Source organism: Columba livia, chromosome 3 (genome assembly GCF_036013475.1).
Source record: "Columba livia isolate bColLiv1 breed racing homer chromosome 3, bColLiv1.pat.W.v2, whole genome shotgun sequence".
NCBI lineage: Eukaryota > Metazoa > Chordata > Aves > Columbiformes > Columbidae > Columba > Columba livia.
In genome coordinates, this window is record NC_088604.1 from 40,182,768 (window position 1) to 40,324,469 (window position 141,702).

At 35.8% G+C, this 141,702-nt stretch overlaps 1 long non-coding RNA gene across 2 annotated transcripts; it reads left to right on the forward strand.

Annotated features, from left to right (window-relative positions):
* The first annotated feature begins 3,172 nt into the window (after window positions 1-3,172).
* Window positions 3,173-112,470, forward strand: LOC110362626 (uncharacterized). Of its 2 annotated transcripts, XR_010471243.1 has the most exons (5): window positions 3,173-3,809; window positions 73,602-73,694; window positions 108,098-108,221; window positions 108,307-108,426; window positions 110,067-112,470. It is a non-coding gene; the product is annotated as an uncharacterized LOC110362626 (long non-coding RNA). The 2 variants fall into 2 exon arrangements; XR_010471244.1 differs by lacking the exon at window positions 73,602-73,694.
* The last annotated feature ends 29,232 nt before the right edge of the window (window positions 112,471-141,702 follow it).

Below are 141,702 nucleotides of genomic sequence, written 5' to 3' on the forward strand. Positions count from 1 at the left end.
GTTGTACAAGCAGAAAGTAGCGGAGAAATATTTTCAGCTTCATTAAAACCTATTGGAAAAATGACTTTTCCCAAAATAATGATAATTTGTTTTAAAGAATCAACATAATCTCACCAAATTCCTTTCTTTGGGGAACACTAAATGCCAATAGTTGAACTCTTAATATTTATATATCCACTAAGATAGCCCACACGGTTCCTAATGCTTTTCTCCATAGTGCCTTGATGATAGTTGCAAGTTTTGGCAGCCTTAATGCATTTTATTTGTAGGCGTTACTAACTAATTAGTATGTAGTCAGAGCAATATGCTGTTTCACAAAATAATAACTTTTCAGATGCAGGTATTCTGTGACAAGAGGAGGAAGACAAGGAGGAGTAAATGAGCGTAGTTTTGCATTGATTTTGTTTTATGTTTTTCATTTTTTAAAAAGAGTTGAAAATGGAAGTAACTGTTGAGAAATGGGCACAGTAGAATGGGACAAGGAGCAGAGCTGCAGAAAAAATAGATTGAATACCTAAGGCATATAAATTTAAAAAAATAACAACAATATTATAAAAGGGGCATGATAATGCACTGAACAATAAGAAGAGAGCACTTCATTTCAAGGATACCCTTTCAAATTTTATCTAGGTCAGCGTGCACCAGGGACCAAGCAGGAACTCCAGCACAATGCCAGGAAAGACAAGAAAGTCAGCCCACAGACAATTTTTTTTCTAACTGTTGCTAACAACTGCTGACCATCTGACAACTCTGTGCAGACTGAATTAGATATTTAAAACTCCCAAAGTGTATGCATACATCCACAGTATAATGCTGTGTCTAACACTAAATTGCATCCTTGTGAGAAGATAGCCAAGAATGGAATATTTGTTATTGTTATCAATAATAGTAATTGTTTCCAGTACAGTTTGTGGTCTGTGGTTCCTCTTAATACTAATATTGAGACTGCTTATTTGCGCACTTCTGCTTTTCTGCAATTCTGTCTGCAGCTTGCTTTTGGCTCAGTTCAGAATAAGTCTGTTTGCACTTCTGATCCTTCCTTTATCTCCCTCTCTCCTCTGCTGACCCTCAACCTTGCTTTACCTGCTCTTTCTCCTTTCCTCTACCATCCTTCCCATTGGCCCCTTGCTTTCCTCTTATGTTTTCTTCTTCAAAACACACTTATGCTTTAAGCCTCTACCTTCTTAAGGCCAAAAAAATCCCGCCAGACAACCAGAGATGTGACTTGGTTTTGTTCTGTACTCTGATTGTTACCCTCTTCAAAACTCTTGCATACTTTTTTACCACTACAACATGTTCAAAGAGTGTGTTTTGTTTTGTTTTTTTTATTTTTTGAGATAACTTTAGGGCACTATGAGAAATTCATTAAACATTTGAATACTGCTCAATTCACAGTTTTCCCTGGGCGGGGTGGGGGGGGGAACAAAAACAAGCAAACAAACAAACAAAAAAAACACTCAAAAACCAAAGCCAAAAAACAGTGTTAAAAATGTTCTTATATTTAGATAAAATAATATTTAAACATATTGAGCTTAAAAGACCTCATTTATTTATCTGCAAAATCTTGTATCAATAGTAAAAGGGTAAATTAGAGGGACACTTATGCTTTAAAGATCATTATAAAAGTTTCATAATTATGTTTTGGAATCATGCTAAGTGACAATGAGCTACAAACTGACTTAAATGAACAAAGAAAACCATACATCAGGCAGCTGGTGTCTAAGAAAAATGAAACTAAACCCAAAGGCCATTTCAGTAGAAACTTCTGTACAACATAAGGATATTCAGGACTTTCCTTTTAATTTAATTAACTTCAGCAACAATTACATTTTTCATGGCAAATGTTCTTCTCTTTGGTTACTTCAGTATTTTGTCAGCTATTCATTCGATTGTAATCACCACCAGAAAGTGTACTTGGGAGTGGCAGTGGCCTCATTTTAGAGAAATATGAAACAGGTTGGAAAAACATTAATAAAACTTGGGAGGAAAATTGTCTATGATGTCAACACAATCCATGGACTGTATTTATTAAAAAAATAAATATACACTTATGTCACATTCTTGTCATTAACATTTAACGTGCAAAGAGTGGGTGCACATTCTATATTTAATTAAAACACAGAATTATGGCTTCCATCTGCACATGCAGACCTGAGAAGGGGCTTAAGGTGCACAAAAAATTTACATCTGGTATTCAAATATTGGTGGGGGGGATATTTTGACCGTATCAGGTATCACATCATTCCTCTGGTGTAAAATGAATATGATACTTCATTTATTAATGTTTGAAGACATTTTCAATATTTGAAGTTTCTCAGGTACATGTACTGAGTTTAAATTACATAGCAGAGCATAGCTTCCCAGGGTTAGGAGTTCTCTTTGGTTATTTACTTTTCTTATTTTTATATTATTTTTTGGTTCCTTTGCAAACACACATTTTTTGTTGTTGTTGCTTTGTTTGTTTTTTTAAAGTATCTATTTCTTGTGTTCTAAATTTGATGCCAAGGAGCACAGACCATGTTCAATCCATACCAGCAGTCTGCAAGCTCCTTAGCCGTATGCTATTTTCATGGCAGGTCACCTGTGGAAATGCTTTTTGTCAACCAAATCCTCCTCCTCTTGGCTTGTCACTCTGCTTGTTCACACTGAGGCTAATCCTGGTGCTGTCACACTAGCCACTGAAGAGACCATCTGCTCTTTGCCCTACTCCGGCCTTTGATCGAACAGTGAGCAAATCCTTCAGGATAGGAGGTGACTTCCTGGGTACCAGCCATACGGCAATGTATTTGGTCATTGCATGGAGCCCTACACAGCACTACTATTGCTGGAAAGTAATGTGCCTTCTCAACACCTTCACTTGGAGCTAAGGAGATTTCTCAAAGCAAAAATCAATCATTCTCACCCACCTCGGAAGTGACAAAGGCACTTGCACATGGTTTTGGAATAAGGTTAACAGGTGAACACCATGTACCTCAGAGTGACAAAGACTAACTGCGTGCAGGAAAAGGGAAGGGACAAGTTTATACCATGCTGACTTTCTTGCAGTCCCAGCTGGGATATATTTATTTACAAGGAGTTCAGATGGCCCAGAAAGACTTTGATTCCAAATTGTTTTCTTGACTATGTGTGAACAGACCTCAAACTCAAACGATAAGGCTGGGTGGCAACAAGAGGAAATGCAAAATGCCAAAGGTGATCCTGATTTTGCAACTCAGGAAGGAAACCGGAGCCATTACAGTAACAAGCCAGTAGACCTTAGCACAGCTTGCCTTTGCTGGGCAAGGAACTGCTGAGTAGAGGTGGGATCCAAAATACCAGTGAGCTTTCTTATGGGCGTGGGGTGGGGCACTTAATGTTTCAGTTCTTGCTAAACCCTGCAAAACTGCATCTGACATTGCTTGGGGTAGGACAGAGGCTAACACAGCTGCTGAGTAAGCATCACTGCTAGGCTTTAAAATATCTGTAGACTATGACAGAATTGCTGAAGTAACAAGCTGCTGAGCTAGCATAATAAATAGAATGTAGCAAAAATAATGCAATAACATCGTGGTTAAGACAGCTGTAAATGAAAGAAAAGGGAAGGGCTGTCTCTCAGCCAGTTTCAAAGGGCTGGCTCCCCAGTCCCTTGTATTTGGACTGGAATGAATTCAGCAAAATAGCAGAAAGACAGTCTGGACAGCTGCGAACACAAGTGGTAGCTGGTCACAGTGTTGTGAGATAAAAGACAACTCAGAAATTCATCAAGGTCGGGTCAGCAGAAGAGGATCAGCATTGCAGGTGCCAGGGGCTGAGAACTGCCTCTTGTAAAGGTGAGCATTTTCTCCAAATCACCTTGACATAATGGGCAGGATGTGCCTGAATCCCCCATGCTGTGAGTGAGACCTCTAAGTGCCAATGGGGAGATCTTGCAGGACACTGCATGCTGGGAGAACTAAGGGATATGGGCAGAAGAGCATCTCATAACCAGAATGCCATGCTGCTAATGATTGTGTCCTGCAGAGTTCATCATAAATTCCCACTGACTTTTATACAATTTCATTAGCTATCTTATAGAATTGCGACGAAGATAGATAGATAAAGGATAGATAGATTCATACCTACCTACCTACCTATATATATAGATTTGCTGCCATATTTAGCTTATCATTGTCTCATTGTTCAGTTGCTATAGTTGCCTGTAGTCATTAGTTGATTTTAGTTATTCTACAGTTATATATTGCTGAATTTTAGTTGTATTTGTGATTGCTGTGCTTGCGTTTGAACAGTGCAATTTCTGTCAGTCAATATAAGGTACCAAAATCATCAAATATACTTTTTCAACAGTTAGTTTTCTTTGTCACTGGAAAATATGATTTCATATCCTTGTGACTGTGCTCCTACCCACTAACCATAGATCATTTGTATTAGCTAAATTTTTACACTTACATCTTCAGCAAATTAGAAGAGACTAGAGTACTGATTTGTAATCACTCAGGTTGCTAAACTGTTAATCTGGTTTCTGATGTATTTGTTCCAGGAGAACTAGCAAAATTTCTAAATTGCCATGCCAATTACTAAAAATGCCTGTGTATATTTTGGAGGATGGCACGTGTTGGAAAATGTTCCCAATAGGCAGTCTGGATGTTGTCACCATGTTTTGGAAGAAGGGAGATTAATTGTACACAAACCTCACTGTGTTTGTTGGTTTCAGGAACAAACTACAAAAAGTATCTCATCTTGTATAACACACACAGCCTTATGTATCTTTCCTACTCATGTCCATTCAACTTTTGAGCAGAGTTTTACAGTTTCTAGTAGAACTTCTCTTCTGTTAGAACAGCTGCTGTTTTGAAAAATTGAACTTTTGGAAAAGTTCCATTGAACAAAGCAGGACCAATATAAATTGAATTTTGTATAAATATGTGTTAAGATCCTACAGAACTTGAGAGAGAATGATAATTTCTCATAAGGCTATGGATTGTCTTATAGAATAAGCTGATCCTGTATGGCATTCAGTGTATCTCAAGCACTGTAAACAGAATATTTTGTATTTTTACTTTCTTATTAAATTATGTTATGTTTTAATCTATGAGTTTTAATATTGTTCTTTACAGAGAACATATACTTAATTTTTCACACCCTTTTTCTTTAGGAGATTTTTTCCTTTCTTTCTTATTCTGCTTTTAGTAGAAAGCAGAAAAAATTATGCAAAATATAACATATTGAGCTCTCCTTTCAAGCACAAGCAGAATGTTTACTCTTCAATTAAAGAGAAAATCTTATATGTCAGCATATTTAATTTTGAGTTTATACGAATTTGAGTCATTAAGCTTAAGTCTAGACTCAAAATGACTTTTTTTTTCCGCTGTCATCTGTTTTAAATTGGATCATAATTTCATGTCTTCACAGAATCACTCTCATATGTTACTATGTTTTTAACAAAAAAAATTATATGTACATGTATATAATACATGATTTTCCCCCATCTCTTTTGATTTCCTTTTCTCAAAGACTTAACAAATCATTTAGCACTTTAAGGATTATTCCTTGCCTCTTCTGTTTCTCAGATAAATTTCCAAAAAGAGGGGAAGAAGTTCCCCTATTTCTTTCACAAAGCTAATTGTTCCCTTGTGGGATAAGTCACTGAAATGGGAAACATGAAAAGTCTGCAAGGTGAAGCTCCCAGGGCCCCCATGGATGCTCACCTCAATCAGCAAAAGTTTGGAAATGTGTTGGGGATCAGATACGATAATTGTGGAAAATTTGTGCCTAAATCCAAATATACCAGAGTGAAAATACAGAAAGCTGCTGCATTTCCCCCTTCCCAAGAAGCAGCGTTTCAGTCAGCAGCCATGTTGACAACAGCTGTTCCTGCTGTGTCTGAGTCCTCCTTGCTTCCCTTAAGGAGTTCAATATTAATGTCTGTGCTTAGTCTGTGCTCAGATATCTGTATTCACACAAGCAGCTATTCCTCGTTTCTTCATTTCCATCACAACAACATGCGACACATAACCAAGGCACTATGATTTTACAGTGCCTGTTGTAATGGAATATGCTAAACAGGGAAAAGTGCAGTGCTGCAACTGAAAGCATTAATAATTCCTGGCAGATAAATAGGCATACATCATGATATATCTAAATAGCAGTAAAAATGTTATAGTTCTAAGTAAATTATAAATAAAAATAATAATGAATAAAAAAAATATATTTATTTTGCTTTGCCTTTTTTGTCTAAAATTAAGAGCTAAAGTCAGGCTACATTTTCAACATGAAATCTGCAAGTATGAGTGCTTGGTAGTTTATTGTTATTTATTGAAAACTAAAATTCCAAGTAATAAAAACAACAAAAACAACTAAGGTTTCAAGAAAACAATTAGGTGATTCAGGACAAAATTATTAAACTAGATATCATGGAAAATTTACTGGCAAGATGCTTTTCCGTGTTCAACCAAAATTAGGGTGGACTTTTCACTGTACTCTCACAGAAATGAAAATAAGTCTGTGCTCTATGACAGTAAATTTTGTAATTCTTAATTTTCCCCCAAAAGTGAGTTGCCTAAATAAGCAGGAAAATGAATGCTATTAAATGTGACTTCCAGATCAGGATTTACTCTTTATTTCTTCTTTCCTCCTTTTCCATTTATTTAATAATTTCTTCTGAAACCTCTGTTTTCCATCTTCTTTCTAAAGGCTCAGTAAAAACCCATGTCACTGCCAACTGCTGCTGCACTTGATGTTTTATTTCCTCTGCTCCCTCCAAACTTGTGCATGGACCTTAAGACCTGAGCTTGTTCATGAAGCAAGCCTTTGCTTCCAACCTTATGCAAAATAGCCAGTGGTGTCATTCGTTCAGCATAAGATTTATTATTTAACCACTGCACATTGTTAAATTTACATTGATGTTAACTGAGGTTCAATGTGCGTATTAACAGGAGGCTGGAGGCCTAATTGAATTCCTTTCTGGTACATTCAAAGTCACCATAAGTGTTATTTATGCCACTTCTGTTCTTAGTGTCTTTGCCAAAAAATAAAAGTCAGTCCAACACAGTTGTCATCTAAAAATAAACACCAATGAGGTCTTCTTCCTGTGGGCTGTAAGGTCATTCTGTAACTCGGCATGGTTCATTGATCTCTTCTACCCCCTGTGCCTTTCCAGATTTGTTGGAAATCTGTTCAAATAATATATCTTACCACACACTACTCCAGGAACTGCTGCTAAATGCTGAGTAAAAACTCTCTTCTACTCTTTATTCCTTGTCCTTAGAGACAGAAGCAAGGAAAATCTTACTGCCTCTTAGTCATCAGCTGAAAACAGATGACCTGGGAACGCAGGTTGCATACCTTCTGCTGCTCTTCCTTTGGACAAGTTCACTAGTTCAGGAAACACCTTGGGACCAATTCAAGTCAGTGTGTCTCTGTATCGCCTCTTTCATTAGCGTTAAGGACCTCAAAGTAATTTAAGTCAATGATCTGATTGTTAATAAAGAACAGCACCAGACACAGGTCAGATGTGCCTGCTTTGTATTTATCTTTCTTTTAAAATATTACAGTATTAAACAGGACTGTGAAGAAAGAAATCACATTGCAACTAGCAAGAGAGATATCTACCTATTTACTCCATATCAACCTAATCATATCATGGTACAGAGTAGATCAAACACTCATGTAAACATATGTATCTTATCAGAAAAAAAAAAGGAGTTTCACCCACATTCATTCAGGTTATGTCCCCTCTTCACTGTAAATTCTGATATAAATGGAAAAACACAAACACATGTGCTGGGAGTTTTACTGGAAGCTCAGCAGCTGGAATCTAATCACTGAAGTTTGAATCATTTTTTTGTTCTTTTCCTTTTTTCTTTCTTCAAAATAAAGGTTTTTAACAAGACTTATGTATATGCACTCAAGCCAGCAGTATGTGTTGTATTAGTACAGCAGCTCACAAGCAGTAGGATCCTGGGGACTGTGGAGCTCCATCAAAACAAAGGGTTCACCTTTAGGCTGCCTCTGTAAAGCAACGTGCTAAAAGGGAGAGAAGGTCAGTACTTTGAGAAAAAGTAGGATAAAGCTCTTAAGTTCCTTTGATTCCTACTACAGAAGCACCTCTGACACAACAAAATTGTGCCAGGATTTTTGTAGTGTGTTATCTTTTGCTTTCCTCTACTGCTGGGCCAGGCAGCAGCACACCTCTTGCACATCTGGACCTTGTTCCTCGCTTCCCTCTCTTCTCTATTGCTCTTGAATGTGAACATTCACTTGCTTTTGACCTCATGTTTTTGCTTCCAAACATAAAATGGTGAGCTAGGAAGGCTGTGCTCTCAAGTCCTAATGATGGAAAGCTCTTCTTCACCCAGTTAATTTGATAGGACATTCTCTTTAAACTGTTATCTGATGAATAGTGTATAATATTGAGTCTTTTTTTTCTCTGCCTCCTTCCTCCTTCATCCCAAAGAAGTAGTGGTGCTGAAAAGTCAACAGAATTTGGAAATGGAATATTTATCATTGAGTAGACATACAAACACCTCTATCTGTATCACTCCCACTCGTATACTCTAAGGGCATTCCTGCCTTTATGATCTCTCTGCCTTCCACCCAATAGATTCCTTTGCTCTCTGCCCACAAAAAAAAAAAACAAACCAAACCAAACCAAAAAACATGCAGTGCATATTGCGAACCTCACCTAAATAAATGCATTGGTATTTGAAAAGAGTATTTAAGTCCATGGGTAAAAGATGCTATTTCAGCCCAGCTGAATATAATTCAAGAAACTCCACTGTCATATTAGTACACTGCAACTAGGCAGAAGCTCTCTGTGAACTTATCTTTAAAAATGTTAAGGTCTTCTGCCTGCTATCACTATATTGCAGTTTTTAGTCAGGATGCAACTTATTTAGCAATAATTAGTGAATTAGGTGGGTATGTAATGAGCTACTTTAGTACTAACTTTCTTCCACTCTATGCAAGCTGAATGCAAGACTATTTTCAATGAGGCATGATCAAAAATTCAGTAAACACAGCTGGTTGTCCTATTTCTGCATATATGTTACAAGCAGAGTGGCAGACGTGCTTGCCTGATGTGTTAACCCTGCATGAAAAGCACATGAAAAATGTTTTGTAAAATTTATTTTCTTATTCAAGCTTGGTAAACTTCATTGTAAACCCAGCCCAAAATATTTTCAGTTCCTACATGCAGCCAGGCTAGCTTCTCAACATACAGTAGTTCCAGCTCAAGTTTGTAGCCCAGTCCAACAACTAAATACAGCTATGCCCTTGAAATTAAATTTGACCAACTATCCCGAATTCTTGAGATTTACACAATTTTAGTGAGCATCTGTGTTTTCTGTCATCGTAGTTTCTGCTTTGTAATGCTGGCCAGAAGGTATCCATTTGTTTTGCTAAACAGGTGATCTTTTTTGGTTTACTAGCTTTCTTAGGAATCTAAGATATCTCCATGTATTTTGAAGATAAATATGTAACAATACCTGTAAGGGTATAAAATCTGTATGCTTTCTGGCACTGTTCCTTGGTAAATATGATGAGACTGATTCCTTATGACTACACGTAGTGAAGCCAGGCTAGGAAAACAAAAAAAGCAGACAAACAAAAACATTAAGAAAGCATCAGGATACCACAACAATGAATACTTCAACATTTAGACACCTCTGCAGCCAGCAACTGGAGATAGGTAAGAATCTTCCAAGATGATCCTAATAAACAGCATGCTGAGCTGACAGCTATACTGTTAAAACACTGAAAAATAAACTAGTCTAAAGCAGAAGAGCAAAGAAATGCCCCTGAAGTTGTGTTTAAATCTCACAGATAAATTAAACGATTCTTCATTTATTTTTTCCAAGGTCTGTCGAGGTTTAGGGCCTTAGAGCAAGAGAGGGAGCCCAGAACTTCCCACCACCACCTATGAAGTGAGCACTATAACTGTGGGGCTGGTGAGCCTTCTCTCTCTCACTCACTCTTGCATTTTTCTTCTTCTTCTTGTAGTCCAATGTCTATTTCAGTAGCTTTTTTTTTTTTTTTCCAAAGTGAAATTCCTCTAAAATGAATTCAAATAGTAGTTAAAATATCAATTAAAGTGTAATTTAATGTAGACTTTGACTGTCCCAGGCTGCACGTACCCAATTGCTTCCAAGTATAGGGCAAATCATATGAAAAGTGACTTTGAGTTATTTCAGGCTGAGATGGTGACTGAAACGCAGGTCCTCTGGATCTGAAAATAATAGTCTAACCACCGACATAATGTATAAAAGGAGATCATTGAAACATACCATGTCTTAAAAAAATGACATGTGTGACTGAGTTTTGTGTAAGTGTGCCCACAGATCTTTCCTGGTAATGTTGCACGTGATGTATAGATCCAAGCCAGCCCAAAGCAGGACAAAGTTGTCTAGCCTTGTTAAAGCTGTACCACTTTTTGACAAACATAGAGCAAGATTTAAAGTATTTGAGGAACTCTTCTGCTGAAAACTGAGTCACTTTCAGAGTTCAAGTATTTCCAGAATAAGAATTCATCTGTGTTGGGTTTTTAGGGATGGCAAAGTTGACTTACAGTGCACAAAGTTCACATGACTTTCACTTGAGGAACTACAGCCCTTGTGGAGTTATACATCAATTCACAACTATTGGAAAGAAAAAAAATTGGTTTTCCCACAGGTGCATTATTTTAACTCCCCTTACTCATGTAAATAAAGTTTAGACTCAGATTTCTCAGGATTATATCCTGAGATATCCTTTAATTTCAAAATCAAATGTAAAAGAAAAATGCCACCTAAAAAACACTCTGAGGGTCTGTAACAATTTTGCAGTTAATGCTTTTATCTAGACATGATTGAACTTCCTGCCCTCCCCAAGCTCTTCCCATCTGTTCAGCAAAACACAGGGTAAGAAAACATGTCACTGCTGTAAATTGATCTTGAACTTTTCTGTCTCACATTCAGGCCTTCCAAAAATGTGTAACACTCTAACTAGAGCTGTAATATACTTAGGTAAGGAAGAACATTGAGTTGGGCAGTTAAAATCTGGTTGCCTTCTTTCTAGTGTGAATCTGGAGTTACTTCACTGAAATTAAAGGTGTACATCCTGATTTATATTAGTGGAGATGAAAGCAAAATTTGGCTGGGAGCATTTCTAAATTTATGGCCTTTGTAGACTGACTCAGGGTCTCTTTGGGTAAAGTAAAAAATAACATATAATATCCTTCAAAGTAATGCAACTGGGGCAGCTTCAAGCACTACACTTCTCTTCCGAGTAGAGAAAATACAAGTTCATTGCACATGGAGGATCTTTTATTTTATCAAGATTCCTGAAAATATAAAAGCAACTAAATATACCCACACTAAAATTATCTCTAGAAGCACATCTGAACAAGACTTGCAAAACATAGTTAGAGGGGAAGAGCAAGTACAGAAAGTGTCTCCTCTGATTTACTGTAAACCTTTCCCTGAGTGATTTTGATGACTCAAGACCTGAGAAGCTTAGAAAAATATATATGACAGTCAGCTGCTGTTAACTCTATGAATACAAAAAGAAAATTTTGTATCTCCCACCACAAAATAAAATTATAGTGCCCTGAGCACTGAAAGAGTAACACCACCAGCAAAAAAATATTATATGTCATAAGCACTTATAATTAATAAGCAAAAAGAGACAAAAAATACCCTAAGTCCTGTTTTTAATAAGCTTCATCTTCATGAACAACAAAATTAGCAGGCATGTCTCAGTTCAAATACCGTTGTAAATATAACCTGGCAAATGACTGAAACATTTTAACATAACAAAAATTTCAGCAGTGAAACTTATTACTCTAAAAAAGGCAGTAAGTCTTCAGCTGATGTAATCAACTCAGTGTAGTTGAAGAGCTCTATACATATTTGAAAAACAAACAAACAAACAAACAAACAAACAAAAAAGGAAACAGTACTACTTTTGCATTCTGTCCACACTTCATATTTAAGTCAGTCCAGCTCCAGACCCAAATCTAGATCTTAGAGTCCATTTATGTGATAAACATAAACAGTGGACAAAACAACTCTGTCAAAGCTTAACAGTGACTGAACCTGCCTGATCCAGACCCGTTCAATAAAGTTTTTCAGCATATCATTCTAACAAATATTTGCTTTCTTTTTAAGTTATTTAGTATCTTTGTTATTTTTCTTTTAGGCTTTGTTACTTATTCTGTGTAAGTTGAAGTTTTCAGTAGTATCAAACAGTACTGTTCCATGAACAAAATGGATATTGGTTTTAATATCATAAACACAACATTCCTTTAGATAGATAAAAATATACTTTAAAATATGTTGCAGTGTTCTTCAGCTAATATCTCAGAGTAAATACTTAGAGCTTGTAAGAAAAAGTTAGTATTGTTCACACACAGAGTGCACTACGCTGAGATTCAGACCTTTGCTTTGCTGCCTTTCCTTGCCTTAGTACTGGTTGTCTGGTAATGATGTTGGGAACATCACTTGTGCTGTAAGCTCAGTAGGAAATTATATCTGCCCAGGATCATTTTCTGCCAAGGAAGCCAACTAGAATAGCCCATATATTTACTATTTGACTCTTTTAACTGTCAAAACATGCAAGATCTCTCAAGTAATGGTCCAAAGCCTGTGCTGACTCCTGAACTGTGACGGAGATAGGTTTGGAATCTCCATAGATGATTGAGTTTTAGTATCTGGTTGGGGCCCTATTTAGTTTATCTGCCTAGATGTAGATTTTATTTCTCTCTTCAACAGTTTCCCAGTCTGGAAGGAGGGAAACATGATACTGCTTCCCCTACGTCATGCTTTGTAATCTATAAAGGAAAGCATTAGTTATTTTCCTTAATAAGGAGAATCAAAATGAACAGTTACAGGATACAAGACATTCTTCCTCCCTTATAAGCCCTGTAACTCTTCCAACCTGACATCCACAGTGACCCCTTTATGTCATTTCTTACTCTGTGACGAAAATCCACTGTTGGAACAGTAGCGTTGACTTTCTATAATGTCTACTAAATGCATAGTAGAGATTTTATCCTGAGAAATATAAAGTCAGAGTGCTGTAGGTTTTCTCAAAGTTTTAATTATTATTTTTATAGTTAAAATTAGAATGACTACATATTTAATGTTATCTAATATACCAATTATAAAAAATGCAAATCTGCAATGTGTTTTGCCACTTGCTTGTATGGTGTTCTGTTCAAATTAAGGACGCTTAACTGGGGTTGTAGAAGGCAGCTTTTTTGTATTCAAAGTTGTGGCGATGCAGGACTGTGTATTACTTTTAAAGCTTCAATAGTCAATCTCTGTTATCTATTAAAAACAGCTACTAGTATTATTTCTTGTTATTGTTACTGGGTTTGTTTTGTTTTATAATGAGTGGAAATTCAGCACGTTTGTGCTCCAGCAAATTGGAAAACTGATTTTTCATAAGGAAGTGGAAAATGTCTCTATGCAAAATAATGTCTAATGAGGTATTTCTGGCAAAGTTTAGGAGTCAAAGTTGAGAGCTAATGAGTGCTTGAATCAAGTAAATAATAAAAATATTATGTGTCTGTTGAGAACTGCCTTGATTCTCTATTTGTTGATTTCCTGATGTTAAAATAATTTCAGTTGATAAAGAAAGTATAAGTTTATTTTGTATGCCTAGCATTCCTTTCCATCCAGAACCTTATGTTTGCATTTAAAAAACAAAAAAAAACAACAAAAGCAAACAAAAACAAAACAAAAAAAACCACAGTCTGTTTATTTTCTGTGAATGTTTATAGTGCAAGGCCCTGATCCTACATGTTCTTCTGTGTGAGATTAATTTTAAGTGGATGAGCAGAATTAAAATATTTGCAAAAGTATTAACAGGGATAAGGCCAAAATCCAGTTAGTAGTCACTAATTGTGGAAAAAGAGCTTTCTTCTGACAGAGTGTCCTAGTTTTGCTTTGTTGTTCCACCTTTTTGAGCTGACGCTTGAGAAACCCTTCTCAAGTCTGTGCATGCCTGCAGTATTGGTAGTTAGAAAGGGAAATTTTAGATCCTTAGAAAAAAAGAGAGACAAGACATGCCATCAAGAGCATTTGCTTCCTTTATTAGTAGAAAATGCAGGTAAAAGTATGAGGTAAAACAGCTTTTCTTTCTGCAACTACACAGACACAATGAAGAATAGAAGTTAGTAGATTCTAAGGAACAAAACTCCATGGCCACAATGGGAAGAATCCTCTTAAGGTAAACATTTAAGATAAAGGTTTTGGTCTCCTAATGTTCTGGAAATACCCTGAAAATAGACATCTTACAGGGATACTTGACCCTGAGATGTGTATGGTGCAAGAAGACAGGCATTATCAACCACAGTGGATTTTCTTTTAAGCCAAAAGCTCCCTGCTCTTTCCCTTTCCTGGCAGACCAGTCTGCAGAAGACAGGGAAGAGTGATAGCCTGGAGACAGGGCAGACTAGGGCTGAAGTCTCTGACAGTGGTTCTGAGAGATGCCTTGTCTACTTCTTTAAGAAGGTCAGAAGAGCAGAGGAAGAGGATGGAGAATAGTGTGAGAATAGGGAGAAAGCAATAACAAATTGGCTGCCCGCCAAGCTGATAGATGCCCATGGGACCTTTTGTTTGTCTTATAATTCCCCAGGTATTGGATGCATGTGGTGATGTGCTAATCTGGAGCATTTCTGGGCCTTTCTTACCATGCAAGCAGCTGGGAGGCAGACATCTGCACTATGAATTTACTGTGTGAGATGATTCTCTCACCTCCCTTCCCCCCCTTTCCTGATTAGCGCTCTCTCTGATGAAGCCATGTGTGTGTATATTCAAGGGATGCCTGCAGAGTTTCCCTATCCCTGGTGAAGCCAGGGCTAATCCAATGGGTCTGGATCACAGGCAGTTTTGCAGATATTCCCACAGAACGAACACATGACTAATAATGAATGACCTGGCTAATAATGTTGTTTTGGCAAGGTTGCCTGTGAGAAAATTGGTACCAAGAGTTAACTTACCCTCACCTGTGCCAGAAAACAATTCAGGGTGAAACAGGACATGTTTTCCATTTAAGGCACTGCTAGGTTATTTCCCACAGCACTATCTTCAGTCAGTCTTCTTCAAAGACACGCGGAGGCCACATGGCTCCCAAAGAACCTGCCCAAAAATAGAAGACTAACAATCTCACTTTTCTTTCCTGGAACTTGAATTTCCATCTTGCTTGAACATCTGAACAGCAGGTCAATTGTGGGCAGGGCTAACTAGAGTGTAAGAAGCATCATCAACATCCCAGGACGAACATCAGGTCTGGCTGGGATGAAGTTAACTTTCTTCATAGCAGCCTGTATGTTGCTGTGTTTTGGCTGCTGCTGAATAGTATTTGCATAGTATCAAATATTTCTCTTTTTCTCATTCTGCCCCACAGTGTGTAGGCTGGGGCTGGACAAGGAGTTGGGAGGAAACATAACTGACCTGAATTGGCCAAGGTGATATTTTGTACCACATAGTGCCATACTCAGCAATAAAAGATTTTATCTTCTCAGGTGGCTGCTGCTTGTAGACTAGCTGGATGTTGGTCTGCTTCTAAGGTGTGGTGAAAGATCGCATCTCTTGTGGTGTTTTGTTTTCACCTCTTTCCTTAATTTATTAAACTGTCTTTCTGGCAAGCCACAACCTTTCTGTCTGATGCTCTTATTTTTCTCTCTCCGGCTTTCTGGGGGATGGAAGGGGGAACTGAGCAACTGGCTGTGTCGGTGTTTAGCTACTGGCCAGGATCAACCCACCACAGGTCCTGTGAGATTTGTTCACAATCATGGTGTTTCTGGCCTGGAGCAACATATATTTGTTTTGCTTGTACTGTTCTATACCTCCAACCTTGTATGGCATGCCAAAGCTTTGACTCAGAGATGGAAAAAAGAGAAAGAAAATGATTCTTCAAGGATCACTGGGAGAATGTGGCTAGGCACAGTTTCAAGAATGTTTTGTTAGTTCTTGCAGATAAATGTCTATTTGGCTTTTCTCCATCTGGGTGCTTACATACCCACACTGACTGTGAGTACCATTCCTGGCTTCTATAGGTCAGTGAGGGATCTGTAGTCTTACATGATACTTGCTCTTAGGGCAAAGGAGGACTGCTTTGTACTACTGCTGCATTTAACTTCCATTTCACTGGAATAATTTGGATCAGTGGCCTTTCTAAGACCCCAGTCTACATGCAATTTTTACTCTCTGGTTATTTTCACTTGTCTGTACTCTTCCACAGTCACTGTGTGCTGCTCAGCATAGCACCTGCTAGGCTACTAAAAGCCTGGAGTGCACAGCCATCAGTTTACACTGTGAAGTTTTCCTTTTATTCTTTTTGACTGGTGCTGTGGAAGTAAATCCTGTAGCTTCCCTCCCTTTGCTTGCCAGGCAGCTGTAACTCTTCTTAGATTTCAGAAGATGGATGCATTAGTAATTTTTATCAGTTCTCAGCTCTTTAATCATCCTGTTGCACGTACTAGTAGAATATGGCTCAGAGGCGGTAGTCCCACAGCACTTTCACACTATTGGGCTAGTGTTAAGGCAGCATGATTGTGCATCACACTAACACAGGTGAACACTGCTTAAGCCCTGCAGCACTCACTTGAAAGAGTAGGGTTGAGCTCTTCTGGTTTTGTTTGTTTGTTGTTGTTGTTGTTGTTTTTTAAATGTGTTAACCTGCAATGAACTGTTTCACTGTTTCCAGAGAAATTTTTTTCTACTATCTGGGAAAGAATTTAATCTTACGTATACAGACACACACACACACACAAAGAGATTATTTCACATAACTAACACAACATTTTATAAGCTGCATTTTACTGTAGATCACTGGAGGAGCTGACTGGCAGCATTCTAACTACACAGAACAGAAAACAGCTTAGAATGCAGCTTTGCAACTTGCTATGAGCTACAGCACTGCCAATGGATGGAAAGGCTGGGTCCAAGGAAGTGAAAGTAATTACACACAACTTATTTCCAGTCCAGGCCAGCAGATTTCTGTGGCATATGCAGCTACACTTCTGAGCTGAAGTCAGAAACAATTTTGATTCAGAGGATGAGAACATAGTTAAATGTACAATGAAATGCAGTAAAGCACCATTATTTAAAATATACTAATTATTGTTTTAAATGGAAAAGCAGGCAAAGTAATTTTTTTTCTTAATCTCTTTTTTAATCCTTAAAAATTTTCTCTTTCTTTTCAAGGAAATTCTTTGTCACTCCAAATGTTAAATCAATGTCACAGGTGCACGGTTCTTAGTTTTCCCTGTAAGAGTGAATATTTCTTTACAAGCCGATGCTATATATTTTAATAAAAGGCATTTTGCACGGAATTTCAATATAATAGAAATGGACATTCTGTAGCACGCTTTCAACTGTAATAAAATAGATTCATTATAGTACAAGAAGGATTGTGAGTTTGAAAATATGTTTTCTTCAGAATATTTAATAGAAAATATCATCCCTGTACATTAATTGCTAGAAACAGGATGCAATCACAGTGAGAATGTGCAGCCATTAATAAGACCAGAAAAGGAAGGATTGTGATGAATCTGTTTGCGATTTTCACATCTCATAGATAAATTCTATCAGCCAGAAATGAAAGCCATCTTTCCCCTTAAAAAAAAAAGAAAAAAAGATACAGGTTTATGTGAACTGTATGCAGTAGGTCCTTGCATTCAAGGTTTTCTCTGCCTAGTAATACCTAATAAAGTAATTTGAATAATAAATACTCTGCTTGTTTACAATCAAATCGGATACAAAAGAAAACTAGACAGTAAGAACTGCGGTAGACACTGAATAAAGGGAGTGGCTTTTTATCACAAAAACGTAAATGGGACTTAGGCAGGCTGAGTTCTGTTCCTGGTTTGTCTGTAGTTGGTCTGTGCAGTTTTAGTCAAATCCTATAGAGTCTTTTCTAAGCAAAATGTATGTACTTGTTTAACTGTCTCTGTGATTCTGATCTAAAAGGTGATGTGGGATTGCATAATTCAAGGCAGTCAAACTCAGACAACCACATGTTTTCAAGGGCAGCCTTCAGTGTGGTTACAGAGAGAAGGTCCGAATCCCATGCTTAGTAGTTCATTTGTAAATCACTTTATTGAAATCTAACAATTAGTTTTTGAGTTACTTTTTTTTTGCACAATCTTACATTCTCCAAAGTAAAGTTTATTAAAGATATTACGTCCTGTCCAATCGTGATACAACATTGAAAGTGTGGAAGTCATTGACAACAGCTTTTGTGGATGCCAAATATCTGGATGGATTCAGACAGCAACTAAATGCATTCATAGAAGAAAAATCCATCAGGAGCTATTGAGAAGAAAGATTATATTCTCAGCTTAGAATTCCCTGCACACTGCTAAAACCTGGGCTTGCATTAAAAAGAATTATTACAGGCATCTATCCTTCCTCTGCTAGGCATTGTTAGGAGAAAGGTAGATTGACTGTGGATTCAGCATAATATGCCCATTTTGATGATTTTAAGTACTGAATGACTAATTTGTGGATTCACAGCCTTCCTATCATGCCAAAATAATGAACTACATGCATTGTTTGAGTAGGGTTGAGAAAGGAATCAGATTAAGAATACAGTAACTAAGTAAGTGAAGTTCTCAGACTTGTTTCTGTTTTCACTCAAAACATGTTAAAAGTAAGGACTATGAGTTGTTACTTCAAATAGGTATATCTTTCAAATAAATTGTGATAGGTTAATGGTCATGTCAGTCTTGTCACATAGCATACAAGGCAAGAAAAGAACAAAATCTCCCACAAAAAATACAGCTATTGTAGATTACTTATTCCTGTATTATTCTGAAAGAAGATATGAAAATGATTGTTCTGATTGCTTACTCTTTTTTACAAGTAACTGTAGCAGCCAAATTCAGCAGCATGTTGTACCAAATCCTAATTATTGTGGTTGTGGTATAAAACCTAAGATGTATAGACAGAGAAGTAGACTTCTCATTTTACAAAGGCCTCGGAATATATCTTGCTGGAATTTCAAATGGCAAATAGATGGGAATTTTAATTTCATACTAAAAATACACTATCTGCACAATTTTTCATTTCCACAAGGTACTTTCCCCTCTTTGATTTCAACCCCCAAACTTCTATGACTCACTTATTGTTTACACAAATATTCCACACTTATGACTAGTATAGCAAAGACTGAAGAATCACAGAATCACACAGAATCACAGAATGTTAAAGATTGGAAGGGACCTCAAAAGATCATCTAGTCTAATTCCCCTGCCAGAGCAGGAACACTTAGATGAGGCTACACAGGAATGTGTCCAGGCAGGTTTTGAATGTCTCCAGAGTAGGAGACTCCACAACCTCCTTGGGCAGCCTGTTCCAGTGTTCTGCTACCCTTACTGAGAAGAAGTTTCTTCTCAAATTTAAGTGGAACCTCTTGTTTTCCAGTTTGGACCCATTATCCATTGTCCTACCACTGGTTGTCACCGAGAAGAGTCTAGCTCCATCCTCATGACACTCACCCTTTATATATTTGTAAACATTAATAAAGTCACCCGTCAGTCTCCGCCAAACTAAAGAGACCCGCCTTTCCTCATAAAGGAGATGTTCCACTCCCTTAATCATCTTTGTTGCTCTGCGCTGGACTCTCTCCATCAGTGGCTGTCCACAGCTTTATCCAATACCAAAAGTTATTTCAATGAAAATAGAGTATAAAATAAATTTGCACACTTCACAACCAGTTCTTTATGGAGATTGCAGCTTTTGAACAAAAATATTTTAAAACACAGAAAGAATCCCTTGAGTTTTGATATTTAGGGGAATTATCTCCTGTATAAGAGGAATTCTCATCTGAACCAAATAAATTAAATTGCCCCTAACATTATTCTGTAAGTTCATAACTGTTCCTAAAATTCAGTTTAATAATACGTAAAAACAAAATACATAGAAAATACACTGCCAGTTGTTGAATCCAGTAGTCTGACAGAGGTGAGACTGCCACAGCATCATGTTCCTAGGTCCAGCCAGCAGCTAGACCGAGCTGAGCATGTGTCCTTGATAGGCACATACACACACACACACATACGTACACTTCCACAATACACATATACATACACACATAGCTGAACACAAAAAGTAACACAGACAAAAACACTCACACAACTACAGGAAGCACAGATGGATTAGTTCTGTTTCCATCTCTGGCAGCTCAGGATGAATATCTGTTAGCGGACAATTTATACATACAGTACAGATCCCTCCAGTAGTTGGCTTTAAATATTTTGTCTACCTAGTAGCTGGGCACTAGATCTGGTTTCCCAGTTGCCTCATGTAAAAAGATACACATGTGCAAATGAGTTTGACCCCCCCAAACTTCACAGTCTCCCCAGTTGCTAGCTTGGATCCCCTGGGTCCTCCAGTAGCCAACTCTCAGACCATCCTGGTCTCTACAGCTGCTCCAGTACTTGGCTCCCAAGCCTCTGTCGTACCCATCAGTTAGTCCAGCTGGATGTTAGCTAGGGATCACATGCCAACATGCACTACTCCAGTCTCTCAAGTTGCTAGCACATGAGATACATGGTCCCTACAATCTGTAGTCCCCAATTCTGGCTGCTGGCACTCAGGCCTCCATGTACACACACACATGCTGAAAATAAAGACCCTTAGTAAGAAAAATAGTAAAAAATGGAGTTTAATGAGAGTACAGGACAGACTGAGGTGCTCAAGCATTGTGCATGGCTAGACAAGTGTATTGACCAGCAGCCTGATAAGAGACATCTGGCCTCTTTTATTTCTTTATCTCTCTATTTTCTCATTCCTGCTCCTTCACAAGCCACCCAGATTTTTCCCTTTCCCTGCCTTTGGTTTCTCCTCTCATTATTTGATAATAGTCTTGTACAATGGCAAAATGCTTCCCTCTGTATCCCACATTGAGTCTCCTTCCTCTATAGGCAGTTTCTGCACTCAGCCTTTAAGGTTGCCTGGAGACCCTCTACATTAACTGGTGATGATGGGTGTCACTCACAGCCTACGGGGCTGACACCCTCCTGGGATGCCCTGAGAGGGGGCAAGTTGAGAGACTCATTCTTCTGCCTGAGTTATCTGGTCTCCCCTGTCTGCTGTTGTGCCTCTGAGCTTCTTCAAATGTGTGGAGATGAGCCTTTCTTTAATCACAAAACCTAACACAACAAAAATCCATCTGAAGTTGTTAGTCACATTTGTGAGTCATGTGGGCTTATGTTTGAGTTAGCTGTTGCTTTTGAGTAACTTCTATTCAGATAGGCACCAGAAGTAAAATTTTTGAGTGTACTTACCCAAGACATGTCCCTTGCACCTAAACACTGTAAATCTTGTTCCAAAATTAAATGGGGACCTTTGCTATGTTGAAGTCAGACCCTTGAAGAAGCTCAAGAGAGAGATCACCTTCGGCCAGTTAAGTTGCTCCATCTCCCCTCTGCAAGCCTATCTTTTAGGTGAAAGTGAGGGAAGGATGTACGATACAGTCACCTAGGGCACTTCACCACAGGCACTCTGCTTCTTCTCACATAAAAGTAGTTGTAGAGAAATGGAAACAATTTGTAACATCTTAAGGCAGAGATCTAAACCAGGCCAGACTAATTACAGACTGAAATGGCCAATAACTTTCCACTGGCCAGGGTAATAAACACAGATGTAAACAGTATAGGTATCAACATTTAATCTGATGAATCTTACCTTACCTCATTAGTTAGATATCTAATATAACAGATCTGGATGCTGCCATAAAAACATTTGAAGTCATCTTTAAAGTCATATACATATATATATATATATATATGTATATATATATATATAAAACTTAACGTGAGAGTTGATGAACTAAAAACTTTAAGTAATGGTAAAGTGACTAAGTATGGTAAAGTATCCTCTTTCAGTGTTTTCTGTATGAAATTCAAGGTCAAGTGTTTAACTCAAATACATTTGCATTAGTCTTAGAACAGCATGAGCTTAGGCCAGAAAACTCCAATTCAGAATTTTCAAGTTCAAGATTTTTGAAATAGGGTTTATTAATTAGAATCTATTACGACAAGATCAGGACAAGACAAAAAAACAATGGTCAAGTTACAGGGTGTGGCATTTGCACATCCCCCTGAGATCTGGAGCCTTCAATGGGGCAGCTGATGGCTCTTTTAGCACCTTTTGTGCCCTACTATGCCTATCCCCACATACACACCTAGGGTGTTACTAAGGTGTTGAATGCCTCCCTTACCCCGAGGCAGGATGACTTCACCTCCACCAGCTGGTGGGGCAGGAGGGGTGGGACCCTCGGTCGATTGACTGGGTCCTTAATGGGAACCTGAGTCAACTGACAGGGTCATTAACAGAGAAGGTGCCTAGAGTAGCTGCAAAGCTTTTGGACCATGTTGTAATGCCCACAGCCAGATCTGACCAGACTATAAAACAGGGTTCCCGCTGAAGGCCCCCTTTGGCGTTGGCTTCTCAGAGCAGCAGGTCTGTGAACTAGAGCCCTCACCTTAGACTGGCATGCCATCTAAGGAGACTTCTCAGAATGGAGAATGTCTCATCTCCTCGTTTGGGTGAGTGGTAGTTTACTGGATATATCCTTGAATGAGTCCTCACCTAACCAGGCAAGTGTGAGTCCTTGTCTAACCCAGGAGAGTGATTATTTCTTGTGGGTATTCTGGAGTCAGATGGTTCTGGTTTTGTTTCTTGTGAGTACGTACATGTATGCCATGGATCCTTGTTATTCTAATTTTGCTGTACCCCAATATTCTTCTCAACCGATATCTGAACCTATATTTTATGTTGTCAGAGTACTAACTAATTGTATAAACCCTGTTTCTAGTTGGTTTATTGCCTGCACTTTTCTGGCCAGAATAAAGTCTGTTTTGGAACTTGTTGTCCACCTAAAACTGACTTTGGGGTGCCTCCGTGACACAGTGACACAAACCAGAAACCAGAATTTATTTTCCCAGGAATGATATTCTGAACCACTAGGCTACTAGTTCATGTCCTGTTTCTTTCACGTGACAAGCTAGGCCTGACCAGACGAAGGCAAAGCTTAGAGAATCTAGCCTGAAAGGACTGCATGATTTAAACAAGGGTAGAAATTTGGATTTGTGCTCATAAATTCCTGTTCAGTATTGCTTCAGGAGCCTCCTTTATTTTATATGATCATTTAGCTAAAGCTTACTCAAAGACAATATTTTTGGTGTTAGGTTAGCAGTGGGTCTCATACATATCTTGCTTCCCCCCCACCCCCCCAAAAAAAAAAAGGAAGCAAACAACTATTTTTATTGTTTTTTTCCCCCTTTTTCTGTCCTTGGTATGCCTTACAAATTTTGTTCAATATTAGAGTTCTTGTCATGGTTCCTGTAGGACAAATTTGGCAGCTGCCAAAATGCAGTCAGAGGTGAGTGCCATGATAGGGAAGTACTTAAGCACAGGTGACAGGCTGTGTGGCAGCACCAGCATGGCATTTTATCTGGAGATACAGACAATGTGGGCAGTAGCACATTGCATTTGATACACACAGGGGACAGCTGTGGTAAGTGCTGCAGTACACAAGTAAGTGCTTTGAAAGAATATGACAGGAAAAATATGACTTATATTAAGAAATGGGGGAAAAAAATGAATGTAATGGAAACAAAAAATAGATTCTATATGTTGAGGTTAATTTCATCCTACATTAAATAAGCTGTATGTATACTGTACACACAACATTAAAACATACTTAAAATATAGATTACACCTGTTAGCTGGAAGATTTAATTCCACACAGTCCCAGCCTTTGAATAGGCTTGAGTGTCCCTGCCCAAGATGCGTTAAATAGAACCGTGTTCTAAGAGCAGTTCCAACTGTTCCACTGACATGAGTAAAAGCGGCAGTGGTAAGCTCCTGTTTGACAAAAGCAAAACCAGGTATCAATCATTCATTTTGGTTTTGGTTTCCCTTAACACTTATTTAGTTTCTGTGTTGCTCATAATTCTCAGGAGAAAAAAAATATGGAATATCAAGCTGCTCCAAGACACTTTTGGAAAGTTAGAAGTCACGTATTCAAGACCAAGTACTAATGTCTCTCATTCATATGGTACCTTGAATTTTGTTCTAAAAAGCCTTGGAAGGAAAAGAATGACGGGTACTATGTTTCACTGAGACCCACCATTGGCTGTCTTTTTACTTTTGTTGATCCTTTTACAGATCAACCCTGATGTTGTCATTAAGTTGTTAAAAAACACAGAAGAGCAGCATTGTAGGTATTATATGTTGGCTTTCTGCAGCACCATTATCCCCTACAGCTGGCAGGATTTTGGACAAAAACATTTCTGCCATTCTGGCATGCACATGGAGAGGGAGCAAAGAGATATATATGCTAATAGGCTTTTATTTTTCTTCACAGTAACCTGGATTTGTGACATATATTCAAAGTACAGCTGTTAAACCCTTTCAGCTATGGAGGGGGAAAAAAAAAAAACACAATACACAGAGAAAAAAATTTCCTTTAGGCATATTTTCCTCTGTGTCTGTGCTCTATAAGTTTTTCAACTTAGTTATATGCTGGACTAGATCTTTAATAAACATAAATCAATACAAGATAAATTTAATTAAGTAGAAATATGCTGTTTAAATCTTTTACATATTTTAATATTTTGACCTTGTGATATAGCCAGAAACACTTATTTTATTACCAAGAAGTAAAGAGAAATACAACTGCAAGATAAGGATATGACATCTACATTACTATCTTTTACTCTATGTTCCTTGTTTAGATCTTGCATAGATTTTGTTGTTTTCAGCCTTGGAATTAGTAAGCAGTAAGTTCTGATGTTCCATTTTCCTGCCCTGTCACATGTCCCTTCAGGAGAAGGAGATATTCAGAGCCCTCCTGCCCTACTGTGGAGCATGACACCTCCTCCGGGCTGTGTTTTACAGCTACGGAGCAGTGATGTACAGCATAGCCCAGCATGTTAAAAATAAAATAAATATAATAATAATAATAATAATAATAATACAGAGAACTCACTGAAGGGAAGAGCTGCATACCACACCAGCAAAAGATGAATAGCAATTTTGTGGGTTCCCAGGAAACTACAGCCTGTAAACTCTCACCACCATGAATGATACATACATCTTCTGGTCTGAAGTAAAGAAAAAGATAATGAGACAACAGCTTTCTGTAGGGCACAGGTTTAGATAATGATTTTTGCCTATCTTCTCTGACTCTCAAAAGATGTTCCATTATAGTAAAATTTACTAGCAACTTTTATTTAACTGTCCTGGCAGAGGGAGTTAATTGTAGCAAATATGCTTAAGGCACAGGATGTTAAAGAGGCTGAAGTTTCTTTAACTGCTCCAGATGTCTAATAATCTTCCTTTTCTCAGGAATTTTGCACTATTAGTAACACCAAATTACTCTACAGCAAGGAAAAGGTGCTTGTTTTTCATTGCCTCAAGGTTGCATTTTTCTTGCAATTTACTGGCAGTGCAATTTGGGAAGAGAAAAAAATGTTTGCTTGCAGAATCAATGGAAAAAGGAGAGTACAAGTAAAAATAGAAAGTAAGACAGTGAGAAATACGAAGTTTAAAACTACAGCAGGAAAAAAGCAACAACATAACAAAACCCAAAACAACAACCAAATAAACAAAAAACCACAAATGCCACAAAAAAAAAAAAAAAAAAAAAAAAGAAAAAGTAGTAAAATAATAAGTAATGTAATACCTAAAACTTGTAGAAGACTGAGAGACATCAAAGAAAAAAAGATAAAACCTGGGATGCTTTCAATTAGAGGAAATTTAAGAGAAAATATACCAGGAAAAAGATGGATCCTATAATGTTTCTGCTGAAGTGGAGATGTCAGGCAAATGAACAATTTAATAATTTTTATCAATCTTTTCTGAGATATTTTATTATAATAACAACTTATAAAGATAGGTATTTCAAAGATGCAGGATTAATAACTTGAATCTAAGACAATTAGAATAGCTGAGCAAGGGCTTTTATGGGCCTATGATGTTGACTTTCAACAAGTCTTGGACATGAGAGTAGTTACAGGACATTGAAAGAAAGCTTTTTATCAATATTTTAAAATCTGTAAACAGAATGATAACATGTCGTAGGCTTGAAATATAAATACTACACAAAAAAATATAAAAGTGATAACGTAGGACTTGACTGATTTTGTTAGCCATCTTGAATTCTTGTTTAATGTCAATCAGCATAGGGTTATAGAAAACATGATATAAACTAGGTTTTTGTTTTGTTTTGTTTCTTTTTTTACTTTCAGATGTGTCTGTTAATAACAATTTTCTAGTATAGTTTGAACTCAGAAGGTTTCTGGTTATTTTTAGGAAAAGAGAATAAAACACAAAACAACAAGCAAAAGTAAAACATACCATGACACATTACTTTGATTAGACACTGTCTAACTCAATGTTTAAGTGGATATTTTTCTAATGGTGTCCTAAAGTCAATCGGTTCCTAGCCTACATGCATTTGAATATTTTTATTAATGATTAGCACTAAATAGAACTTTGGAGAATAAAAATTAAAAAAAGAAAAAAAAAAAAAAAGAAAAATAATTGAGACCTCAAAACCAATCAGAAGTAATCAAGCTGTCTTTATTTCTGATAAAAAATTATCATCAGATTATATATATGGTATTCATATTTCTTTGTTTTGACTTCAATTTCTTGAAAATGAAACAAATCAGTACTTTTGATCTCAGTGGTATGATGTATCCTAAAATCTCACACAAATTATTTTAAGAATAAAAATTAATTCCAATCTTTAGAAGCTTCCAAGCCAGGCTTAAGCCAATATATAACTCTGTTGAAACAAATCCAGCCTGGTTAAGTCTTCCTTTATAAAGAGAGGAATTAATTTACATTCAAATAATAGGCTTAAATTTTATTCCAGTCATACCATTTAGCAAAAAGCACACACTGAAATAAGAATGATCTAAAGCAATATTCTTAGTAGTGAAATAATTTCATAGCTAAATTGAATGAAGTTGAAGGGATCATCACTCCCATCTCTTAGCAAAAAAAAAAAAAAAAAAAAATCAGAGTGAACACCCTATTACTGAAATATTGGAGTACAAAGAAAACACAAGGCTCTGCATCTTTATTTTGGAGAAGCTGCCTTTTGGCCCCTACCATTATTTGATTTACTGCTTGGATGACCTAGCTATATCTAAAGGAATATTAAATGCTAGAAGTCCATGTTTGGAGAAGACAAGTGCTTATGACTAGTATCTAAGTTAAGAGAGATAAAGAGAAATACCACTTGTTTGAGAGAGCACTCGTTCAGAGAGGTGTATATAATACAGCTCAAGCTCACAGTACAGCTGGGGCCTTTATGGCAAAAAATGTGTTTCTACCACCTAGTAGATGAAAACATCCAATACTGAATAGGCATTGTGAATACCAAGATCATCTGGTAATTAGAAAAATAGCTTTTTCATATTTATAGTTGAGTCTGGCAAAATAAGGAGGGACATGTATAACTTATGACATAAAAAGTTGCAGCCTTGACTAATATTTTATGATTTTCTGTTTATGATGAAAGATAGAAATTGCAATGAATACTAGTGTAATAATCTGGGAGAAAACCAAGTGAAGGATTAAGTTCTTCATGACTATTTATTATTTTACAGCATTTCTTTCCTACTGTTATTATTTATGTTTCAGGAGTACTTGCAAATCATATCTAGGAACATTACTACATTACTTCAGGAAGTTCAAAAATAATGAGGACACTAAAAAAAAAGAAAAAAAATATTACCTCATTTTAATGGCTTAAAAAATTACATGGCTAGTCTAAGCTATTTCACCAAGGGTCCTTCCTTAATGAAGTCAGGCTCTGTCAGGTGGCTAAGCATCTAGTCCTGAGATAGCTGAGGTGGTTTGTCAGTTGTAGAGACAGATTGTCTAATCTACCAGTATGTGTTAAAGGTGTGGGTGGGTGGGGAGAGAGCACAATAAGAAAACCAGGTGGCCTGGCACATGGTAAAAATATATTACTGACTGAGAAGCATCTTATTTTTCTATATGCTCTAGAGAAGATGATAGCTTGACCTCATCAGTAGGATGCAGATCACAGCTTCATCACTGTTGTGCTGTGCACTGCATGTCACCCTCAATATTTCAGTAATTGTTCAATTTCCAAACCATTACTGACACTAAGCAGAAGGTAGATCTTATACTGGATACCACGAACACCATGGTCAATATCTCAGTTTATAAACAAAAATGCAGTGATTCCTAAGACACTAGTGTATAATCTAATTTTTTTTATTGAATTCAGGATCACAAGAAAGATGACACTGCTGATAGATATATATTTATTTCTTATCATTTGTCAGATAGCATCCTATGACAACAACCCCATGGTGATAAGGACAATACAATATAAATACAAAATATAAACTGCCATTCCTCAGTTCTGTAGCTGTTTAGAGTCCACATATTTAGAGAAATGTATTGACTTCCAAAGCTAGTCCTTCCCAAATAACAAAATACTCTGCAACCACATTCCTTTGTATTCCTGTTGAAAGTGCTTGGTCTAACCTGTCAAATGAATTTTAAATACTATTTTAAAGACTGAAACTTTGACAGCTCTGGTCTAAAATTTTGACTCTTTGAAAATAACCCTTTTTTTGTGGACACAGACAGTTCCAACCTACAAAAAGGTCTCCTAGCTAGATTTTTTAGTTTGAACAAAGTACAGCAAGCTGGACAGGCTCCAGAAGTTATCACCTGAAATATGAGACAACTTAGATTACTATACAAATACTGATCTTGAATTTAAGCTTTAGGCTTGCTAGCAGATTGCTTGACAATTAATATAATGCTGTTGTGGGGTTTTGTTTGTTTGTTTCCTCACAGATTCTTAGACAATGAGCTCCACATTGTTTAAATAGTTGCATTCATAGTAGTTGAATGCAAGAGAACTGTATTCTGTATTTCAATGGTCAGGGTACTCAGATGGGCAGTAGAAAATGATACAATAAGGATTTATGAACACAGCAATAAAATAAAATTTGAAATAATCAGACAAATATTCTTCATATATTATTGTTTTCCCATTTATTTTCCTGCCAACATCATCTAATGGCTAAAACATAATTTTGTCTTTGTTTATGTCACACATGTTCTTTTAAAAAGCTTATTTGCACCTTCTCTTAGCCTTTCATTTTTTGGCTAAGCACTGTATGTATTTTTCACATGAAGTCTCACAATGCTTTATATAATGACATTAATGTTTCTCTTTCTCTATTGAATATCTCTTACAGTCATTATAGCCATATTGCTTTGAGCTTATAGACATTTCTTGACAGAAGAGTGCATATAGGCTTTCTAAATTCCTGTCTTATTGCAGTAATTTATATTAGTCATTTAATCCTATTTCTGAATGTCTGTCATGATATCCTGATTTTCCCGAACAAATATCCCAGCTGTGTATCACTAGCTTTTATCACTATCTTATTTTCTGTAGCAGATCTGGTAGAAGTTTAAGACCAATATACATGACGGTCTAAGAAGAGATTCCTTTCAGCCTCAGAGTTTGATTTGCAGAAAAACCTCTTTTTTTTTCTTTAGTAGTTCCTACTCCTTAGAATTCTGGAGATAATGTCCGTTTTCTTCAGGTACACTAAAAGTTTCCAAGTGTAACAACTTTTTTCAGACTTGCTTTTTCCTCAAGTTGGCTACAATTTACCCTTGATAGTATCATGTGAATTTACATCACATTTTCCATTGAAAATCACAGAATCCTGGAATCATCTAGGTTGGAAAATATGTTTAAGATCATTAAATGCAACCATAAACCATGTCTCTAAGTGCCAATTCTACAACCCAAATTGTCTCAGATGCTCCTCTTACAAGGAGTTCTCCAGATCCTTCACCAGCTTTGTTGCCCTCCTCTGAACTCCAGCATCTCAGTGTCCTTCTTGTAGCAGAGGAGCCCAAAACTGAACACAGTATTTGAGCTGCAGCCTTACCAGTGCAGGGGGGACAATCACATTTCTAGTCCTGCTGGCCACACTCTTTCTGACACAATCCAGGATGCTGTTGGCTTTCTTGACCACCTGGGCACACTGTTGGCTCATGTTCAGCCAGCTGTCGATCAAGACCCCCCCAGGTCGCTTTTGCCCAGGCAACTTTCCAGCCACTCTTCCCTCAGCCTGTAGTGTTGCATGGGGTTGTTGTGATCCAAGTGCAGGACCCAGCACTTGGCATTGTTGAACTATTGGCCTTGGCTCATCAATCCAGCCTGTCCAAATCCTTTTGTAGAGCTTGGTGTTGTCTGCAAACTTAATGAGGGCATACTTAATTCCCTTGTCCGGATCACTGATAGAGATATTAAACAAAATGAGCCCCAATAGTACACCCCGAGGAGCAGCACTTGTGATTGGCCTTCAGCTGGATTTGACTGTTTACCACAACTCCTTGGGTCCTGACAGTGTTTTATCCAGCAAAATACGCACCTCTCCCAGCCATGAGCTGCCAGTTTCTCCAGAATAATGTTGGAGAAAACCGTGTCAAAGGCTTTACTAAAGTCTAGGTAGACAATTTCCACAGCTTTTCCCTCATCTGAGAAATGGGTCTCCTTGTCATAGGAGATCAGGTTGGTTAAGCAGGACCTGCCTTTCATAAACCTGTGCTGACTGGGCCTGGTTCCTTGGTTGTGTGAACCACTTTCACCAGCTCCCTCAGTATCCTTCTATCTGACTTCATAGATTTAAAGTACTTCGGCCTTTTATACCATCCTTTGCCACTACACTCTCCCCGCATCCAATAGAAATTGGGAATTCTTCTTATCCCTCCTTCTCTTGCCATGTATTTATAGAAACATTTTCTATTGTCTTGTACAACAGTAGCCAGATTAAGTTCTAGTTGGGCTTCAGCCCTTCTAATTTTCTCCCTGCATAACTTCACAACATCCTTGTAGTCCTCCTGAGTTGCCTGCCCCTTCTTCCAAAGATCACAAACTTTTTTTTTTATTTTCAGCCAAAGCTCTCTCCATATTTCTTCTTTTGTGTTTCAAATTGTATTCAGTCTTGCATGCTATTAAAAGCCTGGCCTCAACATGCAAGTTTCATTATGTTACTCTTAAAACATACTGATTCAAAACTCTAGAAGACTTGTACTAGATTTGCAAATTTTGTAATAGATATATATTTTGGATATATAGAGAAATTTTGGGGTGTGTGGGCTAGTTCTTTTTTTTTTTAATTTTCCCATTGTGATGTTTTTTTCTTTATACCTTTTTCCTTGCTATTTTTATTCAATATAATGTGTGAAATTCTTATTGAAAAAGTATGCAGTTACATATAGACCTTTTTTCCTTTTTTTTTTTTAATTTCACTGTCTCATCATTGCAGAGTAGCCTTATTTCATCTTTCCCCATCCACCAGGTTCCTCATTCCCATTCAAGTACTCTGCCAATCAAATTATTCTTTTATTTTCATTCTATGAGAATTGAAAGTCTATGTTTCAATTTGACAGGGAGTAGAAACATTTTTAAGTCTGTCAGAATAGACTAAGTTGCTTAGAAACTCAATGCTTTGAGTTTCCTTCCATATAAGATGCCTGTTCTTGTTTCTCTTTCACTACAATTTCTGTAAAGTGTTTATCTTTAGACTGTCTGTTGCAGAGAACATGGTTTCTACATGTTTATAAGGGGTCTTGATAACTGTAGTTTCTGTCATAAATTAATATAAATAATCATGATTTTATGATGAAAAATTTGCATGTGGAAGGGTGGGGATAGAATGAGTTCTCTATATTAAATATAAAACATAAAAATAAAGAATGTGAAACAATTTACTGTATTTTTTTTTAATTAGGAAGTCACTCCTATGGAATTTGTGTGCCAAGAAGAGTTTCACTATCACTCTGTCAGTACATAAGACATTAGTTCACTTAATCACAGGAGGAAATGACATAAGGAATTAGACAATATTAACATTAAAACCCTATCAGAAGACAGGTACTAACAAAGATATATTTTATGACTCCTTAGCAGACTGGATGGTCCATGCTAAATATTAGAAATCTACTTTCATTGTGGCAGGGCATTTGATCATTCAGAAGTGACACAGGGAAAATTACGAAGAGGTAATTGCTCACCATTTTAAAATTTTACATATTGGAGTAATTTTATTATTTGTTTTATAAAATTAAGCATTTTTTTAAGTTCTAAGATCTCTTCAGTCCTCACTCTCTGCTTTCTAGATGATTTTTTTTGGCATCTAAAGTGTCCCCTATCTTCATTAACCTCCTGTTCCTATTGATTTTCTCATATTTCAGCTTTTTTATGTATTGTAACTCATGTTTCCATGCCTGAATTTTTCTTCCATGCATTTCACTGCACAGCGTTATTGGTCTATTAAAAATTAGCAATAGAACACAGACACAAATCATTATCTTCACTCAGCTAGCTGTGCATAGGCAAAGGAAATGATGAATGCTAGAGGAAGTAGTCTTTAGGTACAGATATGGAATATTTGGAAAATATTTGTTATATAAAAGCCATGCTTTAGGAACATCCACAGAGGACAGTGTTTTATAATCATGTCTTATATATGTAAGAGGCATAACTGGTGCCTAAGAAAAATTGTGGCCTACTTGCACTTCAGTAAGCACTGATGTTTTCCATCTCTATTTTTTATGTTGTAACTCGTTCATATGAAAAGTGGTTATATATGAAAATGCCTTGAAATGAAAACTGTAGCTCATAAGTAGTTTGAATCAATGAAACTATGTAAGAAGGAAGCAATGCAGATTAAAGGTCCATGTGTTAAGGTATCTTCAGGTTTTTCTCTGATAGTATAGAAAACCATGTTCAATTTTCATTACGTTTTGTTTTCTTTTGTGTTCACTTGAAAATGCACTTTATATTCTGTTTCCTTTGTACAAAATGTTTGTTTAATCTTCTCATAGTTCTCTGTATGTTTCTGTTTCATTGATGGAACTCCCTTCTTTCGTTCACTTGTCATCAATAGGTTCTCCTGGATATTAATCAAATGCTATATATACTAGTGGGGAAAGCTTCCTGCCAATGCACCTTCAAAACAACAGTAGAATAAAATCCTGTATCCGTTAATTTGTTATACCTACCATGATTAGCATGTAACTATATTTTATCAGTAATTGAAAGTAATAAGGCAAATATAAAAATGCACGTCTTCAGCCCTTGTAATACAGATTTCTCTTGACATGACTAATCTAGTTGACAGTATCTAACTGGTTATGTGAGAATTGTAATGGTACATTCCTACCTACTTGCTAGAAATACTTTATATACATATATTGACATACAGAGAGATTGAAAAACAAGCAAGCAAACAAAAAAACCAAACCAACCCAACCAACCAAACAAACAAGAAAAAGAACCACACAACTAACCAACTAAGAAGCCCATAAATTATGAATCGAAGTATTTGATTTGGAACTCCTCCTGTTTGTCAGCTGTTTTACATAATACACATTCTTTTCCAGGATACATATTTACTCACTCATCAGTGAGACTGTAAACAATGCACTATGTGTTTTGAAACTAAGCTATTTATAACAGTGGAATAATTTTCCAAGGCCTTGTAGCTCTGGCATAAGGCATGTTCATTATCAGATCTGACAGAGAATTTACAAGAAAATATGTAACATCTATATGTATATGCATACATATGTAAAACACTTTGAATGAAGGGTTAAAAATCAGAAAATATCTCTTCACTTGTAATTAAAGTTTGGGAAAGCACTAGGAAAATTAAAGTAGATTCTAACACAAAATAGAAGCAGTCTGGGAAAATAAAAGTTAAGACTTTCTGGTCTTGATACTATGTCATTTTTTGGCCAAACATTAACCCACTGAATCAGTATGGAGTAACTCCTCGTTAACACTGAAGTCAATAAAATTACTCTCCAGCCCTTTGTCTTTAACTTCTGACAGTGTTCCCTTCTGAAACAGTGCTGGAACTGACTGACAACCTCAGAGCCAGCTTTGAGTAGGCACATTTGTCTTTGCATATAAAATTCTCACTCATGTTAAGATTTCCGTATTCTGAAAGAAATTAAATATATATGTATTTACACATCTTTAATAGATTTAGGTTAGATTAACATAAACTAGTTTGTTTTTTAATAATTTAAAAATAGCAATGGCATTGCTCTATCCCAAAACCCATAAGGAAGTCAATGCAAATCTTGATTGTCTATGCAAACACTAATCTCACTAATTCTGTTTTCTCATTTGAATTGAGGAGTGGAGATTTGCTTTTGAATTGAAATGCTATTGATATCGGTGTGCGCTTATCAGCTTAGGATAGAGAAGCTGTCTCTGCTCCCATGCTCTCACATTTTGCAAAGAGGTTGTTGTTTCAAATGTTGTTTGTGGTTTTTTGTTTGTTTTTGTTTTTTTTTTTTTTTTTTTAGTAAAGAGACAGCTCATTAGATCTCATTACTATTCAACAGCTGTCACAGAGCATGGATTTCAAACTTATGACAAGACATCTCTTTACAAAAGCTTTCTCCAAAAATGGGGAAACAATTTCTTTTGTCATTAACCTCAAATGACATTATACATGTCTGCATTTACACCTCTTGCTCTGCTGATGAGCATTTCAAAATTCAGTAGTTTAAACTTCTTTTATGGTATTTGTTCTCTTTAAAATGCTGATTTCTGCTATTGGAAAATTGTAAACCAATACATGAAATGAAAATCAAGACATTTCATCACCGTATTTGGTCACAAAAATATGATGAGAATACTTTTATTCTCCTCACAATCTGTTTGCAAGGAAAGAGGGAATTCATTGCTTCAATGAGACCAAGAAGTGAACTTGAGTTAGAGTAGGTTGACGAGGCAACTCCCATCTGTATCATCAGAAACTGCAAGGTTAGTGTGTTATACTGAGGAAAAAAAAAGTGTCCAGGGAATATTGGTAATGTAACTTCAGAGTTATTAATGTTAATTTAACATTTCTGAACATGTGTATTCCAAAGGTCTTACTTCTGTCAAGGATTTTACATCCCTTACATTAAAATAAGAAAAAAAAAAAGATTGTTATTGGCAGAGCTAGAAACAATATACAATGGTCTTATTATCTGAAGATTTCTTTAACCTTTTAGAATATCTAAAATGGGGAATTGTACACAGTGTTTCAGGTTCATGTGTTACAAAACCACAGAAACCGCCCATGAAGTTCTGTCATATCAAGCATTTTTCATCCTTAAGCAGAAACATGAGAGACCAGTAACAAAAATTTGCAAATTGATGATGTCCTTACTAAAATCTGGAGGCAAAAGGCTACTTACAACAGATAGTAGCTTCAATTAAAAAAATACTGCTTCTGATGCAGTTTAAATTAGACATTTTCTGAAAAAATGGTTTAGAAAAGGTCTGATTTATAGCATAGCTTATGGCTCTGATGACACTTTTCTACATTTCTATTTGATCTTGAACATCAGTCTCTCTTGTCTTTGTTTTTTGCAAAGTATTTTAGTGTTGTTTTCCTTGTTGTTTCCATTTGATATAAAGCATATATGTGTGTAAAATTAGTGTCTTCCACAGGAGAAAGGTGATCTGTTTTTTTTTTTTTGTTGACTATTTTGACTTTTAAACAAATGTTTCCTTGTTTTACCATCTGCTACTCGCAGAATATTTATGGTTTGTAACTAAGGAATTCTATTAAATGTTCCTGTGTTTCACCACCCTCAGCAAAAAATTTCTTCCTCATATCTAGTCTGAATCTCCTCTCTTATTTTAAAACCATTACCCTTTATCCTATTGCAACAGGCCTTACTAAAAAGTTTGTCCATGAAATGCTGACATGTTGCTCAGGGAGCCATCAGAGTGGAATTCTTCATGCTTAGCTTTATGTAGCTCAAAATGGTTTTGTAAATTAGTCACTGTAGGCTCTGTAGTCAGAGGAATGAGCTAGACATCTCTAAAAGGTGATTCATCTCCCTTGCTGGTGACTCCCAACACATAAATAAAGCTAAATGAGAAGACTCCACATCTGTATACCAGTATGCTAACAGTGAGGAGAAGAATAAATCATAACTGTCTTATTTTCTGTATTTTTAAAGAAGCTAATGACTACGTTAGTTTATACGAGGATACTAGTCCTGTGGTAGGTGTTAGGAATGCTCTGACTGCTTTGGCCACACAGAGGATTTAGTGAGAGGGACATCTAGTTTCCAAATCCTTGCCAAGCTAAATAGGACAACTTGTAACCACGTATATAGCAAGTCTAAGCAATAAGCTGAGCTATGCAGAATGTATTGACCTCTGCCAATAAGCAGTTATGGTACTTTTAGGGACTCTCAAGGTAAAAATAATGACATTTGCAGAGTACAAGTGCTTCCATGATGAAGTGGCCTTGAGATCACAACTCAGAACCTAGACATGTAAGTCCTTTTCCGATACCTAGATTTATGTGATATGCCAAAGAACACAACAGCAATCCACGGCAGAGAAAGGATTTAACCCAAGGCTTCAACTCCTGAGATAATATTTGAAATACTCCACAAATCAGTCACTCTTTTTGACAGTTCACTATGTGAGAACGTAACTTGCTTCTAAGCAAAACATATTCCAGATGGTTTTCATCTGTAACTATACCAGAGAAAGAATTCTGAATGTACATGTTTGGCTTCCATGTTAGAGTTACATGATGAAATACTTGCCATTTATGAGTGTCTGGACCTAATATTTACATACAGTTATCACTTTCTAGAGTCAGATTCATACCTATTTTTATTTTGGCTGTTCTTGATAGAAATTCAGTTGCATAGGCATGGATACAAACTTTTTGCTTGTAATGAGTTATCTGAAACTGAATTTCTAGAAATTTGAGAGAACACATGTTTTCTAATTTGTGGGAATAAGCTCAAAACATTGAACTGAAAATACGGGGGGACAGTAATGAAGGGGAAAACAGATTTTTTTAAACATTTTCTGCAAAATATATGATATTTCCATAACTAAAACAGTTCAACTAGCTTCAGCAGACCATACTTTCTTTACTTAAATCCCCCAAGAACATCCCATGATTTTTCAGATCATGTTCATGAATCATGTAGCTAGGTTAGAACTCAGATAGGAACTAGCCTGCAGCATGTTGGAATGATAAACATTTCCCTTTGAAATTCAAGCCAAAGCTCAATTCTAACAAAATATCAGTCACTGAATGTTCAAAACACATGAAACTTTGTCAGCAAAATACACAGTATTGTCTCAAGAAAAAAATCTGACCAATGAACATAAAATGAAACTTCAATTTTTTTTCTTAAAAAATAAGTCTTTCATAAGTTATTTGTGTAGTTAAAACTTAAAAGAGCTAATAAAATTTATTGTTTCATCTAGTGCAACTTTCTCTAAAAGTCATTTGTGCTCTTCTGTTCATACAGTGGTCAAATTGCTTCACAAAATAAATTTTAAAAGTCCTTCATATTAATTTATTTCTTTAATTAGACATGAAAAGTATGAAAAGTTGTTCCTTATTAAAGTGTTTGCACAGTCCTGATTGTGATTGAAATCTCTGACTGCTATGGCGTGCAGCAGTAGTAACATCTGCCTTATCACTGATGATTGAAACTGTTAAAGAAGAACTTACACATCAAAGATCTTCCATTGCCTGTCTGAGAAGTAAATTTTACTCTTTATGGAACAGTTGAAAGCTATATAAACAGATGCCTGTGTGCAGCAGTTGATACAGTGAATTAGTAGATCCTGATAATTGCTCAGGCTTTGGTGAAGTACTTGGCTATGTTATTGAACTTATTTGACTACAGAAATTACAACATGTTTGCAATTTTCACACTGCTGTTCATGCCTTATTATATACAGCTCCAACTTTTTCAATGGGCAAGTAAGTACTATAGTTTATTATAAGGGAAAAAAGCACCAGACACTGTTCTAGTTCACAGTATCACAGTATGTTTGGGATTGGAAGGGACCTCAAAAGATCATCTAGTCCAATCCCCCTGCTGGAGCGGGAACACCTAGATGAGGTCGCACAGGAACATGTCCAGGTGGGTTTTGAATGTCTTCAGAGAAGGAGACTCCACAACCTCCCTGGGCAGCCTGTTCCAGTGCTCTGTCACCCTTACTGAGAGGTTTTTTCTCAAATTTAAGTGGAACCTCTCGTGTTCCAGCTTGATCCCATTACTCCTTGTCCTATCATTGTTTGACACCAAGAAGAGTCTGGCTCCATCCTCGTGGCACTCACCCTTCATATATTTATAAACTTAAATGAGGTCACCCCTCAGTCTCCTCTTCTCCAAACTAAAGAGACCCAGCTCCCTCAGCCTTTCTTGATAAGGGAGGTGCTCCACTCCCTTAATCATCTTTGTTGCCCTAGTTGTTGATGTGTGTGCTTTGTAACATGGGGGTCTTCAGCTACGTCTTGTTCTCTTGCTTTCTCTAACCAGAAATCTTACACAAAGTGTTTATGAGAATGACTTATTTTTCTCCAAAAAGCCCAGAATCCATTTCAGTCTTGGAGTTATCTATGGCGCATGCTTCAAGTAGTAAGTTGACATTTTTATTTGCTGTCTGGCTTGTCTTTTTTACTCTTAAACAAATCAGAGTAAAATTTTGATAATTTCTTTGTTTCTTTTGGGTAAGTCTTTTCATATAACAGGCCCAGAAGCTGACACTGGAAAAAAAAAAAAAAAAGGAAAAAAAAGTCGCAGTAAAAGTAATCATATGGCATCAGCTTAAAGATAGACATCATGACTTTTTAAAGCAAAGGACCAAAGAAATACCTGCCATTGTACCCTTTTCCCCCTCCAAAAACCCACAAAAATCCCAAAGAAAAACCAGAGTGGCTTAGGTTAGATTTTTTTTGAAAAATACTCTTTTGGGGGAGAAGCTATATTTTCTGTAACATTGCTTATCAGTAGATCTCAACCTTTTTTGGAAATATTTATTTTACGAAAAAAGAAACTAAGGCACAACAACGTGATATTATTGTCAAAGGTCAAAAGTGCTGCTGAGCAGCAAACTGCAGCTTAAGTCCTTCTCTAAGTGTGCTCATTGACTAAAACTTGCAGAATCCAGAATTAACCTGTGTGGTTTATTTGTAGGTGTAACAAGGGTTTAGGAGCTACAGCCAAGTATCAGTTTCAGCTTCCCTGACATTCATTAAAGAAAGAGAAGATTTCTTAATGTGTTTTTAAGACTTCATCTGGTTAACTGCACTCTGTACTGCAAATTAATTCCTTCTGACAACTTGGATTGTCCATTGCAAAATACCCATTCTGAAGGTAAACTGTAGATATGTTTGTACCCTAATAATATGTGACATTCAGGTCCCAAGTCTTTACTTAGTCTTAGATTTATGTCTCCAGTCTTCTAAAGACCATTTCAGATTAAATATAATCTGTAGTATGTTCTATTTATTACCTCTTGCTGAAGATAAGCCTCTGTATGAGCAAGAAGACAGTGAGGCTGTTTTCAAACTCCAACTTGAAATTAAGTAGGCAGCAATACAAATGTGTGTTTTCCACTTCCTAAACAAGTCTTCTAAGTAATTTGTGTGGTCAGATGGGGCTTCTTCCTGGACTTTGAAAGTGTAAGGCCCAATGGTAAGACACAGGTAGATATCAGAAGAAAAGTAGGCACCTACTAGACCTACTAATGGAAACTTAAGATCTCTGATTTTAAACACAATGCTAGGTTACACGTTAGTCATGACTTTGTGCTAGTGATGGTATTTGATAGTTCAAGATAAGGGCTTAAAGAGTCAGGTGTGTGGTGTTCAAAACTACTTTGTGAAACTTCTCACAAGATGCTTTTTTTTTTTTTTTTTTTTTTTAGATGAAACTGGATTCTTATTCTGTTTCTGAAGGAAAGGTAGAGAATTAAGGATGGAATTGAATTTCAGCTGCAGAAAATGGAGTGTTGTGTCTCTGGTTGATTGGGTTTTTATCACAAACCAATTTAAATTGCTTGGTCAGCATAGAGAGAGACTAAACCTCTTTATTTTAAAATGTTTTCATTTGTCTCCTGCAACTTTATATTCATTCTCAAAACCTTCATTTTATCACCTGCTATTTGACCTGGATATCAGTGGAAGCTCAGATTTAGTAAAAAAGGAGCAATCAATAATTTCTTAGGATTAATAAATAAGACAAATAGTATGTTGCTGCTTAATGAAACCAGAGCCTTGAATAAGCACTGTAAAAAAAAAAAAAAAATTTGGCTAGATTAAGTTTATGATTTCAATAGGCAGATTTGTACATTATATCTTGAGGACAAAATAATTCAAATATAAATTGATGAAATTTGACAAGGTCATACAGAATGCAGGAACCTACAAACTCCGCTGTCACCAGTGAAAGGTTTGGTGCTTCATTTTCCAGGCAAACTGAGGGGATTAAGATCCATTGCTTTCAGTGGAAGTACAATAATTGTCACCATAGGAAATGTCACATGACTGAAGACTTGGTGTATTTCCATTCTCTGCTCTTGTTCTTCTTCCAGTTAGTGGATCTTTAACTTATGAAGTCCTTTCTGTAAGATAAATAGTGATATTAATCAATGGGATTTGCAGACAGGTGTATTACATGATTTGTTTATGTAAATAACACAAGAAGCGGACACTCCAAGGGTAAACAGTAAGTGATGTTTGATTGGAGCTATTAAGCTCAACATGAAATGCTATTTAATAAAATCATGCTATGTGACTTTTACTACTAGATTAATCAAAAAGGTTAGTGTGTCATTTAAACAGAAAGAAGAAACAAGTAGCATTTTTATTTACTCTTTATGGATAGGAATTATATTTCTGCTGTTATACTTAAAAACAATATTGTAAATAATTGTCCATTATGATTTGAGAATGGCCAGGTAGCTAATGGATTTATACATTCAGAGAATCATTACGTGATAGTAAATTATTATCACTAAAGGCTGGAGAAAATAAATGTATTTTCACATGAAGAATTAATTACTTCTGTGATTTCTTTCAAAAATGCAGATGCCAGCAAATTGAGAATTTATTAATCCACTGACTAATAAGTGCAGTCTTGAAGAAAAAGATTGATTTCTTTGAAATGTGCTAAATAACTTTCTGTCTTCCTCAGCAGGGACAGCAGGGGAGATTTACCTCTTCAGTCTCCTTCTCATTTCCTTTGACATCTTGTCCTCTTCTGGACCTCTGAACAGATATTTCCTATGCCTTTTCCATATGAATAATTGTACTCAGTCAGACAAAGTTTATAGAGCTAGAATCACTAAAATATTATTTAAAAATTATAATAAACAAGAATTTACATAATACACAAGGCTTTTGCTTGAGGCTTTGATACAAGAATTAACTTTTCTTGTTCAATTCATTAATTATCTAGTCCAGGAGCAGAAACAATGTTTTACAGTTTAGATCACCAGTCACACACCAGCATAATCACAAGTAAAAATATTCTGGTGTTTGTAATGACATACAGAGATACATACTCTTATGTCATTCTAGGAGCTCAGAAAATCACCCATTTCCTGCTCCTCACTGATTCTATAGCTTCTGCACCCATTCATGTAGCAAAGCTCGGTCATCCCTTTGCACTAGCTCAGATACAATGATCAATAAGGTTAGTGACTGTGTATATAAGATAATTCAATCAATTTGCTTCATTTCCATGTGTAAGGGAATAGTAGCTATGCAAAAGATGCTTCTTCCTCTGACATGCAAACTGTTTTAATTCCCAAGGAAAATTGCATACATGCACACACAACCATCCCTCCCTTTGCCTTTAGGTCCTTTCTAATCACTAGCATCCTGATAGTTGCTGTTTGTAGGACTAATGCTCTTCTGTAGAAAAGCAGCCACAGAAGCAATGGTTGCATATATCTCTGCTCTTAGTTTATCTTGGTCAATTAATTTCTATTTGAAGAAATAAGTGTTGAAAAATTAATTGCTAACATTGCAATGTTTCTTCAGTTTCAATGATATAGTCTTAACTGCCTTACACTGCTTGCTCATGCAAATGTGTTGTAGTTCAAATCAAGTCAGACAGTCACACCCATTTTACCTCAAGGGAACACTACAACAAAGAGAATATTGTGAGAATCCTTACCAACTCTTCATAATGAAGAAACAGAGCTATTTAGTAACGTCAGCATTGCCATCTCGGATTAGATCTATGTTCTGTCAAATTATATGTCCAGTGGCCAACACCAGACTGTTTATAGAGTGTATATATATCAGACACAACTGATCAAGAGTTATCACCTCTATAGTACAGGCAGCATATGATAGAAAGGATGTTTGTACTGTAACTGTTCTTAATTGGAAGAGCTAAAGCAGGGACTGACACCCTCTTTTCTGGAAGATGCTACCACAAAGCAAAATTGAATATAGCACTGTGTACTGGCTTCAGATACTGAAGGAATATTCATCATGTCCCTAGAACTTGTATTGCAGGGGAACAAACACTCTCAGATGGCTTAAATGATCTGCTGTGGGATTTGTAGTGCACTGCTGCAAGACACTGGAGCTGGTGTTATGATCCTAGTAAAAAGATCACTCAGGTTCTGTGAGATATTGGTTAAAATATCATTTAATGGAGCTAACACTGCAGGGAAAAAGAGGATAGTATGGATAATCTTACACAACTATTCCCTACCTCTAAAGGCATGTATCACCAGACAGACCTCCAGTCTGAGAACAGCACAGAGCACAGATCCTATCTGTTTGATGATATTTCATTCTTTAGAGCTTTTATGGCATATTCTTAGAAATGAACAATTCTATTAATAGTTTCTAGTGTCAAACAAAAGGATGTTCACATGAGAACATACTGCTTCCCTTTAAGATAAATACAAGGACACACAGGTGGTGTAATTGTGCTGATGGAAACGGCAGCTTCCTACAGACTTCTTCATTACTTTATACCAGCTAAGTGCACCTTACAGCCAAGGGATACACACAGCACAACATAACCCTAAAGGCTATATGTACATCTGTCCTGGTTTTGTTAAAACCAAGACCAGTTCTCTTTTAGTCAAGAGTAAATGCTGACAACATCATAATACAACATGGCACAGCAGAGGCCTGCATCTTCTTAGGTCAACTGTTATTCATCAGTGGTCTTCCAGTTAATACCACTACCAGGTTATCTAAAATGTTTCAACTATTAGCTGCTGGTCTTGTAGTTTTCAAAATAAATGCTTCAAATGCTTAGATGGCAAATAATACTCTGACTGTGTCTCAGTGACCTCAGCCAACTGTTCAGCGTACTCCATCTGTATTCCACCATGGAGAAAGCACACTTCACCAATGAGAGTAAACACTAATGAACTGAGCTGAAAACTGGAAGGACTGAAAAGGGACAGTCTTTACTGGTCCTTTCTGCCTACTGCTATAAACTTCCCAGAGGCAGATAATAGTTCTGTCTGTACTAGGCACAAAAGAAACTTGGCTCTTCTCATGCCTTCATTAGTCTCATTTTGGTCTCTAATAACTGCTCAATAGTCTACAGCTTAAAGTTTCATACTTACTCCAAATAGTAATTCATTATAATTCCAAAATACCCTCCTATTATTCTCTTTGGTAGCCAGTTAACTTTTTTCACTTAGGGTTCTGTGGCAGCAATCTCTACAGTTTAATTATATATTGTGATAAAATTTCTCCTTTATCATAGAACCTGTATTTCTTACTATCACAGTGTGTTACAGGGATCGTAACAGTTTTATATCTAAATTCTATAGAACATTTACTATTGTACATATTCTTATTTCATGTTGATTTGTTTTTTCTGTGAAGAAAACAATTACAGTGTGTTCTGTCTTGGTCCTTTCCTTTTCATATTTAGAATAGTTTTGTATTCTCCTTGTTCTAACAAACTTCTAGTTTATCCCTCTGAAAAGAGGTTCCAATACAGTATATTTTAACACAGTACATCTTGCATGCCTATACATGACACTATGGTATTTGTTGCACAATGGCCCAGTCTCATTGCTTTTGTAACATTGTGTCTTTGCTCTTTAGAAATGACTTACGCACTGAATGAGTTTCCACTGAGGTCTCTGAAGAGGCAGTAAATCTGAAAAAACCTCTACCTAAGGCTCATGCAGCATCTTAAACCATTTAAAATTGCAGCTTCAGGTCTTTACTGAAAAGAAACTGTCAAGTTTAACTTGCATTTCATGGCATCTTACTAGGAATCAAAACATTTCAGGTACATATCTTTCTTAATTTTTTTTTCATCATGAGGGTGATCTTTCACTAGATCAGGTTGCTCAAAGCCCCATCTAAACTGACCTTGAACACTTCCAGGAATGCAGAACACTTCTCTGGGCAACCTGTTCCAACAACTCATCACCCTCATAGTAAATAATTTTTTTCCATATATCTAATTATATCTACCCTATTCTTTATATCTAAATCTACTTTTTTTTTTTTTAAGTTTTAGAACCATTATACTTTGTTGTGTCACTGCAAGCCCTCATTAAAAGTATCTCTCCATCTTTCTAATAAGCTTTTTTCATATATTGAAAGACTGCAGTAAGGTGTCTCTGGAACCTTCTCCAGGCTGAGCAACTGCAAATCTCTCAATCTGTCTTCATAGAAGAGGTGCTCCCTCTGAACATTTTTGTGTCTCTCCTCTGTACCACTCTAACAGGTCCATGTCTTTCATGTGCCTGGGATCCCAGAAGTGGATGTAACACTCCAGGTGGAGTCTCATGACAGCAGAACAGAGGGGCAGAATCACCTCCCTTGTCCTGGTGGCCACATGGCTTTTTATGCAGCCTAGGATACAATTGGATTTCTGGGCTGCAGGAGCATGTTGCTGGTTCATATCTGATTTTTCATCTGCCAATATCCGTATGTCCTGTTCTCAATCTATTCATCACCCAGTCTTCACTGATACTGGCACAGACTGTACAAGAACTTAGTTTTTTCTCCTGCTGGATTATTGGCCTTTGTTAAAGCTGCAGTGTAAATAAAACATGTTTAGAAGCTTAGCTTTGATGCCTTATATCATAATAGTTTCCCTTAATTTTATCATTATTTGCTACTGTTACGTACATCTTGTTAACGCAAAGCTGAATGATTTGCCTGTTTGATGAAAATGCCAATGTAAGTTCACAAAACAGTTCAACTTTTGTTCCAGCAAGCAGCCATATGAAAAATTACCTAATGTGTGTGAGAAGATGCTCATTCTGATAGGAATGTATCTTACGTTGTCAAATTTAAAATAAACATACCTCAAAAAACAGAGAGAGAATAATGTATTCATAATGGCCAAGTGGACAAATTATTCCCTCTTTAGTAAATGTGGCCTGAAAGTGATTCTAACAAAATTGCACTGGCAGCTGACCCCAAACCTTACAGGTCCTGGTGAACTGCAAGGTATATCTTGTTTCTGGCATTTGTTTCACTTCAAGCAGTGTGAGTTAGAAGGCATTCATCTGACTAAGACAGTAACTGAGCATTCTAGGGAAGAAAAATTGACTTTTTGGATATTATTTCTTTCAGAATGAGAGTGAAGAGAATAACTTTACATGTAGGGAACCAGGCTTTTCAACTTGAAAAGATTTGAGCCTAATTGTATCAGGAAAATGAGTACTGGAGTTAAAGGAGTTCTTTAGCTGACTACCAAAAAGTCTACACCATTGTACAGACAAAAGTTACTTTTGAATATTTTTTCCCACTTTAAAAATGATTTTCCCACATGCAGCTCACGTGTAATACAATCCTGCGTGTTTCCTATTTTCAAGTATCTTACAGAAATGTAAATCAGAACTAGTTAGAAGTATTTTTTACAACCTTTACATTTGCTTCTATTAAAATGTCTTAAATAGAAACAAAAATCTAAAATATTAGAAATACCACAATTATGTATTGTGATATTCCTTTTTGATTTCATCCTTATCAAAGACTATGGTGCACAAATCTCTAGTTTTTTTAACTAGTGGTAGCAGGTACCTCTCTGTTTTTTCTTACTAAATGAAGTTACTCCACTCGTTAAATCTAAACTTCCAGGATTCACATATGTTGAAGGAATGCCAGTTCTTATTATTTCTCAAAAACTGTTTTTTCTTTAGTTGGTTGGGACTTGTTTATGTTTGTTTGTGGGGTTTTTGTTTGTGTTTTTAATAGAAGAAACATATATTTACATTCTTTTTGACTAATTATTTTTTCTATATTCTGAGAGATAATAAAATGTGTCAGTTATCTTCATGAGAACTGTAAGTCAAATTGAAGACATCTTAATTTTATTAGAAGCGATTTGTTTAACCACAATAAATCCTAACTGGACCGAGTTTACCTTTCTAGCTAATAAGTGTCTTTGTATATTCACCAAAACGGCAGCAGAAACCTTTAACAATTATTTTGAATGTTATGTGCACTGAAAAAGAATTACTGTTATTTCTACTCCACTGTAAGGAAATGTTCCTTTTTTAAGAACACGTTAAATAAGTATATTGATGTAGAGACACTTTGTAAAATTAGCAACCAACCCATCTGATTGTGCTTTCTGTCTTCAAGATAATATGCACTCTCACCTTTATGATACAATTTGTGAGGACATATCTGTCTTCTATTTCTAGCTAAATAAAAGTAGAGCATTTTGATCAACTAAAGCACTCTCCTGAAAGGATTAGCAGAAGTGTGTGATGCTTTAAAAATTGTTTCCAAGCATCTGATACTACTTCTAAATTAATTTACCATTCTCATTAATGGGATTGTTAAGTTGTCCATTTTTTGTTGTTTTTTTCCCAAAGCCTTCTTCAAACTTTTTAATTAAAATTGTAACATTACTAAAATTATAAACTTTTAACCTATTTTAGATTTAAAATTTGTTTTGCTTTAGCAACCTAAAGGAAATTAATTTTTATATCTCCCTATAAATAATTTTATCCACATGATTCTGTTTTAGTTCAGATATTATTCTTCCTTGATCTTAAGTGTTGGAGCATTAATAGTGCAATTTCTCTTGCTTTTTTAATGATTGCTACTTTTCTAGATAGCTGCAGCTACCTAACAACTAAACATATCCAGGGCTGAATTTAAAGCCCTCTTTGAAATCCTTCTTTCCTAAAACTGTTAAAATACCTAATAAAAAAAGCAAAACCATTTTTTAAAAAGTACTTAGACAAGGTCTTATATGATCTCACTGCTCTTATAATAGTTTCTACTAAGATTTGAGAGAACACATTTGCCTTCTTCGCTTATTATTGGCTATTATGACTTTAAATCTCTCTATGATATCAATGCATATACATACAGAAAGGATGTATTTAGCTACTAAAATTGCTACCTTGCCCCTGTCCCCTAACCAATTTATTGTAATCTTTATGGTTAGTATTTTTTTCCTTCCAGTTCTTAATTTATTTTTTTTTTTAGATGAGTGGTTGAGCTGAAAAATCAATTATTCATAGGGGCTGAGTCCAGATAGATTAGACGTACTATATTTCTCCTGACTAAAAATTCACTTATCAAAAAAGATATCAAATTAATCATGCATGAACTACCTTTGTTAAATGTGTGTTGTATTTCATCCCCTGTTCCACATTCTTCCATTTGTTTGATTATATTTTCCTTTAAAAGTTTGTCCAGAGCTTTCAATACTGTTGATTCATATGACAATGAGTCTACACTTATTTAGATTGCTATTTTCTTTCCTCTTAAAAGTAGATATTGTATTTTCCCTCCTCAGTTATACAATACCACCTTCACTGGTCTCCAAGTGATAAATTGGCAATTTCACCTACAGCATGTTCCAGCATACTATGACTTAGATATTTTATGGGTTTTGACTACCTTAGTTCTATTTATTTATTTATTTATCATGGACTTTCTTAGCTATGTTTCAATTCTCATCCTTGATATCTCTCCATCCTGGAGAAAACCAAGTGGAATATTAATTTAGTTTTGAGATTTTTCATGAACAGTTTAATGTCAGTCCTTTCTTGCTACATCACTACATTAGACATCAGTAAACAGAATCCACAGGTTTTTAGTTGGAAGAGACCTATGATCTAGTCCTTCTGCCTGATCACTTAACACCTCACTAAAAGATAAAGCATATTATTAAGGACATTGTCCAAATGCCTCTTAAACCCTGACAGGTATGGAAATATAGAAATTATTAAAAGATATGGCTACTTGTATATGATTTTACTTTAAACAATCTTACCACACTTTCAAATCGAAGCCGTTATTTGTACCATAATCCTTTCTGTTTCCCAGTACCTGTTATTATTTACATAAAAGCTTATTTACTCTATTTTGGTGATAGACAAGAGTTCCGAAGTGCAAGAGAATTATCTTTTAACATTCTGAAAGTGACAGATGAAGAGGAGTCACTTCTTAGTGGGCATTTTCTACATGTTTTGTGATTCCTGACAACAGCACCCAGTGTTGCCTTTCCACTAACTTTGAAGTTCCCTTTACCCACCAATATGTTTATGTCATAGATCAAAAGCTGGAGTTAAGAATATGTAAACCACTTCAAATAAGATATGATCTAGGTTTTTGTTTTATCTTGCCTTTTAATTTTGTTTCACCTTTTAAAAAATACAATTTGAATTTTTTTTCCCGCTTTTTAACTTTGATATTTTAATTTAATAGAGTGAAACTAGCTTTCCCCTTTGAAGTTATTGATTGTACATTATGATTGATTTACTAGAAAAAAGTTAAAGTATGTTACTTCTAACATAATTTATAGCTTATTTTCTGTAAGGCCTACACGTATATTTTACTGCCTTGCTATGCAGTTTATGACATGCAATTGACAGAAAGAAAGATAGATAGACAGGCAAAATAAAAGTAACATCAAATTCATGGTCAAAAGGAATCAAATGTATTTTTTATCATTATATTGAAGAAAACTACTGAATTAAGACAGAAAGTTTTTATAGCTACAATAGCAACAGTGTGTTGCTTTCCTGGAAAAAAAAAAATCCCTTACCACCACAGAACACCAGCTTAAAATGGTCCAATTGTACAGACACTTTTATCTATCTTTAAACTAGAGCTTCTAGAGTAGTAAGCCAGTTTTTTGTGTGTCCTCAAACTAGCAGTCCACGTTAAAGGATGTATGATAAAAATCACACTTAAAATTGCATCATTCTGAGGAATAAAATCCCATGTTTTAAAACTAAGCCCTCCATGTCCTTGTTTACTGTTGAGATTATCACTTGAAAGGAACAGTATCATATTATTACTTGCCAGTTTTATAAAACAACAATGGCTAAGAATGGAAGTGAAAAAAATTACAGAACAATCACAGAACTGGCCAAAACTCCATATGAACATCATCCAGAGTATGAAAGGCAGGTAGACATCTGTCCTCTCATTGTAGCTAAACAGGTAGCTTCCAATAAAACTTCCAAAATCTGGAACTTACTGCCAAGGGAGTCTCTCAGTTCATATCAGTCATTTACAAAACAGTTACAGTATAGATAAAAGCCTTATAGGCTAGAAAATTCCAAACTACTTTCATAAGGCTTTAGTTATTACCTTAAGAAATTCAAAGCAAATTCATTCACCATATTCATTTATTCTTTACTCACTTCAAATGATAACTTCCAATAATTACGCTATATGTGACTCTGATCTGTTTACTGTCAGTGCACTAAATTAACGGAAATAATTTGAAAATATCACAGTGTATGTGTCTAGAAAGGACACATACTCAGTTTATTTAAATATTGGCCTTCAAGCCTACAATTCTGAAATCAAATTTAAAAATTGGGATGGGAGAAAAGTTAACTGAAAATCTACATTTAATGGTGTTCCTAATATACATATCTCTGCTTAATTTTAGCTTCAGAAATGCTAAATGCTGCTTTTTTTAGTAGAAATGGCTTATCAAGTTAAAGGGTCAAATGATCATGCTCTTGCTACCTCAGACGGGAAAACAGATTAGAAGGCCAGGAGGAAATGTGATCTTCAGGAAGTCAGAGTAACTAATGAAAGGCGAGTATGGTGTGTGCTGTGAAACACAATTTTCATTAACCCTAGGAACACACAGAGATGAAAAAGGCAGAGAAAACTTTGTTCAATGGGGCCTCAGTTTTGCGTATTAATATCAGACAGAGCCAAACTAGTCCATAGCAGTGATTTGTAGTGATAGAAGTATAGGCCTAAGTGAATCAAAAACATGATAAAAGAAAGGGAGGGAAGAAAAACCAACACACAAGGATGGGCAAGCAAAAACAGCAAGGGGAAAAGAGAGAGTGTTCAGAAATCACAAAAATTGAGTGAAAAATTTTGGAACATATGCTTCAGGATTTATTTCTTGTAAAATAAAGAAGTATGCTACATTAATTCTGAAAAGTAGAACACAGAAAAAGCATTAAGAATTAAATACATTTAATTTGAAGATACAGAAGTAGAGATGGGGGATTAAGAGAATGAAGTTCCAATGTAAGCGTTTCATAAAATATAAAAGTTCTATGTTTCATGGATGTTTTCTGGGAAGCATATTCCTATCATATTGTAGTGCTATCTACAATTTGGGATGATATACATGAGCAGCATACTGAATGGTTATGGGAAACCTCTTAGTAGTCACACTTTTTTCACAATGTGCTATTTTTTCAAGTTACTGGAATAAGTTATGCTGTTGCCTTGCTATTCTACAATGTACCAGGTGGAAGCGAAGATCTCTATTTTCTATCTATGCAAAGCTAATATAAGATACTAGCTAAATAAATAAGAGAGGGGTGTTGTACAACCGGATGAACACAAACTGCATGTAGCTAGATGCAGTAAAAAACTTATTTGAAAACTAGCTCCATTTTCAAGTTAGACAAATTCTGAACAACATATTTACTGACACTAGAAATGTGATTACTACAGTGGAAGAAATTCTAATTCAGTCATATATTTTAATAGCAAATAAAGAGGTCTCCAATAAAAGCTAGAAGCACGGAGAAAATAAGTCACTTCTATGGATTTTTTAAAGTACTAGCCTCCATTATTAAAAGGGTTTCTGCAGCAGTTTTGACTACTGAACTAAGTGGATCGGATAGTTTATAATCTGAAGCTTCTATGAACCATTCTTCGGCAGAAGAGAAGAGAAATGAATTGTGGTAAACAGGGGAAGAGATCAGAAATAACGGTTAGAAGGCCAACCATGAGGCTAAACGCCTCTGCAAATAGGTCAATGTTTGATATATCTTTTGCTGCTGGGCAAAGTATTGTACTTCATAAAAATTATTTGATCTGGTGGGTTTTAGATTGTTTGCTCCTAACCTGCAGCTCTCAACAAGCATTAAAGCATATAATTAAGCAATAGCTCCCTTGCTTAAACCCAGGATGAAGGAAGATGATGTTTGAAAAGAGAAGGTCCAATTAGATCAACAACAGAGCAGGGCACTTGAAGCTTTCTGTCAAGTATATTTACAAGAACATATCCTTGTGAGTTAGTTTGCTCCATAACAATCAGCAGTGCACTCCTTGTTCACTTGCAATGAAAAGGACATGACAACACATCTTCATGGGCCAGCCTATGCTCTCTTGTTTTCCGTCATCTTGTTGGAAGCATTCATGTTAGCACACAAAATGCTTTTAGGTCTAGGTCTCATTTAAATCCTTTAGAAGTGATCAAAACCATTCTTTTGACTTAAGCAAACTCAGGATCAAACCTTTCAGTCTAAGATTTTCACCTTTAAAGCAATTTCCGAACAGATACGTATGAGCTGGGTTAGCCAAGAAAACCATACATTTGTGAAAATATGATGAGAAGGAATGTTACAAGCATTATGTATGCACATGTTCTGTAAATTCTAGAGGGGATCTGAATTTAATAGATGATTTAATAGTGTGAAGTACTTAAAAGAACTAGATCTTCCTAACACATTTTAAAATACTAGGCTGTTAAGCAGTGAGGCTATGCATGCATGTTGTTCAGGCCAGATGTACAAGGGCTGCATAAAAGTCTCTGATCAAATTGTCTTTAAGATGCTAATGAAATTCTCTGAAGACCCACCTTCCACCCGTGAATATCTGAGCCTCTGAACTGCTGAAGCCTCCACTGGCAGAGTTTGCGACATGCTGAAACACTTGGTAACAGGAGCATGCACAACTGCCTCTGACACTGCTGAGGCAGCTCTGTACAGCCTTGCCTCTCTCTAGCACAGTTATATTACTTTTTTTTTTTTCTATCTCTAATGAATGAATTAGCCTTAAGGAGGTTATTGTCTAATAAATGGTCCAATAATGTTAATAAACATTAGTATAGCTATAGTTACACAGTATAACTCTGTGGAAGAATCATATAACCATATAACGTTACATTAAGATCATTAAGCACAAGAAGCCAAACACCTGAGGGATGAATTCAGCAACCATAAAGAAGAGAAGCAGCTAGACATATAACCATGACCTATCTTATTATATTCCTATCATCATTGCCATTTCATTTTATAATTGTTATTATAACAGTGTGTAGAAGGCATAACCTCTTCATTCTAGCACACAATGTAAAATCTGTTATATTAATTTCAAACTATAATGACTTTCCTACCATGATTTTTATTTGGTTTACCTGTGTTACCACAGTTGACTTCTACATAGTTATTAGGTTAAATTCAGCACTGATTTGTAGTCCACACAAATTCAATGACTTTGCAGGAACTTCATTAGGTGCTACTCAGCACAAAATATATACCAATACATGTTAAAAACCTAGAAACTTCATAGCCATTTGTTGAGGCCATTTTAGAAATATACAAGATGATTAAAATGGAAATTAATAATTAGTTTCAAAAGGTGTTGTAATAAAAACAAAAAGATTTTTACATTTGAGTCAGTCCAAATAATAAAAGGAACAATGAATAGACAATGTATCACATCCCTGTCTCATTAAAATATTTTCTCACATTTTCAGCACACTTGGTTATCTCATAGCTACTGTCTTTGATGCAACAAAGTATTTAGATATATGTGTCCAGTTCAGAACATGAGGAATCTGTCCATTTATTCAGAGCCTGGGGGACTCAGGGCTTGTTTCTCAACCACTCTATTACTAAGTCCTCAAATTTAGTGATTTTTTTCAATTCAGCTGATGTTTCCAAAGGCATGCCCCCAGATGTAGTACTAAAACAAGTTCTGGCAAGAAGCACAGAATAATGAAATACTTATCCGTTATTTTAATACATTTCATTCATATGACACAATTGCCTTAAATATGCATTACTGAGTAAGGATTTTTGTTAAGGATCTGATTAATCTCTTATTGCTTTCAGTCTGTTGAGAATTTGCTGTGAGCCACTTTGTTAAACTCCATATATTTAGTATACCTCATTTTCATTAAGTCCTCTTCCTTCTATGTTGGTCTTGGAGTTTCTAAATTCAACATTTAGGACTTGATTCAATTGCCTAAACATAAGGGCTTGAGGTTATCCTATGCAGTTTTCTCTGCCAGTCCAGAAAAACATGTCTCTGTCCATCCTGCGTGGCATCAGACATCTGATTTGTGGACTTCTCAAATGTCCTCGGCCTCTCAAATGGCACTGGAGTCTTATTTTTAAGCAACTGTATAGAGCTTGGAGTGAAATTTACATTTTGTATTTTTATCTATCTGAGGTGAGAGTTTTGTTCATTTTACAGTCAATAAGGAGAGAAAGGGAGTTCAAAGTAGATGGAAGAAATTGTATCCTCAACATATTTGTCTCCCACTGTTGGCTATTCAAGGAGACTGAAAGTTTATCTCAGAGAATGCATGGAATCAATTCTACCAAATAGCCATGTACATCTGAGTATTTCAACTCATAATCCTTTAACCGCTGATGAAAAGGCACAGGATCTTTGAAGATGCAGGTGGTCAGTCGCATTTGATTTAGATAGCAATAGCTGGTGAATTCATTGTTTATATCACTGCATTAAAATCACTGCATTAAATATAAAGAGAAGCAATCACAATTCTTTTAGTTGTTGTTTTTGTGTTGCAGAAGACTAACTTTAGTTTATATGAATCCCAGTTGAAGTAGCTAAATTTTAGATGGCTTGAATATGTTGCAGCAGTTCCCACCACAAAACCAATTGTTATTATTTTTGGTACCAATGAGAACATTAAACCATTAAGAGAGAATATTGATAATGTGATTATTACATTCTACAGCAATCTGCAGATTTAGACATTCTGCCAACTTGCTCAAGTTGAAATCTAATGATATTTCAGTATGTGTACCAGTACATGGAAAATCAAGGGGTTTTTATAATAATAATTAGATAGTATATTTAATACTAAAAAGATTTATTTAAAAGATACTGGAGACTAGTCATAGATCATAATGCTGCAATAACAACAAAACCTAAAAAAAAAAACCCAAATCCTAACTCTAGATATTATTTGACAAGCATTTGTAGGGGACCAAAAAAAAAAAAAAATCCATACCACTTTTCTTAGTAATATTCCAATGGGTAAAAATAAAAGAAAGTATAAAAATGTGAAAGTACCACAGCAGCTCATGTTCTGCAGCTCTGAACTTTTTAAGATATCATTAAAACGTCATATTTTTCTTCATAAAGGCTTGATTTTGTGATGCTTGTATCTCAAGTCCGTGTCTTCCATACTTCCATCAACTTTAAGGAAAGCATAAAGATATTAACTCAGTCAGCAGTCAGAATGGAAGAAAGAGAAGAAAAAAGTATCAGTCACAAAACTTTCCTTTTTTGTTTTTGTTGTTTTTGTTTCATTTGGGTTTGGTTTTGGTTTTGTTTGTTTGTTTTGGAGTGAGGGGCAATATGTTCCTACATACTTCTGTATTCCAGATCACTTACCCTGCTTGTTATTACTTGCTGACTATAAGATTACTGACTGATTAACTCACAGCTACCAACTTAATTAAGGGGACTGTTGTGGTTTAACCCAAATAGGCAGCTAATTCCCACACAGCCACTCACTCACTTCACATGAGTGAGGCGAGACGAGAATTTTTATTATGTCAAAGAAAATGATACAATTTCATAGGTACTTTCACACTGGAATTCACATTTGCTTGCACTGAAGCAGGGTTTTCTCTGTGTGCATTATGAGAAAGGACACACCGAGTTTTCCTGTGACTATCTACAGGATCTGAACCAACAGTAAAACTTTTTCCACTATTGTGGTACATTTAAACAAATAACTATAAAACATTATTATTATTTACATCACAACTAGAAATGATGGATGCAGGATTGAACAGCCAGGCCTCATTGCTTAATTGAATTCTGTCATGGACTTTTCAGCAATCAAATTTTCTTACCTCATACTTCAAAAAGAGTTGACACTGGGGAAACAGGAGCAACTATAATACATAAATGGTCCAAATAAGTATTTCCCAATTTATTTATTATTTTCAGTTCCACATTTTTAAGGGAAAATAAATTATTCTGTTAAAGCCAATGTTCTTTGTGACATCGGCATCCATGAAAATGGAACTGGGCTCAGAAATGCGTAATGACAAACAATATATGAGGATATTAATCCCTGTTATGTCACAAAGGTAACCGTATTGGCCTTGTGTGGCAGGTTTGGTAGTGGGAAGGGCTACAAGAGTAGCTTCTATGAGAAACTTCTGGAAGCTTCCCCTGTGTCTGACAAAGCCATTTCAGACCAGCTCCAAGTTGGACCTGCCACTGGCCAAGGCCAAGCACATCAGCAATGGTGGTAACGCCTCTGAGATAACATATTTAATAAGGAGGAAAAGTTACCACCCAAAAGCAGTTGCAGCCAGAGAAAGGTGTGAGAATATGTGAGAGAAACAACCCTAAGACATCCAGGTCAGGGAAAAAGGAGGGGAGAAAGTGCTCTAGAAGTTGGTGCAGAGATTCCCTTGCAGCCCATGGTGCAGACCATGGTGAGGTCGGCTGTCCGCCTTCAGTCCATGGAGGTCCACAATGGAACAGATCTCCACCTGCAGCCCATGGAGGACTCCATGCCAGAGAAGGTGGGTGCCTAAAGGAGGTTGTGACCCCATGGGAAGCCCACACTGGAGCAGGCTGCTGGCAGAACCTGTGGCCCCATGGAGAGAGAAGCCCAGGCGCAGGTTTCTTGGCAGGAATTGTGACCCCATTGCGGACTCACACTGGAGCAGTCTGTTCCTGAGGGACTGCACCCCATGGAAGAGACCCATATATTTCAACAGCGGCACATAGGAGCTATAACCTTTACATTAATACTTCATTTTTTTTGAAAGTCAGGTATCATTTGTAAAACAGTTTTCAGCTAGCTAAACATATAGCTTTGTCTAAATGCCTGATTTTATAGGATAAAGGTGAGATCACTCCCATCCTTCAAGTACATAGAGGACAGACAACAGGAACATGATCCATAACACATCAACTAACATGTACTATGAACTACAGATCTTAGGCTGTGTTCCCAGAGACAATCTTCTAATAATCTGAACCTTGGTTTTCTAGAATCTCATTTACAGCTGTGCATTCCTACTCAAAGGGGTCTGTAACTGGCTAATCCACAAGTAAACAAAACAGCCAGAGAACAGTTTGAAGAAAATGTAGAAGGTTACCATATAGTGGACAGGCTCTTCTCAAAGCTTTAGAAAACAGACAGTACACCACCACTGTGGCAGAATGTTTCTAGAAGAAGAAATGTATGTTTCTGACGGCAGAAATGCAAAATTGTCTTTTGAGATGCTGGGCAAGGAAGCCAGCTTACTCCAGAATTGAGCGTGTGCTACAACTTGTATTTGAAACATAAAACTCAGTTCTTTTGTGTGTGTTTGTTTGTTTGTTTTGTTTGTGGTTCATTGTTCTGTTTTGTTTTAACACTAGTCATTAATAGTCTAATAATGGTCAAATTCTGTCTCATACTAGGTACAAATGTTGTGGAATGCTTTACAGGATATTATTAAGTAAGCCTGTTGTTTGTTGGGAACTCTGGGCAAAATAAAAGGAAATGAGTAGCTTATCCATAGATCAGAAAACAATTAGAGATTTCAGTTTATATGGAGATATTTTGAGATCACAGTTGTCTGTTACTGACATTCAAGCATCAGCAAACAAGTATTATTTATGTCCTCAGCACAAGAACTTCTAAAGCTCATAAAGAGTTTTACAGGAGCTAGTTCAGGGTTTTATTGTAGTGCTGTAATTTGAAGTGATTCAAATTTCTTTTACACTCCTTCTTCATTTTATCCTGTTTGAGCTTGATTCTGTCACCTTTGTTCCAAATTAACAGTAGTTTACACTGTGAATCATCCCAGTGATATAACTAGCATCACTCAATGAATAAAACATTGCTTGGATAGAACACAAACCATAGACAAAGGAGTCTTGCAGTACTCAATATTTACTATGCTTGGTATTTTCATGTAATTGATATCTCTGTTACATATAATATTTCCTTCCCTGAAAGATATGGGAGGAACAGTTTTCAGTTTTGTGTCAGTTTTGCATTTTTGTCTTTGTGTGTTTAATATTAATCTAACTGTTCTTGAACTAGCAACAAAGCTCTGGAACTTGCCACAATTCTCCATGCAGTGGAGGTCTAAATTCTCTTTTGAGGACAGTTGTCCTCATGACGTGAATGGTTGTTCTGCAGAGCAAGCTGAACTGACACTCTCTAGACTGCTAGTGTACCACATATTCCAAAGGAAAGTGACAAAGACCTTTACAGTTAGAAATATCAAGAGTGCCAGATGTTTACATGGAGGAGGATAAAGTCTTTACACATGACCAGTAGTAGTCAAAATATAAAGTTTTGTAGTTTATATATTTTATTCTATGTGTTTCTGCTTATTTTATTGTTATAGGTGAACAAATGTAATGATTTGAAGACATTGCAACCAATTAAGCACTGCCTGTTAGCAGGGCTATTCAAGCTTTATTTTTATTATGCCGTGTGTGTGAAAAAAAAACTTACTGAGGATCTTGGGGCTGGCATTTACTCAAGACTGATTTTGAAAATGAGTTAGGTAATTAGAATTGCATATTATTTTGTTCCAACATCATACTTTTGTATTCAATATTGTTATTATTTTATGTAAATACACTACGATAGCAGGGAACCTTTGCAAACTCCGTGATGATTAGCACCAAGGTTGATTTTATAATGAGAGAAGACTCTAAAATCAAGGTCCAGAATCTTGTTTATAAGCCCTCTTTGTCAAATGTAATTCCTTCATTGACAATATTTCTACTTTTCCAAGTAAACCATGACAGACTTCATATTTTTCCCAGGACTCAAAAGGACCGGGTCACTATGACAGCAGAGAAGTGTCTTGAACCTATTCTTCGACTGTACAATGAGAAATCAGCAAAATTTGCCTTGTTTTTATTCATTTGGTGATGAACCTTAAAAGAGAGAGAAAAAGACAGAGAAAGAGAGTTTGAAAATATACTGATATAATTAGGTGTCCTGGTTGATGCCTCTAGGAGACAGATGCCATTCTTTTAATTCTGGTGCTAAATTCCTCTCTATTAATAAGAGTTTAAATTATCCGGTGTGTTATTTTAAATTGGTTTTCTGCATTGGAGTAAATTCTGAGATGACTGAAATTTTTATTTTTTATTCAATTCCTTATTAGCTTAGTAGAGGCAAACCAGGTATAGACACCTTATAGAAAGTAAATTGTAGTACTAGAGGCATAGGTGAAGCTTTGAAATGTGACAAAAAATCATTCATTGGTGACAGTCAACATCTAGCAGTAACAGTGGCAAAACAAATGAAATAAAAAGGTGTCAGGTTTAAAACAAATAAAAAAGAACAATATAAGCATTTCCTCATAACTTGCATGAGTACAAAAATCAATGAGACAAATGAGTAGAAGAAAAAGCCATCACCATTGTTAAGGGAAGTTTGTGTGCAGCACAGTATTAGAAGCTGGTGAGCTTCCTGCATGCCTAACCTGTTCTGCTCTTTCCCAAGATATTTGTTGAGCTACTGGGTATTGATAGAGACAAACTGCTGAGCTGAAGGGATTTTTGGCCAATTTAAGGATAGCTGGTTTTATATTCTCACAAAAATAATGCGTAAGACGTTACAGTGAGGTTTACAGCAGAATTTAAGTGGTTTAGAGTATCAGCTTCAACAAATGTCTGACAACAACTGAGTTTTCTATTTAAGAGAGAGCAACTAACCTATCACGTAACAGAAATAAATACCTAAATCTGAGAAACCCTCATAAGGAAGCCTAAAGTAAAAGTAGTCCCATACCTATCTATGCAATTTTTAATGTCATATTTTTATTGGAGAAGTAAAGGAAGAAACAGAGAAATATTCTAAGAACATTTGGTTCTAAATTTAATATACAATTCTAAAAGTTTGTCTTCATGTAACTGACTATATTTTTGTTTAGTTTCCTTGAGTAGTGAGTTGTAATTGTTGTGAGTATACTATGCAATTATAGTATATGTTCCTCTAACTCATTTTTCTACAATAGAAATAGTAGGAGGAAGCAGCTGAACATAACAGTAACATTAATTTAAGATTAAGAAAGAAAATAAACCTTTAATAAACATGTAAAAATCAAATTTAAAAAAAGGAAACAACATGTTGGAAAATGAAAAATTAGAAATCAATATTTGAAAAACAATGAGAAATGAATATTTGAAACAACTACTTGAAAATGCAGAAAAACAGAAACAAAAATACAGAAAAAAATTCTAAACACTGGCAATGCATAATATTATTTCTGCTTTTTTTTCTGTCCCCACCCCGCCATCCCTATGCAAAGTATTTCCTATGGCTTTTATGTTTTGTGAGAAAACCCAGAAATTTGAAACGCGTCCCTTCAAAACAGAAGAGACTGAACAAAGTCTCTAACAGTATTGAGTAAAAATAGTTCCTAGCACAGAAGAGCATGACTCCTGAGGGAAACCAAAAAAAGAAAAAGAAATGTTGAAAAAAGAATGCTCTTCCACTCATGGAACAAGAACATTTTTGTCAGATGCTGACTGTAACTTCATATCTCAACTATTAAAAAGAAAACTCACAAAACACTGAAAATAACTACCACTATCCAGAGGAAGATAAAACATTTGCAATCAAGTGGCCAGAAACATATATGTATCTAACACAGATGCCTCACCTGAACTATCTCTACATTAATCTAAACAAAACAAAATAGTTAAATGTCTGAGTTGAAAAATTATGTTAAGGATTGACAGGAATAGATGTCATGCATTGTACATCCTCAAACTAGTTTGTCATGCCCTTTAGTCCAGTATAATTAGGTGCATCATTATCATATTTGCTTGTAGTAAGATACATATAAATTAGAAATAATGAGATGAATCATCTGCTAGTGAATATTAGTGTAACTCCACTGACTGAAATGGATCTGTATTGAATTCCATTAATTGCATGTTCTGGTTTACACCAGCTGAAGAGCCGGGTCAATTTATATTTGTGTTTTCACTAACGTATCTTGAGTATTATTACTGCATTAACAGTATTATCTCTGAGTCCACCAGTTTGGATTAAATGATAGACAGCTCTAAATATTCTTCATTTGAATATTGTGCATATTATATTAAACAGTCATTTTATAACAAAGTTTCATAGGTTGTTAATAATTCAATAAATCATGACAATTCTTTCATCTTCACAGCATATCTCTATTGGAATTCTCAAGGACTAGAATACACAGGCAGAAAAAGCCCACAAGCAATTTTAAACATACAGAAAAAATAAGTCTAGATACAATTCTTGATGACAACTTTAACAGAAAAATAACAAGGATCTAATGACAGATAAAGTAACAGTACTGTACATTAAAAATTCAAAATTGAAGTGATGTTAAACAATCTGATTTTGTTCTGTTTTCCCTAGAAATTGTCTGTTAGCATCTTTAAGCACTTAAACTGGTTGTTCAATTTAGATATATCAGCTCTTGCAGACAAAGACTTAGAACAACAAAGTATAAAGAGCAACCAGGTTTTTAATCTGGATATGCTGAATTTCTTCCTGGAATACTAGCACAATAATAGAAAGAGCCTGAAAGTCGTACAAGTAAAGAAACGTTCTATCTAGTTCCAGGCACTTCACCTCACCACGGGGTCCGTGATCTCCAGACTTACTGATTTTTTATGGCTCTATATCTGTGCAGGAAAAAAAAAAAAAAAAAAGTGGCTTTCTACCTGTGGTATGTAAACCAGAAACCATAGTTCACCTCAGCAGGCAAGGCTGGAAGGAGACTGAATCATCCTCTGGGAGAACAGAAGCAGCCTATTTGGATGTGGAATTTAGGTGCTATTTGGATGTGGAATTTAGATGGTGCTAGGTCGTAAACTGCTTTAATTACATGTATAAAAATCTGAGCTTTATTGTGTAATTATTTTTTAAAAAAATCTCTAAAACCCTGTTATGTTTTACAGATAAACCATTACTCACAAACATGAAACCATCAGGATTTAGCTTGAGAGGCCTGAGTCCCGTTATGGTCAGGATTATTTTTTCTCTTGTTTGCAGGGTCATGCTCAGGTTTTTGTGCAACCTTAGCGCCACAAGACATCTCAGGGTGTGATGGGGGGTCATTTTTTTGGGGAACTTCTGTCCCAGGGAGACTGTAGCCTTCAGAAGATTCTGACCCTGTGTTTGAAACACTGGAAATTACTTTTCTAGTAGTTTTGCGAACTGTATTTCAGACAACAGATTCTATCCTTTTAAGTAAATGAACAGTTTGCATAAATGAAGAAAAGCTACATTGTCCAGAAATGAATTTTATATCTTAAAAAAAACCCACACCAACAAACAAAAAACCCCAAACCCTAAACAAAAACAAATAAAAGGAAAAACAAAACAAAACAATCAAACAAAAAGAAAACAAAAACAAACAAACAAACAAAAACGAGAAAACAAAACCAACCCTTATTGCAATGTCTTTGAGGATTTAAGGATGCAATAGACACCAAGACAGGAAACTACTTCTTTCTGGTACTCCGATGTAACACTATGTGAACAGCGTGAGCATTTGAAAGGTGTGAGGAGAAAAGACAGAAAAAAGAGGAACATGTCAACACAGGGATACAAGCATTCTGGTACTGATGAAATGAAAAAATAACACCACTGGGAACTTGCTGTGGAACTTGAAAATGGCAATGCTTACCAGTAGGAATATTGGATAACTTGATTTTCTGTGAAACAATACAGTAGTGGAGAGTTTGTTGATTTCTTAGATCTTTATTAGTGATGATCCTTCATGGGTAAAGCACTTATTGTTAACTTTGAGATCAAGCATAGACTGTGACCTTCATCAGAAGCTTTTAATGAAAACAATTTAGATGAAAAGCAGAATAATTTTGCCACATATTTTTTCACAGTATTTCTTTTGCTTCTGCTGCTTTCAACAAAAGCTCACAAAATGGTGTGATGGTTTGTTTGTTTGTTTGTTTTTTAGGTAAAAATTGTGTCATTAAAATCTTACCAAATCTTTCCACTAAACACTTCATGACAGATATTCAATATAGGGCTGGAAACAAGGCTGGTAAATTGAACGTGTCTGAGATCACTCCTTCATATTGAGTCAAATGGCACAAAACAGTCTTCACCCATGTGATTATTTTTCCTTGTACCAGAGACAAGTGACTGCCTATTAACGCTTCAGTTGTGCCCAGGAAATGCTACAGTGTTAATCTGTCAAGCCCAAAAATGCTCCAAAGACTGCTCTAACTATTTGGAAATATAGAGAATAAAGTCTCAGTGCCTAGCAACATTTTCTGTCACTTAATAATTTACTAGAAGATACGTAGGCAGGGACCCAAGGGATGTAGGAATATATAAAACCACAGCAGATCTCTGGTGATCTTACATGAGAATTCTGCACATAAAGATTTCATTTTTGGACACAGTCTAACAGGCTGAATCTGCTCCACATGCTGCTGATTTCCAGAACTGACAGGTTTCAGAAGACATTTGGAAGATAAAAAAATCATCTGAAGCTTCATGTGTGTTTTAATAAACAGCTGCATTAAAGGAACAACCACTGACATCCAATGGTAAGACAAGGGGCAACGGGTACAAACTGGAACACAGGAGGTTCCACTTAAATACGAGAAGAAACTTCTTTATGGTGAGGGTGCCAGAGCACTGGAACAGGTTGCCCAGGGGGGCTTGTGGAGTCTCCTTCTCTGGAGACATTCAAAACCCACCTGGACGCCTTCCTGTGTGACCTTGTCTAAGTGTTCCTGCTCTGACAGGGGGATTGGACTAGACGATCTTTCAAGGTCCCTTCCAATCCCTAACATTCTGTGATTCTGTGATTCTCTGAAAGCATTATTAACAGTATCACTGTTAATATTTTTATTATTTTTGCTTTTGGATTGGATGTGATCACCAGTTTTGAAAAGGAAAAAGAGTAAGAAACTTTTAATTTCATAAAAAAGTTTAGGTGGTGCTGCTCTGATTCTCTGATTCTTGTTACTTTCCCACTAGCCAGAATTATGAGCCTTTCTTGAAGACATGATGTCCTGGTTCTGTTAAAAACAAGACCAGTTCTCTTTTAGTGATATTTTCTTTCAGCTAAGTTCTTCTAGGTGGCTGTACTTTTTTGAGTTTTGGCCTGCATATTTTTCCTCGAATGCTGTACTCGGTGCTGATAAGAAGACCAACGGAATGCTGAAGAAGCTCATGTTTGGATTTATTACTATGGTAGCCAAGAAAGTATGATAAGTTTTCCCACATTCCATTGTGAGAGGGGTGTGTTTGAGGAGGGGTAGATGGAACAGGTGACTGCAACTGACCAACTGAGGATCAACTGAGTATTCCACCCCATAATCGTCATACCCCCTATATAAGAGGGTGATCACAAGGGCCAAGCTCTCTTTGACCATGGCCGGCATCTAGAGAGGACTCTGCCTGTCTGACTGTGATCTATAGACCTCAGGCCCTGTAATCCCTGCAACCAGGTTCCGGTTTGCTGTGAAGTCCTGCCCATGACTTCCGCGGCCCTGAGCTGCACCTGCTGGAGCCATGTCAGCTCCACACGCCCCAGCCCGCCGCTGCTGGAGTGACACCAGCTCCACATGAGCGCTCAAGATTGGTTTTGTATATTTTGTATATATTCTCTATTTATTAGTAGCATTAGTAAAACTCTTTAAAACATTCCAACTTGAAGTCTAAGTCTCTCTTCCTTCTATCTTCCCTATCATCTTTCCGATTTAAAGGAAAAGGGGTGGCGGGAGGTAAGACGGCAACAGGGAGCATCTGCCATGGTTTATTGCTGCCTTGCCTTAAACCGTAACACGTGGCCACTACTGAGTGTCTCAGGTTGGGCACATAAATCAGCATTTTGCAAATTACTGAGGATATATTTTTTCTTCAGGAAAATTAATGAAGAAAAATGATCTGAACTTGAGATACTTTCCTTTCATTTCAGGTGGTGAAATGCTATTTCATAACATAACATCAATGTTATAGATGTTGAGATTCTTCAGGAAGTAGAAGTTGATGGAATTTCAAGATCATTAGATCATGTACTAGTAGAGTACAGCTGACTATAAGCTCTTGAAGAAAATCTGCTTAACTTGAAATAAGGAAGAAATAAAAACTCGTACCAACTTTTTGGTAACAAGGAAAACAAACACCTGGAGTCATTACATATTCACACAGAAATACAATTTTAAAACAACAACAAACACAAACAAACCAAACAAATACAAACAAACCAAACAAAACAAAAAAGATCAAACAAAACAAAAAAGATCAAACAAAACAAAACACCACATATTGAAAAAAAAAATCACCTTTTTCATGCCTTGATGAGTATAAATCACAATGAATGCGTCTTTAGTTTCATAGTTCAAAGTGAGAGACATGAGTTCTGAAGTTTTCCTTTCTTTAACAAAGTGGGTAGGTCGCATAAACGTTGTAGTGCACTTGTTCTGTGTTTTAGTGTCATATTCGGGGAAAGAAATTGTGATTTTGTTATATTTACAAATAGCTTAACTGAAAAGTATATGATTAATTCAAATAAGAAGAAAAAGTTCTCAGGTGTGGAGAATGAAAAACTTGGGCACCGTAAGTCTCTTTGAGTGCGACGGGCGGACCAGCGAGGACACAGACTCAGGCTTAATATGAGTTTAACATCAGTGCCCTTTAATGAACATTTTAACAACATACTGAATATCAGTGTCCCCCTATGTACGTATCAACAACACATATATACTCTTTACTTAGTGGTCATGTGACAAGCACAGGCTACGATTGGTCGCTCTCTGCAGTCGTGTGTCCCACTCCCTATGGTGATTAGCTGCAGGGCACTGTCCATTAGCTGTTCACTCGCAGTGATGGCAGTGCCACTCCTGCAGCCTGGGTTGAGGATAGACCAACTTCTGTTTACTTAAGCGACTTCTGTTCTGTCTTTGGTGTCTCCAGACAACCCTCCGTGCAGGTCCTGGCCTACACCTCAGCCACATCAAACTCTGGCTTGTTCACAGCACACAGCCCATGTCCTCTTTCTTCCAAAAACTCTCCACACTCAGGGTTTAGTGAATATTGTTTGGTGTATAGGGATAAACACACTTCTTAATGATTACATTAGAAGTAATAGTTGTGTCCAGTCCAGCAAACATGATTGTAATTAGAAAATGGAGGCTGACACTGAAATTGATTCCTTTCACTTTGAGGCATTCAGCTGTCGCAACATTATTAGTAAAAGAAGGGAAACTTCACTCCCACTACTTGGTACTTTTACTCATTCTTCTGCTATTTGTTGTCTTGGGGCTCTTCTGGCCATTTTATTTTGATTTGGGGAATAGGAAGATGCCCCTTTGATATTTCTTCTGCAACTCCTGCTTACCCTTCCAACTGTAAGCTTCTAGATGACAGGTGAAAGACATTTTTCCTGTTTCATAAAAATTTCAAGACACAAAATTAGAATGAAAAGTCAAAATCTCTTTCATGCATTCAAAAGAGGAAACAAAAAAGATCAATTCAGCAAATGCATTTCCTTTTGATTGATTCACAACACTTTGTTTTAAATGATGCATACTGAGCTTAAAATTCAAAACAAAAAGTCATGCTGAAGAGGAAAAACATTTTTGTATATATATTGGTATCTCACATATGCATTATATGTTTCAATTGAATATTTGTTTTGATCCATTAAATCCTCAAAGATATCTCTTTCAGAAAAAAAAAAAAAAGGTACAAACTAGACTTTTTAAAATATTATCCTTATATTTTTTAATGTTTGAAGAAAGATTTGTCCATTCAGTTGTAAAATTGCCTTCAATTTTCTATTAAGTTTTAATAATAATGGACTATATTCTGTATTCCTCTACTTTCTTTTACTTTCTTCTCTCCCCCACTTTGAGTATAACTTCTGGAATTCAGACAGTCAAGGAGAGAGGGAGAAGTGACAGGAGAAACTATGCAAACTGATCTCACAAGAGAACTGAAGATTAGGGGTGCAAGCAGTTGAGCTTTTTCTCTTCTTATGTCTTAACTCTTTTGTCTCTATCAGTCATGAAAGTTTTTGAAGGAGTCTAATTAGCTGACCATAGACCTACAGATAAAGAAATGGGAACAGAGGGTACTTAAAAAGTTTAATTACAAAAAATTACAGCAGCTAGTTCATCTCACCAATCTACATTTGATCTATGTGTTAAAAAGTTGAAATTGATTAAATGAAAATTGTAGAAGTGGAACAAAAATGTAACTTCTTGAAGAAAGCAGAAGTGAACTTTTTGCAGGACTATCTTGACTGTAGAAATAGTTTTTAGTCAACTGAAGTACTCTGAAGGTATTCAGAATTACTTACAACTTTTCTGTGATATCTTCCTTTTTTGTGTAATTTCCACCTCAAATGGAAGAACTATTTACTTAGTTTCAGCAATATACTCAGTAAGGAGGTGGAATAGATATGCAAGATTTTAGACATGGAAAGGTAGGTTCAGAAAAGGGCTATGTACTGGAAACCTAGCTGAATATAGTGTTGGGAAACAATTTTGATAAATTCAGAGTGGTATGCCAAAACAAATAGATATTAATAAGAGATAGTTACAAAAGTATAGAATATCTAAGGAGATATACATATATCTTCTAATCAATCATTGTTTTTGTAGAGGCAACTGTTAGTATCCCTAAAAAAGGGTTGTAACTTTGACTATGTTGTACTAATAAAGCATTGCCTAGGCAACCTGAAGGCTGTTAAAGTCAAATAATGGTTTATAACAGGCATCCCCAAACGTGCCACAAGACGATATCACAGGCCTTGAAAGTGCAGGCACAGGGTGATACCAGATGTCCCAGAGCTATAAACACTACTCAGAAATAGTCAATTACTATTTGCTGAAGGAATGCAGCCTTGGGAACAGAGTAGAACTGGCTTTAGGAATGGCAGAGAGAGCAATGAAAATTATTCAACATAGGTAAAACTTAGATACAACATGAAATTTGGAGACAAAGAATGAAAAAAAAAAAAAATTATGTGAAAAGGTAGGCTGTTAGTAAATGTACCAAAAGACTTCAAGGATACCCAACAGGGTAGAACAAACCTTCATCATGAAAATTAATTTCAAAAGAAGTTGGGATGCTCATGAACTGCCACAACAATGCACTGAAAACATCAAGCATAACCACAGAAAATATGGTAGATATTAGAATGTTTATATGTGTCAGTTTTAACTGTAACTTAATTTGGAATATGCTGCAATTAGATACTTTGGACTACAAGTGCTGGTACAATTCTAAGCAGACTAATATAAACTCTTTGATTAAACTGTTAAGACTTCAACTAGATTATCCACAAATTATTGTTTTCAAATATAAGGTGTGCTTCCCCTGCCCACAAAAATGCATGAAGTGTTTCATTTAGTTTCTCACTGTTGACATATGACTGCAATTTGAACCAAAAAAAAAAAAAAAAAAAAATCTATTGCTAAGAATCTGATCTTATTTTTTTAATGTTTACATAGGTCATAAAGTATTAAATAAAAGTCTGATTTTTATATCTCATGTCAGGTATCTGGTTCATGCTTTAAAATTTGGAATTTGTTTAAGATATTATTATAGAGACAAACGTTTTCACTACACTGCAGTAATATTCATGTTTTCCAACTGTACTCTTTCAATTTGTAATAAAAATTATTGGTAACAATGTGTCAAACTATCAGTGGTGAGGAAGCCCGCTCTTAATGGTTGATTTTTAGGAGTCAAGTAGTGGAAATAGAGGTAAATTTAACCATGAAATATAAAAAGTAGTTGTGCAGTCTTTGGGAGTCCTATGTAGTCAGAGACTACATAGTCAGGTCTACTGCAGTTTTTCTTTATGGCTCAAAGTCAGTGGCCTAATACAATGAAGTACAAAACTACAATTGTTATATAGCTTGTGTGTGTGGCTCCCATGAAGAAGCAGCACAATCATGATGATGGTTAAATACCTGAAACACATTGCTAAATTGTGAGGTTGATCTTTGCAGCCGACAAACACAGAGTTTACTAACAGTGATGCTGCTACCAAAGGGGATGTGGAAACTGTCAATCAGCACTTAGTTCGATAAATTTCAGATTCACAGACAATAGTGACATTGCAACCTGTATGTTCATGTTAGTGAGATCACATATTTTGAAGATACCATGAGGACTGGGCCTGATCACCTGGTTGTCCTGCACATGCCATGTAATGGCACCCAGGATGATCTGCTCCATAACCTTCCCTGCCAGTGAGATCAGAGTGACAAGCCTGTAATTCCCCAAATCCTACTTGCTGTCCTTGTTGTAGATGGATGTCACATTTGCCACCTTACGGTCAACAGGGATCTCCTCAGCCAGGATTGATGATAAATCATTGAAGAGTGTAGTCAGAAAAAATGCATATTAATGTTTCATGGATAAATTTGGCCCTCATCAAAGAAAAAAGTTACTGAGCAGCATTTTAGAAGAATGAATCAAAAAAAGTGGTCAGAAATACTCATTGGTTTAATGACAGAATTTGACAGCCTATTTAAATAATATTTTGTGACAAAAGAAGTTACTGGATTTTGAAATCAAAGGCTTTTACCAGATCCATATTTCTGCCTCCTAGAAGATATTCAGTTAATTTTTATTTGTCAGTCAGAGAATCACATGGAAAAGTTCCCATCTGTAACAAAAGGTAAAATTATCAGGGCATTATTACATTAAATATCCATTTTGATTCTGACAAAGGAGTCACGTTTCATCTTTTCCTGATGCCATTGCATCGAAGTTCATCAGTTCTGATCTGGTGCTTCTGCTATAAACAACCAACCAACCTATAAATAAATAAAAAGCAGGGAGAAAAATGCTAAGCATGATAAACTTTAAAAATAATAGGGCAAAATGCAGAGCAAATGAGAAGAGCTTAGAAAAAGATAAAATGGTATGGAAAATAAGGATAGCAGGCAATATGTTATTGATCTATCGTGGGTTTTTTTGTCAGCTTTCATCAGTTTTTTTCGTTCTTCTCCTGTTTTGCGGGCTAGGAAGCTGAGCAGTAGAATGACATAGTCTTCTTAGAGAAACTCAAATTTAGCATGATACTGAAAATTCAAAAAATAATATTTTAGAATACCTTTCTAATCAAGCTCTGAAGAGTTAACATATATATTACTATTTTCTGCATGTTTACTACTTTTTATTTATATTAAATGTAGGGGGACTCTTCAGACCTGTCTGAAATATGCCTTCCTTGAACAAGTTTTACTTTTCTTAGTAAACGAAAACTTTGTCTTTTTTTTTTTTTTGTAACTAAATAGACTAATTGAAACGTAAATACGTTTTTATTACAACAATCAGAAACTTATTTTCCAAAACAAAGATTTGTTTAAAGAAATTTGTAAAAAATATTTTTATTTGAAAATTCAACTTAAAAAAGAAAAAAGCAACTAAATTATACCATCACACAAGCATGTACTGACAAGTGGTTAACCTCGTTTTCCATTGTCCATGATTTAATTTAAAACTAAACTTCAATGACAACAGGAGCACCTTTTGAATAAGAAATTTTTATTGACTTTTATCTATAACTGGACTTCTATTTATGTCAAAGGAAATGTTTAGCCATTAAATAAAGAGATCTGAATGATTTTCCCCACCTGCCTCTTTCTAATACAATGTCTCAGTCAGGATTTTTCAGTCAGTCTTCATCAAAAATTCTCAATAGTTCATTGGTAAGGTAAAAAACGAAATCTTGCTATTCCTTTCTGAATAATGAAACATATTTTGGAAGTAGCTTCCTTTCCTTTTGATACTTCTCTTGCATTAAATGCCTTCTAAAGCACAAAAGTGTGCATCTTTTTAGCTAGAGAACTTCATTGCAAGAGGCAGTAATCAAAATGTTCAGAGATTCACTCACAAGCTAATAAAATCGTGCTATGTAACTTTCTCACCTTTTCATTCTGCTTTCTAAAGCAGCTAGGGATCCAGTTGCATGACATAGTTAAATGGCATCATACTATATTTGATTTTTGACTCTGGAAACATCCATATATTTGAAAAAAAAAAACAAAACAAAACAAAAAAACAACAACAACAAAAAAAAAAACAAAAAACAAAAAACAAAAAACAACAAACCTGCACTGTGCAAGATTTCTGGGAAACTGGGACCTTAATTCAGGTATGCACAGTGCAATGCTTATGCAGCACATTGAAAAGTATAGGTGATGAAATGATAGTATTCAACAAAACTTAAATTTCCTACCTCTGTCAACAATGAGTATTTACAGATGATGGAAAACAAACTATACAAGGTAGGAATTAAAATTCCTCTCTAATCTTTAAGAATATTTGTCACTGAATATTTCATGCTGTTAAAGAAACAGTAGGATAAGTCTCTACCCCTGTTAATCTTCATGCATACTAAATAAACTTTCAATATATACTTAATATAAACAATGAAACTGAAAACAAGTCCTCTCTCCCCAAACAAAAGTATTATTAGGAAATTCTACAATTATGTAAGATCTTGAATTTTATATTTGAAGATTGCCTATGACTTTTCAGTTTTCTGTGTTGGAAATGTAGCCTGTTCACAACAATCTCCTTCTACGACTCCGTACATCCTCAGTCTGATTTAGATTTTAACACAACAGTTGCTTATTTGTGGCTTGACTGTCTGCCAGCAGAGCACTAAATATAGCTGGGTTTTGTTGTTTTGGTTATTAACTGATGAGCAAGATTGTTTACTATGTTAATCAGTGCATTCTTACTCCTGCCTTGAAGGCTATTTATACTGATACTGAGTATTTCAGTTAATTAGAAGAAGTCATGCTGGATCCATAAATTTTGTATATAAGGTTAGTTTTACCGTTGTATTTACTTCTGCTATAACCATATATCAACGGCTTAACTATCCCATCTGAATTTGTTTAGTCTATGTAAAGATTCCCTAGAGCTACAGAAGCACTATGCAGTATCTCTCAGAAGTTGCACAGCAAATATCAGTAGATGACTGAAAACGATACGTTAATGTCAATCATTTAATGTCCACCACCCTTTACCAGTCCTGCAAAATGCTTCAGTGGAGTGCAGTACCCAGGCAACATTGTTTGAGGACTTGCAGCTGAAGATGTAGGAAGCCTTGGAAAACTGAATTCAGTAGAAAAAGATTATTAAAGTACTAATAAGTTTGCTTAAAAGAAAAAAATCAAAGGTTTTGAGACCGTTGTTTGCTTTTATCATGATTGCATTTAATCCAGACACTAATATTGACAGATGTTGATTTCATATCTCCATCTTTTGTTGAGATAGACTAAGGAAATGAGACTTCCAGAGTCAAAGAAAGTAATGAAAGAGCTTTCTGGAAACACTTGAAGAAAAAACAAACAAACAAAGCAAAACATGCAAAGCATTGGCAACTGCCTGTTTGGAAATGTTGCATTAATGATTCAGGACACGTATAGAGAGATTAAAAATGAATATTGACGCTGCTAAGCACCCATCCACAGGTGCAGGAATAGGCAATGTTATAATTGGCAAAACAAAAGGTAGCATGAGGAAATCAGAATTTCAAAATATATAAGTACATGGAAATGGGGAGAAAGTACACACCACAGAAAAAGCCTGCTAGTTCATAGGCTCCCCAAAGTATCATAGAATAGCAAGAACTTAGTAGGAAGTACAGATAAATATGTGCATAACATGAAACAAAACAAAATATGCAAATAGAAAAAACCTAGCAACTTAGATCTCATTGAACAGTGATGCCTGAACACAGTAAAGGATGGAGAGCAGGACACTAAGTAACAAACTAAAAATTCTGATTTCTATTGATATGATGGACAGGTTTTAGAAATTGTAGCATCAGATAACTTTGCCTGTGATGTTTTAATGAAATACAGAAAGCATCATGAAGTATCTTTAAAAAGGATCTAATCAAAACATGAGATTTCTAATGGGAACATAAGCTTATTTTTTTTTAATATTCATAACACAGCTTAATTTGAAAAGAGATTATACTGTATCGTAAGAACAAATTTATAATTCCTAAATTTTACCTACTTTTAAATAGATACCTATTGAGAAATACTGCAAACACAAAAAAATGGAGGAACTATATTATGCCTTTAAAATGGCAAGAACTGAAATGGCAAAGATTTCCAAAACAACTTCTATACTAGAAAATAGCATTTAAAAATGAATAGTGATGTTGAAGTCCTAGAAGACAGCAAACACTGGCAACATGTAGTTATATTTAAGAGTTATAAGTTACCTAATTATTATGTTTCTGTATGCCTAGTGAAATCAGTCTGTAGGTAGCCAGCAGTAGAACAATAATGCTATTCTCAAAGAATATTTCAAGTCTGTGATGATATTGCTCTTCCTCAGGTCTTGCTTTCTGCAGTACATTTTGCATTTCTTAGCTGTGTTTCGGAATGGTACTCTCAGTCCCAAAGTCTGCCTTCTGCTTCTCCTTTCCCATCTCTAGTTTGGCCTTTGGCTCCCCTGTTGTTCTCTTGGCCATGGTTTCAGTCCCCTGGCCTCTCTGATCCACTTTCTGAGCCTCTTCATAACTTCTACATTGTTGGCTCTCTCTCTTTAGAATTTTTTAGTCTTTTCCCATTTCTAATGTTGCACAGTTCCCACATGGCTTTGATTAATGCACTCTTCCATTGCTTTTGGATAAGTAGGACTAAGCTAAAGAATTCCACAAGCTGTTTTTAGAAGAAACTTAAAATGTTTTGTCTTCACCACAACTCTCATTTCTGTTGGGTTTGGTTTGAATGTGTTGGACCAGATTCACAGTGGAAGAGACAGGAAAAGTTGAAACTATCCCCCTGCTCCCACTCCCACAGAGCCTGTGTCCTGTTGCATCTACCTGAATTTAGTAGCTTGGTTATCTTGCTCTACAGAATCTCTTTTCCCAATGCTATGGATGCAATCTGCTTTGTTCCAACAGGCTTCTACTATACAAAGGCTACTATCAGCCTGACCTGAGTAAATCTCCCCTGCCAGGGTGGGAGCTGTGCCTCCCTTCTCACTATGCTACCTAGTTTTTGGTGAGTAGAAATCAAATCTAAGCCTCAACCAAGAGAAGTATTTGTCTCTATCATGTTTTTTACAACTTTCACCTCCTCCAGCACCTCTTTTAGCTTTCTTGGCTCAATATTCTAGTACAGATTATATGAAATCAGCACTAACCACAAGAAAAGCTAGAACTTCTAGGTGACTTTTTTTCCCCCATGGAGGAAAGAGGTGACACAGTCAGAAAGAAGTCTTCTGGGTTTGTGCTTTTCTTTGTGAAAGCAGTGATTATGTTATCTACCTGTAGTAAATTTGTTTGTTTTCCAGGATCACGGTTAGAAAAGAAGAATTAGATCAGAGCATCTCCTCATCTTCCTCTCAGAGGAAAGTTCAGATCTTGGATTCATAAGCCTTCTGGAGGTTGGTTTCTCTTCCTTTAATCAAGGAAAATAGAAATGCTAGTACCCTACCTTAGGTGCATTCCTCATTGTAAGGTTAAGTGGAATGAATACAGTTCAAAAAGCACATCCTAAAATAACCTGAGGCACATGAAGCTGGGTATAAGTGTCTAATATGAGGACACATAGTGCCAAGTGTTTAACTACTAATGTACTTTTCACATCTGTCAGGGCCTGGAGGGCTCCCACAAACTTGCCTGTTCCTGCCTAACCCCAAGGGCTCCCTCCAACCTGCCCGTGGTCCAGGACCCAATTTTACCTTCTGGGGCCATCAGCCCCTGCCCCAGCAATATCACAGTAGAGCCTATCTCCAGTTCCCCACAGTGCTGCCCAGCCTGTCTGTGCTGCCCCCCCATCTGCCATACTCCTGGATGGAGAGATGGGATGGGCCCTGTCTGACAGGCCCTGATGGACCCCAAGGAGGTCCTGCCACTCAGCCTGGGGAGCCCCTGGGTCCATCTGCACCCTGGCAATTTTTTTCTTTTTCGTATCCCTTTTTCCACTTCTCTTTGATTCATTTCACTTTTAGTTGTGTCTCTGCTTTTAGAGAATATTTGTGTCTCATATCTCTTAAAGCAGGATCTGCAGGGGCATTTAGGTGCCTAATGAAGCAGACTTGGACTAGTGGCATTTTTCACACTGCCTGGGCACTTCCATTCTATTGAAAACTAAGCACAAGACTATTCTTTCCTCCTTACTTTCACCTACTTTGTCATTTGTATGCCCATTACTCTGACACTCAGCAGGGGATGGGTGGGTTGTAAACCCAAGACAAGGTGACAGATATCATTGAGAATCTGGAGGAAAGGAGAGATGGACTGGAGAAAAGGATAACCAAGTGGAAAGAGGATAACAAATCAAAATAACATGCTGGTCCACTTCCTTGTGCTGCAGAGCTCCCATTACTCAGGGCTGCCAAATAAGCAGACTCTGTCACACCTACAGTGCATATGCAATCAATTGATACACGTGCGGTGGATTTGCTCATGAATCATTCAGTCAGAAACTTGGAAAATACTCATTAAAATAAACAAGCAAACAAACAAACAAACAAACAATGGATCCCCATTAAAGGTAGTATGTCTACCTCCAAAAGCATTAAAGGAGGCAGTTTGATTCAGTGTTGGGTGAAAAAGGAAAGGAGCAAATAACTTACACATAAGAAAATGCTTGCACATATTGAGAAAGGCACATAAGTAAGTGTGGAATGGGGATCCAGAGTCTTTGGTATAAGAAGGGACCATTAGAAATCATCTGATGTTTGCCATTTGTTTCTACTATCAAAAGATAATGCAAATTTTTTTTGTAGTGAAGAAAAGTGAAATGGATATTCAGTAATTAAATTCTAAAAGATAAATATGTTGTTGACAAGATCTTCCTAAATCATCTTATAACTAGCATGGGACACAATTCAAAAATTTATTTCAGGTCTTTTGAAATCTGCCTGCTGCCCAGACAATGATGTCAGCCTCTTTCTATGGCAGCCTGGAGGTGATAGCTGTGCTGAGAATAGATAAAGTAATTGGCACTCTGTTGAGGTAAGATTAAGAAAGACAGACTTATAGCACCTGGGGTGATGTTGTGAGCACAATAATTCCAGAGAAATTAAAAAAATAAAAATTCTATGTCACATAAACACAACCGTTCTATCATTCAGAGTCGAGAGTTGGGAGGGAAGTCACATAATAACCTCCAAGTGAGCAAACATGTCACAAAGACATTGAAAAAGCAGTGACAGGTGGTCCACACAGCAAAAGGGAAATATGTTCTCTTCCAGCCACCAAACAACTGCTCCTTCTGAGAGTAGCACCCTTTCTTCATAAGTAACATTTCCTCTGACAAGAGCTTTTCTTTACAAGACTCCAAGATCACTTTATAATTCCCTTATTTCAGTTTATCAACACTGTTCCCTGCAAATCAGTTGCCAAACAACCAGAATTAGTCAATATCTTTACCTACAGATGGATTTGGACATTCCATAAACTTTCCCATTGAAATGAGAAAATTTGCGATTTACTGGGAAGATCAACTGTGCTTGAAATGTCAGCCATCCTACTCAGAGCTGGGCTGAACCCTGAAGCCTGTTTCCTGGAAGGAGCTTCTGTACCATCTGCAGACATAATACGTGTGTTTATTTCCCAACCAGCAAACACAGGGGAGGACTGGAGCAATCCAGACAGTGGGAAAACTAACATAGTGCAGCTGCGTGTAGACTAGAGATAGCTCTTGAAAAATAGGTTGCCATAGCTCTCATATTCATTAATAATGAACCCTGCCAGGAAAACCTTTGTGCGTGAAAGCATGTCACCAGCTTAGGCCAAAAATTAGGATGACTGACTGTGTTTATTTAGGTCTGTCTCTCTATCATAAAACCTGGTAGTCCTGAGCTTGCTTTTGAGAATCCAGTTTTGGTATAAACGCATCTCTGACATAATTTGCACAGGATTTATAAACTGTACAAGTCATCCATGTATAACAGAGTTCATAGTCTAAAGTTGTCAGGTAAATGGAGTTGTCAGGCAATCAATTAAATACAGAATTAAAAACTGTTAAGTAGATAAGAATTATGGGCTTTCTATGGGATAAAATACATGTAAGAAATCCACCAAGAGATTTTATTTCAACTCCCTCTCTCAGTTGTCAGGAAGAGAACAAATTTAGGTTTTATTTTTTTCTTTCAGACATTCTAAGTTGTACATATATTGTTAACTTTAATGGTGGAATTACTTTTACGTGATTTTATAAGCTCATCACACATCTGTAGCTATGCAAAGTATCATTAATACCTTTAAAGTCAGGAGAGAGAAACGGACTTTTTTTTTTTTCCTGGGCATGCTTCACATTATCTGTTTTTAATGTTTACAAGACAAAGAAATTCCTTGAAGTGTTAACATCTCTCCATTGTGTGTATAAAAGGAGTATGGATGATCAGCTTAGATGTAGATGTATACTGTAGACATACATTTGGCCAGATGAATCCCATTTGAAATAACTGCTATAGATGTGGTGACATGATGAGAAAAGATTATTAAATTAGTTTACTTTGCCATTCCTGAACATGGGTCCTAAGCAAACAGAGATTCTATGCATTGATGATGTTGCATGTTGCTTTCCAAGTATGAACTATCATAATATCCTGGATACCAAATTCTCAAAAGGTGTCTTGTTTTCTTAGGATGAAAGCCCATAAAGAAAAGCATTGGAACATAATCTGAAGAATCAGAGAGGTTTAAATCTTTTGGGAATGTGCATGGAAATGTCACATACAATTAGAGAAATTAAGCTACGTGAAAATTCTCATGGTTCAATTGTTTTTTGCTCTGGATTTGCTAGGTAGGGAAGAAGTTGAAATTAGGATAACAACAGGATACATTCATACTACACTATTTTCTAATTTCTCACACCAAGGGATTATAGAAAGACAGATGAATATAATGAGAAATTACCTGGACCAGAAAATTATATGCAGGAATAAAAAAATAAAGATTTCATATGGCTTGAATAAAATACTCTTTAATTATGTAAAACAAGCCCTGATTCTTAGAGTAGTGATATTTTATGCCTTTCCTACCTTAAAACACATAGAAATGACTTCAAAGCTGCAAGGCCTGCTTTGTACGTATTTGATTCACGACCAAAATGTTATATGCAGAGAAATATTAACATGTAGCCTTCTGTAGCATTTATATTTCCTTTGAGAAATAATTCTAACTTTTTAGTCCTCTGTAGATCCTACGTAGTTTAAAATACGACATTTCTACTGTTAGTCAGACGTGCCAGTGTGTTAAGAATAGAGTTGTTCTTAGCCTAGGAAGGCCTTTCTTCTTAGTGACACTAGCAATCTGAGGAAACTAAGAATGTGTCAAACCAAAGTAGGGATAAATGAGCAAATACTTAGATGGACACATCTGTCGTCTTTGAACTCTTTTGTCATACTGGAGTTTTTTAGCTGATTTTGAGCATGATAAATTGGAAGATGAGAACATTGCCTCTACTTAAAGGCATTTTGGTTAAACTAATGTCACTGTCAGTTAGTACCAATCAAAAAATATCTCTCTTTATCTTCATATTGTCTCTCCACCCCATCTATGGAAAGAAGTCAGCACATCTTAAGGGTAATTCAGAAAGTTTCAAAATACTCCCTTCCCTTCCCTTCCCTTCCCTTCCCTTCCCTTCCCTTCCCTTCCCTTCCCTTCCCTTCCCTTCCCTTCCCTTCCCTTCCCTTCCCTTCCCTTCCCTTCCCTTCCCTTCCCTTCCCTTCCCTTCCCTTCCCTTCCCTTCCCTTCCCTTCCCTTCCCTTCCCTTCCCTTCCCTTCCCTTCCCTTCCCTTCCCTTCCCTTCCCTTCCCTTCCCTTCCCTTCCCTTCCCTTCCCTTCCCTTCCCTTCCCTTCCCTTCCCTTCCCTTCCCTTCCCTTCCCTTCCCTTCCCTTCCCTTCCCTTCCCTTCCCTTCCCTTCCCTTCCCTTCCCTTCCCTTCCCTTCCCTTCCCTTCCCTTCCCTTCCCTTCCCTTCCCTTCCCTTCCCTTCCCTTCCCTTCCCTTCCCTTCCCTTCCCTTCCCTTCCCTTCCCTTCCCTTCCCTTCCCTTCCCTCCCCTCCCCTCCCCTCCCCTCCCCTCCCCTCCCCTCCCCTCCCCTCCCCTCCCCTCCCCTCCCCTCCCCTCCCCTCCCCTTCCCTTCGCTTCCCTTCGCTTCCCTTCGCTTCCCTACATGAAGAGATTCCAGAAAATGCTTATTTAAAGACAATAGAATAATGGAATTAGAACACTGTTTAATCCTGATCTTTTACAAGTGATAACACCAAGGACATCTCTAAAACGTGAATCAACTATACCTCTGACAACCTTCAACAGAGAAACAGAGAAGAAAGGGTAGAAGCTTCTTAACATGTTTTCTTCTGAAAGACAAGGATAGAATTATTTGATGTGGATAATTAAAACAAATGATGTTCACATCACAATGTTTACTGTATTTAGGCTTGTTAATACAAACCTTACAGGCAGCCTAAAGCAGTAGCTTACATGTTAACTGAGGAAACTGAGATGAAAGTCTACACATACTGTTTGGTGGCAGAAAATGTCAGAAACATTGCCACTGTAGATATTTTCTTAGGTTAAAAGAATAAAATCATCAGAAGGACTTAAAACCATTACACTTCTGAGACAAAAGAGTTCTTAAATTGTTTTTCATGATTGACACCAGTGTTAGAGAAGTTCTTTTCCCTAGATTTCCCATAGAAGAGACTCAGGCATGGATTCCAGAAGTTCTTCAAAAATAAATAATTTATTTGCAAGGTACAGTGCAGGAAAGTTTGAGCTGGGTACCTTCTGAAAAGGGACCCTCAGCAGGAAAAAACTTAGACAATTATACCCACACAATCCAAGCTGCCACCTCCAGTGCATTGCTTCAGGCCAATCACAAATTAGAGTCTGGGGTTTCCCTGTTCTTCACTGAATTTCTCAATTTTGATCAGGCGGTCTGTCAGTTAAAGCTCTGAACTTCAATTGCTAGTTTGTACCTGTGGCTGAAGAAAGGAAATTCTTGGCAACAGCCAAAACATTATTCTGTTTTGTCTTCTGTTTGGTACCATTCTATTCCTCTACTTATGTCCAGGAACACAGCTCCCCTTATCTTCTAGCTTCAACATTCTCAGGCTTTTTTTTTTTTTTTTTTTTTTTCACTTTATGAAGCAGAAAGTTCCAAAGGTTCACAGCTTGCATGAGTTAAGCTAAACAAACTTACTTATGCTAAGGTAATCCTATATTAACAGTTTCCAAACAAGTTCTACAAAAAGCAGTATGATCAATAATTCAATAAGCTAAGGCAGTTTATTCTCTAGCAGTCCTCCCATGATTTTTGTTAAGCATCCCTGTTAACATGTGAAGCAACGTTCATGAAGATTTTTGAAACATGTGATCATTTTCCTAAGTTTTATACATAAAATGATCATTAGTATGAGGTACAGTAAGGCTAAACCTACTAAAACTACTACAGGATGCAACATGTGGTTGTATATTCCAGTTGCTGTGGGTGACCACCCAAAAAGGATTTCCCACCAGTGGTGCTCTCCATCTTTTTTAAGTCTTTTGAGTATACTGTGTGTTTCTTTTGTATCATGGTGGACCATGATCAAAGCATTCTGTCCACTTTCTTTGACTCATTTCAGCACTTGGCATAGCTCATGATGCTGCAATAATTTCCTTACTAATGTGAGATTCATTCCAATGGGTGCAATCAGTAAATCTTGGTATAGTGTATAGTTAGATAGTAACAGTTGGTGGGAGGTTACAGAGGCTGAATAATTGAAATCACACCCCATCATTTTGGTAAAAATACAAATAGAATTATTTAAGTGTTTGCTTCTATCCACTGGCACATTGTCTACCAATATAGAATTACAAAGGGTTCTCATGCAAAAGCATCTCTTTCCGAGGTACTCAAGTACACTTTGAGAGGTTTCATCAGGATGCACTTCAAAGTGTCAGACTTTCTTCAATATCAAGAGGTTGTGGAATCAAAGCAAAGAATAAGAAAACACTGATGAGAAGCAAATAACAAGGAAAGTATTCAGTTAGACTGTAAAGCAAGATAAGCAGAAAATTGGTATCAATCATGTTGATCTAGCTGGAGGCCAAAATTACAATCAAAATTTATGTTTCAGTTTTTTTGGTTTATAAATTTATCTTTAAAATCAGATATTTTTCACAAAAGAAAAATAATGCTACATTTTCAAGTTCACTAATAAGTCTGTAACAGGGTTCACATATAATTGCAGAGAATAAGATTTGGCAGAGGTGGTGCTCAATAATATAGCTCCAAGCTCACTACTTCTATAAAAGAATCAAAGAGGGAGAATAATTTCTTAGTCACATCCATTATTAGTCTTTGCATTTGATAATACTAATCCAAACTATTTTGAACCTTTATACTAGTTTGTGAAAATTATTTTCTAGAAACACTAGGAAATTAGAGCTTTTAAGAAATGAGCGATGAATACTATTACAATTAACAAATGGAGAAACTAGGCCATGCAGCAATTTTGCTCAAGACAGGAAATTATTATTAGAGAAGTGGATATAGTTCCATTTTCCTCATATTAAGACACTATTTTAAACACTTAAGGAAAAAAAAAAAAAAACCTAAATATATGCTTTAGATAAAAAATACCAGCAGCTGGGGAGAGTAGAATCTTTGAGAAAATTGATTTTCTAGAAGACAAATTAACAGAATTTTAAAACTGCACACATTAAAAAATGATAATAAATCAATAACTGGTAAGATATGGTAATAAATAAATAGCAGCTCTAAGGAAACTTAAAATCATAGATCATATCTATATGATTTAAAATTTTTAGAATTTTGTGAACACTTTAATAAATAAAGAGCTTACGATTTCAAGACTAGCCCCTCTGAGGGAATTTGTTGTCTGACTGCAGCCTTTGGTATACAAATTTAAAAACTGAGTTCACAGTGGTTTCAGCGAGCTGGCACCCAGACTATGTGGGCATGTGAGTTCATGCTAACAACATCCCTACTGCTCTTCATAAATGTCAGGTGCTTAACTGCTAGGGAGCATTTACGGTTTTAAGCCCTTTCTTGTCTACATTGAAAGTAGCCACTGTTCTCAAGCATGGTCACCAAATTAATCCTTATGACAGAATCTGTAGAATATTCTTAATTAGGGAACAGGAGATTTGAATTTACAGGAGTATCTGACATGTTCTGCAGAAAGCTCCCTAATATCTCTAATTCCTGTTAGAATGCTCTTTCACATTGTGAAAACTATTTAAATATGAGTAGCAAAAATTTTGGTTAAATGTGTTACTAAAACTGGGCAGTTAAACTTGTTCATATGGAAGGAACAGAGAGCAGTCCTTTTATATTTAAAACCCAGGATACTATTTTTATGGAACAGGTTGAAATATACAACTTTGAGTGCCCTTAAACACGTCTGTAAGATAGTGAACAATCTAAGCAATCATGTCAAATCAGAAATAGCAATGTTTGAATTTCTGCCTCTAGGATTTCATCTATGTTTCTTGCTAGAGTATTAAGAGTGTGATCAGAAAACAAGAAGAGCTGACATCTTTATCTCCAACAATGCATTAATCGCAATGAGATCACAGTAGAAAGAACAGTCCCAGACTCAAGGTGGATAATTATTTCATTGAGAAAGGATTTCATTTCCCATCTACATTTTATGTGGAATAAATGTCTCCATATTCTGCACACTGTATTTTGTAAATCTTGTTAAAGGTTTATAAATTGTCCTTAATGTTGTTCTGCCTGTGCCCATCAATTAGCAATGCAGATTTGACAGGGTGGCAGAATACATAAGAAAGGCAGATTGTCACTGAGTCTCAGGCACCTTTATGTATTTATTATAGCTCTTAAAATTTTAGGATTGTTATGCTATCGCTCAAAGAAATGTAGCAAGTATGGCCCATATACATAAGAGAATAGAGTTGGTGTGTGGAGCTACTAAGTTGCTTCTTGGGAATACAATGGTTGCACCTACAGTCAGAAAAATAAAGAAATAAATGACAGCCATAAACAACTCAGGACAGTAGTGTACACAGAACTAGAAGATAAAAAAGTAAAGAATTGCAATTAATAAGTACAATTCCAAATAGGCAGTTCAAAATATGGAACTAAGAAGTGAAAGAAACAGTGTGGAAAGAGGTGGGAATCAATCTTGAGACAAAGGAGAGAGGAGGAGCTCTAGAAAAACTTTCAGAACAGGATAAAATGCAAGATTGCATAGATTAATGGGATCAAAATCATGAGATAAAACTTGATACATATTTCCTTGGTGTAATTATATGCTGTTCTCAAGAGTAATTTAGTTTTCCTCTGGTCATTAAGCATTTTAATGTGTTTGTTTGCCATATTACTGTTTGAGCTTCCTATGAAATGGAGCTTTCAGACTGTTTTTTTCTACATATAATAAAAAATACCATGTATTTTGGAAATACTGTGCAGCAACTTTTTCAAGACAGTATCTGACTGGTCATATCAAGAAAGAGTTGCACAGCACATAAAGAAACTTATGTGTGTGTATGTATGTGTGTTTGGTTGTTGTGTGGTGTGTTGTAATTTATTTTTATTTTTTAATAGAAAAATTACATTAAAAAAAAAAAAAAAAAGAAAAAGACAGGCTGCTGGAATTCACTGTCTCCTAAAAAAATAATAATAAAAACCCTCTGTCTTCTAAGTATTAGCTGTGGACCAGAAGGAGTTGATAGAATAAGAATATTAATCTTATGCTTGTGAAAAATCTCTGTAATTCGGGAAGGGAAGGAAATTCCACTATGCAGATGTCCCTGATTACAGTCTCATTTGCTTTATGTCAATCAGTTTATATTTTCTTCCCCTGGGAAGACTCTCTTGAATCATCTCCTTTTATTGACCATTACTGATGCTTTTAAAGCCACCTGCTCCTTTTACTTCAGATCTTTAGAGAATTACTCTTCCTTATGGTACTGCTGGTCTTTATAGAGTGAAATGGGGGTAGCAGCCTACAACTTGAAGGACTGATTTGACACAGTACCATACCAGCTACTACAAAGAATATTAAATGTACCTCAGCCCAAGCCAGCTCAATCTCAATTATTATGTTTCATTATGGGGAATTCTGCATGTCACTCCTTGGTTCTAAAGTACATGTATTACCATGCAAATCTGACTTCAACATGGTTATACTAAACTTTAGGAAAGCAAAAATCTACTTGGCACCAAAATTATCTTTACTTAGAAAAGTTTGATCACTCTGAGATACAGGTTTTGCAAGGTAATCTCTATTTTCTGTATTTCACCATGCTTAATTATACATAATCATTATATTAAAAATGTTGAAAACATTACCTTATGTTCAGTTTATACACATAATGTTCTTATATTTCTACCTTCTAATACAAGGCCAGTCATAGTTTGAATTAAATAGATAACAAGCATTCTTATTTGCACATTGTAAATCTTAGCTACAAAGTATATGTTTCACATAATGAATACTGTAACAATTGTATTATTTTAGTTTTCTATAGAAACAGCAACTGTCAGATCAGTTTCTAAATCAAAAGCAGAGAGTGATATTTAATGGAAAACAATGGAGATAGCTTTTCATTGACTGACAACTTGTTCATATATTAAAGATAACATTTTCTTCTAACTACTTCAAAACTTCAGAGGTATAACTATAGTTCTCTAGCCTGGCATATGATTAATGAGCTATATCCTCTGCTGCATCAAAGAATGGAATGAAAACTTAATGGCCAAAGAACACATATATATCTTCACAAATAACAAATGCTCATATTTTTAGAAAATTAAGCACAGGCACACATACACAATCAATAGTTGTACATTTTGTGAGACATTCAACTAGCTCTCACTCTAATGACTCACATAGTTAAGTAAAAGTTGGAATATGGGTAGTCTTTGTATCACTAAGTCAAAATAATTCAGTAAACTAAGGAGAAATAAGCTGAAATCCCAAAGAGGGAAGTGAAAAAAGAAGTTAAATGAGCATTTGCTCAGAATGTCTCTGTAGTTGAAAGAGTAACAGAAAAATCACATTACTAACTTGAGATATTTATAAGCATCTCTAGATTCCTTTGTTGGAACAGGACATTTTTAAATATGCATGTGTGTGCGTGTATATATATATATAAGGCAACTGGAGATTGTTGAGATGGGAGTGTTTAGGAAACTGATCCATCAAGCAGAGCATTAACTTTGGAACAAAACTTCAATACATTTATCCATTAACAGCATGCACTGTGCTAATCATAAATTCCTACCATTATCAATGATCCTCTCTACATATACAAAACTCCTAGTCTTCACATTTATGTACTAAATCAGTCGTGGGTATACGATACCATTGGATTGATTCTGTACAGTCAGTGTAGATAGGAACTGCCCTTGATGATTTTTAGTCACTGAGGCTGAGGTTTTTCTGTTACAAATGAATTAGGATGTCCTCTCTCTTATTTGTTTTTCCTTGGTTATACTTGTTGCTTTTATGCTATTGCCTCCTTCCCAAAAGGGAAGGTCTCGTTTGCTCATGATAGTGCTTATCTGTTTGGTTTTTTTCCTTTTGTCCATGTCCCACACATTTGGCAGGAGGTCCTGTCTATTTGCATTCTCTTACTCATATCTTGTTCTTTGCCAGTTTGACTATCTCCTAAGTCTGACTACCTCTGTTCTTTACCTTTGTGGTCACACACCCCACATGCTTATGTTCCCTCTTGCTGTTCCATTCCAGACCTACAAAATGCTTATGTACTACTTTTAGTTACATATTTTGATATATTTGGGTTCAAGACAAAATAACATTATTAATATGCTGATCAATACAGCCTGATATTATTTATGTTGTGATAGATACATACCACTTCTTGGTGTACAGGCTGCTGTTTTAGCTGCATCTTTCACAGAGTCTGAGAGAGGGCTGTCTCTAGGCCCTGATCCAATAGCCAATTCAGAGTACATAAAGATAAATATCCTTATGAATCATGGACCAGATCAACACCTGACAAAAAGAGATGGTCTCATTGCTTCCACTGAGCTGAGTCTGGTTTACTCATCATCTCATAACAAATTGAGCTGGTTAAAGTTGAAGAAAAGTAATCCAGCAAAAATTGTTTAATTAAATCAATTTATTTTGTGACCCCTGGAAGCAGAATACTGGAGGAAGGTGTCATTTAAATGGATTGGTGGCAGGAGGGAGAAGTAACTGAGCAAGCAGAGAAAGTATAGTTAATCCACAGTAGACAGCAAGGGAAGAAAATATAAAAAGAGAGGCAGGAAGTAAAGTTTCCTTCATTCTGCAGATGTGAATCGTTGATCTCACACAGTCATACTGTATATTCAGCCCATTCGGTAAGGCTTCTGTACTGCAGCATCCAAAGGTGCCCTCCTTCTCAACTCCTGTCAGTGATGAAATGCACTGGAACCTGAAAAGCATCCCATTGAAAATTCTGAGTTTGCATTTGATAGCAAGTAGTAAGTAACTAAAAAAATAATGAATAGTAAGTAACAGAGTAACATCTACTTGTAGCCACTGGAAAGTTACTTTATGTCTCTGATTCTTTATTTCTCTTCACCCCAATCTTTGTGTTTCATGTCTAGGCAGGGGAATTTCTTGATGCCAGTCTAGAAAACCATGAGCCAAACCCTTTTCAAAGGGGAAAATGTAGCTTTCCCTGGGCAAATGACATTCATTTATGACATGTATGACTCATTACAAGTAGCAATAGACTTAAATGCTGAGTGAAATCTAGTACAGTGTTTAAAGTAAAATAAAAGGTACATAACAGCAGCTAGAAAGAAGCAAAACTGTGAATGGAATAGACAAGGATATTCTTCACATTAATCTCCTGGGTTGGCTGGGATTTTTGTCTGGTTTTCCACTTTTCCTCTTTCCTCACATCTTTGCTCAGTGATACAGATTGGTTGTCATAGGCCATGATGTCAGGGATGAAAAAGAGCCAGGGCAACCCCAGTGCTCTTTATAACCTTCACAATCTTTCTGAACCTGAATCCTAAAGGTAGAACTCTTACAATTGTTTGTCCCTTTTATTCACTTTTTATGAAAAATTACAATTGTTCAAGAAATAGTAACATGAGATCTTCAGATTGTATGATTTTTAATAATAAAGATAGTTTAAAGTTGTTCTGTGTTTACAAAACAAACCAGATCTTTTGCAAATCTAAAAAAAAAAAAAAAAAAAAAAAAAAATTCAGAGAGAGAAACCCAAGTACACAGAGGTTAACTAAATAGCTCAAAGTCACTTACAGAGCTGGAATTTGACATAAGAACTTGTAGACACAGGTCAGTGAGCAATAGTGGTGGAACCTGCCTCTATATTAATATGGCAATCAAGATGATATGATTCCCTTAAGAGTTCCATTTTAATTTGTCCTGGATGGATAAAAAGCAATTTAAATTGAGAAATAACAAATGTCTTATTCCACATAAATAAAAAATGGAATAGAAATGAGGTCAGAGAATTTACTCAAGCAAAGAAATAAAATTTTCACTAAAGCAGTGGTGAGCTTTTAATCCAGAAATTGTTGCTATTTTCATATTGATTCCAGAGGAAAAAAAAGTGTGAATTTTGAAACGAGAAAACTACCTCTTTAAGTTTCCAGAGAAGCGGTCTTAAAATTCTGGTCTTAAAATAGATGCATTATTTAATAAGCAGTTATCTTGTCATTTAAATTGGAGTTTGTTGAGTATATTTTAGCTACAAATTGCTCTCCTAAAATATGTCAAACACTAAACTTTGTTTCATATAGTCTAAAGAACAATTAGTTGAGCTAAAAGTGTACTTACTTTCGTCCAGTGTGCATAGAGTTCCAATCTATAGCTTTACAATAAAAAAATCTCAGAGGAGAAAAAAAAAATGTAAAAGACTAGACAAGATGGAGTAAACATGGGAATTCACAACACTCAGTCTTCAGCACTGAATGAAGCATGCTGTTCAGAAAAGAGGAGAGGTCAGATCACAGGATACAGAGTGGGATGGTTACTAGGGAACAAAACTAGATGATAGTGGGGTGTGAAGGGAAGGTTTATAGGGCGCACTGGAATGGTAAGGTTTTAGACTTTCACTGCTTCCCAGAGTGTTCAGAACACCACAGGTGCATAAAAAATCTAAGGGTTCTCAGCAATACTTATATTCTTGGAAACTAAAATAGGGAAAAAAAAGGATCATAATTATACTTTTTTTCCACTAGAATTAACTCATAAATACAGTAGAAAAATTAAAGTAGCTCAAAATCTTTTTCAGACATGATAAAGGCAAAAGAATTAGCATATTGTTTGAAATTTAAAAAACAAACAAAAACCCCACACAACAAAACAAGAAAACAACAGGTATTTTGTTTTGTTTTATCACATCAGTAGCAGATAATTTCATGAGATAAATTAATGAGATTTACCACTCCCTAATAGCTACCCATCATCCATGGAATACTGTAGGTTGTTCTTTGTCATGATGATTCACAGGACAGCAAATATAAATTGAATTATTCATACTAAATACCTGGAAGCTGCATGTATTCAGTAATTTAAGAGATCAGAATGCCATAGTACAAAATGTGAGTGCTTGTTTCTGGGCACAAAGGCTAAGTACTTATTCAAGGATATAGCATTTAAGAAATATTTTTTGAAGAGTTGATCATAGATTAAGCAAGAAAGCTAGAAAGGGAGCAAACAAGTCACCAAGCAGTTTATTAGGGTTTGACTTGTGCTTGAGAAACACGTACTAAGACCGAAGTGAATTAATTTTATTTGTGGGCTGGAAAGAAAATTGTAGCAGGTGCTAAAATGACTCAAATACAGTAAAGTCAGTATTTAGCATGGCTCATTATATATTTCATGAGATCTCACAGAGTCTTCCACATAAGCTGGTACTCTCCTTTTTGCCTACCAGAATAAGCATACTTCTAGTATGCTAGGGAATTTAGTGCACTTTACATTTTTCAGTATCAGGCAGAGGACAGGTTAGGACAGGAAATAAATATTTTTTTTATGACAGACTTTTACATAAGGTTCTGCAAATTTGACTTTTGGGATTATCCTATCCAACTTTCTTGAAGGGCAGAAGTTCTAGCCCTTCTAGGTTAACATTTATTATGAACTCCAGCACTACTGTATTTGTTATGGTAGCAGTATATTAAGATGGCTTATACTGTTTGTTTTTTTTTTTCACGGCTTTAAATTGGCATCCATACTTTTTAAACCGCAAAATTAAGTGTATTGATATCCTGATGCAGGAGATAAGGTGTCATTTTTTATTCTACAGTGTATAGTAGAAGAAGAAAATTGTTCATGTGAGGGTCTTCTCAGATGTCTTGATCTTTGTTAGAATGGAACAGAACATGTTTGAAATCTTCCAATGACCCCTCATCTTTCAGGGAGATAAGTCAGTTTCTCCACGTTTCTAAGTTAGTCCAAGATAATCTTCAGATTTACCTCTGTAGAGAGCCAAAGGTTTCACAGAAAAATTATATAATACCTTCTTCAGCTATTTTGTCACACATAGTAATATTAAATCAGTAGTGGTGATATGCGGCAAGAAAAGTCAATTATAATATAACAATAATGAAGTTGAAAGAAAAAAAAACCTCCTGTGTGGTTAATTGTTCTTCATGCTTCTTAGTACCATTCAAATAATTGAGGTGTTTAAAAACCTTTATCAGCAGATGGAAATCACTAAGAAAAAATGCTGATTGAGTCACTCTAGGCACACTTAGAATCACAGAGTCATAGATTACTTTTTCTATGAAGTTTAATGCATATTACACTATGACAATCTGTAGAAGCTATAAAACTCACCAGAAGCAAAAAAAAAAAAAAAATAAGAAAAAGAAAAAGAAAAAGAAAAATCCAATACACATAAGATATTAAATAAAAGGCACTTAATTTGGCTAATGTTCAGTATAACAGGAGTCACATGCCTAGACAAGTAATAAAAGCAATACTGTTATTGAAATAGATTCTACTCCAAGAGTTATAAAGTGACAGATAGTATGAAAGTCTCATGGAGACCTTATTTAGATGGATAGTGACTGTGGCATTTCACTCGCACTTAAGCAAATGAAGAACAGTCTAACCAATAAATACAGCATTGCAATCAAAACCAGTAATACTTTTCAGAAAAGATTGACTCATTCATTTGTATCATTGTATACCGGAATACTTCCACTTCACCTCTCGCTTTGCCATCACATTTTCTTTCCTCGGGTACACTTGGCAACCTTCTACATTCACCATATTTTCACTCATTATTCATCATTTTAAGAAACAGCTAGATTTTAAGATAACTAGCACAAGTTCTACATGTGTATCTCTGACATGATGGCCCACTTCAATCTGCTCTTCTATCCCACATATACATTGAAATGAAAGCAGGAACCTTTCTTTCAATTGCTTCACAAGGAGAACTGAAAAGGCAAGCGTATTTATTGTAACGTAGCCCTTCAAGTTAGAAGTCAGTGGTCTTAGCCCAAAGTCACTGGTCCAGCTGAATAACTCCTGAAGACAAGAAAATCGGAGTAGGAAAAGCATAGATTAAATTACTATCTTCCATCATTGTACTATCAGTCCTCCCTTTCTGAGAGTGTTTGCAAGTCTTTTTCCATTTCCCTATTATTCACTCATGTTAATGTTCGGTGGCAAACTTCTCTGAAATACAGAAATATACATATTTGTGTGTCTCTGTGCTTACATGTGCATATGTATACAAAAACGTAGTAAATTAAGTGTATGCTATTGGTAGATAATTGTAAGGATCTGAGTTCCACAGCCATGTTCCTCCTGCCTAAGGAAGTCAGGAACATGCAAAAGAGAGAAGATATTACAACTTCATATCATCTTCCTAGCTGAGAAGAAAGCAGACTGAGTACAATAGCAAAATAATTCATCAACTGCTTCTTTGATGTTCTTTGTTTAGTCAGTCATCTCCATGTCACTGTGAGTCTCTTTTATGTTTCTTAAATATTCATAGAGGCTAAACATTACATGGCAACATATCATGCTAAGTTAGATGAGTATTAAATACTGCAGTTGTATGAGGAAAAAAGATTTGTAAAAAGGGGTGAAGACACAACTTCAAAGAAACCTGTGATTCCTGCTTTTCAAATTATGAGGGCAGGCTGCATGAACAATATTAATTTGTACCTGACAATGCACAGTGGAAAAAAGAGCAGCATTGATTCAAAAAACTGTAAGAACAAGAGGGAATATGTCACCAAATTTGGGTCACCAAAAAATATTCAGTGCTATCCGAACAGAGATGGATCTGTATCTGCTATGGAATAGTACTGAAACTTGGGGATGTCCCTGAAACCAAGAAAGGTGAGTTTTAACTGAGCTGGATTTTCAACTGAATTGTCATATAGATTGGAGTACATCCTGTAGGCAAGGATGAAAAGGTTTCAATATGTATCCCAAACATATTCCAAAAATGTCTCCCTCAAAGAATAAATATATTAAGGCAGAGTGATTTATTTCTAAATATTATGTTTCCAAATTTTTCATACAAATTCTATTGTATTATTTATTAATTTAATAATAGATTTATTATTTGATATATTTATTGTGTATAATTAAATAATATGTTGAAATACAGCATATAAAATCAAAGCTAAAAATATAATTTACATGTTTTAAATTAGGCATCGGTGCATTAATTGTATGAAAGATGTTACTTCCCTCTTGGAACTAGGTCAATACCTGCATTTTAAGGCAAAATCTGATATTACTCAGTCTTTAATATCTGCTTTTTGGTTATGTTTCTCTGTCACAAAGACCCCAGACAAGGCTGCATCTCCCCTCAGTTTCCCACCCCACAACACATCCATTATATGACAGCCAATATTTGGTGAGCATCCTGGAGAAGGACACAAGAACACACTCAGCTGGCTTCGTAGCTCTTCAAAGCATAAGCTAAAGACCACTTGAACTGAATGTAATATAAACTTTGGATTGACACTGTTTAACACACCAGCCTGGTTTGAAATTCTTTAAGTAATACATAAATTCTTAGTGAGACAACACTTCAGAAGCTTCTGTATGAGGACATTTTCCCTGTTTGCTTTTGGAGTATTGTTTTCGGAAGGTCTTTATGTTCCTTCTTCATTTTTTACCAATTTTTGCAGTATGTTCAGGTTGTTTTACTACCTGTGGATAGAAAAGGTGATACTTTAATTTGTGCTTGACTTTTCAGTTTGGAGTTGTTTGTGCTTACGCTATAGCATATTTGTTTTCCAAATGAGAGTTGGAACATAGACTATTTTGTTTATAAAACAAGATAAAACATATCATAAAGTCAAAATATCCTTTAAGGAAATTTACCGCAAATATATGTCAAATTTATATCATATTTTGATATTCCCTTATACTATCAGAGTAGGCACATAATCATGGGGTACAATCAAGTACTAGAATACTGTTTTCCTTTTGATACCTAAGTTCTCACAAATATTTGACATTGATAGATCTCGTAACAGATTATTTACTTGAGAGCATGTTTGGTAATGTGGAATGTGTTTTAGCTAAAAAGCTTAACAAGTTTATGAAGAAAAGTTAAGATTCTTATGACTTAGTAGGGCATATATTTGGTAAAAAATTGAGAGGGGAGGAAGGAAAAGATGAGTTACTACTAGCCTAGTAGCCTAGTTACTACTAGGCAAGGGAAGGAAAAAGGGAATGAGAAGAAATGGAAATGGAAGGTAAAGAGAAAACCAGGAAATTTCTGGTTATAAAAAAGATACTAAAACATTATTTCACAAAATTATGCTAGTGCGTGGTTCTCCCGAAGGTTCTTAAAAATTTGTTAGTCTAAGTATTTGCATTAAATTCTAACATCTTTAATGACATTAATTAATGGCAAATAATGTCAAAAAAATAAAACAAAACAAAAACAAAACAAAACAAAAAACAAAAACAAACAAACAAAGCTGGCTGGCACTGCAGATATTAGTACTTCAGCAATGCTTTCACTGAAGGCTGAATGTAGGATTTGACTCAGTCCAGAAGGGGGAGGAAGACACATGAATCACCTCCTGGTGCAGAAGATATAGATTGAAACAGCTAACAAAAATGGAATTACATTTATCCATTTTAACTCAAAATGGGTTTTGTCCATTACTTTATAGGTCTTCACCAAAATCTAGATTATACAGGGAAACTATTTAATTCTATAAACTATAGGATACCACATTTATTTAACTAGGAAGGTTCTAAAGGAAAAGATTGGAAATAGAATTTCAGACTAAAATAAATATAGGTAAATGTGTAGTGATTCATGTACGTTTATGCGTACACACAGAGACACAGCACAAAAATATGCGCAAGAGAAATTAAAACTTAACAAAACAGTTGCCTTTGAATTTACTATTCTTGATCAGAAGCAGGATCTTGGGTTATGACAAATAGTTGTGTGAAAATATAAGCTTCTTTTCACTTCAGAGATTTAGAGCTTTAGATTAACCTTTACAAGAAGGATCCTATTTTTTAGTATAATTTCAGTATTGATTACTTCAGTTATTTATGCCTGAGTGCAATGAAAAAAATCATTATGTATTTTCATTAATGAACAGGAAGAAAAAAATAAAAAGTGCATTAATTACATTTTCAGATTATGCTAAAGTAAGAGGTGTTGTAAAAACAGTGAGAAATGAAAAATACAAGATCTAAAAACTAAGGTGTGAAATGTGGACCAGAAATAACTGTGGGGATTAATAATCCAAAATACAGATGTTCATAGATGTGAAGTATTAATACTTGGAATATGGTAACACTGAGTAGGACTTTGGGCTCTAAATGGACAGTATATTAGAAACAATGTTCTAAGCAGATACTGAATTACAAGAACCATGATCCAAGCCTGTTAAAACTGCAGGAACATAGTCGCTTAGTCCAGTCCAAAAAGTCATGTCATACAATCACTAAACAGGGATGGAGCTAGCAGTGTCCACATAGATATGGTCAACATTCCTTTGGAGACTTTTAATAGTCACATTTTCCTGGTCAAGTCTGTATTTCAGCACTTACCTGAACACTTAAATTTTAGACTGCAATTAGTTCTATGTGCTAGGCAAACTGGATGTCTTTGGCTTCTATGTTTTTTTGGTATCAAAATTAGTTCTAGTTCTCTGATCACATGTATAAGTGGTTACTTTTCTGCCTATAACTGTCTGCTAGTTTTTGTTGTTACTTGGTATGATACTTGAGCATATATCCTTTATAAAATTATTTTTATTATATTTGATTAATTTCATCTACTGACATGAAAACCAAAGAATCAGCTTTTCATAACCAAAACTTTCCAGACTCTATCCTAAATATAAGTTTGCAAAAGAAAAACAAATGTGTTGATTTAGATTCATATGTTTTCTGACTGTTCAAGATACTTTGTTTAAACAGAGGTTTAATTACATAATCACAGAATCACAGGATTGGAAGGGACCTCAAAAGACCATCTAGTACAATCCCCTTGCTGGCGCAGGAACACTTAGATAAGGCTACACAGGAATGTGTCCAGGCAGGTTTTGAATGTCTCCAGAGAAGGAGACTCCACAACCCCCTGGGCAGCCTGTTCCAGTGTTCTGTTACCCTTTGAGAAGAAGTTTCTTCTCAAATTTAAGTGGAACCTCTTGTGTTCCAGTTTGAACCCATTACCCCTTGTCCTACCATTGGTTGTCACTGAGAAGAGTCTGGCTTCATCCTCGTGACACTCACCCTTTATGTATTTGTAAACATTAATAAGGTCAGCCCTCAGTCTCCTCTTCTCCAAACTAAAGAGACCCAGATCCCTCAGCCTTTCCTCATAAGGGAAATGCTCCACTCCTTTAATCATCTTCGTGGCTCTGCACTGGACTCTCTCCAGCAGTTCCCTGTCCTTTTTGAACTGAGGGGCCCAGAACTGGACACAATATTCCAGGTGTGGTCTCACCAGGGCAGAGTAGAGGGGAAGTGGGACCTTCTTCTTAGCAAACTCCTTCTCAATACCCTGGGGAGTTTGTAATATTGTTTATTTCCACATCATATTTAGATCACAAATCTGTAATGACATAGTGTCTCTTTCAAGCACACACACACACACACACACAAACACACAAGAGTAACAGCTTCTCAGCAAGATCAAGAAGAGGGTGAATTGTGATATGAGAGAATAAGAATAAGCTCCTATTAAAATCCAAGTATCTGAAATAATAGCAAAGAGATTACTAAAAAAAGACAGGGCAATAAATGGGTTTTATTTATTTATTTATTTATTTATTTATTAGCTTGCCCTAACTTGCAAGTGCTTTTTTTAGATCTAAGTTTAAGACATTGGTTTTCAGTGGGATATTTAATCATCTGTGTAACTGTACAGAGATGATAGAAGCTGCACATATGTTGAATTTTCTCCCTTGGACTTTATCGTATTTTATCTGAACAGCAAATCTGCAGGTGGATTAGTCTTCCATTTTAATGTAATATTGTAAAGTACCATAAGATGACTCAGCATGATAAGGTACTATAAAAATTTAAGTAGCTGTTCTCAGGATAACTCTGTGGTAAGTGACCAACAACTATGTGCCAGTATCTACTTTGTTATGGAGTTTTTTTTCTAACAAGTAATTTATAGCTTCAGCAAGTATAAACAGTGGTGAATAGAATGGGAGAAGCTTTATACCTTTCAGATGGTTTAGATATCTACTGCATTCATAATACATTTTTTCTCCTCTTTTGTCATAGACAACTGTAAATACTCACTTTTTTCCATTAGGAATTGGAGTTTACTTAGGCTGAAATAAAGCAGAGTACATTTCTGTACTGAAATAGCAAGATACAATAAAAAGTCCGAAACGTCACATTCTTCTCCAAGAGTTTTTGACACATCATCAAATTAAGTGGAAGCTGGACAGTATGACAATTCCACATCATTTTTGTTGGACTTTTTTTTTCAAAGTTATTTTTTTGAGTGCTAGAATAAATAGCAAAATATTGAAAGTCTAAGACTTATTTTACTCATACAAAGTTTATCTTCTTTAGGAGCACTCAGAGAAAGTAAGCGGGTACAATCTAATGTTCTTGACTGCTTACATGTGCATGTAGTAAATATCAGCTGGTCAAATAAAATTATTTCTTTACACGTACATTTACTTTACTCTTATATAAGTGAAAGCCTGTCAATGACATTATTTTTTATGGTACATAACTAAATTTTCATAAATATTTTCCTTAAAACCTCATGGTTTCTGTACAGTCCCATGAGAACGGCATTATAGTTTTAATATTATCCAAGAGCTTAAGAAGATAGTGTTATAAAGGACTTCAATTGTGGAAATCAGTTAAGCAAAGAGTTTGGGTTCCTCGAATGTCATCTCTACATGTCTACATCTCTACATGTCACCTTGAACAAGACAAATGAGGATCTGAAGAGCATTAATAATGTATGGGAAATGCAATCTATTTTCTGGCTCCAAAGTCATAATTAGGTTCTGATAGAGCTGTCTGTAGCAATTTACTGAGAAACTTCTGTTTCAAAAAAACCCTTCACTTTTCAAAGTATTTATCAGTGATAGTGAGATGACATCAAGGCCAAGTTTACAAGTAAGATGTTCTAGGAGTTGGTATAGATTTGTTACCTTTATATCAGTTATTGTCACCAATAGACAAAGTGAGCTCAATCTGTTTCTAACTAAAGTTACACTGTAATTTATGCAGAAAGGAACAGCTTCCACAACATTCATGAGGGCCCCACAAACCTGGGTCTATATAACCCAAATAATTAGAAACGGCAAACAGGAAGCAAATCAATTCCATGTCAATATTTTGTATTTAGTTGAGAAACCAAAATCCACTAGTTATGAAAATGTGTTTTTTTTATGATGTCTGTGTAATGGAGCTACTGCTGTATTTTCTCCAAAACAAATGTCTTAGAGAGGTCATATAGTGTGTTTCAGTTCCTCTAACAGATTTTTTTTTCTTCTGTGTCTGTATTCATCCGCAAATTTTCTTTTGTCACAGTAAATTATCAATTAGTAAAAGACAGTGATAGAGACCACGGTAAAAAGAAAGCCTGACAAAAAATTTTTGCTTATAGGAGGTACTCAATTAAGAGCAATTTCTTAAAAAATCTGTACCAATTGCAGCTGGTGAGATGCTGTTGGTGAGGGATTTGAAGGGGGGCTGCTATGTGAGCGCAATACTCTCCAAAGCCAGAGAAGGAATAAAAAAAAAAAAGCAAGAAAAGCAGTGGGAATACCAAGGCCAAGGTCAGAGGAGGAGGAGCAGGTGCTCCATGCAGAAGAAGATAGCCATTGGAAGGACACATACTAGAGCTGGTATGCACTGCATTCTACAGAAAACCCACACTGAAGCAGAGGAAAAGTATGATGAGGAAGTGGTGGCAGAAAGAAACCTCTGTCTAATGGCCACAAACTCCCAATTTTTGTTTCCTATTATCTGAATCAATAATAAAAAAGTTATTTTAATTGGCAATATACTAATTTTCCCCAAATTAAGTCTGTTTTGCCTATAGAATAATGGTTCTTTTCTCAGTCCATGAAATTTCTTGTTTCACAGAATCACAGAATTACAGAAACACAGAATGTTAGGGATTGGAAGGGACCTCAAAAGATCGTCTAGTCCAACCCCCCGCTGGAGCAGGAACGCCTAGATGAGGCTACACAGGAAGGTGTCCAGGCGGGATTTGAATGTCTTCAGAGAAGGAGACTCCATAACCCCCCTGGACAGCCTGTTCCAGTGTTCTGTTACCCCCGCTGAGAAGAAGTTTCACAGTATCACAGTATCACAGTATGTTTGGGATTGGAAGGGGCCTCAAAAGATCATCTAGTCCAATCCCCCAGCTGGAGCAGGAATGCCTAGGTGAGGTCGCAAAGGAACATGTCCAGGCAGGTTTTGAATGTCTCCAGAGAAGGAGCCTCCACAACCTCCCTGGGCAGCCTGTTCCAGTGCTCTGTCACCCTTACTGAGAAGAAGTTTTTTCTCAAATTTAAGTGGAACCTCTTGTGTTCCAGCTTGATCCCATTACCCCTTGTCCTATCATTGTTTGCCACCGAGAAGAGCCTGACTCCATCCTCATGGCACTCACCCTTTACATATTTATAAACATTAATGAGGTCACCCCTCAGTCTCCTCCAAACTAAAGAGACCCAGCTCCCTCAGCCTTTCTTGATAAGGGAGGTGCACCACTCCCTTAATCATCTTTGTTGCCCTACTCTGGACCCTCTCCAGCAGTTCCCTGTCCTTCTTGAACTGAGGGGCCCAGAACTGGACACAATATTCCAGATGTGGTCTCACCAGGGCAGAGTAGAGGGGAAGGAGGACCTCTCTCGATCTACTAACCACTCCCCTTGTAATACACCCCAGGATGCCATTGGCCTTCCTGGCCACAAGGGCACAGTGCTGGCTCATGGTCATCCTGTTGTCCACCAGGACCCCCAGGTCCCTTTCCCCTACACTGCTCTCTAATATGTGATTTCCCAACCTATACTGGAACCTGGGGTTGTTCCTGCCCAGATGCAGGACTCTACGCTTTCTCTTGTTAAATTTCATTAGGTTATTCCCCGCCCAACTCTCCAGCCTGTCCAAGTCTCGCTGGATAGCAGCACAGCCTTCTGGCATGTCAGCCACTCCTCCCAGCTTGGTGTCATCAGCAAACTTGCTGATAGTAACACTCTATTCACTTGTCCAAATCGTTGATGAATATATTGAATAATATTGGCCCCAGTACTGACCCCTGAGGCACTTCACTAGATACAGGACTAGACTTCGCCCCAATGACCATGACTCTCTGGCTTCTTCCCTTCAGCCAGTTCGCAGTCCACCTCGCTACCCGATCATCCAGACCGCACTCCCTCAGTTTAGCTGTAAGGATGCTGTGGGAGACTGTGTCAAATGCCTTACTGAAGTCAAGGTAGACCACATCCACCTCCCTGCCATCATCCATCCACCTCATTATGTCCTCATAAAAGTCAATGAGGTTGGTCAAGCACGACTTGCCCTTGGTGAAGCCATGTTGGCCCCTGATGACCCTCTTATCCTTGTTATGCCCTGAGATGGCACCAAGGATAAGTTGTTCCAACAGTTTCGCAGGGATGGAGGTGAGCTGACTGGTCTATAGCTACCCAGGTCCTCCTTCTTGCCCTTTTTGAAGACTGAAGTGACATTTGCTTTCCTCCAGTCGTCAGGCACCTCTTCTGTTTTCCAAGACTTGGCAAAGATGATGGAGAGTGGTCCAGCAATGACCTCAGCCAGCTCCCTCAGCACCTGCAGGTGCATCCCATCTGGACCCATGGATTTATGGATGTCCAGATTGCCTAATTTCTCCCTAACCCAGTCCTCCTCAACTAAGGCAAACTCCTCCATTTTCCTGACTTCCTCTGGGGCCTCAGGGCTACAGGGCTCCTCAGGACAGCTTCCGGCAGAGTAGTCAGAGACAAGGAAGGCATTCAGTAATTCTGCCTTCTCTGTATCTTCTGTCACCAGGGCACCCACCTCATTCATCAGTGGGCCTACATTGCCTCTAGTGTTAGTTTTATCTGCCACGTATTGGAAAAAGCTCTTCCTGTTGTCCTTGACCCCTCTTGCCAGGTTTAATTCTAAGGAGGCCTTAGCTTTCCTAGTTGCCTCCCTACACCCTCTGACAACAGCCTTATATTCTTCCCAAGTGGCTAGTCCCTCCTTCCATGATCTATAAATTCTCCTACTTGAGCTTACCCAGCAGCTCCCTGTTTAACCATGCAGGTCTCCTGGCTCCCTTCCTTGACTTCCTACGTGTCGGGATGCTCTGGTCTTGTGCCTGGTAGAAACAGTCCCTGAACACTAACCAACTATCTTTGTCCCCTTTACCTTCAAGCAGCCTTGCCCACAAGATTTCCCCTAGCAATTGCTTGAAAAGTTTTCCCTGTCCAGGGTTGCAATTCTGCTAGCAATTGCATTCCTGTCACACAAGAACCTGAACTCCACAATTTCATGGTCGCTGCAACCAAGGCAGCCCTCAACCTTTACTGCTTCAATCAGACCCTCCTTGTTAGTGAGGATGAGGTCCAGCAGTGCACCTCTTCTAGTCAGCTCCTCCACCCTTTGCATCAGAAAGTTATCATCAAAGCACTGGAAGAACCTCCTAGACTGTGGCTGGCTGGCTGAGTAGTCCTTCCAGCAAACACCAAGGAAGTTAAAATCCCCTACCACAACCGGGGCCTGTGATTGTGGGGCTGCTCTCAGCTGTCTGTAGAAGGCCTCATCAACTTACTCACCCTGATCTGGTGGTCTATAATAGACACCCACAACAGTATCACCCCTGCCAGCCTGCCCCTTAACTTTCACCCATAGACTCTCAACTGACCCCTCATCCGCGCCTGGACAATACTCAATACATTGTAGTTGCTCTCTCATGTAAAGAGCAACTCCACCACCACGCCTGGCTGGCCTTTCCTGAAAAGGACATAGCCATCCACGACCACATCCCAGTCATGTGAGCTGTCCCACCGTGTCTCCGTAATTGCCACCAGGTCATAGTCTCCTGCCCGAACACAGGTTTCTAACTCTTCCTGCTTATTCCCCATCCTGCATGCACTGGTGTACAGGCATTTCAGAGATCGAACTGAACACACTGAATTCAGCCTAGGGGTATGGGAGGCTTCCCAGCCTTCATCAACTCTAGAGTGCTGTTCTTCCTATTTATTCCCTGCTGTCCTGCCAAAGACAGAGAAGAAATCAGTGAACAGCTGAGTGGGAGACTGGCTTCTAGTCAAGGATAACCCACTGGAAATGTACGCAAAATTTAAGTTTGGCTGAGGTTCAGCTCATCTATATATTTTTGCAAATCTGGTTTACCCACTGCACCTTGGAATTTGACCCCACCATCAAATCATAGTGTCAGTATCTGCATTCTGCATTATTACCTCTTCTCATATCAATGGGTCTAGCAAATAAAATTCAGTCTGTTATTAATATTAAGTTGTATCACAGCTTTGCTGCAATTTGGCCATGCAGTAAATGTCAGCACAAATACAGACTGGGTGGAGAACGAATTGAGAGCAGCTCTGAGGAGGACTTGGAACTGTTGGTTGATAACAAGCTCAACATAATTCAGGAATGTGCACTTGCAGCCCAGAAAGCAAACTATCCCGGGCTGTATCAGAAGAAACATGACCATCAGATTGAGGGAGGGGATTCTCCCCCTCTACTCTGCTCTTATGAGACTCCACCTGAAGTATTGCTCTAGGGTCCCCAACATAAGAAGGACATAGGCCTCTTGGACCAAGTCCAGAGGAGGGCCAGAAAGATGATCAGGGGTCTGGAGCACCTTTCCTCTGAAGACAGGATGAGAGGGTTGGGGATGTTCAGCCTGAAGAAAAGGCACCAGGAAGACCTTCTTGCAGCCTTCCAGTGCTTGAAGGGGACCTGCAAAAAAGCTGGAGAAGGACTTTTTACAAGGGCTTGTAGTGATAGGACAAAGGGTAATGGCTTTAAACTGAAAGAGCCTAGATTTAGATTAGATGTAAGGAGGAAATTCTTCACCATGAGGGTGATGAGACTCTGGAACAGGCTGGCCAGATAAGCTGTGGATGCCCCATCCCTGGAAGTGTTCAAGGCCAGGCTGGATGGGGCTTTGAACAACCTGGTCTAGTGGAACATGTCCCTGCTCCAGTGATTGTCAGCAGTATTAACTCCAAGGATTAAAAATCATTACTCATCTATTTCCCCTTTCTTCAGTCAGTCAGAGCATTAAGCTACAATATGTTAGCTTTAGAAAGAAGATGTTTTGGCCTTTTTTTTTTTTCTTATGTTATGACATCTGAAATAGTGGGGTGCACAGTTTAAGACTTTTGTCCTTAACTGTGTGAAAAACATAATTTTACTCATTGTAGTAAAAGCAGAGATCTCAGGCAGTTGCTAATGGTGTTTGCTAAAGCTGTTAAGTATTTCATGATCGAATACTAAATTGTATGTATTTATATCCACAGTTATTTGCTGCTTTTCAAACAGCCAAATATGTTTGTTCATATGCTCAGAGGCATGAATATGTAAGTACATATGCATGCACACAGACATTAGATATTTGTGTGTATACAGATGAAATTAGGTCCTCAACAGACAGAATATATTCCCTTCACAACTGAAAACGCTCTTTGCAGAGGTTAATGAATTATAATGAAAACATTTATGTCATCTGAAAAAGTACCTCCTGTCCTTCTGTGCAGGGTAATGCTTTTCAGATTTACTTATCTCCCCTGGATGTAAGTTCAGATCATTTTACAGCAAACATGAATTGATAGTGTACACAGGGATCTAAAAATGACACAATGGTTTTATTCAGTATAAAAACTGAGACATTACAAAGTATTGTTGGATAGGGATTAGTTGCTAAATACATGTGCAGTCAGTGTCTTGGACTACTCGATGTATATAACAGTAAGAAGGATGCAGTCTGTACCAGTCCTGAAGAAAGAACTTTCAGGTAATAATCACAACCATGGGGCTCCGAGCTCTCAAGATCAATGTTTTATTGTTATCTGACTCTTTAAGTAAAGAACTTGGAGACTGCTGAAATCCTTCAGCAAGGTTTTTTGGTTTTATGTAATCTAGTCAACATTCAGAGTAAAAGAAAAATATATCTGCAGTGCTACTTTGGTTGAGTCTATTTCTGAAAGAATAGTTGCACCAGTGAACTCTACTATTTCTTTACTTTGACATGTGTCAGAGTAATGGGCTGATTCTCAGGTATGAGAATAAAAAGACTGAATACCTATGGACATCTGTACTTTTCTTTGCCGGCATAAGGAAGACAGGTGACATAGCTTAGGCCCTTTTAAATGGCCAGAGGCACAAGTTTGGGCAGTGAATTGACCCAAATGATGGTATCGATGAGGGATTTGACTCAGCTCACTGCACGTAGGTGCCCTGTGACCTTCAGTGTGCTCTGGATTTACTGCATGACCTTCACCTGCTGCTCCAGATGGAAACATTCCCATATGATTCTTGTGTCATATTTGTTAGGTGTGCTGGATGTCTGTACTAACTGCCCAAACGGCAGCTCAAACAACATCAAACACACACAAACCACTGGGTTGAGATCCAGTTTAATATTAAGACATCTATCTATGTTTAGAGGTCTAGGTGCACGTTGGATGTTTAGATTGTCTATTCTGTTCTTAAATTACACCTAGGGAGTGAGTCAGCAGGCAAACCACAATGTTCAGCTGTATACATACAGGGGGACTTGTGGTGCTGTAAGGGATGGACCAAATGAACGAATGCATATATGACTAAGCGGAAAGCCTGAAACGTTGATCTGTTTAGGAAAAAGCTTTCATGGAAAGTGGAGAAAAGAGCATCATTTGATAATTGAAGTGTATTATTTTGTTTTGCCTTGGCAAAGGACAATGTTGAAAAGTCACAAATTCTCTAAATGGAATAATACATTTCATAATGGGATTATTTTGTCATAGTTTCTATAATCTTTAAAAGTTCAAAGAAAATAGTAGGTATTTTAAAATGAACAATTTAAACAACAAGATTCAGAAGCAAAGGTATTCATATTTTCTCATCAAAATGGAGCTCAAAATTAAATCATAGATAGCTTTGTATTCCTGGACTCACATATTATAAAATATTTGATGGAAAAACTCTTTCACTGAGATTCTTTGATGTAACACTGCATGAGGAATTGGAAAAGGAAGTCTGTTGAAGTGTTACAAACAAAAGAAGTAGTAAAAGTATAGTGAAAGTAAGTCAGAAAATCTTCCAAGATGATATTAAGCATTTGCATTAAAGGAGAAGAAAACAAACAAACAAACAAAAACAAAACAAAACAAAACAAAAAAAAAAAAGGAAAAACAGTGGAAGATGGACAAGCATGCTCATTCATTACCCTTTATAATTCCTTTTTAATTCAAGAAATAAAGAGGAAAATAGCAGCAGAGCTTAACAATAGCTCCCAGAATTGAAAATCTGACATGTACCTTCTCTATATATTGTCTGTGGAAAGTTAGGAGCTTCAGATGAGGTTTCATTGCACCCTGCATCCTGAGCAGGAAACACCTAAACTGAAAATGTTTGTCTTCACATAGCAAGCAACTCCAAGATCAGAGTGCCTCTGAAAGCTGGACTCACAAACAAGACTAATTTATTGGTTTTCAGGCCTTTATCACCCAGTCTCATTGCTGAGGTGAACCTAACCCCTTCTTAAGGGGTGTCATGAGTTTATATGTATGGGAAGGCAGGGAGCACTGACTGAGTGAAGACTAGGAGGCAGACAGTGAAAAGAGAAGACCAAACTATAGCAGTTGCAGGAATCCTTGAAAATGCTCTTCGGCTGGTTTCTCACATCATTCTGGTTTACTATAGATGTTGTTTCTGACTTTCTAGTTAATTTAATTATGAAAACTTTCATCACTACCAGCTGAGGAGGAATTAATATCTGTGACCATAAAGGTGATCCTTTATTAAAAGGACCATTGAAATTAATGAAAATAATCCAGTGATTTGAAAGGAAATGAGAGCATGGCATAACATTGAAGTGTTAAAAACCGACATCACCAACAACAGAGGTTAATAAATAATCTAGTCTGTCATTTTATAAACTGCTGTGGGTCTTTAACTAATTGGCAAGGGAAATCTTGTAGAACAAGGTTTCCATTACACAAGCTAGTCAGTCTTCTCCATAACTGTTATTCTGTGTTTTGCTGCTTGTAATAGTAAAGAGCTATTCCTGTGTGAACTTTTCAGCAATCTTCATCTAGGCTATCACAAGTATGATGGATATGAAAAAGACTTTACTCCATCTCACGTCTTATACAAATCAGTAATTTTCTAATTATTGACAGATCAGCTAAAGTACAAGCTTCATTCTGAACTATATTTGAAGAGTTTGCTCTCCATCTACTTTGTTATGATAAATCTATTGTCCTGTCAAATAGCTTTAAACTGGATTTCTTCATTGTGTTAAAAATGATAGCTGTGATAAGAATGTATCTTACAGCAGAAGCTTAAACAGCTCAATTTAGGTGTTATAGAGACACTCTAGTTAGTCTTTGGTGACTTGCTTATATGTTATACCTATAAAACATTTTTTATTTTTCTTGTTAGATGAGCTTAAATGTCACTGTTAAGCTTTGACTTGAATGACAGCTTGCAATGAAACAAAGAAGTATCTTTTTCTTCTATGTATCTCCTTGATCTTTCATAAACAATAGATACTAACTGAGCAACTTGATGTTAATATTCAGATCTCTGTGTGGGTAGTGTGCATTAAAATTAATCAGTGGTAACAGAATTTATAGCTATGTCTCTCACAGACTCATTTGAACACTTGTTTGTTTTGCTTTGTTGTGTTCTTTAGTGTTTGGAAGCCAACATTTAAACTTCTAAGAATAAAAGTATATCCGCCAGTCGTATAAAATATCTTCCATTTCACCACCTCATGTTAACAAATCTTGCCTTAGTGAATGCCTGTAAAGTAAGAAATTACTAAAAGCATTGCATTACTGGTGTAAGACTGAGGTGTCTGGACCTTGTCCAGCCACAGTGTTAGAAATAATATGATTGCTTATTCAATGCCCGAGTAGAATTAGGGGCTTAAGGGAGCTGGAGTCAGAAAAGCCAACAAACTAGACAGTAATCCACATGCTTAAGTGAACCAAAAGGCAACATGACAAAAAGAAAGAGCTTCAATTCCTGCCTCTTTCCTCGACACCATGTAAATCCACAAAGGCGAATTGGAAGTTCATCTGTTATGTTATTCAAATGCAACTACCCCTTCAGCTCCCTGCACATGAGTCCAGAGGACATGGAAGTGTATGTCCATCAGTCATGTACCACACAGATACATTTTTCATATGGCAGAAGCTATCACGTTTTTGTTATGTTACAGGCAACAGTTGTATTCTAATTGCTTGACAAATGCACTACTGATTGTATGGTTAGGACTTTGTGTAACAGACTACTGGGCCATTTTCATTTGAACAGATTTCCAGTACTTCTCAGGCAATGTAAATGATTCAGGCATTTCCTCTTCCAGTTGGGTTTTAAGACAAGATAGTGCAGATGTAAATGCACAGACCATGTTAACTTTGCCAAGGGAAAAAGTTATTGGACCTATGAAGCAGCTATGGAGCTCCAGAAGCAGGAGTGACAATGTGCTGGGATGGTTCACCATCTCCTTTGCTAGAAAAAAGCCTGAATAACACAGAAATGTAATGAAAAAATAAGGACTGGAAGTTGTGGCAATTGAAGCCTAAGCTTATTATCTAACTTCTGGGTTATTCTTCTTTTATGGTAATGATGCTATTGTAAGAGAATATTCTCTGTTCATATGCAGAGATAGGTGTGTATCCAGTCTGAAGCATGCAGAAATCAACAGAAAGACTCTCAGGGGGTTCATTGAGTTCTAGTTTCATTTTAATGCACATTTCAATGAACATCACATTTTAGAGTTGTGTTTCAGGAAGCACAAATCCTGCTATAGTATTAGAAACTGTTTCAGCTCATGATGAGGCAGTTAATAATCCTTGAAGGATATAAGAAGCACTCAGAAGAATCAAAGCAATGATACTTAGCTGAGTCATCAAAGACGACTTTTCCCCTCATCTATTCTGGCATCTGTTAAAATGAACGTATTTCAATCTATTCCATTAATGAGTGACTAATGATCTATGGAATTTCTCTACCTGATGAAAATATACCCACTGAGTCACAAACCTTTTCATGACTGCTTATTCTATTTTATTGTGGTGCCCCAAAAGACTTTGCTTTATATTGCACAAAGAAAATGTCTACCTCAAATTTTTTTTGCAGCCTCTAGCAGTATCATAGGGTTGTCTTTGTCATTCTCTCTCATCTTTGTCACATAATATTTTGGTTTTGTTTTCATGTTTCTATTTCTTTTTAATTCTACAACTGCATTGATTTTTGTACTTTTACATCTAATTACTTTTATAAGTTAATTCCTATCCAATTTTCTTCCTGAGCAGTGTACACAGTATATTACATTGAAAATACTCCGGCAACATTTACTACACACTTCAATAAAATTTTTAAGCTTTTTCACATATTTTAGGAAAATTACTTTTCCACCTTCAACAACATATCTAGTATTTTATCCCCTCAATAAACACAGAAGGACAAAGAACCCAAACAAATAAAAACTCCTTTATGTTCCTTTTTTTTATTTTTAATATAAACAGAATAAACAAATGCAATATTTCTAAAAGATGTGTTTAGAACAATACCTTTTGCTTTCTATTTTCTTTTTTTTTGTTTTTGTTTTTTGTTTTTTGTTTTTTTTTTTTTTAAGAAACTGGAATTTAAAACCAGATGGAATAGTGAAGAGTTTTGACACACTGAAAGTTTCTGTTCTGGTTGTCTTTCTCACAGTGAAGAACAACCAAATATTATCCTAAATCTGGTTTAAAATTAATAATTTGGCTCTCAACTCTACTTTTCACTTAAATATCACTCTAAATCAGGTCAAGATTTAACAGAATGAGGCCTGTTGAAGATCTGTGAGCAACTAAATGACAATATAACAAATAATGTACTTGATAATAAAGCAATCTCAATTAGGTAATACATTTGTCAACTCAACAGTTTTTGTCACTGGAACTAATTATGAATCCACATTCACTTATCCTACCACTGGCATTAATCCAATATATGATACCATAGCCCTTTATTCCTTATTTATACATATCTAGGGATGGAGAGAGGTACAGTCTGTAGATAAGTGATGTCCACACTTTGGAACCGTTTTGCATTCATCTGAGCTCTTTAAGTGAATCTGCATCTAGTGCTATAATTGGAGATTTTGAATGGATTAATACATTAACAAATACAAATAAAATCTGGAGATTGTAAACCATGTAAATTAAGCTTCAAAAATATTTGCAGAAATACTTCTGTCACACAATCAGAGACATTAAGGAAAGTCTGTAAGAATCTAATCACATTAAAATCTTTTGGCATGTGTGTACATGTTTTAAATACGTTAGAACTCTCTGGAGCTTTCCTCAAATTCTCCTGAAAATGGAGCATTTGACTATAAACCACAGCAATCTAAATTATAGCTCACTCTAGGTGTTTTTCATTAGGCATGCACAAATCTTTGCCTATTATAAGGCATATATAAAGTAGGAAACAATCTCGTATATACTATTGCTTTCTCAAGATAATTTAAGAACAGATAGGCAAATTAAAATATAAATTACCTCTAAACACACAAATAGTTGCTACTTAAACATACTTCTTCAGTAAAATGTAAAAGTAAGAAAATGTCATCTGAGTGATAGCTTAAAGTAATCTGGAAGTATGATAATTCATCCCATGAAAGAAAAGCTGGAAAGCTCTAATAAGACTGATAATAGACAATAGGGAGTTTGCAGATTTGAGGAGAAGGAGCTGTCTGGGTGGTCTGAGTTGATTGCAAGGGATCCATTTTCATAAAAGGGATACCAGGTATCCAAGCAGAGAAGAATGTATGCACATTAAATGTGAGTAGACTGCTGCAGACAGAGAATCCTTAGGGAAACAAGAAGAAACAAAAGAAACTTAAACATTGATACTGATTGCATTGTGTCACAGAAAGACAGAGACCAACAGCTTCAGCATAGCCCAAGGAATACCTGTTACACTATCTGCAATCAAACCTCAGTTCTGTGGTCAGAAGGGACTGTCATCACAATGTAAGCTGTCCTCCTAACCATAAATTTCAATTCAATAATTGCTGCAGTAAGCTTATTGCCTCTGGCTGAACTACAGTGCAATTTTTACTATTTTTGGATGGATAAACTAGTCATTAATTCGATGAAAAAAAAATATTAAAACAATTACTGAATTTAGGCTCCACATCCCTCCTGGAAGAAATTATCCAAATTTAATACTGTAACGGCTTGTTTGGCATTCTTCATGAATGAGCAGGAGATGGAAAGGAAGGAAGGAACCTTTCAGAAGTGGATCTGCACTGGTGAGAAAGTTTCTGTTTTCTCGTTTAAGAACAACCCTTTTTTTGTTTGATGCTCATTCTGACTCTTGCTTGTGCTGAATGCCAGATCAGATGCTCCTATGACAACACTAAACTGAATGAGTGAATGAAAAGAGAGAAGGGAAATAAAAGATGACTTCTACAAACAATAAAAAAAGGCACATGACTACACCAATTACAATAACTGGTAAGCCATCCTTAACTTTATCAAAAGAGATGCTCTCGTCTAGAATTAAGAGATTCATAAAGCATTTCTTGCCTTGGTAAACTTAGCAACTTCCAGTGGTCTCTGTTCAAAACAAACATCTTGCAACTTCAGCTTTCCTATTGTTAGTTACCTGCTTTTGTCTGGTGTGTTAAAGGACTCTCTAGAAAACACTTATCTAATTAAAAAGCTTTTATATGGTAGCAAGGATGAAAAAAAATGCAACCATATTTTTTCCATAAAGTAATTACTTCTTTGGAATACGACAGAGTCTAGTGAAATAAAACCTCTGGCAACAATAATTTTTCACCATGCATAAAGGAAATAATTCTGGGAAATGGAGAATTTTGATCAAGGTGCCCTTGCAACAGAATATTTCAATTTTACTTATTGTGGGTTTGCTGTTTTCTGAATAATCTAGTCATTCTAGCCTTTCATTGTGTACAAAACTGCAAATTTTTCTGTTGTGAAAACTAGAGCTCCCCTTCCCCCCAAAAGCATGCAAATATTTAATGCCATTTTAAGACAAAACAGCAACAACAAAAATGTAATAATTGAAAGAATTTATTTCAGTCATTCGATAACTATAGGGACCTTCTCTGTAATTCTTAATTCAAGTAAACAGGCAGTTCACACAACTTCATGTTTCTTTCTCCAGTATAAAAGGAAGATAAAAATTTTAACAAAATAAATGCAGAAGTTCTAAAGCAGTACATATCCATAGGTAAATCACAAGCGATAAAATACATGATGTGAAGATTCTAAATATGAAGTTATTTTTTATATGTTGGATCCATAAGACTTTGTATTTTAATGGCGTTTATTATACTATTATGGTCTCTGTACAGCTTGTGTCAATTCCTGCTCCAGCAGGGGGATTGGACTAGATGATCTTTTGAGGTCCCATCCAACCCCTAACATTCTGTGATTCTGTGAATTGACATGCAGTTTTGATGGATTTATTTGCTTAAATTTGTTGAACAGGTGTTTCTACAATAGACATGGATATAGGGTTTATGTCATGGAAGTGACCAATAAAATGCCCCACAAAAGTGAACTGTATTCTTTCTCCACCTGAAAGGCCATTCTTCTTATACGACCTGTGCAACCATACCTTTTGATTACTATGTGTGCATATACAGTTTTACATGGTACAGTTTATATGCAAACTGATACTTCACTGATTTTCTTGTGGGAAAAGAGGATGAATTCATTGTAGTCTATCACCTGAGCTGCAATGAGGAGGATTTTATTTTCCTGTCTGTTCAATTTAAGATTTCTGACTTGATAAAAAAAAAAAGTGTTTGTAAGAGTTTCAAGACTCCCTGGCTGTATGATGGTGGTATCTAGTCAGGTCACAGCACTGCAGCTTGAGGGAATGAAAACCAAACACCACTCAATTATCTATTGACAGCTACTGTATAACTTATTGTCATTTATTTTTTTTGCTTAAGGTGTAAGAGAGTCTGCTATAGTTGATTACCTCTTTAACACTTACCATCTTTATCTATCCTCATCTTTTGTGTTAGAATAGCTATTTTCCTTCACCTTTTTCTTAAAGTAACTTTTTTTCCTTTGGAGTATTTCTAATTCACTTTCTCTATTCCCATTTGCTCTGTCAGAGCTTTAGTCCTTCTCTGCCTTGGGAAAATGAGAAAGAGAAAGAGAAAGAGGACAAAGAAAAAGAAAAAGAAAAAAGAAAAAGAAAAAGAAAAAGAAAAAGAAAAAGAAAAAGAAAAAGAAAAAGAAAAAGAAAAAGAAAAAGAAAAAGAAAAAGAAAAAGAAAAAGAAAAAGAAAAAGAAAAAGAAAAAGAAAAAGAAAAAGAAGAAGAAGAAGAAAAAGAAAAATAAAAATAAAAAGAAAAAGAAAAAAAGTAACCTGTCTTCCTGTATTAGACATCAGAGCTTTTGCAAATGCAGTTTACACCTCACCTATGGATCCTTACTTAGCACTTTTCTGATTTAGCCACAACTAAATCTCACAATTTCCTTGCAATTTAAAGTAGATCTGATTAAAGAGTGCAATAGAAAATTTTAATCATCTTGCTGGGAAAAACTGAGATAGCTGTTCTCTGATTTTTATTGGGTTTATTCTATCATTTAAACTGGGAAAGCTTGAAGTATATGAGGAAGCTCCAATGTTTTAGTTATACTCATTTGTATGTGCTAACATTTCTTTGTTGATTTTGCTTTACGTTATCGTTGACTATAAGAATCACAGACATTAGTGATCAAAGGCACAGATTAGTTCATCTGACCTTTTTTATCCTAGCACTGGTTTTGTTTTGCCCATATCATATCTGAATACTTTGTCCAGTCTAATTTTACATGACCCTTTTCCACTTCTTCTTAAGGTTTGCAGAGCTATTTCTGTTGATATTCATCCAGCATTTTGCTGTACTCAGTTTAATTGAAATACTTCCACTTAATACTCCCCCAGATTATGCTAAAAATATGTTTTTTTTCTGTTTCTCAGGCAAATTTTTAACCACTGAAACACATAGGCAGCTCTTTCTGAAGCCAACAGGATATGTGTCTTAAAGGATGAATCTGGCTCTTAATATTTACAGTAACAGTAATTCCCCTACCCTCTTTATCATTCTTGAAGAAATAGAGATTATATGGGAAATTTCAAATAAAATCAGATATGTCTCTTTGTGTGTCTAATTCAGATGTTATAATAATCCTTTTCTCAGCACCTGTTTCCTAAAAGAATACCCATAACTTAAAAAAAAACAACAAAACACACCCAAAGCTTGATGCCAAATGTATGGAGAGAGGAAAGAAGCACAGAAAGGCATACAAAAGAATCTGCATAGTACTGCTTAGAGCTAAGGAATAAGGAATATTGAATGCAATGGTTTAAGTAGAATTTCTCTCATCAATGAATCTGTGGCTTCTCAGCACCTGGTAACTGCTTCTAGCCACTCAAAATATAGCATCTCAGATAGTTGTTCTTTTTTTTTTTTAAGGAAACAAGACTTATTCTTCTATTCTAAAGTATAACCCATAAAAAATATCACCAACAATTAAAAACCAACCAACCAACCAAAATCAAACCTGATCATCTTATAAAACTGCTCATGCTGAGGAGAAATGAACAGCAGACATGAGCTTCTGAACCCTAGTAGAGTAGCTTCTGCATCCAAGGAGAAAGCTGTAAGCAGTGTTCACAAGCTTTCTTCCTTTAGAAGTGCTCCAGTGTGTGTACAATGTTGAATTACTTGTGGACCAATATGAAAACAAATCAAAACAAAACCAGAGGTTAGTTACCTTTCTGGTGGACTATAAGAATTATTTCTGATGTATTTTCTACCTAGATTTTTTTTTTTTTTTTTTTTTTTTGTGAAAACTGCTATATTCACATAATTCTATGACTTCAGAAGCTGAAGCTACAGAAAAAAACAACCACTGCAAATAGCCATTAGAAACAACAAAAAAATTAAAGTTGGCAGTACTCACATGTAATGTTTTTCATCCAAGGACTTCAAAGGATTTGACAAAATTAAATTAGATCTCTCAATACTCATGAGGATCAGATAGTCTGTTCTTATATAAGGGAAAAGAGAGATTCGGGAATATTAGATATTTCAGCCAAGTTCACAAAACAAACTAGACTTAGAGCTGAGAGAAGAATTCAATAGTTCTCTTAACATTCTTCTCTGTCCATTATGTGCACTCCCACATTTCTGAGATTTAAATTCAACATCAACTCAAAAATCCTTCATACAGATCTAAACTTTCACACAACCTTATATCTTTTTATAAAATCATTAAATCATTTTAGTTGAAAGAGACCCTCAAGATTCTCAAGTCCAACTGTTTTGGTACATTCTCTCACTGTTCTCTTTTTATCTCTGATATTCAGCAATTGTAATAATTTCCTATAAGTAAGATTTGCAATTATATAATTCAACCTCTGTTTTTGTCGCAAATTAAGTGGCTTTGCAATCCTGATCAAAATCCTTGGGAAAATACTTGTCCATGTCTCCTGTTCTTTCATACCTAATAAATACTTCAAAATAATTATTTTGGATCCAGTATTTTATCAATATTTCAATTAATCTTCCTTTCCAGACACACTATGATCATAAAACTATCACACAAATCTCTGTTCCTCTCCTAGCATCCACACTCACAGTAATGTTAAATGTGTCTGTCACTTATTTAACACTTTTTTTTTTTTTTTTTTTTTTTTTTTTTTTTTTTTTAATTCTGATTCCCTAGCTTCATTTTTTTCCCCCTTCTATTCAGGAAGATATTTCATGGCATTTTAGATGCCCCTGGTTAGTTTATCTTAATTTAGAAGGCTTTAAAAGGAGAAATCAACGGACAGAAACAAATTTATATCCTCTGATCTCTGTGTTCTATATATTTTCTGAAGAGATTAAAACTTGCCTTGAATCTCTGATTTTACCAAAAGACTTTCTACTAAATAACAGTGCAATTTTTTTTAGGTAGGTCAACAAGGGTATCCAAATTAGGATCATCATATTGGGATATATTATAATATCCATGTGTTATTGTTACCAAGAGAAAAGCATCTATGGAAAAATTTAGATCTGGTGCAGCTGGGTAACTTTGCAGCTCTTTATACTGAAGTTTACTTCACTAGTGCTTTGTTACAGGAGATTTTAATAACATGTATTTAAACTGTTCTAAAGAATAGTACTTTGTACACTAAGAACTTACAGTATGTGTAGATTAAACCTCATTCCCAGGGACAGCATTTGGAAGAGGTGTTCCAGCAGGCCTCTCTTTGGCTTGGGGTGAGATCTATCACAGCTAACTCAAGACATTTAAAATTAGAGATCTAACTAAATCTTATCACGGACACTTGGAGATGACAGTTAATCATAAAAGAAATTAATGGAAGGAATCATGACCTGTGAGAGTATCTCTCTCAGGTTGTGAAAGTTATCTACACTACTAATTCAAACTAAATGTCTTATTTTCATTGACTCTTATATTTTACATTTATCCCTTATCTTTATTCTACTTGATGGAATTTCCTGCTTTCTTACTATATGAATTCCACTAAAGAAAAGTCCTTTCACAGAAGCACATTTTTAAACTTTTCTTACAACTGCTTAACAGAAATATTGAGGTATAACTAGACAGTATTTGGAAGGATTAAGGTTAATCTTGCTATTTTATGTCAAATCTCTTGATAATTTTTCAGTCATTTCTCAGCTTTTTAAGAAAGATAGAGATGAGTATCTCAAGAAGAAAAATTTAGTCCTACCAAAAGGAATTTCCAAGTTCTAAGCATTATTCACAGTGAACAGAATACTGCAGTAATGATGGTGTTCATAGTACCTGTGTGCGTTTTCCTGTTCTATTATTGTTTAAAAAAAATCTTTTTCCTTTTTCATTGTGTTGTATTTGTAAGATTATGGAACAGGTAGTAGAGAAAATCTTCAATTGTAGATGGTTAATGAGGAAATAAGTGCAGAAGCCCATCTGTTGTGAAATTCCTTCAATCCCTTGTGTAGCACACAAAATACATTCCAAAATTTTGGATTCTCTCTTTTTTTTCCTCTGGAAGGGAGAAGACAGTTTTGGATGATTGTAAATTAAATCAGATGTGTAGGGGAGAACCATTCAATCACTCAAAGCAGCAATCACTCTGAGTATCATGGCAGGCTGCTGGCCAACAGATCCATTTGATTAGGAGCAGGGAAAAGAGAGGATTGTAATGTTAGACTGGTATGCCATGCATAGGAGTGGGCGAAATGATCACTGGGAATAGCTAACAGAATATCTGGCAAGGCAGGGCAGGCTATGTCCAGATTCCTGAATCAGGGGCAGTTTCTGGAAACCAGACCAGTGAAAAAGCACCAGATGAGGCTCTCCTTCACCACAGCTTGTTTTTCCTCCTTCATCTGGTCCTACTTCATGGCAATTTCCATTTCTTTAAGTGAAAATCAATGAGCACATTGGGGTATTCAGAGAACTACCATCACTGTTTCCTTAAAACCAGCTCAAGAAGGGAATGACCTCTGGTCAAAATGTTACTGCGCTCTTCTCTTTTTAGCTCCCTTCTATCTCAAAGTTATTAATGAGTGTGAAGAGCTGCCAAACAAGCATACAGAATCCTTGTGATTAGGGATATACAGTAAATTCCTGAGAGAATTATCAAGCTGGAAATAGGGATGGGTTCAGAGGTGCTCCAGAAAGAAACAAGAGACCAAATAGTCTGAGCTAACATAAGAATATTATGAAGTACATAATATTATGAACATAAGAAGTATGGCGCTGTTTACAGCAAGTACCCAGAGACCTATACCCATCACTTAGGATTTCTCAGTACTACAGTGTGAAACTCCATATAGAAAGTAAGTGAATTAAATAAATATCACAGATACAGTGATATACACGGTCGTCTATTTTCCCTACTGTTTGTTGTGACTTTTCTGAACGTAGCTTACAGGTGCTGTATTGCATAACTCCATATGACTTTATCTTTTGTCTGTATTGCCTAATCTACTCCCCATCTCTATCATTGTTGGGTCACGAAAGTAATGCATCCTTGATCTTGTAACAGGAGCAACTAGAAGAGCTTGAGAGAACCAGTAGATGTGCCCTAAGCAAATCCTGGAGCCTGGGCCACTGGGGCAGGCAGGGAGTGGTTTTTCGTTGTTTCATGCATGCAACATAGACTATTTTACTTCTTTTTGGAAAAAAAATAGGTGGCTTTTCATTGTTTTCCCTTTTTTAGATGCTTGAATATCATTATAGGGAGACAAAGTAGTACAAAATTCATTCAAAACTATAAATTTCATTAGGCAGTAGGATTTCTATGTGCATGTTTTTGCTGTGTTTAAGTGGAGAAGACTAAATCGTTCTAAATCTCTAGTTCAGTTAGCCTAAAAAAGACATGGTGATAACATTAGATTTTGTTGACAGAAGTTATGTGTCAAATGTATAGAAAACTGAATTTTTGCTAGAATATTTAGTTAGTCACAGGAATAGCTTGTTACCATCCATTCAAATTAGGTAGCTGATTGTGTGTGTGTGTAGTCTGAAAACTAGCTATATTTTATATGATTGCCTTTTTAATGATTTAATCTAAATTTTCTTTATTTATTGTGATCTTAGCTACTATGAACAATCAAAATTAGATACTGGGTCTGCATTTGAACAATGTAACGTAGACTTTGAGATCACCTGATTTTCACTGTTCTTTAGGCTTAAAGGTCTCCAGAGGAGATAGAAATGTTATTTTAATTGCTGTGGATGGTAAGATTAAAACACTAGTTGGAACACTACCGATGTCTGAGAAAACACCAAATAAGTGATGTGTGTGTGTGCTGTATGGTCACTTAAGACAACTTATATACCCATGTAGCTAAGCAGCTACATTACCTCTCCATTACTGAAGAGGTATTCAGATGCTTAGTCAGAATAATTCAGCAGTTTCTCTGAGAAACCTGAGCTGTTCAAAGAAATGTTATCAAGGGTAAGGATCTCATCTGATGTTTTTCCATCTCTTCATAGATTTTTTTTCTTCAAGCTAGGCTCACTTTCTGCCTGATGTGCTAAAGTTCCTTGCTGCAAATCCAATTTGCCTTCAAATATTTGGCACTGCTTCAAGGAAAATGATCAAATGATCAAGTTCACCTTGATCCCTTAATTTTGAAATTGCTTGGCTTGCTCTTTTTCCCATAGTATTGGGTCAAGATTTTCTTCCCAGGGTGAGTTTCAGTTCATATTTTCTATTTTCACCAGCTGAGTTGCAGATTTGTAGTATGTCTGTCAGTCTGGATTTTTTTCACATCAGGCTGCTTGCCCTTGAATATTTGCCAGTATAAGAAAAAGGGAAAACATTATACCAGCTAAAGGAAGAAGAGAATTCCAAGTGTGTAATAGAAAGACAGGTTCCAAAGTGAATGATTTTTTTTAAATTTTTTTTTTTTTTTTTTTTTTTCAAGTTCCTGGGCTGCAACTTAATCTATAAACTCTTTGAATGTACAGCTGTGAGAAATGGCACCTTCAGGGGAAGCCCTTCTGTTACTGACATCTTACCTGGGAGGAATCTAAGGAAAGCAGAGTGGCCTGTTGGTTTTCTTTTCATTTCTGTCACTATGTGAAAGAGCATATGAGTCTTGGAGTGCCAATGAGTGATATAGAACTTTATAAAGAAATTGTACCCTTGACACTTTTCTCTACTGGGTGCACTATCTTGAGCAGCCCACAGGCACTGAATGGAAATCTCCACACTTTGAATCTCCTCAGTTTCAGCTGAAGTGTCAGGATCTGTCAATTGACATATCTAATGCAGATCAAGCATAAAGGAAGATTAAACCTGTTGTTGCCAATGGGAATATGCTGGTATTAGTACAGTCAGTGATCTGCATGGATATAGTGATTTCTCCACAACAAATGGTTTCTCTTGTTTCTATCTGATTCCCATCACTATGATGCATTGTGCAAAGTGATAGAATATTATTTCTTCATGAGGAAGGCAAACTTTCCTTGCCAGACTTTTAATTCTTATCACCCTTGATTAGTGATTTTGTAACTCATATTATCATATTGTAAATCATCAGCTCAACAGAACAATATTTCTGTATATAATTATTTGCTTTCCATTACAGGTGGTCTTTCTCTTTAGTGTACTATGGCTTTGAATTACTTTCTAGAGGTCATTTGCTTTTTCGATTGAATATAAAAAAATACATTAAAAAGGAGTCTAGTGAAATTAACCTGGTATTTCAGCAGACAAAATTTAGACAATATGAGCATTGTCCAATAACCTTTCTTATGTCATAATAATTTATTCACACAGAAAATTAAAAGAAAAAAACCTTTTTATATTCATAAAAGGAGAAAGAATGTCAAATACACTTGCAGAATGTTTTGCAATAAAGGGAACAAGGGGAAATACAATTTCCTTTTGAAAGTGTAGACAGGACTGGCGTAGGACAAAGGACATTTTTGCCAGGTTTGTTAGATTCACCAGCAAGAATAAAACGTTGAATTGGAATAATTCACTTCCAGATAAGAAGGAAGTTTCATTCAAGATATTAAATAACTTCAAACAGTTATCTTTATTTTGTGATAAAATTGAGTCCTCTATAAATGTATTTGTGGCATTGATTCTGTAATATTTGTTAGCTCACAGATGTGAATATGACTTTCTCTTTACAAATGAGCTGGTGTGTGTTGATAGGTTCTATTTGGATTTGTTTCGTTTTGTATGTTTTGGATTTACTAGAATGGGAATTCATTGCTGATTCTGCATAAGTTTTACAATAAATATGCATGCCTATAACATGACTTAGAAGTGGGATCATCTAATCCAGTTTAAATGCAATATAATCCATAAAAAAGTGGTTTAATATTTTAAAATATTGAGTACTTTTTTTTTTTTAATTCCCTTCTCTTTTCTGAGGGGGCACTGTCTTTTCAAGACAAATGTGATTTGAAAACTATGATAAAAGCACATGCTAAAATAGAATTAAAATTCATCTCATGCATTTTTTTTCACATAACCCTTTAAAAATAAGGTTATATTGTGGTTTATTTTCCCTTATTTGTAACCGAGAATTTTTTGCTGATGGGCTGTGCTGCCACATGAGATATTCCCAAAAGCACTTTGCTGACAGATAATTGACCATTTGACCATGGGTCCATATAGCTGTGGAGTTGTGAGAATAGCTTTCAACTTCCTTTTTTTTTTATATATATTCTTCTTCTTGCAATTTCATAGCATTCTGGAATGTCCTTTCCCTGCAGAATTGTCAAGAAAGAGCACAGTAATAGGGGTCATCTGTGAATGTAATGAAAAGTCTCCTAGGAATCACTCTGTGCATATAGTGTCAGTAGAGGTGTGAGCTTTGCTGTGATTTTATTCCAAGATTGCAGAGCTCTGATTCCTAGTATATGACACTCTTTTATGGCCCATAGTTCAAGTCATGTCAATTGTTTTGCCTAAGACTCTCTTACTACTTTACTCTCTCTGTACATCTACAGTTAACTATCGTATTTTAATTCTAAGTTGGAAGGCAAAAGGCAAGAAGGTAATTTTGCAGGTGTCTGGACATTATTTATTAAAACATTTTTCAGTTTTTAAAAAATATATGGAGTTTTTTGGGGTTTGTTTTTGCTTTTGTTAGTGTGTGTTTGGTTTTTATTGTTGTTTTGTTTTTAAAGAAAATAGTATCATTGCCATTGAGATTTGCCATCCAATTTTGTGATTTTATTATTATAAGAAATCATCAGGAAACTACAAAATCATATACAAATTAATTTCATTATGCTTTGCTTTCTGTTAGTTGATTATCTCATTTTATTTCATGACATGGCAGTCCCAAGTAATTCATTATATATCTTCCATATTATGATATTACAAGGTTGAATTATATGATGTACCAGGATTTGTTGTGGCCTGTTACTTTTTTTTTTTTTAAGGCATATTAAGTAGCCCCAATTTAGACAGGTTTTCTAGATAAAATATCCCTTCTTTATGCTGTAATGAAACATTTTGATACTTTTGACATGAACAGAAAATAACCATCTAGTGTACCAGGGAGGGAAGAAGATATTTTCAGTACAGTGGAGAAATTATTCAAAAGAAGTACCGTTCACGAGTCTTGTTTGTTTAGATCGCACTCACTTTGGACTAGGAACTCTTTAGTATTAATTACTATTAAGATCCTTAATTTGTTTAAACATTCATGGTTACTTTGCCTGTAAAACATAAATTTACAATAATATTTGCATCAGATTAATGCAGATTGGGGAGTTTTGTTGATCTTCTTTTTCTTGTCTTTTTCTTTTAATTTTTTTTTTCCTCATTGTTTCCCATAGTGTATTTTTTTTTTCTTTTTAACTGTAGCTGGTGGTCTCACTCTTAGCCACATTCCAGGAATGCAAAATACCCTAAAGTCAAGATAGTACTTTGGCCTTGAAATGTAAATACTTTAAAAACAAACAAACAAACAAACAAACAAACAAACAAACATTTATATAAACTATTCAATAACTTTCCTCAAAATCTTACTTTTATCTTATACATGTGAGCACATCAACTTTGATGCCTGAAGTCCACTAGGGCACTATTAAGGGCCTCATAGGAGTCCCTTTTTAAACGTCATTCATCAGAATTGAAAAGAATGCAGAGTGATATCTGTAAGAATTCTGCTGTCTTGAACCCATCTCAAAAAGACCACTTCCCAGGTGCACCTGAGGAGTGTCTTAGTCCTTTGAACTGTCCCAGACCGAATGGCAATAACTCAGAGAGTCACTGACCTCTTTGGTAGGATACCTTCATTGAAACACTAATACGTGAGACAAATCTGATCCTGTGCTGTGCTGTCATTATGTATACTTTTGCTATGCTAAAAAATAATTTCAGAAAAACATATTCAATAGTTGTCTTTTTTGTTTCGTTGTTTTTTTGTGTGTGTGTGTTCTTTTTTTCATGAATTCATGCAATTTCTTCTCAACTGTAGCTGTGAGGAAGCCTTTTCATTTAAAGAGCAATTTACATTTAAAAATTCCTATGAAGAGCAGCTTCCCTGGAGTCAGATTCTGACAAACTTTTTTTCCCCCTCCATGAATGGGGGTTGCTTGGGCTCAGAATCTTTACTTTGGTATCTACCTAAATTGGATAGTTTTATTTCAGACAGCTATTTAAACATTGTAACATGGAATGTCAAATTTGACCAGACATCTGGAAAAAGTTTCTGTATTTTGGGAGATGTTTACTGTGGCATTCTTAAGAAACACACACACACACACACACAAAACAAGCAAGCAAACAAACAAACAAAAAACCCTCTTCATATTAGAAAGTAAAATATAAATGAAAACTGAAGAGAGTGTAGATTAAATAATATTCAATAAAAAAATATTATTGCCATTGAAATCATACTTTAGTCACACTGTGGAGTATACCTACTGCATAAACACATTCAGAGCAATCTACATTTCATGCTGCAGTGCTATTAAATACATTATTTGATTATGTACATTCAGGAACTCCAAAATGAAATGTTTATGTGAGGTGAAATGAGGAATCTGACATTTCATTCTGAACAGGCATTCTTGCACATTTCATGCCTGTAAATTTAGATTTTCAGAAAGATAAAATTTGTGAAATTAAAGTTATGCTTGCCTTAAAAACAGGTGTGCTAAAATATTAAGCTGGTGAAATGTTACAGTTTTCAGTATTCATTGAATTAAAGAAGAATAAATATTTTTTTCTTCTGGCTGTAATACCAGTTGACCAACTGCACATGTATTTCAGTCACAGAATCAAACTTTGTTTTTGCTGCAATTAATGTACAAGCATTAATGACCAAGACTGAAAGGCTTCAGGTGGGAAAGGAGGGAAGAACCTCTGCTACATTTATGGACAATGTTTAAATATTACTTTTGTGCTTGCATATTTAACAGCAGAAACCACTGAAAATCAGTGAATCAGATCCCATGTCTTTAGCATCTGCAAAAATCCATATGCTTTCCAATAAAAATTAATGAGAAATGCAGTTCTCGTAACGGTCAATATTCTAGCCTAGCCCATGGCATATTGTCAGAATTAAATTATAGGGCAAGAATAACATACAAGTGACTCTGCAAAGACAGAAAGGGCAGTGGGGCATGGCATTAATGTGAATGAATAACGCTCCTTCGAGACCAGAACAGCTATGTTGATGTACTCAGTAAAGTCCTGAGAACGTTCAACATGAACTATTTTTTTCAGAGGCCTGCCCAAAATTGAATCATTGTAGAGTTGATGAAAAGCTCTGATAATTACTTGAGTCCCAGATTCCTTAAACATAATGATTCAAAAGCACTGCTTCTATATAATGACTAGAGCTACACAGACTCCTCAAGAACTTCACTCTGCTTCTCCAGGCAAATATTTCTGGGTTTTTGTTTTTGTAAAGAAGTAAGAGAGTCTTAGGCAAAACATCTGATATCTGTAAAACCTGTGCACATTTCCATTAAAGATAATAGAAGTTCTGTTTGCACAAAAACTGTATAACGGAGGTTGGAAGATTTTCCACCTGCAACTTAGTAGCCAACACAAGGAGAAAAATTTTGCTATTGTATTTATCCAACTACAAAGCCTTTTCCTAATTAATGGGATATTATAAAAAGACTATGTTGCTGCCTTTTAGTATTAATTTAGACAAATTCAACACTTTCATATTCTCTGGCTTAGCACTTGAAGGATTATGAGTCTTCAAAAATTAAATTTATTCTAAATGAGTTTCATAGCTCCATGTTTTATTATAAGAAGGATGAAATACAAAATACGTGTCTGTGGAAATGGTAAAGACCCTCTAACGTTGTACTGGGAACTCCTTTCTATTTTGATCTTTCTGATTACTTCTTTCACAAGTTTTCCTTTGCTAACCCACTAGTGTCTTTACTTCTCAAGGTCCCTTTTGGAAAACATAATTTTCTGTTTTTCAGTGAGCAATAACAGCAGCTACTATTGATGTTTATCATTACATGCTGAGTTTTATGGCAGGAAGTCAGATATTCTCTGTAACTTTCTCTGTTGGCCCAACTGAGCAAAGTTTTACTGCTGAAACTAAATCTAAGTTGAATAGGTTTCTGTACTGCAGACATGCTCTTACAAGGTCTTTACAAGTTTTTTTTCAACCTAAAAAAACACCTGTTCCTCAAAATATTTATCTAACAAAAAGAAAAATCCTATGTCTAGGTAAAAAAATAATTTCAGAAGTGTGGGGGTTTTTTGTTTGTTTTTGTTTTGCTTTTGTTTGTTTTTATAAAAAACAGAGAAAAATCCCACATTATGTTACATGAAATGACCTTTTCCACAAACAAAAACACTCCTGTAGCAATTTAATTTGTCAGTGTAAAACCACCATCAAAAATAAAATATCAAGATACAGACATTTTAGAACAGTTTTTGGGAGAAGTAATTTTCTTTTGGAGAGCTCTTCTTTATAAGCTTACTGCACAAAAGAATTCAAAATGCAGATTAAAGGCAAGTACGCTGAAACATGACCTCATACCAGAGTTCATGAAGAAAATTTATACAAAAGTCTCTTTATAAATATACACATTCCAGCTACATCTTCTTATGGTTGCATTCAAGTCATTTCTCATTCTAGTGCCCTGTTTAATTCGATTATGTGGGGTTTTATTTGCTTGACAGACATAATAGTCAATTAATGCTAACACATGCTAAATCCTGTAACATCTTCTACTCTGATATCCAACTGAAAGTGCCTTTGATAGTGTCAGCAGTTCACATTCTAAATTTGGACAAAATAATTATCTGAAGAATTATAGGTTTTTATGCATATCAGCAGCCATTCATATGGCAGGATCTGCTATGGTCCATTGTGTTTGTAATCCTTGGATTACATTCTGAGTACGCATTGACACGAGCAACAGTAACAGCTCCATTATGGCCTCATCCCAGCTAACCGTGAATTTTGAAACATTCTCCTCTGCATTTCTGTGAGCTTCTATTGCCTGTTTCTTTTTATAAATACTTGTAAATAAAAGTACCAATTGAATATAGAACACACAAAATGATCATAAATGATGAAATTTTGGAAATGTTTTTAAAGAACGAAAGGAAAGAAAGTCAAGTGTGAATCCCTGCTCTAATAATAATATTTAAGTTTCCACTGCCAATGCATCTGTCACTTCACCCTAGTCTGAGGCCAATAAAACCACTTTATTTAAAAGAAAATAAATTGAAATTTCAAAGGCCTGAGTGTTCTTTTTAACAGAAAAAGCGACAATATAAACAGTTAAATGAGTCAAACCTTTAGTGAGGGTCCAGATTTTTACAGATTGGAGTAATCATTTTCATTACATATAATAGGTTAATTAATATAAAACTAGGAATATTTAACTATACCTACTAGTTGTAACTTATTTTTTTCCCTGATCCAGAATAGCTATCTATTGAAGCACCACACACTTCATCCTATTGCTTAGAACTCTCAAGATGATAGTCTGCTGCTAACCATCCTATATATAAATGCATATTTAAATGCAGTTATTATTAAAACTGATTTTTCTTTTTTTCTTGGCACAAGATGATTTTGAAGCCTCTGATAACTACCAGTAAATAGCTTGAACAATGGTTTTGCCAGGGATACTGTGTTCTGCAGCAGTAACTGATGGCAAATCCCACATTTATCCTTCTCTGATCTAATACATTGATACAAAGCAAGCGCAGGATCCTAAAAAGTCATGAAGCCTAACGTCAACTCCAGATCCTCTAGTAACCATATTAACCCCAAGAATGACCTATGAAAAAGGACAATTTATTCTTTTGAGTTAGCATATAATACCAAATATTTGTTTCTATTATATTGCTCATCTGCACAAGAATGACAATATGGCAAACAATGGAGAATTATAATTACAGGTTTTTTTTTACAATGTGTATATCTAAAAGACAGCTTGACTCTCCTGCAGTTAGGAGTCTATCCAGATTTTTCTACAATTTCAGAATGTTCAGAAGCTTTTTCTTCTACATCTACAAATATATAATGAATCTAGAAATAAATGCTGGCGAATATTTGGTGTAGTAGTCTGTTACGGATGAAAGATATCCTTTTAGTTATGTAATTTCGTAAGCAAGCAATTCACAGTTTTCACTTTTTTTTTTTTTTTTTGTTATGTAAAGCAAGATTACTTGATAAAGAGGTTGCATAAATATATTATTGCATCACTTCTGGAAAACTTCATCTAAGGTTTTGGAGTTTTAGTATCTTCAACTAAATGTCTGGTTTGTGTCTGATCACCAAAGTCATATAGTACTATTGCTGTTTGCTCATTCGAAGATTTTCAGATTCAAGCTATTAAAGTGATTACGTAAATTCCCTTGCATAGATTAATTTGCGTGAACATTAATAATGTTTTGAGTTTTGTTGCTGTTGTTGGTTTGTTTTTGTTGTGGGCTTTTTGTTTGTTTGTTTTCTGTAGATTTTTTTTTTTTTCTTTTATGTAGGGAATTTCATCCAAATATACATATAAACAAAATGAATGTAATTGTATGTATGTTAAAGAAAACTTGTCAACTTTATTAAAAGAAATAATCCCTTTATCTACTCTTTCGATGACCTGTTCCAATAATGAAAGATCAGTTACTGACTTTATATATTCCATAATTGACAGATGTCTTTCTATTTATTTTAAATGGATCTGAAATACATATTTATTTAAGACAGTCCTAATTTCTTCTAAAATGTAAAAGAGAAATTTCTGTAGAAATCATACCTATGTATTCTAATCAAGTATAATTTTGTAAACTAAGTCCTGGAGATCAATTAAAGTCACAGTGCAGCTCAGCTGGAGGGCGAAGTATTGAAATATTAGCCTGGAGGAATTGTTTAGTTGTTGTTTTCTTTTTCTCTAGTTATATAGCTGAACTATATTTGTAATCATTGTGTCCCAAGTGTGTTTGCGGATATGGTAAGCTATTTTCTCTACTGGAAAAAATACGTGACCTCTGAAATGGTGATGCTTTCTCACTAAAATTCATAGATAATGGATTTTAAAGCTTTCATCTAATATGCAGTTAATTTGGAACCGAAAAACCTTAGTATTCCAATGTATTATTTTCCATCCTAAAGCTTTTTCGGTATAATAGATTCTCCATCTATGAATCAACATGTGCTTAACTTTATTGTCTTTAAATCCTCTGACAATGCACATGATATGTGGCAAGACATGTAATATATTCCAAAAATTGTATTTGTTCTTTGTTCTAATGGAAAAGCAAGCTTGTAAATTGTGTGGTAAATAGATATAATGTGGGAGGATATTCATGCTTCAACCAGAAGTGGAAAAGATGGCATATATTGCTATGAGCTACTTCTAAATTCCAAACATTTGCCCATGTCAACTAACACATACTTCTACATTTTATGTTGCTTCAGTGCTAAAGGGTAGGAGTATCTTTAGTACAGTAGCATTCCCTTGCTTGAAAAATTTAGGAACAAGCTTCATCTTCCATTTTTGAAGATCATTGAAAAAAAATCCTTTATAATAAAGGTTTCATTTTAACAAGGTTTACATGTAAGTACTAAAAGGAATCCATAGGGATATATTAAACTACTCTTCCTTTTTGAGGTGTGTGCCTCACACACCAGATTCTAGTGTTTCTAAGTGAAAGAAAATAACAATTATATCTTAAAAAAATATAGTCTTAGAAGGGTTAGAGGTAATACAGATGGTATAACACACATAAGAATGAAAATTCCTAATGGAGCTATATACATCAAGTTTTCATTTTAATCTATTTTTGTTCTATTTATTTTTATTATAATTTTGTTCATTGATCTGCAAATCTGAACTGCTTGCTCAAAATACCTCTTTTAGGTAAAATGCCTTGACTGATGTTTATATCTCTCTGCCTGTTAAAGACAAACAACGTTCACTGTTTTTCTGAATCTGTAGGTTTAAGTATATGGCTTTCAGAGGTCTGAAGCCTTGTCTGCAGTAGCTTTACAATACACAAACACGTTTCTTGTCTCCTTTCACATTTAGGGTTCTAGATTTTGTTACCAACTAAAAATTGGAAAAATCTTAAGCTTAGACCTTATTATGCTACAAAGTTTATCTATATATTTCTGTACCATTCAGAGACTGTTGTGTGTGTGTGCATATATATAAAATGCTGTATTTATATACCACTAGATACATTTAAAAGACACACAGCATATGTAATTATGTATTCATCAATCTTAAAGAACCAAGACCAAACTAAAAGACAGTAGTCTCTACTTTCGACTCATTTCATGTTCTTCTCTTTGTCCCTTAGAAGAAAATAATGTAAAATTCCTGTTCTAGATGATCTAGCAGGGTGACCCATGAATTTTTCCCTTCCCTTTCAATTCTCTCCCCATCCCATCTAGGGGGAGAGGTAGTGAGCAAACAGCTGTGTAGTCCTAGTTGATGGCTGAAATTAACCACAATGCGTGTTTATGGAATGATCTGTGGTTATAATCATTGCTGTAGTACAAGAGTAGTGGATCTAAGAGAGTGACAGTTGGTGTTGGGGATCATATATCTAAGGAAGAGGCAGGGAGGTGGCCTTATCCTATTCTGAATCTGTGGCCTGAACACATGTCAATGGCTGAAGAATACTGGATGATCTCCTGAAGTTCTTGATCACTCCATTTCACTTGATCTAAGAGGAATTTATTTCATGTTGTCCAAAACCATTGCACGACAAAAAGCGATGAACGGTAACCAAAAATGACTAAGTGATTTGCTTCAGAAGGGCTTTCCTAAGCAGAAATAACAAATAAAAATAAAAGTAAAAGTAAAAATAAAAATAAAAATAAAAATAAAAATAAAAATAAAAATAAAAATAAAAATAAAAATAAAAATAAAAATAAAAATAAAAATAAAAATAAAAATAAAATTATAGTGCTGATTCAGGGGGTAGAGACCTTTTAGTTATTTATTAACTTATGACTAAAAATTTAGATGTTGGCCTCAATACTGTGAAACAAATACTGAGTTGAGTCTATTTCTGTGTTAAAGTCAAATTGAGGATTGGATCCTGCTGTTTACCAGATGAAGGAGCTGTGAAAACAGAACACATGAGATTCAGAATAGGTACAGCTGGTGTGTGTAGGACAGCACGAATGTAGAGGTCTGAACAGCTCAGGTTTTGCTTTGATAGGATATTTCATAAGTATCTGAGGTAATACCCTTGCTTATCAAAGGTTTAACTTTGCTGTTTAATTATTCAGATTGTTATATGTCTTAACCATGTTATAAAACTGAAGAGCTGAAGAGGACTGAACCTTCTCATATTTACACTCTATCAGCAGAATTTGGGGCCAGGTTGCACAGTATCACAAAGACCCTGAGGGCTGATATGTCAGCAGTTTGTGTGTGGGCTAGGAAATAATATTGGTGGCATAATACCTTTGCCCTAAGAGTTTACAGTCTAGACTCTCTTTCCTGCAAGAAACGCTATATATGAACAGGTATCCGATGCCGAGTGTAGCCTGTAGGATCAAAGTTTAATAGTCATAAAGAAAAAGAAGAAGACACTAAGAATCCTGGAGAAAATGTTACTAATTTTCATTTGTTAAACATAATTTTAAAATTGCCATTTTCTTTTCCATTATCTTATATGGAAATATTGAATATATGTATTAAGTGTACTTGTATTTGGAAGAAAATGCAATGCTACTGTTATTTTCACATGAGGATTGCCAAATGCTTATAGGAACCTTTAGAAGTAAGGATGCCGTTAGACAAAGTGAAGAGTAAAGTTATTAAAAGCGCATACCTATACATTAGCTAAAAATGTTTTTATCTTAGTCAGATCACTGCTTTAGCTTCTATTAAATCTGAAGTGGTCTGTTCCTTTTGCTGTCAGGTGTGATAGATTTATACAGATAAAACTTTCCCCAGCCACTTCTTCAGTGACTGCAAGAGGTGATTTAAGAATGAATCACTGTGTTTGTATTGGAAAGTAATTCATTTTCCATCCGAGGGCCCCAGTATGGGTTCTGATCTCCTTCAATGATGTACGATGGCTCTGTAATGTGGGCTACTAAGGGGAAAATAAGAAAAAGAAACTATCAAAAATTTTCCAAAGCTATGTATCAGACTTTATCTAGGGAACAAGCTCATGTAGGGCTTAATCCAACACATCAAACCACTGTATACATAGGATGTTGGAAAAAGAAGGCTTTGGCAGAAATCAGTGCTAAATGTTTTGATGTTTAAATTTAAGATGTGCTAAACATCTTGAAAACAATTATTGGTGATTGGTTCAATCTGCTGGTTCCTGAAAGATGCAGATGGTACAGCACTAATGACAGTAATTACAGTTCAGATACTTTAAATCCACTTGCAATGTACGCACTTCAAAAACTTTTATGAATAAGCAAGATTGAAAGTGTCTGTGCAAAAATAAAGCTCCTCTGTCCTATATCCTGTTTAACAGAGAATTTAGTTGAATACCCTTAGAAATTAGGCACATTAAATGAGAACTAGTGTGTTTGAGATACACATAGAAAGTGCACATATAAAGAGAATGAACTCCTCAGTACAATTTTGGTTTTGCATGGGGTTTGTAATGACTATAAACATAGCATTGATACAAGAGACTGAACACTTTATTGTGATTTATAACAATGTAAAAATGCTCCCATCTGCTATTCTGGGTGCTGTTATTTGAAGTAACAATTCAAACAACGTCAGCTGTATGAATGTGAGGTGAATAAAGCATTTGCAAAACCATCACATTTAAGAGGAATGAATTTCATCTCTTTTTTTTTTAAAGATTTCATTCTCAAAGAGTTTTCATTCAAAACCTGAATAGAAGTTGGAACATATTAGTTGTCAGATTCCCTCAAAGAACAAGACAATGCAATCTTAAAGATGCAAAGTCAAAGTCAGCTCTAATTGGATATATATAGGTTTACGATCACAAAGGTGCAAACAAATTGCTGATTCAGTGCCCTTTTTAGTTAATGTAAAAGATCAAAAGAAGGATTTAGCAGACTATATGTTTGTTGTAGCAAAATATGATGATGAGGCTTTAAGACAAGTAAAAGACAATAACATATTTTATAAATTTCTGCCTAATAACGTACAGATTTATTGAGGAAAGTACCAACTAACCCAGAACCAAGCCAGAAGGAGAAAAATATTTGTTAAGAACACCCTCAAAGGAAACATAAACTATGAACTTTTTAGAGTTTGCATTCATGAATAGGAATGTATTATAACATTTTATATATTATCTTGTATTTAATATGTAAGTATCAAGAAAACAATTATTTCATTTAAACAATTGGAATATGAATACTTCAAAGGCATTTTCATAAGGCTATGTGTATTTTCTGTTTAATGTGCTAAGTAAATGGCTCTCAAAATATTCTATCAAAGTAAGCCATCAAATTATTATAAAGACTTTCAAACAGCCTGTGTGAGCTAGAGAAAAATGCAGATCTATGACATAGTCCTAAGCTAATGCTGCATTGACTGTGAAGGATACCAGAGGAGATGATTTCTTTGTGAACATTTCCAGAACCCAGTACATTTTGTTCACACAACCATCTATTGCCATCAACATTTTGCCTTGAACTTTAGGAATTTCTTCTGTGTCTAGACAGTAACGTGTAGCCAGCACTGAAAGAATATCTGGATAAGAACAACATATCCAGAAGAATTGAATCCCATTTGATTCTCAAATAAAATCTGAGATTAATTATGAAAATTGCATTGTGGGCCTGAAATACATTCACACGCAAATGTATCTATGCATATCTCTATATAAGCAGCATACCCATAAAGTTTCAGAAATGCAGTCTGCATTTTTCTCATCCCATAGAAACTGATAATAATTTTAGTCAGCTGGTATTGGCTGCAGTAATGTATGTTGTTCTTTAGGGGAAATGGACTCTTATGCTAGTAACTTTCACCTAAGTTTTGTGATTTATAGGAACCCAGTCAGGTTATAAACATTATTTATGAATGTATCCAAATCTCTAGGTGACAATGGAAAGAATTATAGGACATACATACTTTCATTGTTTCACTTTTGATCACACAGGAGGCAAGCAAAGAGTGCAAATACCCTGTCTCTTACATGGCTCAAGCATACCTATGAACTGGAAATGTGTAAGTGAGCTGCAGGAGGGAAAAATAAGAAGAAAAAAAAATTGATTTTCCAGTGTAGAACTGCTTTTCAAAGTACAGGTGATGAGATGCACAAAGGAGATCTAACAGTAGTGGACAATAATGTTGCTGTTTTATAGACAGGGTAGAACGGCAGATTAATGACAAACTCATGATGAATGTGAGCATAACTACCCACTGTGGACACTGGTTTAGTAATTTTGGTATAGGGTAGGTAGGGGAAAGAGGAAGACAATAAGAAAGAGGAGCCTCAAGGATGCATCCTTAAGGAATTTAGTTCAGCATAAAATGGAAAACAAAATCAGAAAAACATGCAGCTCAAACAAAAGCTAGAAGTGGTCAAACAAACAAAACATTAAATGTATAGCAGATGTAGTTTGATGTTCCAGCACAATGCATCCAGCAACGTAAATGCCCTCACGCTTTTTGCTTCCTGAGTAATAAAATCCCTAAATTTCAGCTTCTATGCCAAACTATTTGTTCTTGAAGGTATGCATAATTTCAAGAGAATATCTATTTGTGAAAATCCTCAAGTGACAGTAGAATGTGTCAAATCTCAGGAAGAAAAAATTTACTATTACTCCTCCAGCTATTTCGAGACTTCAGGGTCTGTTCTAACACAAGTTGAAAAAGAAAATTTGAATAATTCATGTCAATTTCCTCTTTAATATAAACAAGATGCATGCACTGAAATATAGAAGAAATGATCCTGTCCAAAATCACATGTTTTTTTAAATAGCAAACCCCATTATGCAAGTATTTACAAAAACACTTCATAGCTCAGGAATTTCAAAAAGTACAGAAGCAAGCAAAAAAACAAGCTTACATCTATATGAAACCAGGACTTACTTTGTGGTACTTTCCAAGGAGCAGAATAATGTACATTTTTTCTTAAATATTTCTTCTTACTCATGATTTTATCATTTTACTTTTTTTTACAATATTGAGACTCAATCTATTACTGGACCATTACTAAATTAATTTAAAAGTAAGTGAACATTGCAAGTAAGACTGTTCTCTAAATAATGTAAACCTGATCTTTTAGCTTTTGCTAAACCTGGAGAAAAAGAAATGTCTTCATTATTTAATACTTCTGTCTTTCTTCCACTGCTGATTTTGCCCTTGTCTACAATAGCCTGATAGCTTTTTCACTGATTTTTGTTTGCTTGTTTTTTGGTTTGTGTTTGTTTTAGTTTGCTTTGTTTTCAATTCACCTTTAAAATATTACCTTCTAAATATTTATTTGATTCACAATATGTATGGAAATAAGCCAAGGTAATCTCTTTTTTTGCATTGTAGTCAATTCTCTTATTTGGACATAGATCTAGATAGCAAGCTTTTTAACATTAAGTCGGTGTCTCCTTTTTTTTTTGTTTTTTTCCTCACATCAAGACATTACCTTTAATATACACTTCTCACTTCTGCAGACTTCTTTATTATTCCAGTCACACTTACCCTCTCCAATTTTCTTCCTCCCATCTAATCAACACAATAGAGTACAACCTCTAGCCTGCTTAGCAAACACCTATATAAACCATATAAAAAGTAAACGTAGAACAATATCTTCACAAAATACTCCTGCTCTGAATGCTGCCAGTCACTTTAGAGACTCAACTTGTTTGAACACTCAAATGCAGAATAAATTTCCCATTGGCTTGGTGCAATTGTCAAAGTGTTTTAGGTTCAATCCTCAGTGTGGACCTAAGGGAATACATTCAGGTTAGCAGCAGAAAGTCCCATAATGGCATCTAAAGATTAGAAGTTATGAGAAGTTTGTTTATTAGTGTTTGTAATAATGGTGAAAAGGTTCATTGCAGCTCTAATTAAAAAAAGTCTTGGGAGGATTTGTTTTGTTTTATAAGAGTGGTGTGACATTTGTTAAGTATCTGCTTCATAGTGCAATATTTTCTTAGTTTATTTTAACATTTCAGATGTATCTTCCACTATAAATTCACTATCCTGTTTTCATCTAGGATAGAGTTAGTTTTCTTTCCAGTAGCTGGTATAGTGCTCTGTTTTGGATTTAGTATGAGAAGAATGTTGATAATGCACTGATTGTGTTTTGGTTGTTGTCAGGTAGTCAAGGACTTTTCAGCTTCCCATGCTCTGCCAGATGCACAAGAAGCTGGGAGGGAGCAAAGCCAGGACACCTGACCCAAACTGGGCAAAGGGTTTTTCCTTACGATATGATGTCATGTTCAGTATATAAACTGGAGTTGCCTGGGAGGCAAATACTGCTGATCAGGAAAGGATAGGCTATTGGTGGTGGGCAACTGCGTTGTGCATCACTTGCTTTGCATATTATATTATTATTATTTTATCTTCCTTTGTTGTCCTATTAAACCGTTATTAATATTTCAACTCATGAGTTTATTTTTTCCCCTCTCAATTCTCTCCCCCATCTCACAGTGAGTGTCTGTGTGGTCCTAGTTGCCAGCTGGAGTTAAACCACAAAAAGAGTTTGCCTTTAATGAGGAGACAGCTATACAGTTCAATAAAAATAGAAAAAGTGTAATTGCATGAATTTTTTCATCCCCCCAAAAATCGTGGTTTTTGTTCAGCTCATTCATCATTATTTTAGATATCCTTTTCTTCAGTATTCCACTTGTATGACATTTTAAGATGCTGAAAAGTAATCCAAGTGAGGACTAAAAAAAGTCAATCACTTTCACTTCAATTGCTTTTCCTGAGCAACTATCCACCAGATCATGTGTCTACTGCCAAGAAGATTTTAATGGTACTGAGCTCAAATTTTCTCTTTTAAATTTAGTTCTCATATATGACCCCTTATAAGATATATAAATTTAGAGCAACCAGGACATTTCAAATATTTATATTATTTTTGTAGTTGATTTAGATATTTATCCTGAAAAAAATACGTGCATGTCCACAGCTTTTCCTTTGGAAGTAAACTATGAATCAGTCAGAAGGATTACATAGTGCAAGATTTCCCTGTATGAATTTGGTGTATGCTACCAAGCAAGGAATCCAGTGTAAATTTAGGCAACCTTTTCAGCTTTCTGCACCTCTTTAATTTAATCAATGTCTATTAAGTGGATTATCACTTTGTGCACCTATGTAAAACTTCCAAGACTAAATCTTACATTTCTAGAGGCTTCCATAAGACAATTAATAATTTAGAACAAAGGTTAAAAGTGACAACATAGTTTTATCCTTTGTTTAACTAATTTCACTGTGTAAGAGGAATTGCTTAGGCTGATTAAAAAACAGAAGCCATGTGATCTCTTTTCCTAAGAGAATACTCAGACTGACTTACTCATTACATTCATTATTTCGAATATCCTTCATGTGCCTTTCTATTCCCCTCTTCAAATGAAAAGAATTCAATGTTTTTCTTCTACTACTACTAACTTTAATCATTAAATGCTTTATATACCTTTAGAAGAAAGATGTACCATAAATGTATATAAAGCACATAAATTACTTCAAACATCAATTATATCTACTGTCCACTTATGGTTTGAGGATTTTTTTTTTTTTTTTTGTGGGGTGTTTTGGGATTTTTTTTTTGTACCTAGGTGAAGTTGTCGTAAAGTTGTCTTGAAGTTCACCCAAGGTGACATTAGAAGGAGAGAGAGAACAATAATATATGTATTTATTTTGGTTAATCTTTCTTAGAAACACTGCCCCATGTCTGAGATATTCTGGAATACTTCTCTGTCGCATTCTGTAAAGTAGCCTACAAAACAAATATGCTAGTTTGCCTAGAAATGTACATAGTTTCTTAACAGAAACTGCACCTTTCACTCTGTCCTTCATATTAACCCCACATGGGTAAAGTAGGACAGGCCAGGAGAAGATTTTATATGACAAGTAATAACTTTTGTTGATGATTTCAACAGTAAAACCTGTTTGTAGCAGTATTTTCTCCTCCACGTAGTACCTGGCATCTGTATCCATTGTGGACACTATGAGCTCATGAGGGTATTTTCTGTGTGGCTTGATGGGCACAGTGCAACTCCCAGAGCCCTGCAATCCTGTGCCCATTGAGTAGGCTGCTGGAAAAGGGAGCTCTTCAGATTACCCCTGCCTTTTTCACACCCTTCAGTAGCTGATATGTTGAGGAATGGGTCATGCCAATCCCTACTAGTTATCACACCTCCAGACAGGCATCCAGTGGAAAGATCTCTCTGATCTCTGTAACAAGACACCTTTTCTTACTATGTAGTTATTATTTTATTGTATCCTAAATAACGAGGAATTTTGGATAAATCTTTCCAAGTCCAGATCAGATGAATGGGTTAGCTCTCAACAGCTTTTGAATATCATAGTTAAATGTCATCAGGAAAAACAAATTGGTGATATGCAATTTACAGACAGATTTTAAAGTTTTAGGTTCATTATTCAGCTTGCAACTTTCTTTTAATATCAAAACTAAGCACCCCACTTCTAATGTGCCTCTGCACCTGCTTTTTTTCATGATTTACGTTACTACACAGTCAAAATCTTTTATAAGAGGTACTCCAATAAGTGTTAATCCGTCTAAATCCTACATTTCACCCACCCACACACTTAGCGCCCAATTTGCTCCAGTTTCATGCATCATTTGTTCTTAAAATCTACAGAAGTTCCACAAAAAAATCTGCAAAGCATAAAGGATTCTTGATCACTATAATACATTCATTCTATGCAATTGTTTTATCTTTAATTAAGCACTATCAAAAAGCAAACTTTCTTTACCCTCCAAAGCAAAGTTTGGGTTTTGGTTTTTGGTTTTTGTTTTTTTTTTTTTTTTTTTTTTTTGTTTGTTTGTTTTGTTTTTTTTTTTGTGTGTGTTTGTTTTTTTTGTTTTTTTTTTTGTTTTTGTTTTTGTTTTTGTTTTTTGTTTTTTGTTTTTTTTTCCCTGAATTAAAGAAATATGTTCTAGTTAGAATGCAGAGTAATATTTTAAAATAGGTAAATACAACACAAGTTTTGTTACATGCAGATTATGATCCAAAATATACTATTTTTCCCAATTCAAACACCAAATGTTAAAAAAGTATTGTTCATTTGATAATATTCTGAAAACTATTGTTAATCAATATTTTTAATGCAGATGTCACTAAGTAAAACCTTAGCCTTAGTTCTGCCTACATGGATAGTGTATATTAGATAATCTGTATTTAACACAATGGCTCTTGAAAGCTGTATAAATAGTAAAAATACAAAGCTTTGACTAAATTAAAATAGACTTTTCAGCTGTGAAACTTCTAATAATGCAAGACTTATGGAAACTCATATGGGACCCAAAATTTTTCCTTATTGCCTTATGTAGCTGTTTGCAAAGAAACTTTCATTATAGAACATCGTTGCTTTTGACTATGACATTTTGACACAGCTCTTATGATAGTCCATGTTGATTAATGTGAATGATACATTAAAATATAAGCTGTATTTAATAGTTATTTAAGTATATTCTTTTTCAAAAATAAATGACAGTACCAGAAAATGTCAGGTGCATTAAAGAGTGTTTTCCATTTTAGAGACTTTGGTCTGTGAAAATAAAACAATTTTCTAGAGGAAAGTGGGTTGCAGACTGATGGGTTAAGTATCAAAATACTGAAATAGCTGCACACTATCCTCCGTGTTCCTGTTATACGTTGCACAATTACATTCCTCACTGTCCTTCTATCTTTAACCCGTATTAAGGCCAGGTGTCTGTCTTCAGAAAGAACAGAGAAGTCTGAAGAACTGTTCTCCCAATTTTCTAGTGCAAAAGTGAAAAAAAAAAAAGTCATTCTATTTCATTCTATAAAGAAAAGTGCTTTTCATTATTAGCACCTAATTGAAATTATTCTCCAGCACATTATATTAAAGACAATTTAGTTCAGGTCTGCATTTACCAATGTGGATCTTATTTTCAGTCTTGTAACATGCTCATGCTGAAATTCATATTCTATGCTCCAGCTTTCCATTACTTGAATAAACTAGCCATTTTTATTTATACCGTTTAATTTAATGATAGCATGTCCGTTACTTATTATCATAGGCTATTGGCCATGTTTTAGTAGGACATAATAACAGACTTTAAGTAGAGGTTATGCTAGGCATTCAGTCAGTTTCAGAGGTTGTATAATCGTTTTCTTTTTCCATGATGGCTATGCTTAATTTTATGGCCTGAAAACATGTTTCAATTCTGATTTACTCTCGAGGGTAGGATAGTAAAGCTGGAGGTGGATCTGCAGGCAAAGTATTATATATATAAAACAGAAGCTTTAGGCTGGCTTTAATGAGAGGGTAAATAAAAAACAATTTCAGTGGTAGAAATTATTTTTTTTATGTTGGGAAAGCAAATGTATATGTTAAAGTAGAAGAAGGAACTGAAGGTCAAGGGGTAAACTGTTTGATGCAGCACATTTCAAGCTGAAAGTCAGCCCCATGGTCTGTGTCATAGAGTAGAGGGAATGGGAAGATAAGGCGGAGCCTAGGGTTAGAGGAATGTTTTAAGATACTGGCTGTCTAAATGTTATCCAAGATTTTTTTTCTGCTTGGTATGATTTTGTAGGCTCAACAGGCAAAACCCGTTAACTTCTTAATTTTAGAGGTCCTGTCACATGCTAGGAGGTGCAATACTTGTGAATTTTCTTGCCCTAGGACATAAATGGATACGTGTAAGCAAAAGATCCTGATTCTGATCCCGAGTCTCTCTCTAGCATATTTATACTGGGTTAAAAAGACCAGAGCAGTATGAAGAAAGCATAATTTTTTAATATTTTTTTTTTTTTTTTTTTTTTTTTTTTCCCTGGGGTGGCCTTATTTAGGAATGTCAAGAACTCTTGTCTCTTGACAGGATTTCTTGTACTTCCTGTGATAGGGAACAGGACGAGGATAGAGCCTCAGCAAATATCCCAGGACCCCTGTAGTCTACCCAAATGTAAGTGGTCATAAATGAGTGTGGCCCTATGGCTGCCTCTTTATAGCATGGGACCATGGGTATAGTTACAAAAGGTATTTTGAAGATTCTTATTTTGTATATACTAAAGTTTCCCTTTCATTTGAGCCCAATGCCTTCAGTTGGTGGTCTTTCCAATTATTATTATTATTGTTGATACTACTACTACTACTATTATTATTATTATTAGTAGTAGTAGTAGTAGTAGTAGTCGTAGTAGTAGTACTATTACTATTATTATTACTACAATATTTAATAATATTAATATTACTACTAATAATAAAATTACTAATACTAATAAGTTCTGTCACAAATTCACTTCATGAGATAATTAAGGTTGTGATTTGTCAAAATCTACCAATCTTGAAAATGCTGTGGCATCCATCCACCCTTAGGAAGATTATTGATGAAATCCCAGCTTCTTTGCTTTAAATAATGAATACAGAAGTTTTCTCCCATCACTTTTAACTCATTGACAGTGATAACACTTCCTCAACTGGCAAGTAAGAAACCCTTTTAGACAGTAGATTATATGCAAGAAAGCTTCAAGAGAATTATGCTGTATGTTTAAGGTTCAATAAAAAGGGTTATTGTCAGTACTGTTCCTTCATCTTGAAAGAATACATCAGCGTGCTTGTGACAAAAGAGGACTAAGTTTTCTTCTTCTAAAACAAGGAGGCAGCAAGCAACAGTTTTAACAATTCAAATTTATTTCTGGAACAAAATATGGGTATTTATTGAGGAAATACAAGATTAGCTGAATGACATTTAAATAAGTAACAATTTGAACTGAACTGAACCAAAAAATTGAATGAAAAATAGATCACCTTAGGACTTTGCACTTTCAAAAATTAACTTGATCATTAGCTTCAAAAATATACTATTGGGATGGGTTTCTGGAACAAACAGGGTTTTTTTAAGGTTTAGCATAAAAAATTCATTAAAAGGATGAGCAAGTACAACTTCCTGTTTAATACAGGTCATAGAACTTATCTAGAAATTACTGGGTCCCTTGATACCAAGCTGAATAAATAACTTCCAAGTTGACAAGGGCCAATTTATCTCTCCCAGCTTCAGCAACCTGAATTCAAGGTTGTTTTAACCTACAATTCTCTCCTCCTCATTTTCTCATACATTTATATATTACAACGACATAAATTACACTTCCAGAATTAATATTTCTCCCCCATATACCAAAGACAGAGCCTACATTGCCTATTGCACTAGTGGTATAGTTAGATGTCCTAATGACATGGAATTAATAATATTTTCAGATAAATTATTCTGCTGGTTCTCCTGCTATATGCTCATTACAGCCACATTAAAACTGTTTCTCTCCTCACTCTTTTGAACTGCATTTAGAAATTCCTTGTTGCTTTTTCACCTTTTTACTAGATTTTGGAGCTACCAACTGTGAAAAAAGAAAAAAAAAAGTCAGGGAAACTATGCTTCATCTCTATAACTACTGTTTGGTCATACAAAATGTACTGAACTTCCTTACTCTCTCATTATAAGGCATTTTTTTTCACTTTCCAAATGAATCTTGAATGTCGTTGACTAACCTTTTCAACTTATCTTAAGAATTAATGGCCTTCATCTCTCATCCTGGAAAATTGATTTGGATCACTGAAAAGCATGAAACACTCCCTTGTGTCCTTCCAAGTGTCCTCCTGCCTGACTGCCATGTGGCTTGTTTCTTTGACAGACTAAGACCACTTCTAAGTAACCTGGCAGTGATGACTTGGCAGAAGACCAGTCCTCATGATATCTATTGTATGTGCTCTTGGGGACATATCCTGGGCACTCGAGAACCTGGACCTGCCCCAGGCTTGTCCCTGGCAGGTAATGTGTACATGTACTCTTATGCCATACTCCTAAAGATGGGTTTCTGTTATACAGAGAGATTTCTGCCTTTTCTTCCCCAGCCCTGTCCCCGCACACCCCCCCACCCCCCCGCGCCCACCATTATGTTCACTCTGATTTCCTCACTCTTCTTGATAATTTCTTTTTGATAAAGTGTGTAACGGTGCCCCAGACATTATGGTTATAGCTTGTCCTCATTAGACTGAAATTATTCTAGGTCTGGAGATTAGTCATTCATTTCCTGCAACCAGCTGTACTATTGATCACCCAAGATTTATATTAATACACCAAAAATCAATGCATCTTGAGCCATTACCTAAACAAGTTCCCTTTTAGTTATTAGCTTAAGATACATGTTTCATTTTTATATTGGTCCTGCAGGCAAAATGATCACAATATTATTTCTGCATGTGTCTATACAATCTGGATGACCATTAGAGAAGACAGCAGACAAGGCTATCAGATGACCATATTTACAATCAACAAATCATATTTACACATCAGCAAATCTTGGGTGAATCTGCATTCTTCTTCAGACAGATGAGATTTCTTCACTTGCTGATAGTGTTTTTCTACAATATAGTGAAAATTTCCAGAATCACAGCACCATTGAGGTATGAAAAGATGTCTGGAGACTGCCTAATCTAACTCCTGCTCAGAGCAGGGTCAGCTAGCACAGGTTGCTTAAGACTGTGTCCAGTCAGGTTTGGAGTGTTTCCAAAGACTGAGATGCCACAATTTCTGTGGAGTAGCTTTTAATATAAGTTAGGACTAGCTGACAATGCTGACAGCATATCTGCACAAGTCTCCACACTGTCTGTTGGTTCCAAACTGCAACAGCTGGGCAAGCTGTTCCAGTGTTCAACGACTCTCACAGGAATAAAACCTTTTTCCAATGCTTAAATGTTTTTTTTGGTGTTTTTTTTTTTTTTCAATGAACATTTCAGTTTGTGGCCATTGCCTCTTATGCTGTCACTGGGAACTACTGAGAAGAGTCTGGCTCTGTATTTTTATTCCTCGCTGTCAGGAGGGAAACCGATAAATACCTCACTATTTTGTCAAATACTGTCACCTAAATCTTAATTTTTATTTCAAATCTGAAATACACAATAGTACCATCTTCTAAATACCTTTTGTTATTGAAAACAATCAGACAAGTTTACAGATTTGGAGAGCTAAATCTCTTCTGCAACTCATTATAGCTTCTAGTATGACCTCACAGAGAGTGTTTTAGAAGTCAAATAAATTAAGGCATTTAATTAAGTGGTGTCTCTCTCTCTTTCTACCACAGATTCATATGTCTTTGATAGATCATAATAACTAAACATTTGCTCCTTACAACATCCTGACCTTCTTTCCATTGTTCTTCACTACCCAAATCAGAAAAAAAAAAAAATCAGATAAGCTTTCCTTTCCCCCCTCTCCTCTGTCCTTATCTCTGCACTGAGAAGGACCAGAACTTCACAGTAGCATCCAGTACCACATCACAACTGCAGCTGCCACTGCTGTCATCCTACTCCTTCTGCTCACACCTATACTACTACCCAGATGTTGCAGGATTCAAATCTCTGTGAACCATAGCTGCAACCTCACAGTTTTGTACAGCATTGCTCAGTCATCATGTGAAAAGATGTCTTCTACTTTCATTACACTTTTTTATGTTCTTGAAGCCCTTCCTTTGAGGAGGGACTTCCAGAGAAGGGAGATAGAAATTTTAAATGTCCCCCTTCAGAATGAACGACTCCCCTTGCACTTCTTGGATCTTGATAGCATCACTCTTGCCCTTTCTTATCCTCCTTCATTTGTCCTTTTTTAAGAGGCAAACTTTTCCTTCTGCTTTATCCCATTGGTATGTAAAAGCTGCCATGTGCAATCATCACTGATAAAAACTGTTGCCCAAAGGCTGGCCACAAAAGGTGACTAGGTGGAACCTGGTATCAAGATAACGTCTCCTGCTGCACCCAGCAGAAAGGCAGATCCAACAAAGCAGCTCCAGAGTGGAGACTGAGGCAGAATTCATTTAATGGAGGTGAAAGACACTTACAGAAAAAGCCAGATTTTTTTGCTTATCTTTCCCTACCCTGTTCAGCTCCTTGTCAAACTATATATGGAAAAATATATATATGTGGAAAATAACACATACATCTAGCTTTGGGAGTCCCAGTACTCAAACAGCAGACTGGACCAGTATAAATGGGAAGTATAATATCTGCTTGCCTTAGTCTAAAGTTCTCCTAGATTTTGGTTACGGTCATCAATAACTGTTCTTATGTTCCTATATTCTTAATCATGGGTGATGTAGCTGTTGTGGTTTAACCCACAATAGCAAAAACAATAAGAAAAAAAAAGTGATGCACAGTGCAATTGCTCACCACGCACTGACTGATGCCCAGCCAGTACCTGAGCAGCTGTCGCTGCCTCCCAATCAATTCCCCACAATTTTTTGTTCAGCATGATGTCATATAGTATGGAATACCCCTTTGTCCACTTTGGGTCAGCTGTCCTGTCTGTGTCCCCTCTCAGTTTCTTGTGCAGTCCCAACCTGCTTGCTGGCAGGGCAGAATAAGATGCTGAAAAGTGATTGACTTAGTGTAAGCACTGCTCAGCAGCAACTAAAACATCAGTGTCTTATCAAATATCACCCTAAATCCAGAAGAAAGCACTATGTCAGCTACTGGAAAGAAAATTAACTCTTTCCCAGCAGAAACCAGGACAGTAATCCATGACTGAAGCAGAACTTGAAATACCAGGAGTGTATGAGCTTTTGCAAAAAGAAACAGAAAAAGTTTACAAGAGTAAATGGTATGGAACAGTGATGTAAAGTTAGACCTAAAGTTATTTTAACACAACCCTCTCTAAATACCAGTTGTTAC